At 42.7% G+C, this 144,179-nt stretch overlaps 1 protein-coding gene across 1 annotated transcript; it reads left to right on the top strand.

Moving 5' to 3' along the window:
* Nucleotides 1-24,067: 24,067 nt before the first annotated feature.
* On the top strand, nucleotides 24,068-141,431 carry DSG4 (desmoglein 4). The gene is made up of 16 exons (XM_078687379.1): nucleotides 24,068-24,382; nucleotides 69,816-69,851; nucleotides 70,668-70,805; nucleotides 75,096-75,530; nucleotides 82,555-82,699; nucleotides 86,323-86,489; nucleotides 89,867-90,001; nucleotides 91,175-91,360; nucleotides 97,873-98,144; nucleotides 100,300-100,442; nucleotides 101,413-101,637; nucleotides 105,690-105,923; nucleotides 106,966-107,102; nucleotides 107,683-107,743; nucleotides 131,056-131,342; nucleotides 136,797-141,431. The coding sequence occupies exons 1-16, from the start codon at nucleotides 24,335-24,337 to the stop codon at nucleotides 138,174-138,176; spliced, it is 4,029 nt and encodes a 1,342-aa protein (XP_078543505.1). The 5' UTR covers nucleotides 24,068-24,334; the 3' UTR covers nucleotides 138,177-141,431.
* Nucleotides 141,432-144,179: the final 2,748 nt, after the last annotated feature.

Genomic DNA, 144,179 nt, shown 5'->3' with positions numbered 1-144,179 from the left:
TGAATTACATTTGAGGCTGTTCAGCTGGAACCATTTGAAAACAGCCCCAAGGCACTCACGAATACTCTCTCCGTCAAAATCCTCTCCTTTCCCACACGTAAAGAGGAGCTGGATATCGTCGGCATAGGATATGATCTGGGCCCCCAGAGACTCCGCCAGTGCCGCCAATGGAGTCATAAAGATGTTAAAGAGAGTCGGGCTCAGCACAGAGCCCTGCGGGACTCCGACTCCCAAAGGCGGCATCACGGCAGAGCTTGGCGAGGCCCAGACCGTTTGTCGACGGCCCGCTAAGAAAGATCTAAACCAGCTGAGCACCGTCCCCCTCAGACCGATCTCATGAAGTCTGACGAGGAGACGAGTGATGGGTCGGAAGTTGTTCTGGTAGGTGCTCATTGGGCTTCTTAGGAATGGAGTCACTTGCCCAACTTTTAGGCAGTCCGGGATCTTCCCCTATTTGAGGGATTCATGAATGATTTTGGACCAAAGAGGGAGAACGGCTGAGAATAAATCTTTATATAGCTTGGCGGGTAGTGGATCTCCAAAGTGGTTGGAGGGTTTGATGTATGTCATGTTGCAAAGTATCTCAGTGTAGTCTGGTAGAAGAAAACTGCTCCAAGTAGCTTTGTTTTTGAGAGAGCTGCCCAAAGGCTGGTGGTAAATTGTCAAGAATTCAGCCCCCTCCCCTGATTCTGCGGGTGGCATTTTGGATACAAAAAGTTGGGGCGGTCCATGTTATTGAACCAGGTTTGGGCTAGTTATCACTTGTTGTTGTGTGCAAATAACAGCAATACTGTCTTGGGTAGCATTGAACATACAGGTCTGTCTTCACTCAACTATAATACTAATTTATATTTTGAACCAATGGCAAACAGAAATCTTTATAAAATGTCAACATAGCTAATTGTTTAATGTTTCTTTAATCAATGCACTGTTGGAATATTTATCATAATTTGAATTCTGTAGTAAATATCGATTTTTAGTAAATATACTCAATTAAAAAGTTGTCCATTCCTGCCTGAGCCCTGGAGACTGATTAAACCAGGTCTACCAAGCTCTCCTTCTTTTAGAGACAGTGCTTAACTCCTAAGCTCTTCTGAGTAGGTGTGACATGGCTTCCCTAGAAGAACAACTTCCCTAGAAGAACAAATGTTCTTACTAGCTCTTCTGAGGCAGGAAGGCAGGTGGAGGTTAAGTATTGGAGAGGTATCTTGAATTGTGAGATGAAGGGAGTGACATTGGAAAGCAGTTGGACCTACAAGGTGCTGGCAAGAAACGTCCAGAGAAATCTAGTTTCAGATTTGCCTTTCGACCTCAAATTTATCTAGCCAAGCTCTCTCCAGCGTGTTAATAGGTTGAGAATCAACCTATAAATACGCAGGTCAGTTCACAAAATCAGATTCCATTGGCAAAAATATTGGTGCTCAATTTGCAAACACTTTTTGCTAATGGAATCTTTGTACATCTGGCCCTAGACTACTAGTCTCAATGAAGCCTATCTCCAAATTTCTAATTTGGTTTTAGAGTTGGCACCACGGAGACGTGGTCTTAGGACACTTCCAGGACATTCCTGGACAAACTTCTCCCCCACTCATGGGGCACAAAATCATCCTATAGCACAGAGAGGGCAAGGGAGATAGGGGGAATATCCTTAGCCTATGCCTCTGACTGTTACTCTTATAAACAGCTGCTTATCTCTCCATTAATCCCACCTTCTCCCACAGTACATTATTACATGACTGCTCCCCCCTCCCCACCCTGGCACAATGGAGGTTTCCACCTTCACTTGCTTCAAGCCAAGGACAAAAAGTTGTGTTCATTGGTGTCATTATGTATGAGTAGATATGCTTGATGTCAAACCTGCTGCAGACTTCACTGGCCATATATAAGCCCTCAGCAACCAACATATTTATTGTGACCCATCACACACAGCTGGGCATATGCACTCATTGCACCTGATTCAAAAAATCCCTACTAAAGCATTTCAGTCAATGTACAGCAAAGTTAAAATCCTGGAAATTGACTCAACCAATCTTATATTCTTTCTAGACAACTTCTATTGTAACATATCCAATTACCTGGTCTTGATCCTGTTAAATCAAACCTAAACTAGCCACAAAAGCCCTCAAAAGGTTCAATAAAAATCTGGTTGAAATTAAACTTGCCAACCACAACCTAGAATGCAGTGCTGCATGTCAGAGACCAAAGAGGACGAACTTTGCTACAAAAGGCCAATTTTTCTAAGAGTATTAACAAGACACCCAAGAAAATCTGCAGTGATCTTTTTCCATGAATTGGCAAACCAAATACTATGAAATGAAACTGATGTGGATCTCAAGAATACTGCAAACATTTTCTACAGTTCTTCAAATCAAAAACCTCCAAAATCCAGGTCCGTATCTCAAAAAAAACAGGGCCATCTCCCTACTAACACACCTAATTCATTTAACTTACAACAGCTTACACTTCCTTCAAACCTTTATAAGCCAATGAGATGCTAATTGAATGTGTCCAGTTCACCAATGAACCCATGCTCAGCTTCATGCCTTAAACAACTCCCTCCCCCTCTTTGACTGGACAATACAAACCTTATAAATGTCTCCTTGTTCCCGCGTAACCTCCCTCCGAGCTGGTGCATGCGCGAGTCCTTGCTGCATTCAGAAGACATGGCGAAGTGTATTAGGGCTACTATCACAGATTATCTAACACACAATGACACCGCCACTACATCCCTGTCCTCGGTTTGGGAGGCCCTGAAACTAGTCACACAGGGAGATTTATTGCTATTTCAGCGGCGCACAATAGGCTTCGTAAGGAGTAGCGTAAGAAGCTGGGGAACGAGTTACTCGAACTTGAAGCGATCCATAAGCGCACTGGTGCCCCGAGAGTCTGGAAGCAATTGGAAAATAAGAGGCGCATGCTGAAACACCTACACCTAGATAGGGCTGAGTATGCTCTTATCCGCTTATGCCATAAATTCTTCTGAAGCAGTGACAAATGCGGCAAGATGCTAGCTCACCGACTCCGTGCTAAAACCCAAGCCTCGCGTATCTCGGTGATTCGTGACCACAAGGGGGTGGAACACGCGGCAGATGAAAATATAGTTGATACCTTTAGCCAGTTTTATGGTGCCCTATATACTGGCCAGGACACGTCCACGAGTGAGTCCCGAGCTTATCTAGCCACGTGCAATGTTACACCAATCACTAAATTTGCGGCAGAGGAGCTTGAGGCAGAGACCAGAATAGAAGAGGTGATCTCTGCTATTTCTAGACTGAAGGTGGCAAAATCGCCTGGCCCGATGGCTTCCCTGCTTCCTTCTACAAGGCCTTCTGCATGGAGCTGGCTCCCCTTTAAATAGACTATTTAACTTGTTCTTAGAGACTGGGAAGGTGACCCCTCTATGTCTGAGGCGGCCATTACTGTTATTCCGAAACCGGGCAAGGAGGTGAAGGAGTGTGGTTCATACAGACCCATCTCCCTCCTTAATATTGACGCGAATATTTCCGCAGGAGTACTAGCGGCTGGCCTTAAACCACTCATGGCGGGAATAATAGATCCTGATCAGGCGGGCTTCATCCCCACTTGACAGGGGGGAGATAACACCAAGCGGCTCTTTCACCTGTTAGATAGTGCGCAGAGATCGGATCGGAAGGCCCTTTTGCTAGCTATTGATGCCAAGAAGGCCTTTGATCGGGTAGATTGATACTATCTATTTGAGGTCTTGCGCCACTTCGGCTTTAGGGAAAACTTCCTTAAGTGGATTCAGTGTATCTACTGTGCCCCATCAGCCTTTGTGTGCGCGAATGGCTGTAGATCCTCGCTCTTCCCGATCTCCAGAGGGACCCGGCAGGGATGTCCTCTGTCGCCACTACTGTTTGAGCTTTACATGGAGCCTTTTGCCCAGCGTATTCGGACGGACGAGCGCATTGTAGGTATGAAGTTTGGAGCGGATATCCACAAAATAAGTTTACATGCCGACAATGTGATTTTATCCCTCATGCATCCGCAGACCTCCCTGCCGGCGCTGATGGGTGAGATGGCGGCATTTGGGGAGGTGTCGGGGTTTAAAGTTAACCTGCACAAATCCGTTATCTTGAATGTGGGCATACCCCCTGAGGAAGTGATTGCTTTGGAACAACAATTCCCATTCCGTTGGACGCAAGGTGATATACAATATCTGGGTTTGCAGCTGGCTCCGACTCTTTCCGTACGGTGAAGCTTAACTATTCAACACTACTGGAGCAGATGGCCAAGGCCCTAGACACCCGGTCAAAACTACACCTCGCATGGTTTGGGCGCATAGAGGCAGTGAAAATGTTGATTCTCCTGCGCATTCTCTATTTTTTTCAAATGATACCTATGGCGCCACCACCCCGAGCACTCGCAAAATTGCAAGCCCTCACTAACAAGTTTGTCTGGGGGAGAGACCGCGCCTTTCACTTGCACAGATGATACGCCTGACAATGCAAGGTGGGTTGGGCCTGCCCCTCATTGGTGGCTACTACCAAGCCGCATGTCTCAGATATATAGTTGAATGGAATAGGCCGTTATCAGAGAAGCACTGGAACTTTATGGACCAGTCTGTGGTGGGCAAAAACATCTGGAGAGAACTGTGGCTACCCCGTCCGCACCGGGCCTGGGGCTTGTACTCTTTGCCGGTTACGGCACCCACACTCAGGGTCTGGGATAGAGTGGCAGTACAGAGGGGCTGAACCTCTTTTCCCTCGCCGATGACTCCCATTGTGGATAACCCAGATTTCCCCCCCGGGTCAGGACTCAACGATATTTCAGCGCTGCCGAGAGCAGGGCTGTAAGTGTTGTGGAGTCCTGCGAGACTCTTCTGACGTTTCCTCTCGAGCTGCAAACTCCCAACTCCCTCAAGGATCAATCAACACAATCAGGACTTGGACACTGACTGAATTGACTTCTCCCCCAGGGAAAGGGGAAGTGGACAGAGAGACGCACAACAAATTATACAAGATTAAATCTTCGGTTGCGTCTCTCTTGGGAAGTGCTCCAGGCCAAGGATCTTCTATTAAGAATGTTCTGCGCTGTCTTTGCGTTAAACTGTAGTGCAATATTAACAACAATTACTAACTGTCCACTTCTCAATCAACCTTAAAATTAAAACTAAACTTTGCTTACTGACCATTTGACCGTCTGACCCTTGTTCGCACTTCTACTGAGATCTTAACTTTGGTTCTGGGTCTTGACACCTTTAAGTAAACATGACATGTCAAAAAATGAATTTGCACTTTTCTAAGAAAACAGGTTAAAGGGTTAATTGGGTTAGTTCTAAATTAAACGCAGAACTTCATGCAGGGCCATACCTGAGTCTTTACATATATCTTCTGTTAGAAGGTCCTGCAGTAGGGAGACAGGAAACAGCAGAGCAGCCTCTCTAAATTCACTCTACTTATCTAAGATAACCTCTTCTGATCAACCTTGTACATATGTTACTTTCCTTTCTTCATACTGTAATTAAATCTACATAACACTGAAATGCACTCATAGATTTGAATTGACTATTTGACAATGTTGTCTCTACCAAGGCTTGTTTGATTCCACTGTCCGCTGTTGAGCACTTTTGTTAGTTCAAGATTGACTCACTTTTATGCAGACATAAGTCTCCTTCAAGCCCTTGCCTTTTGAGTCTTTCAGCGCAGCAAGCGCTAAGCTATCTAATCAATTCACAGTTCACTATACAAAAGCCTTGCTTTTGACAAAGCTTGTTTTCTCAGTAACCCGCTCTACTCTGTGCGCTTAGACTCTCAGACATCCAAGCTTTTCGCAGTTAACTGTCCTTGCCTTTTGAGTCTCTTAACACAGCAAGCGCTAAGCTTTCTTATCAATTCACAGTTCGCTTTTTCAAAAGCCTTGCCTTTGACAAGGCTTGTACTCTCAGTAATCAGCTCTACTCTGTGCGCTTAGACTCTCAAGCGTTTCTAGCGTTACACAGTTAATTGTCCTTGCCACTTCAAATCACCAATAAAATGTTCGTGGCAATTTTTAATGAAATTAAAACTCCTTACTGTCCCCTTTTCAATTCAGGCGGCAGCGCGATGACAGGAGACTCGAACTGGCAGCCTGCAGAGGAGAGCGGATAAACAAACCCTCCGGCTGCTTCGGGGAAATGCCGGAGTTCATCCGCACCGTCTTCAAGGCAAAAATCTGTCACACTGACAGCCAGGATACACATGAAATAGGTTTTTGAAGGAAAGGGAAATACGGGGCTAAGAATAATCTAACAGGATATTTCAGATCAGGAGGTTGAGGAATTCACACGCGAGGGCAGGAGCTCTCGACAGGGACAACGAGAGACGAAGCATTTGGCAGTTGGCTGAAGCTAGTATTTATAGCTTCAGCCACGAGACCTGCGCGAGGCTCTTACTCTATGACACCTAGCGCGAGGGAGCCCCGAACCTGTCTCTCAGAGCGCACAATCTAAGTAACTGCACAGAACACAAACAAGCATTGCTAAAGGCAATTGCTACCAGTTATGTTTCTAAACAGATTTCTAATTTAACTTAACATTTAAATAATACCCAAAATGAAATCAATAAACTAAATCAACCTTTTATACTCATTATATATACACTGAAACCATTCTAGCTCCGAACCTAATTAAGACGACCTGTAACACCCCTAACAGTTCCTCCCCCCAAAGGTCGTCTTACAGGTCTAGGTTTATCAGGATGCAAAGCATGAAAAGATCTAACAAGTCTAGGAGCATGAGCATTTTTCTCAGGTTCCCAAGATCTCTCAGAAGGATCATAGCCCTTCCAGTCAACCAAATAAAACAAGGCACCCCGAATCCTTTTGGAATCTAAAATGGATTTAACCTCGTACTCAACATGGTCACCGACAATTACTGGCGGTGGTGGATTATCAGCACGAGTAGAAGGTTCAAAAGGTTTCAACAGAGAAACATGAAAAACAGGGTGAATAGCATATTCCTCAGGTAATACTAATTTCACAGATACAGGATTCAAAACCTTCTTAACTTCAAAAGGCCCAATATATCTAGGCTTCAACTTCCTGGGACCCTCCAACTGAATGTTTCTAGTGGATAACCATACCAACTGACCTTCCTTATACAAAGGAGCAGCTTTACGATGAGAATCAGCAGTCTTTTTCATAGACAACTTACTTTTGACCCATTGTTTTCTAGCCTTATCTTGGATATCCAACAGATGAGTCAACCTATCAGTAACTGCTGGCATAGACAATTGTTCATCAGGTAAAAGTATAGGAATAGATCTTGGGTGTTGACCAGTGAGAAAATAAAAAGGAGAACAACCCAAAGCTGAATGGGTGGTGTTATTATAGGAAAATTCAGCCCACGGTAACATTTCATCCCAAGGGTGAGAGGAGGTAGTTAACAAACATCTCAAACCCTGTTCAACATGCTGATTCAATCTCTCTGTCTGACCATCCGTCTGTGGGTGAAAAGAAGAAGACAGAGCCAACTCAATTCCCAAATGTTTGCTAAGTTGTGACCAGAATTTAGAAATGAACTGAGGACCCCTATCCGAAATAATCTTTGAGGGCAGACCATGAAGTTTCACAATATTAGATAAAAATACAGCACTGAATTCCGTTGCCGAGGGAATCTTAAGCAACGGAATAAAATGTCCCATTTTGGATAACAGATCCACAACCACAAGAACAGTAGTAAACCCATTAGACTTAGGGAGATCAGTAATAAAATCTAAACTGATTGTATGCCAAGGGTGAGGAGGAATAGTCATAGGACGAAGCAAACCCATTGGAACCTCATGTAAAGCCTTTTGACGAGAACAAACTGGACAGGTTTTCACAAATTGTTGAATAATAGAAATCATTCTTTCCCACCAAAAATGACGTTGACACAAATCCAGGGTTTTGTTAATACCTGGATGTGCAGCAATCGCCAAATCATGATTCCATTGCATGACCTTATCCTGTAAATCTCTTGTGGGAATAAACAATTTGTCATTGTGATAGAAAAACCCATCTCTAATGGAAATACCTTTTTTTAATAACCATTCATGAACATCAAAAATTTTTAATTCCATCTTGACAGAATCCAAAAAACTTTCTGAATGGATTTCAGCAGCAATTTTTTCTAAAGGCAAAATACTGGGGGGATCCTTAACAGAATTTAAATCTTTTTCACATACTAATCGTGAAAGTGTGTCAGATAACAACTGCTTTTTTCCAGGTCGATACATAATTAAAAAATCAAATTCGCTAAAGAACTGTAACCACCTCATCTGTCTAGGAGTAAAAGCCTTAACAGTGGAATAAAATTGTAAATTTTTATGGTCAGAATAAACAGTAATAGTGTGCTTAGCTCCCAAGAGGTGATGTCTCCATTCTTGAAACACATCTTTAATGGCTAACAATTCACGTTCAGCAATCGTATAATTTTGCTCAGCTAAAAGCAATTTCCTAGAGAAAAAAGCAATAGGATGGAAGTGACCAGTATTTGCATCCTTTTGAAGCAACACCCCACCAATAGCAGTCTGTGAAGCATCTGCTTCCACAAAGAAAGGCCTATCAGGATCAGGATGAACCAAAATGGGAGCAGAGGTAAAAGCCTTCTTCAACAATGAAAACGCTTGATCAGCTTCTTCAGTCCAAGAGAAGACCTTCCCTTTTTTCAATAACTGAGTAATGGGAGTAACAATATCTGAGAACTTAGAAATGAATCGCCTATAAAAATTAGCAAATCCAAGAATTCTCTGTGTGTCTTTAATTGAAGTAGGAATTGGCCAGGTTAGAATTGCTTCGACTTTCTTTGGATCCATATGAATCCCCTCAGGTGATAAACAATAGCCGAGAAATTCCACCTGAGAAGCATTGAAAACACATTTTTCCAATTTAGCATATAGAGAGTGATCTCTCAATTTCTGTAACACTAACTGAACATGTTGTACGTGTTCTTCCATGTTTCTAGAATAAATTAAAATGCCATCAATATAAACGATGCAACAGACATCCAACAGATCATGCAAGACCTCATTAATAAAATATTGAAAGGCCGCTGGAGCGTTGCAAAGACCAAATGGCATAACCGTATACTCAAAAAGACCAAATTTCGTACGAAAAGCGGTCTTCCACTCATCACCTTCTTTGACTCTAATCAAATGATATGCTCCTCTAAGATCCAGTTTGGTGTAAACACTAGAACCCTTAATTTGATTAAGAAGCACTGGAATCAAAGGCAATGGATACCTATTCTTAATGGTTGCTTTATTAACCTTTCTGTAATCAATACAAGCCCTCAGATCCCCAGACTTCTTTGAAACGAAGAAAAGAGGAGACGAAACAGGAGAAGTAGAATGTCGAATGAAACCTAAGTCCAAAAGCTCATCCAAATAGTTCCTTAAATAAACATTTTCAGGTTCGGTTAAGGCATAAATTCTACTACATGGTAGAATAGCACCAGGAACTAAATCAATTCTGCAATCAAAAATTCTGTGCGGTGGTAATTTGGTTGCTTCAACAGGATCAAAAACCTTAGAAAAATTTCTATACTCAACTGGAAGCCTATTATCTTCCGCAGTTAGAGCAGCACAAAAAAGGGGCATCACCGGATCTTTGGTTTCTTGATAACAGTGTAACTTACAAAAAGAAGACTCTAAAGTAACAGTCCTTTTAATCCAATCAATATTGGGATTATGTAATTCCAACCAAGGAATGCCTAGGATGACACCAAAACTTGGAGCATCAATAAGATCAAAAACCACTTTCTCCGTATGCCCATTATCTGCTACCAAAGTTAATGGTTCGGTGTTAAACTGAATCATACCAGAAGATAAAACCGAACCATCAACTGCTCTCACAGACTCAGGTTCCTCCTTAGTAACAAATTTCAGATTCAATTTATGGGCAAACCCAATATCGAAAAAATTCCCAGTAGCCCCAGAATCCAAAAGTACAGGAATGCTATGTCTTTGAAGAGTAGTTAAGATAAAGACCATACGAATAGTAAAATGTTTGGGAATATGTGTAGTTACATTGGTGACAAATTTGGAGATCTTAGAAGAAGATTTGCTTGAGGGAACGATCTCTGCTTTCCTCGAGTATTTTAGTTTTCCGACGGCTTAATAGGAAGAGTTTCAACAACTAAAACTTTCTTTTTTGCGGGTTTCACAGAACAATCCTTGGCAAAATGCCCAGGTTTGCCACAGTATAAACATAAATTGCCTTTACGCCTCCGTTCTTTTTCTTCAGGAGTCAAAGGCCCTTTGAACCCACCCGGTAAAACAGATTCAACAAAAATATTCTTAACTTCAGACTCTTTTTTCTCAACTTTAACTAGAGGACTTCTAAAGTCACTCCTAGTTTTTTCATTTCTACGTTCGCCCAGTCTGTGATCAAGTCTAACCACTAGATCCTGAAATTCCTTAAACCCATCAAGTACATTCACTATGTGCGCAAGGGAGTCTTTTAAATCATCTTTTAGACCTCTATAAAATAAAGAAATTCTCTTCTCCTCAGGCCAATGAGTTTCAGACAGAAGTCTATTAAAGGTAGTTATATAGGATACAAGGTCCTTGGTCCCTTGACGAAGACTCAATAACTCATTATCAGAAGATTGAATTAAGGTATGTTTGGCGAATAGACTGGACATGGCCAATTTAAAATTCTGCAAATTGTGAAGCAAAGGATCATTATTATCTACTAAAGGCATGGCCCAATTAGCAGCCACCCCTCCCAGATAAGAAATTATAAAAGCCACCTTAGCAGAATCAGAAGAAAAAATTTGAGGTTTACACATGAAGTGCAATTGACATTGACTAAAAAATGTTGCAAATCTGCTATTATCTCCAGAAAACCTTTCAGGATTAGCCAAAGGGACAGGTGTTGGAGTAACAACAGTTACTTGAACTGGTTGTTTTTCAGACTGATCTTGTGAGGTATGAGGCTGAACCACATCAACTCCAAATCTTGCTGGCGCTAAAACCGGTTTCTTCTCCTTAGAAGAATCCCTCCAAGACGAGAATCCAACCCTAGTCTCATCTAACTCCTGACGAAGCGATTGATTCTCTAAACGTAAATTTTCCATCTCCACAGTCATCTTCTGGACTAACTGTGACAACTGTGAAGCATCCATGAGGGTGAGTTTGCAGACTTGAAAGGAAACGATTTTAGAATAGGGAAGTTAGGCTTCGTCTACTGTTGTGGAGTCCTGCGAGACTCTTCTGACGTTTCCTCTCGAGCTGCAAACTCCCAACTCCCTCAAGGATCAATCAACACAATCAGGACTTGGACACTGACTGAATTGACTTCTCCCCCAGGGAAAGGGGAAGTGGACAGAGAGACGCACAACAAATTATACAAGATTAAATCTTCGGTTGCGTCTCTCTTGGGAAGTGCTCCAGGCCAAGGATCTTCTATTAAGAATGTTCTGCGCTGTCTTTGCGTTAAACTGTAGTGCAATATTAACAACAATTACTAACTGTCCACTTCTCAATCAACCTTAAAATTAAAACTAAACTTTGCTTACTGACCATTTGACCGTCTGACCCTTGTTCGCACTTCTACTGAGATCTTAACTTTGGTTCTGGGTCTTGACACCTTTAAGTAAACATGACATGTCAAAAAATGAATTTGCACTTTTCTAAGAAAACAGGTTAAAGGGTTAATTGGGTTAGTTCTAAATTAAACGCAGAACTTCATGCAGGGCCATACCTGAGTCTTTACATATATCTTCTGTTAGAAGGTCCTGCAGTAGGGAGACAGGAAACAGCAGAGCAGCCTCTCTAAATTCACTCTACTTATCTAAGATAACCTCTTCTGATCAACCTTGTACATATGTTACTTTCCTTTCTTCATACTGTAATTAAATCTACATAACACTGAAATGCACTCATAGATTTGAATTGACTATTTTACAATGTTGTCTCTACCAAGGCTTGTTTGATTCCACTGTCCGCTGTTGAGCACTTTTGTTAGTTCAAGATTGACTCACTTTTATGCAGACATAAGTGTCCTTCAAGCCCTTGCCTTTTGAGTCTTTCAGCGCAGCAAGCGCTAAGCTATCTAATCAATTCACAGTTCACTATACAAAAGCCTTGCTTTTGACAAAGCTTGTTTTCTCAGTAACCCGCTCTACTCTGTGCGCTTAGACTCTCAGACATCCAAGCTTTTCGCAGTTAACTGTCCTTGCCTTTTGAGTCTCTTAACACAGCAAGCGCTAAGCTTTCTTATCAATTCACAGTTCGCTTTTTCAAAAGCCTTGCCTTTGACAAGGCTTGTACTCTCAGTAATCAGCTCTACTCTGTGCGCTTAGACTCTCAAGCGTTTCTAGCGTTACACAGTTAATTGTCCTTGCCACTTCAAATCACCAATAAAATGTTCGTGGCAATTTTTAATGAAATTAAAACTCCTTACTGTCCCCTTTTCAATTCAGGCGGCAGCGCGATGACAGGAGACTCGAACTGGCAGCCTGCAGAGGAGAGCGGATAAACAAACCCTCCGGCTGCTTCGGGGAAATGCCGGAGTTCATCCGCACCGTCTTCAAGGCAAAAATCTGTCACACTGACAGCCAGGATACACATGAAATAGGTTTTTGAAGGAAAGGGAAATACGGGGCTAAGAATAATCTAACAGGATATTTCAGATCAGGAGGTTGAGGAATTCACACGCGAGGGCAGGAGCTCTCGACAGGGACAACGAGAGACGAAGCATTTGGCAGTTGGCTGAAGCTAGTATTTATAGCTTCAGCCACGAGACCTGCGCGAGGCTCTTACTCTATGAGACCTAGCGCGAGGGAGCCCCGAACCTGTCTCTCAGAGCGCACAATCTAAGTAACTGCACAGAACACAAACAAGCATTGCTAAAGGCAATTGCTACCAGTTATGTTTCTAAACAGAATTCTAATTTAACTTAACATTTAAATAATACCCAAAATGAAATCAATAAACTAAATCAACCTTTTATACTCATTATATATACACTGAAACCATTCTAGCTCCGAACCTAATTAAGACGACCTGTAACACCCCTAACAGTAAGCTCGTAGGGTCCCTTTTCGATCTAGAGGGGTTGATGCCATTCCCCCAGCTTAGGCAATGTTATGATTTACCCAGTGCTAATGTATATTCCTACCACCAACTAATGCATTGGGTCACAAGGCCTGCTAACTATGCCCGAATGACGAGATTCCTTATGTCATTTGAGAAGTGGCTGGTGCGTAAGCATGACGATCGTCGCCTCATATCTGAGTTATATACTATGCTTTTGCGGGGGCCGAATGGGCATCGCACAATGGCGCAAGATTGGTGGGAAACAGAATTAGGCAGACCACTCTCTTCCAAAGAATGGGATTGTATCCTATACTGAGCACATCACACCGCACATAGCGTGGCGGAGGCTGAATCCACCTTTAAGATTCTCTCTTATTGATACTACACACCTGCGCGAATACATAGATGGGATAAAAGCAAGACAGACCACTGCTGGCAGGGGTGCGGAATGACTGGTACTCTTGTGCACTTACTTTGACATTGCCCCAAACTACAAAGATATTGTGGTGAAGTCTTAGATAACATAGATGCAGCGTTTGGCATCTCACTGCCACACGCTCCGGAGTATACTCTCCTTGGCCTCTCACATCCTAAGACTTTCCCACTGACATCTCTCAGAGGTAGACAAATAGCACTAGCACTTTTGGCAGCCAGGCAGGTCTTCCTACCACAATGGGCCACAGTGGCAGTCCCAGAGCTCCTAGCCTGGTTACATCGTTTAGGGAACCTCTTATCCATGGAGCGTCTATCACTGGGGGTAGAAGGGAAGGGGGGAGACTTCGCAACTTTGTGGGAGCCTTTTGTGAGTTTATTGTCACGAGATATGAGAGAAGTTACGTGCCCGAAGTTTCTGCAAGTCCTGCGCCTTCTACCAATGGAGCAATCATCAGCGGACGCTCACCCAGTGGTGTGAAGAGGGGTACATACCAAGCTTAATGTTGATGCTTAATATCGTCTAGGAAGTTTAACCGGTGCGGGGGGGAGGGGTATTGGGGGGAAGGGTCTGTTTTCTTCTTGGTTCCTGATTGATATATCCTCTTGTAAATGTTCCTGTTTTACTTGTCAGAAAATGGAAGACGCTTCTAGTAGCTTGTTTTTGTTTGTTTTTAAGGCTTTATTTCGATAAAACATATCTTTAAAAGCATAGCATAGTACGTCACTTTATATCCACAAGTAGTACAATACTCAAAATGCACATCGATTAAAAAATAATGTACATATGGAGTTAAAAATTACTTAAAAGGATACAAATAAGAACAATAATTATACAATTTCATTAAGCCTTTTAGATCTGATGGACCATGCCCATCTTAAAAATGTTGACAGTCCGCATACATACAAAGGCCGAGTGTCTGACATCAAAATTCGCAGTGCAACAATGTGATGTCTAAAGCCTAGTTCTCTACATAATGGCTTTAACCAGCTATTTCTCGGAGATTTGTATGCCGGACATTCAAACAAAATGTGAGCAACAGACTCTAACCTAGTCGTGCAAATAGGACAAAAAGGTGAAGTTTGGAACAGGACTTTCCAGTGTGCAGTCAGTTCAACCACTGGAAGGGTTCCTAGCCTGAATTTAAAATACAATGCCCGATCAATTGGCTTCAAAATGATATCAAGGTAGGATTCCCGAACTGCCACATCCTTAATCCTCAGAAACTCAACAGTTACTCTGCCCTGTTTCGGGTCAGAGCTACTTTTGCTGGATACCCAGCTCCAATAAAGGTTCTTAAGGACGGCTTTGGGGGAGCAGATCTAGAAACCCAAGCATCCCTAGGCCCCAGCTCACCAAGCAGGAATTTAACATCTTTAAGCCATCTGATTTTGGACCAACCCGACATCGATAACACTTCCAACAACCCTTCCGCTTAATTTGCTAATTCTGGGACTTGCCATAGACGGGCCCATAATAGAAGCGGACGGATTTGTGCCTGGTCCTTAATTGAACGGCACCCCATATCAAGGAGCAGAGGTAGCGTGGGGGTACTCTGTGGGAGGACCATGAGGTCCTTCAAAAATGTGTTCTCTGATCTGGATAGCTGATCTAAGTTACATGTTCCCCACAGTTCTGCCCCGTAAAGGGCCGCGCTAACTCCTCTCGCCTTATAAATATCTATAACCGGGGTGATAGGTTTGGTTGAGGAGGAGCGCTGTTCCTTAAGAAGAGCCCCCACTACCCTTTTGTGGCCTAGTAGCATCTTCTGAAGGTGCGAATTCCACTGCATTGTGTCTGATATGTGGATACCTAGATAGTCAAATCCCACAACCCTTTCCAAGGGCACAAGGTTCAAGACCGGGGGTTGTCCGGGTTTTTTGGGAGGGTTCAACACCAGGTACTTGGTCTTATCAGTATTAATTATAAGCCCTCTGCAAGTACAGAAGTACTGAAAGCTGTCCAAAAGACTCTGTAGGCCCACCGGGGACTTGGAAATGAGGAGGGTATCGTCAGCGAATAGGAGGGTTGGTGTTCGCTTGCCCGCCAGGGAAGGTGCATCAGATGGATTTTTCAGTAGGTGCTCCACCACACCGTACACATAAAGTGAGAACAGAGTGGGGGCGAGGACACAACCCTGACGGACACCCCTATTCACTGGGACTCTATTAGACTTCTGGGCCTGCGTACCCTACCTCACCTGGGCAAAATTTCCAGTATGGAGCCTCATCAATAGTGACAAAATATACGCGGGCATCCCCATTTCGGACAGTACCCCCCACAGGCGATCCCGGGGCACAAGGTCAAAGGCAGTCTTTAAATCGATAAAAGCAAGATAAAGACTGCCTTTGCCTAATACGACCACCTTCCAGTATATGAGCAGTAATCTAAATGCCTGCTCGATGGTCCCTGTGCCAGACCTAAAACCTGCTTGATAGTCTGAAAGGATTTTGTTGTCATCAACCCACTGTAACACTCTTCCAAGAACCACCTTTCCAGCGACCTTCTGTGTAGAATCGATTAAACTTATTGGGCGGTAGTTGGCGGGGTCGTCCCGACACCCCTTCTTAAATATTGGGATGACCTCTGCCCCCTTCCATGAGTCAGGGATTGCCGCACCAATATTGATGGCATTAAGTAAAGATGAGATAAGCCTCCCCATTCAGTATAGTTAAGACGGAGCAAATCCCCCGGTATCCCATCTGGGCTTGCTGCTTTGTGTGGCACTAAAGATTTAATCACATTGTCCACTTCCTTGACTGTAAAGGAGTGGGCTTCACACTCCCCTGTAGGGTCCATTAAAGTTGGTATAGTCGGTCCCTGCCTAACATCCGAGTCGGAGGTACATAGAGTCGAAAAGTGATCAAACCACATTTGGCCAGTGATGTTACACGTAATAAGAGTGTTATCGGGCCTATTCCTAGCCATTACTAGTTTCCAAAACCCACTCGAATCCCTCCCCTCACTGGCTACCTTTAGGTCATGCCAGTACTGGTCCTCCCAGTCTTTCCTCGCTTCGCTAATGGACAGCTTATACTCTTTCCTAGCCAGCCGGATCAACTCAGGAGAGTTGCATTTAACTGCTTTAATTAGTGCAGATTTCATCTGCCGGCATTTTTGGAATACCAACCCGGGTTACCCTTAGGTCTCTGGCGCTCCCTTTGAGAGGGATCCCTACTTTGCACTAAAAATAAGTAACCCAATTCGTCAATGGTATCACAAAAGAGTGCAGAAACTTCTAGGGGATCCAGAGTAATAGTGTCCATCTTCATCTGGGCGGCTGCCAAAAGTGCCCCTATCTTCTGGTCTTTCCCTTCGTCCATAGCAACTTTGCACCATTTGAGGCGCCTCCCGCAGTTTGATGGACAAACTTCTGAGGTTATCAATGTTTTAGTTGGAGTGGCTAGACCTTTTGCACTCGCCCACAAGGGGTGCAAGGTCAAGGAGAGCGGATTGTGGTCACTGTCCACGGTAGGCAAGACTTCCATATCATGCATGAAATTCCAAAGCTTGAAATCCAAAAGGATATAGTCTATCCTTGAGGAGTGGTCTACCCTGTTGAACGTATGAGCTCCTAAAGGGTCCGAGATGGATCTGCCATTTACTGCTCTTAATCCAAATTCCATGGTAAGGTGTCCAGCTGGATGGCCCGTTGGGACCACCTCTTTATGGGTTGGATTGTTAATGGGGGTATACCCCTCCTCGAGTCTTCATCGGAAATGTCCAGGGTGTCCTCAGCCGCAAGGGGCTCGAATGTACAATTGAAGTCCCCTGCGACCAGGACATGCATGCTATCGGGACACTGCCTAAGTTCGTCTTCCAAGATAGTGGCAATGGGAGATGGAGACCCACCTTTGGTACCCCTAGCATAGATATTAAATATTTCCAGAGTACGCCCTCTTCAGGGCCCCCTAGCTGAGATTCTTAATATGTCTGGGGAGTTGGTTTCTTTTTGCACAATTTGGCAACCCAAAGAAATACTAACCCATATAAGGAGTCCTCCTGAAGGGCGACCTCTCCCTGTAAGGGGGGAAGCTGCAGGTACAAAGTAGGTGGAGTAACCAACCTTGTGACAAGGCTCCATACTCCAGGTCTCTTGAAAGACACATATCGCAAAAGACTCAATCAGGGTGTTCCATTCAGGAAGATCTAGCTTTCTGGAGATACCCGCTATATTCCAGCTGAGAATCCTGATATCAGTGTCGTCTACAGCTGGCTCCAGAAAGGACTGTATAGCAAACAGGCTAGGCCTAGGTTGGGTCTCCAATAGCGTGCCCTCTGGCTCAACACACCTGCGACTATTCTGGGTCAGAAAGATATTAGGAACTGGCATATTCGTAGGGATAGAAACGTTGGAAGGCGAACAACTGTCAGAGGTGTGGATGGGCCCAGGTGGTACGCTTGACACCATTAGTTCTCTAGACCTCGGTTTATCCACTATAGATGATGGCCTTTTGGCAGGGAGATGGACACCAAGTCAACAGCCACGGGCCATCCCATGGGCGTCAAGGTCTGCGTTTGAGACAGAGGCCATATCGGAGTAATAGATGTTAGGGTTGGGACCGCTTTGCCTCCCACCCCAGAACTGATGGCAAGCATTCAAGTGGCGTGCTGATTGGTGATGGAAGTAACTTAGGTCGTGTGTGCCAATTCCCTTACTACCTTGGCCATAATATTGGTAACAGATATACCTTGCGACCCTGGCGTCCCTGAAATTAACCAAAATGCATTCACCCGAGGTGTCTTTGGTCCTATTACCAACCCAGCTGACCCTTCTAACGTGGAGAACCTGTCCGTCAAGCTGGCTTGGAAGAGGTCTGTTCTCGTTTAACCAATACGTGGTTTTGTTTTTTAGCTCATCGTACGATTCTGGTTTACCAACCTTGAGCTGTGGGACCCCAGTAAGCACGACTACATAAGGCAGGCATTCTGGTGGTATATTAATTCGGGGTAGGTTTGTATCTCCATTCGTAACCGGAATAGGTTTTTGTGCTATTACAGCTAGATTACAATTAAGTCCCGCTCTTTTGCTCAAGGTGGTATTGGATTCCTGACTCTGCATGGGTGCACATTGACTGGGTCCTTTATGCCTTTTGGCCACACTCAGATTAGACGTTGACCTAGTTTGTTGGGCACAGTGGATAGGAACAACTGGTACTACAGCATTCACTCACGACGTAGGCCCAACGGCTACCTTTGGCGCTATTGGTACCAACGCCTCTGCGGATGTAAGATCCACCAGTGGATTTTCCTTTAATACACACACATCCTGCCTGTTCTTAGACTGTAATTTAATTAGTGACTTGAGGGAGAAGAAATTATCGAGGGTGGCTTGCTCAAATCTATCCAGCCTCTCCGTCAATACCTTCACCCTCTCAAGTACAGGGAGTATCAGGGATTTTACAATTTTCTCTATCTGGGCAATGGGGGGGATCTGGGGCAAAGTGCCTATAATAGAAGTTGGCTTTGGGCTAACATTCTCCGGCTCACTTGAGATTCGCATAGACTGACCATTAGACAAGAGATTTCCACCTCCTCTGATTGGTATGAGTTCCTCTTCCCTCCCTGACCCCAGCGCCTTCACACTACCCTTAGAAATGTTTGCCTTAAACTTCTTAGAAGTTTTAGGGTATCCACCCCTTAAATCACTTATAGCTCTTTTCCTTTTAGTGGGGGCTTGTCTGGCACCTAGAGCAGTCACTAGCTCTGGTTGCGCGGGAGAGCTCTCGGGGATTATGGAGTTGCTAATAATAGAGGCGTGTTCCTCAATGGGTGTAGCAGGCCCTAATGCTTGCGGGGTGGCCGAGTGTCTGGGAGATTCTAAAGCGTTAAGCCTCTCCAGGCTAGCCCTTATGGTTGAAGGATTTGGGTTGGCATTAGCAGGGGAGACCACCAGTGCTAATGGCCCTAGAGAAGAACGCTTGCGGTTAAAGCGTTCAAGTGAGAGCCGACGGTCAGTGATGGCGATTTCCTTTTCAAGAACCAAGTAAGCTCGGGTGATAAACTGGTCAAGTGTGCCACTAACACAGCCTCCCCCCACCGGCTTACCCTTTCCAGATCGAGTTGACATTGGCATGAGCAATACACTTTCCCTTATATAGCGCCGAAAACCCAAAAAACAAATATATAGTACAATACAGAGTACAGGACAAATCGTCCAAATACCTAGTGGATGTCCGTGGGTTAGAGCGGAGGTTAGAGGGTAGGCCCAGCCCAGCCTTGGCCAGCCCCGGACGGCCACAGACGGCCCGCCCTTTGCCCGGGCTTTGCCTGGCTCGTCCCGCACGCGTCCCGCGAGGTGGGACTGCCAGGCCGATTAAGTACACCTGAGCAGTGCGTGGCGGGAGGGTGTCCCTCTGCCGTGCTGGATTGTGGGTGGCGTAGTCCTCCACCTGATCGTGGCCTCCACTGCTGCTGAAGACAATCTGCACTGTGAGCGTTTCCCACGAAGCGGGAAACGCGAGAAGTAGGTTTAAAGGTCCAGATGTGAGGAGCGTGGTTCTCCTCCTTCGTAGCCCACACTGCTGCTACTAGACACCAGACCCGGTTGAAAAAGCGTTACAAATGATGCGAGGAACGCAAATGATTTAAATCAGAGCACCTGAGATGGGCGTGGTGGGAGGGCGTCCCTCTGCCGTGCTGGATTGTGGGTGGCGTAGTCCTCCACCTGATCGTGGCCCCCACTGCTGCTGAAGACAATCAGCACTGCGAGCGTTTCCCGCAAAGCGGGAAACGCGAGAAGTAGGTTTAAAGGTCCAGGATTGAGGAGCGTGGTTCTCCTCCTTCGTAGCCCACACTGCTGCTGCTAGACACCAGACCCGGTTGAAAAAGCGTTAGCTATAGATGTATGCGGCCGGCCTCCGCGTTATGGCTTGAACGCTGTGCAAGTCCACATAATGCTCGCTTTGCCGTCCTCTGGTTGTAGACAAAAAGCTGTGTTTCGCAAATTTCTCTTCCTTTCAATAAAAAGATTGATTCTTAAATGTCTCCTTGTGATTTGATGTCATGCCTGAACAACTAAAACAGGCTATCATCACTTCACTCCAGAAACAAAAAAATATATAGATCTTGCATCCTATCTAACAAGAGGCCCACTTCTATCCTTGCATTCTTCAGCAGGATCCTGGATCCTGATACTTTAGCTCCAAAAGTACATGGAGCTGTACCACCTCGTCTGTGAAAATCAGTCTGGATTTAGACCCCCTAGAGGCACCAACACCACCTTAGTGAATGTCTCTGCAGACAAAAACAAGAAAAAAGCAATTGTACTACTTGAACTATCAGCCGCCTATCACACTCAAGTTCTAGACAAACTATTAGATAACATTAAGTTGATCATACATGGAACATGATAAATGCATTAAGTGATTTTACACATGTACCCATGAGTCAGATGGCTGGAATTTCAAACTTCATCAAGAGTCATGTCTCTAAAAGTGATCCTGTGACAGACCTCAGCTTTTTGTATGATTCCCGGGACAACACCTAGCTCTGCAAATTCCTTTTCAATGTTTGAGTAGTAATCCATACACCTAATCTATTCCTCTATGGAGTTGGGGGGTGCTTGCAGCACTCCAAATACATGTGATATCTCTCTGGGACTAAAGTAAGATGACACTAGCCAGGGAATGAGCCCCAGTTGAGTACCTTATTTCCTTCAAGAGTCTCAAGAAGCCTGTTTCACCTTAACATTGAGGGACCAGCACATGACAGCTGTCAGGGTGTAGTGCATGTGTAATCAGTATACCTTGTCATAAGGCAGGCCAATATTAAATGTAGGAAGGATCAGGTTTAATAATCCAGTTGTCCCATGACATCTCAGACAGTGCAATGACGGGCTTCTCCCCATTCACTACAACTTTTCGGGAGTGAAGTAAATTCTTTGTAGGTGGTTAAACACAATAGTTGTAAGTATGTGGAGATCACTAATTACCTTCTCCCTCCGACCTACCTCTTCCTGGGGACCCAGATCTTGCCCCTTGCTATCTCTGAGTACTCCAAAGTGATATGGGCTATTCAATATCACCGTGTGGTATGAACAAGAGACTATTTTCTAGTTAAGTGTTCTATGTTACTTTGACCTCTAAGGGATTTAAGTACTTTTGACCACGCAGACTGCTAGACAGGCTTAGAAAATGGTGTTAAAAGGAGGCCTGCTCTATTTTGTGTCCAATTTTTCTACTTTGACTGCACCAAAAAGTCAGGATTGGAACCGCTGAATCATTCACTTGTCCAATGTCTTGTAATGTCTTCCCAAAAATCAACTCTATCCTTCGTATTGCAAAATATCCATACGCACCCCAAAGCAAAGTTTCTCGAGTTAGTATAAACTAAAATTCCAAATGTGCACAGATGGCATACATACATCAATTACCTGCTTTAAACATCCCATACAACTTGGCCATCGTTATATCATTCTTCGACTAAATCCTCCTCTGGATGAAGGAGAGCTTCCTCTTTATGAATACAGCCAATACAGAGGGCATCATACTGCTTGAAAGTGTCTGTTACCTTTCAAAAAGCCCATAGGTCTTGGTCTTCCTTTGACAATCCCAAAAGCTAGAACCATGGAGATGCTCTTTAAGCCTGAACTGTCTTTTTTTTAAGTACATTTAGTGGCCAAGTAGAATAATTTCCATCTCTCACTATTCCATAAAATCCTGCATTTTTCCAAACTGATCACTGGGTGGAATTAATAAGAGACCTTTTTATGGCCCACCTGGACAACTGAAATATTATCAACAAGGTTCTCTTTAAATCATTCATCCCGCAACCATAAAGGCTACAAAACAGGCACTCAAAACGGCAATAGCAACTCCTCCCAGAAAGCTAGAGTCAAACCTGTGATCAAATTCCAGTTTCCCAATACTGTCCACAAAGTCTACTACTAGGAAAAAGATCCAGAATAGCTGAAGACACTAGCTCAATGCTCTACCCACCAAGATCCCCCTGCTCATTATTTGAAACATTTGTTCAAGTAGATCAAACACTGAGGCAGATCCTGAGAGTACAAGGTCCAAGAAGGCCCTCAGCCTTGAAAGGTGTATAGTTTTCATCTAGTTTATTGGGCTAAACTACAACACCCCACTAAATGCTGAACATACAGATTTTATTTCTTCCACTGAAATATTCTGCGATGTCACTGACTTGTTCTTCTTTACTGTGTCTTGTGACGTATTATCAATTCAGTTACCTTCATCAATAGTCTTTTCTTGGCTGTCTCTCCGATTACTCTCATGTGATGTGCTGCGTTATCTTATCTCGTTCATAGAGAATTCTTGATATGGATATGATCTATCCTTATTTATTAGCGACCTTTGTAAAGCCCCAAATTATCCTGTTGCTCTGTGTGAGCATAGTAATCTCTGAAAAGCGCTCTGATGCTTCTTTGCTTCGCATGCTCTGTATAAAAACTCTTGATCAATAAATAAACAAGCATCATCTCCAGTGGTTGAAGTGAGGAAAGAAAAGTATAGGAACTGTGATCCTGAGTACAATGGGGGGTTGGCCGGAGATTGTTGGGGTGAGGTCAGAGACGCAGTGGTGTAGCAATGTGGGGTGCGGGGCAGTCAGCCCTGGGCACCACGAGATTTGGGGGCAGCGGCCTCCCTCCGCTCTTACTTGTGGCCACCTAGGAAATCGCCAGCACCACCACCACCAACTTCCCAGGGGCCGCCATGGGCGGACATAGGTCTAGCTACGCCACTGCAGGAACGCAGCTATAAGAACAAAATATTCTGTAAATGAGGTAACTGCATATAAATATAATGCACACATCTCAAATGAAAAATAAATGTAACTTAAATTCATCTGTGGGAAATTAATTTTGCTGGTCGGACAGATCGGTTAATTTATGTGATCACTTCAGATATCTGTGGGTGCACTCGGGCAGTCACTGATTTGAATCCAGTTCGAGGCCCTGTGGAAGTGTGTCGATGTAGCTAGTGTAAACCTCTTTATTTGCAAATTGCCTACTTGCAGACATTCACATTTCTTTCAGGTAGCAACTCCCCTAGAGATAATTCTTGTTTCTTATTTAGCTTCCTCTGCTTTCTCTCACTTCACAGTTAAGGAGACCCTCATGCCTCCATTCTAGCTGTGGCAACTCAACCATTCAGTAATGGTCGTTTTTTAAAATAAAAAGTATGGGAACTGTTTTGATCAAATTGGTGAAGCTTGGGAACTCCGGTCCCCCGTTCCCTTGCCCACTTTGACCCCTGCATCAGGCCAAACTGCCTTGCAAATAGTACGGTTTGCCAGCGCGAGAAGGGCACGCACTCCTTTCGTAAATAGGTTGCCAGCCACCTCAGGTCCACTCATCAACCTGCCCTGTGGCTCCACCCAGACTTTCATCCGCGTGAACATACACTTCCGTTCTACATTTCTCCTTCGTGGTCTTCTCTGGCACGCTTTCCTTCTTCAGGTAAACAGACGCTATGCAGGAGGAATGTAGTTCCCTTTACGGCACACAGGTGCCAGCATCAAAATGAATTCCCATGCATGAGTAACTCATAATTACCCTTGGTACCATCCCAAATAGGCTTGCCACCAGCGCGCACGGCGTCTCGGGACAGCAGTTTCATTGCAATAAGAATTCAAGGCGTGTCCCCAAGCCTTAGCTCGGAGCTGTGATGATGGTGCCAGGCGTTTCGTGAGAGGCCAGCCCAAGAGGCCTGGGTGGAGACGCTGAGTCCTCCGCGCAGCATCTTCTCTGATGCATCACTCCCGGGTTCGGGCAACGCCCGTGAAACCCAGGTGTCAGTCAGAGCGCCCGCTGCGCCTCGCTTTTTCACCTCAGATGCCAAGCTGAGGGCCAAGGGAACAGTTAGAGGAGCTGCCAAACACCACAGACAAGCAACGGCGCCCACAGACGGCAGGCACCATGGACTTGTTCCCTTTCAGGATAGCTGCTGCTTGCTTCATTGTGTTGGTAAGTAGCATGAACGCACCTTTCTATTGCTTGTGCTTTGCTATTACGTTCTACTCGGATTCTTTTACGTTTGTAGTTTAAACTTTATTTGACGGAGCAGGCTTCCTAAGAGAAATGCTTCGCATAGTGGCTCAGGGAACATAGCAACTACAAGGACGTTTTGGGAGGTAACAGGCAGATGTAGGCGGGTGACATGGTGTGTTTAGTGTCGGAAGTTAGTAAAAGAAGTTGATCAGAGGGTAGAGGGGAAAAGGGGGTCAAGGTGCATGGGAGGGAGCAGATGATGGAGGTGGGACGTCACGAGGACGTTCACTTACAGTCAGGTGTGATTTTGGAGCGGTCTTGAACGACGGCGTAGGGTGGCAGCCCACACGCTGATCGAACATTGACTGATGACTGGTTGCAAAGTTATATTTGTGTTTTTAATATGAATATATACGTTTAAATTAAAAGTGTTTGCCTTGCCTAACTTAGTTGTTGAAAGAAAAGTAGTGATCCTACCTTCCAAACAGAGAGACAAGAATACCTGCATCATCTCGTTTGTGGGCAACACTATTTCAAAATGTACTCTAGAGAGTTGCCAGTTGTTTCAAAGCATATTTTCGTTTAGAAATGCATTTTGGGCTAGAACTGTTCATCTCTTCACTAATGTGATTTTGTAATTAATTATTTAATGACTCCACGTCATAAACACATTCTGTCTCTGGCCGACAGCATATCAATTCTTTCGAATATGGCACTGTTCCTTAACATAAGAACACGAACAGATAATTTATACGTAGGGCCACCAAATGCTCTCCTTTAGCCATGTAAATAATATCTGACCCCAAGAAACGCGTTGAAAAGATATTATGTTTCAGCCAGTGGATTGGAAAGTTGTGGCTGGAGGTCACCAAAGGTCAGATCGGCTTTTTGGTGCCCTTTGGTCTGGAAGAGGTGCGACGCGACACCCACTGAACTGTAAAACCGTCTGCAGTATGTGGTGGCTGTAAATATAGTTTATTGCTTTATTCATTTGTAAGATATCGCATCTGCATGCACAGCAATAAACAAACATTTAGCTCACCCTTTGGACTAAAGAGAGCTTGTATTTTTTATTTAAGTTACCTGAGTAACGAGCCACGACCTAATGCACGTTTAAAATAAGAGAGTTTGGAAAGAAACTGAAAAAGGGGTTACCTTTCTTTCACAGTTATACTATTTCTATACACCAATAGACTTTTAAGTCAAGTCGTTTTGTGTTATAAAACTCGTCTGTAGGCTACAGGTTATGAATGCTTATGTGTAGGAACCATGTCCGCATACTGTACATTGAGTGTCAAAGTTGTCTGATGAGTTAGAAATGGTTATTTCGTATGAGATTATACAGAAAGTACCCCATCGGGTTCACCGACTCCTGCAGAAATGTATGTGTAACCCGCCAATTATAGATTTGCATAGCTACATGCTCTTATCAGCTTTCCACTCATTCCAGGAGAAGAACATGAACATAATTGAGTTCAGAAATATTAACGCTTAATATTTAAATATTACATGACAATTCACTTCATGGTGTTTGGTTTATAAAGGAAAACGAATCCTATATATCAATAACCCATAATATATCATTTGAACAATAATATATGTCCTATTTGCAACAACCGCAATGAAACTTACAATACAAATGCTCTCACTGCACATTGTGGTATGTTTTGAAATTCAATTGGTATTGTGGTTATGTGAGATTTGATTTGGTTGAGCCACGTGCGAATTTATGATATACACCTGCAATTGTGGAATGGCAGTTTGTGATTGATTGTCCCTTACAATATATTACCAGAATACTGAATTTTAAATATTGTGCTAAAAATATTGTGAAGTTAAGTATATGTAAGTAAGTATAGGTTTACTTTCTTAATTCCACATCTATGTGCATTGCCAATACACACACACACATATATATATATATATATATATATATATATATATATATATATATATATATATATATATATATACATATATATATATTCCGCTCCACTGTCAAACAAATGACCGGACCAGCACTCTCGTTGGATTAAACCTCAATTAGGTTTATTGCGCAAAAGTATACAAACAAGACGCGTTTCAGCCTTAGCCTTCGTCAGTGTCTATATATATATATGTGAAAGAATTCTGTTTAAATGCACACAATGTAAACTTGACAAAGGCTTACTACCGAAACGCCTAGTTCTGTTTTGCACATAAATTTCAGTGCAAAACCACTTGGTGTGCTGTCTCATCATTTCATATGCTGAATGATAATTGACTTTTTGTACCTATGGTTGCGGCTTCCATCGACTGCACAGGCACTATGAGGCCAGCAGTGGCGTCTAAGCATTGCTGTTCGGAAGAATATATATATATATATATATATATATACACATAGATTGTTTATATATATATCTTCAAGATACGGAGATGTGGAGTTAAGAATAGTAAATCCATACTTTGCTGCATATACTTATGTTCATGATATTTTAGTAGTTGATATTCTGGCTATTTTTTGTGCTGGATATTTTGACCTACAACCCTTTAACAACTTAGAATGATGCACAGCACTTATTTTCAAAAGAAGAGCACTTTGCTATCTGAATCACATAGGAGAGTGTAGCTCCTTGCGACCCTAGAGAGGAGCCTCCAATTCTAACCTTTATTTTATAATTTTAAGGCCTTCTTAAAAGAGGCCCATGGTTCATATGGATGAGATCAACTGTAACACATTAGGGGCATTACTATGTTTCATGTTTACTGAAAGGCGCATCCTCCAGGTTTGAAAAACGGAAGTGGCATGGACATACCTCTCAACTCACCCGGCTTTGGCGGGTAACACATGGCAGGGTGGTTCTCACTCCTGCTCTCCTATCAAATGCCTTTCTGATGGGTGCAATGGAACAATTACTCTGAACTGTCTACATAAAACGTTAACAACTTGTTCATAAATAGCAGATGTTGCATTACTCAATTTATCAACCTTTGGCTGGGAAGAAAGAAGGCTGAGTCGGTAGTGGGGTGTGAACTCGTGATCTGCTCATGAGCATTCAATTCATTGAACAATCCTTCCGGCATTGTGATAGATAGTATTAAGGCTAGGGAATGAGTGTAGCACAACAGAGTCCATGCATATATAAAAATGGCATTACTAATTTGTCCATCACACTCTCATAGTGCCAAGATGAGACTCTGGATGAACGTTTAAATTCCTAAATTCTCACTCATTCTCTCACTTAACTCTATATATATCTAGGGATATAGATGTAAGTCGAAAGGTAAACTAATGTCATACTTGGATAAAAATTATTGATAATCCCTCCTCAAATTTGAGAGTCTCACCCACCAAACTGTTGTAAAAAGTGGCGAGGTAGGCGTGGAGTTATCTGGTGATCCTACTGGTAGAGACATGCTGCTCACATATTGATCCATGGGATTACAGATGAAACATGGATAATTATTGACATCATGTGGTTCCGGTGAAGCAGCTTGTTGTTCTAAGGTGCTTCAATTCCTGTCTGCACAGCCATGGAATCCACACCGTTTCAATTAAAAGTCACAATGACATATATAACAGATCTATTTCAAAATAGGGATCAACATCAACCAAAATAGAAAAACTAGCTCAAAACGTGGACCCTTTATAGCCATTAGTATCTGACTTTAGGGTGCCTTGTGTCAAAAGGAAGATCTTCAACCTTAATTTTTTGCCCCCAGGCAAGCACCAGGCGGACAAAAAAATACAGAACACATCCTCACGCACACTTTGTGTTTCTTCTCGAGATGAAACTCCTCAGCACATGGACGAGCAAGATATCTGTTTTCATTGATTGGCACATGGTGTTGGTGTTGGCTTTTGTGTAGTTATTGTTGGAATGTGCATTTAAAATGCTACCTGTGTCCCACACAGACGTTGATGTGGCTAATGAGATAAAGCAGTATCTGCATTTACTTTGGCAGCAGGTGAGCTGAAAAACAGTTCACTTTTAAGTTTACTCGGGTAAAATAAAAATATTTTGCAAAAAATTAATACATTCAGGGACTTTGCTGAAACTAGTGATGGGTTGATTCAGATCGGTTCTGGCATGTTTGGTGCATGAAACTATCTTCCTAGTATGAAATTATGTGTGTCGCAATCAATGAGGCATCTCTTTGTGCTGAGCTACTTTTGGCTACGCCCTTGTTTACTAATTCACTGAAGGACTGTCCCTGGCACCAGAGCAGAGAACTGACATGACCGACCTGATCTGATGTCCTTCCTCATGGACACCACATGCAGAAATCTACTTCAGATCCAATCTTTGTACCAATTGACTGAAAATGACTATTTCGCATGTGGATTCACATTGATAGCAACAGGGCAAATGGTTACCAATAAAGAATCCATGGAGAAGTTAAGGCCATTATGATCCAGTTATACCAGCCCTTTTGCAATTTAGATCAAGTCATCTGCTTAACAAATCAAAATAGTTTCTACCACCTATACTAAGAAACATGCCAAATCTCCCAATGAATGTGCCTATTATTACCAAGTCTATCACTGTGCTTGGCGGCCTGCTCCACATAACCGCATTCTTGTGAAACAATTTTTAATTAAAGGGGCTTGTTTGAACACTGTGCAGCATATGAATACAACTCAACTTACGTTGTCACAGACTACATGAAAACATACGTGCCATTCCATTATTGGACTGTGGTGAAGTATTGAAAGATCCAAAGTTAGGAATTTGAAAAAAATGTAACATTTCATTAGATAGTTCTTTTTTTTTTTATTGAACTGCACCACCAGAACATAATGCATGTCTCAATACCTGACTATGATACATCAAACATCTGACTTTTATATGATTTTGTGAAATAACAACGGGGATGCTGGATTACGTTGAGCAGAGAAATATATATTACACCTATCTTTGCTTCAAGGAACAAATATATTTGCCACTACAGTTATAAAAGGATCCTAAACAAATGTGTCATGTTCTCTGTGTCTCTCTCCACTAATAATTTCAAGTTGCCTGATGGCAGGTGTTGTTCCTTTCAATTTCTTACCTTTATAGTGCACATAGTCACACAATATGTAAAACTACGGTTAGAAGAATGCAAAACAAAATTAACCAATGAATGAACCACTTTCCAGTGGCATTGTATACTTTGAGATCACTGGTGATTCCTCATTCCACTGTATTATATTGTAGATGCATTTTTAAAGTGCTGCTTATCATAGTTGAAGTGCTATGGCAAATTTTCGGACAGGTAGCACTCTACTCAGTGGGGGCTCTTAGATTGAATGGTGTGTGGCTGTCACGTGAGCTATGTCAGTAGTGTTCCAATGTCGCGCTGTGACAACCAGAGTTGTATTCTGATCTTGTATGTGTCACTATACCTTGCTATATGATGAAGGGCATTGAGTGAGTGACAGGGCACATAGAATTATAGATGCTCGTAAACCGATGTGTCTGTATGATCCCGAGTGCCATATCTTTCAATCTACTGTTAGCGTAAGTAGCGCCTAACGCTCTTTGTGGGCACTCCTTGAGAAAAACCAAGTCCTCATTTCCTTTTGGACTTCCAGGTGATCTTTGATGTAACTTGTCTTTGATGAAAAAGATTTCCAAAAGAATAAAAGAAGGAACATAAGTTTAAATACTTGTCTGAAAGACAGCAAAGAAGGACTAATGCTTTTCCTTGCCTGAAATAGGGTAAGGTCATAACTTGGGCCTGCATTTAGAAACTCGGACTGGGTAAAATCTGGTCAGCGTCCATACAGCCCTACCTTGATTCAAACCAATGTTTCTTTAAAGAAAAGGATAAATAGGTGTGCTGAGGTAAAACAGAACCCACCCATTTTGAATGGGCCTTGAGTAATTAGCAGCAGCCCTGCCCAAAATTACATACATTAGTGATTGCCTAATTTTAATGAGACAGTGCTTTCTCATGATGTGCAGCTAATGCATGGGGGATATATTTTCTATATGTATGCACCTCACATTGAAAGCACAGATCATGTTGGTCTAGATCAGAATAAAGTTGGTTCATAGCGCTGAGCGGGTTATGCAATTATATCACGTCCGACCAGAACAGTTCATCCAGTCCTAACTTTTCTTTTCATTTGATACGAGTTAAACAAGAAGGACTACAAGTACCAGAGAGCAGAGAAAAGTATCACTTATTAAACTATTTAGAAGAGTTTGTCACATCAGCCACCCCTGATGTCTGCTGCCAGTATGACACACTGACATTATTAAGTTTGCCTTCATTTGAAAATATTATAAAATTAGAGCATTTCACGGGCTCCAAATTTACATAACATGTTTACACATATACTTAGATGAGCACAAATATTTTTATAAACATGATAACATTTATGTGGATATAGCTTGTACTTAATATTTTATATGCTTAAGTCTTAAACTTAAAAACAGCGAGTAATTTAATTATGCATGGAGAAGGTACACAAGCAGGCCTCTTGTACATCATCCCTCAAAATGCTGAGAGCAAAGGAAGCTCAACCCATCAGCAAACGTGGCCAGAACCGTGAGTATCAGCCAGTGGGGAGTGTGATGTGTTTAAACAGGAAGACAGCCCCTAACTCCTGCCCTTATTGCATCTGTCTACTCATGTGAGGCGGAATGGTCACAGACATGAAGTTAGCTGACATAAAACTGAATAGGTTCCTGGTTTATTATGTTTTACTAGGGCTGTAACCCAGAAGTAGTGGGCTACATTTGTAAATTACAACATTTCCCATAACACTCGTAATTAGCACGAAATGGTGATGAACAGGGTCACTATCCAAAGCAACAGGATAGCAGCATCTTAGGTCAAAGGGAAGCAGGGTACCACTGGGCTGAGGATGTGCAGAGTAAGGCTGATGGCGTGCATGGTATGGATGAGTGACAAGGGAGTCAATGTGGCTGAGGATGAATTTCTCTTTTCAGAACAGTGGATGGATGCCACTTTTCTATGTTTTAGAATATACTTCATTGATATAATTTCTCATAAGAGAGAATGTCTAATTCAGCTGTTACGGATAAAACAATAAGATGACCCTAGCAAAATGTGAACCTATGGCTTTTAATTTGACTACATATGCCCGCAGGAGTAATACTATCAAACCTCTGAGCCTCTTTACCTGCTGTACCTGGAGACTAGGTGTATCAGATGGTAAGATAGCACAGTGGTCTATAATCCCCTCTAGCGGGACTTGCATGTCTTCAGTAGATCTTAGCTTCTAAGACTGGTGAAACAGCGCAGGCGGTCAATACGCCGACAGTGAAGTAATGTCGTTACCCAGAGGTCAAATGTGGCAGTCTTAGTAAATGAGCCTAGTGGAAAAATGTAGCTATTGCAAAAATCCAGATGTAACCTGCTGTTTATAAGTTCTCGTCCTGATAAAAAAGCACAGTTGATAGACGCTACTCAAAACGCATGCATGCAACAAGAAGTACATCATTGTGACTCTCTGCAGGTCTAAATCAAAGTCCCATTCCCTTGAGGGCCACTGGGTTGAGTGGTAATTAACCCCATTTTTGAGTGCTACGAAACAATTACGTTGGTTATTACCTTGTATAAAGAGTTGCCTAAGCCTATAAAACATTATATATCTTTTGCATTTAAGAGACTTGGAAATGTATTACACATGGTGCCCCAGGGGCACAATGGGCAGGTGCGCCCACTTTTTCTGGCCCCGGGGAACTATGGTAATTCACCAGAGGCCAAAGACACTTGTGCGGCTCCTAATGCAATAATGATAGCACTTGAGTACATGTGCATGAGAACATGCTCATGTACTCATTTGCATGAGAACATGGCCCTATGCAAATGAGGGATCACATTGCCTCTGCGCCCATGCGATATTACAGAGGGTAGTCATAGAACAACGGGGTACCCAAAATTAACTCGAAGGACCTGGGGAACTTAGGATACAGACAAAAATGGTCAGATCAGAAAAAGCAACAAGAGGCATATATCAAAAGATCTGCAACCACTTTATGGAAAAGAAGAACAATCTCGTAGATTCAATCATCCACAGTTATGGGGTTAGGGCAGCAGACAAGATTTCAAAAACAGAAGATTAAGACACATACACATAATTGCATTTCTGAAGATTTAGTTTCATCAGTTATAAGTCAGTCTCAAACAACTTTCTTATTTACACATTGTATCGAAAACTCTTAGCTCCACAAATGAATAAAGTGATAAAGATGAGTGCTCAGAGAAGGTGCTTGTGTGGATTAGGAGTAGAAAAAGGAAAGGAAAAAGGGGCCAGGGGTCCTTTAGACCTTTTCTAAAATCATATTATTGTACGTGCACAGATACAAACATGCCCTTAGGAGACCCACTGACAGTGGTCACAGAAAGATGGAGCAGTGTGAGTGCACCTGATGAGAACAGCCCTCTGGAGGAGGGAAAGGGCGTTCCTTGGAATCACAGTCACTCACGGAACCCGCCTGCAGGGGGATCTCTAACCCCGTTAAAGTGCAGTTGGGTAGCCACCTGCACTGTGAAACATGAACCAAATTTGAATCAGCTGCTCTGTATTTCACTGAATGGTCTGCCCAAAGGGCAGCGCAAGTTCTCGGCTGCCTTTGGGGAGCACATCCATTGTATTAGGCCGCACTGTCTCTGTTTGCGCTTGGTGCACCTGCATAAAGGTGTACCATGGCACAAACCAGGATAGTGCGCCCTGACCATTCTCTGTGTTTCATCCATCCTGCTCACTTTAATACAATGAGCCTTCTGTCAGTGTTCAGGGAGCGTCCTATGGCCGAGTCAGTCTACAGATATAGTACAGAAGGTTCCCGGAAGATTCAGTAGCCTCTAAAAATCAATATACTTACTGATTGAATACATTAAAGATACTGTTAGGGGAATATCAACCCACTGGCTAGTCTTTGGTTGAGGTCAGTGTGCTGCTGGCATTCTGATGCCTCAGTCTGGTGTTAGCAACTCTTTTCTTCCAGCAAAGGAGATATTTGGCAGAGTTAAAGTCACAAGGTCACTCCAGTGCCAAATCAGTCTTAAGGTATAGGTACTACTAAAATTGCATTGAAACTGGGAGGTAAGACTGAGCGATCTCCATTACCTCAATATCAAAGAATTCTCACAATTTCTGCCTCAGGCACTTGAGGAAGCCAGCACTTAGCCGCTTTTACCCATGAACCTCTCGGCATCCAGTACCACATGCGCTTCTCCTTGCCCATCCCCTTGTGGCGTCTTTCACTTTGGAACTACCACCACTGCCATTCATCGTCTCCTTTTTGGCGCTCTGCTTTGCCCACTCTGCCTCGCCCAAGAAAGTGTTATGCTGTCTCCTCTCAAACTGGATCTAATATTTAAACTACGCATTGCAGCTAAAATAATTCAAGTTACTTTCACATGATCCTAGCAGAATCCTACTCAAGTCGCTTTAGTTCTTTATTGGTGACTTATCTCTCCTCCCGGGTCAAATAATTGAAATGCCACCGAAGCTGATGTCACCTGTAACCTAAAAGCTATTTTAAAAGGAAAACTAATTTGACGTTTTAACATAAAATATTCCCTCACGTAAAAAAGACTTGCAATATGCGGCATTTCATCACATTTTGAGAAGTGTTTATGAAATTTCACGAAATTACAAGAAACAAACATTTGCACATCCGGTGGATATGTTGCATTATTTTAAGAAAGTGTAGATGCACACTAGTACTTTAACCAGATTACAAGATGGAAGTGGTACAAATGGAGCATGGATGCACTGTACGGAACGACTGGACTTAAGCACTTCATTTTCTCTCCTGCACTGAAACCCTCCACTTGAACTGCTGTATGGACTCTAGAGATGTCCATCACCTGCACACATCTGTGAGGATTGGAGGTGGGCCGGAATATTTCCCATCTTTCCTTGCGTGTATCTTAACCATCTGTCTCGCTCCATTCTAGGCATTTAAACCCAGTGCTGTTCCTTGAGATGAGTCCAGAGTGTGTTTGTGCAATGGATGATAACAATTGCCCTCCGGGCAACTGAGGATACCAAGGAAGGGTTATAATGGAATGACTCTACCAACGTTCTATTTGGTTCAACAACCTTATTCAAATTAACAATCAGCCGGTGTATTGGAAATCCTGGAATGGTGAAGGAATGAGCTGGGTATATCACCAATTAAATATTAATAAGGTTTAATCTTGTATAGAATTCCAAAACACATTTTCTGTACCAAAGTAATTTGGTAAAAATATCTTCTATTATGTAATTTTCTCTCTAATGCATTGTTACAACTAAGTCAAACTGGAATAAAAGGCTACTTCAACTTGTGTCCTCCAATTCAAGTGCCTCTTTATTTTATTTGATTCTGATAGAGCAAAGTACAAGACGAAGTTGGCTTGGGAGATGGATTTGATTGTATGCTGGTCTATTGATCTATGGAACAAAATCTGGTTTAAAATTCACCAATCATCTCGAGCAGCCAACACTTTACACTTTATTTGTTTGCCACCGCTTATTATTTACTTCTCTTTTCTTGGGCAAATGATTCAAAAGTAATGGAATGACCTTCTACATTTTAGAGGCTTATCTGCTAAAATTCTGTGACACATTAAATGTAAATTATAACTAATAATTATATTATTTGACAGGCCAAAGTCTTCTTCAGATCTTGACCCACAAGAGTTTTGCTCTTGAAGGGTTTGTAGTATGTATCGTAAGCCATAATAACTATCAAGTACTTCTGAGTTTCATCCCCTCACACATTAAAAATAAATCCTGTCTATCCCACCACCACAAATATTGCAATGTGGGCTGGCTGAGACAGATATTAAATCTTTCCTCCCACACATCAAAAATGCCACCTTTAAGGTTGCCACTTGTCACTCCATTTTAATCCCAACCCGACTAATGTCATGAAAATAATATACGGCTGAAGCGAGTTCCAGGACCGGGTTGTAGAAGGTCAGTTTGCAAACCAAATAGTATGTGGTTTTGAAGCAGGCAGAATAACGACCGACTCAGCAGGCCAACCACGCCTTCTTTGCCAGAAAACACCACTGCATTACAGGAATTCATTATGATCTAGAGAAATGTGTAAACTGGAGGATAATCTTACAGGCCAAGAAGAGCAGGGGGACTTGGCTTGTAGGATTGGCGTCTGGCAGCACATCAGCCAAAGTCTATTTGAATTTTTAGGTCGATCATTCAGAGATCTCCCCAATACGGGTTTCACAATCCAGCAGAGATATAGGTGAGTGTTGTTGAAAGTGGGTCATCTAAAAACAAAAAAGGGAGTTGCCTTCAAAATTACGCCTCTTTACACCTCCTAGCTGGTTCATTCGTCTGACTGAGGGCCTTGTCAGAGCAGGTGCACAAGCCTTCCTCAGGGCTTCGGAACCACACCCTAAACGCACGTGTGTTCTGAGAGTATCGACAAGATTGCTCACTCAGACTTGGTTTAAAAAAATCAGTGACTTGATCTTTTCAAATGTATGTGTCTGTTTGTTAATACTGATGAAATCTGCTGACTTGACAGACTTGGGCAGTGAAGGCCTCATCCTCACAGATCAGGGGAATGAGCAATATAAATATGGCGTTGACTTTGTATTTTTTAAAAACTGAATCCATTATGATAAAACAAACTAGATGGAAGATGTATAACCGTGATCCAAACAACTGAAGTACCCAACACAGAACCTCATTGTCACCCGATACAAGTTATTCAAACATCATTGGAATGAAAAGGAGATGCAAGATGGACATGCTTTTTCAAGCGAAATTGTGAATTAATATTCCCAAGGATCATCTAAACCTCATGGACCACAAGAACCCTTAGTCGAGGGCCCTTCCATCTGAATTAGAGCACAAGCAGGAGCACTTGGTTGTTTCTATGATTCTAAGTAAAACACACAAATATATATTCATACTCAAAAGCAGCACCAGAGTTTGCTTTCTTTGAACTATTGGGTATAAAGACCTGTCCTAAGTGAAAATGTGCTTATTAGTGGGCATTGAAGGAGCTAGACAATGGGAAAGCTGTGAAAATCTTGAGATCCTGCAGTACGTGGTATAGGAGGACCAGCAGTGAATAGAAAGGAAAGTCTGGTACTATGATATGAGTCCATTGAAAGCCGATCCTAATAGAGAAACTGTTGGAGCTTTTGATGGTTAGCATCACTTTTTATTTCTTGTTTGTCACATCCATGATTCCCTCCATCTAATCCCCACAGCTAAAACTGGGACTCTTTCAAATTCCAGAGACTGCTCTGCCATCTGGTTTGCTTTCAGTATTGCAAAAAATACGGCAAGAGAATTGCAAATGACACCTCACCTAACTACTGACTTATGGTTTTGATCATGGAAGTCTTTTGCTCCTGTGACTTTCTTTCCCAAGAACTTTACTGGTGCTCTGCCCATTGTATTAGAGGCAAGAGTAATTTAAAGAGAAAGGCAGATGATACAAAAAATTGTTTACACATGTTGTGCAAGCCACACCATAAAGCCAATAGGGGCAGCATTTGTGACATTGAGTGTAAGACACACAGGGAATCCGATATATGTGGGCCTTACACTCCTTGTTGTGTGATTATTCAAACTGATAAGGGGGGCCCTTACCTGACATCACACTAACCGAAACCCAAGAATTGGTTTTCAGGAGAAATGTTAATGATCTCATCTGGGGTTTACAAAAAGAGGGTACTGTTGATTATAGGCATGCTGGTGGGGAGACTGTAAGGGAAACACAGCTGTCCACAGTGCTTAGAGGAGTTTTGATGGCTGGGGGTGTACAGCAGAAGGAGGCTGATGGGCCAGAGTATGTGGCTAAAGAAGTATCGGAAGAGCAAGTCTGACAGAAGTCCCTCCTCTTTGTCTACAACAAACATGGGCATGAAACGAAAGTATCTGAAACAAGCACTCAGTATTAGGATATTTTACACTAAAACTTGAACATATACACAACACGCTTTCCAAGTGTGGTACAGGACCAAGATACAGCAGTGCAGAAACTCAACTCCTACCAATACAAGAGTATATAATACTGAGGTCTCAATCTTGTCACTAGTACTTCAATCACCCTCAGTAGAAGCGATTATGTGACATCATATCCTCTAAGTAGGAGGTCAAGAACCATTCAAAGAATCACAATTTTTGCGGGACAACTGCCCAAGGCAAAACAATCTTGTTCCTTCCCTATGTCCCTAGTTGGCTGGTCTTCTCAATCCAGCAGTGACATGTACACATACGACTGTATGTATTTCTGTATTTTACAGAGCACAGTCCATGCTACATAGCAACAGAGATCAGAGGAGTAATTCATAAAAGCGCTGTGCATCAAGACAAGAACAATTTGCGGAAACCCGGCCAAATGAATTGTGGAAATTCTACTTTAGTTGAAACCCACTACAGAACCAGATCTGCTTAGGCATGGGAGGTAATGTTATTAAATGTCAAACTTGTTAGTCAAACACATTGTTGCACGATAGACCTGAACATGCCTTGTGTCACTCAATTGTTTGACATGTTCCTTCTATAATACATAGGAATGGGACCTAGCAAGTACATAGCTTCTGACTGGGGACAGGTAGGCATCCCACGCACGCTTCAGTTGCTGACCTAGAAACACACCCAATTGCAAAACAGAGGAAACCTGATCCTTGAAGTAGGAAGGGGAAAGAGGGAGAGGTGGGTGGGGCGCAGAACAATTATTCACCCAGAGTCACATTAATTGCTATGTTCAAGTCCTGCTGTGCACCAACTAATTGCATGAGTCACGGGGAAGGTCATTTTAGAGCAAATAATGTGGCATCTACCAAGGAGCTGGCAGTCAGTGGCCTGCAGATTCAGTCTCAGCAAATCATGCAAATCAGCAACCAGGGTGTCTGGATACTCAAATGTAGTCTATTGAGCATACAGAATGGTGACACATGAAGGGATACCTAACATGACACATGACTCCATCAATGAAAAATATATCTTTTTTCAAAATTCACCCTAACTGTGTTTCAAAATCATAATCACTAAAGTGGAAGAAATCTTGGTTGTTGCCTTGTCCCCACAAATACCCATGGTGTCTGTCACCAAGAAAATCTACTGGACATCCAGCCTTCTCAACTGACGAGAAAGCAACTCACAACCATTTGAGAAAAAAGCTAAATTAATTTAAAAATTAAGGTTCATCCATTTTTTTTCTTTTTGTGGGACAGAGACCATGGTCTACTATCTTAAATAACAACTTGCATTTATACAGAGTTTTCAGATAAAATTTACCGCAAAGTGCTGTAGATAACAGGAATTCCTATTACCCAAGTCAAAGGTGTGCATTTTGTTAATCTCATTAGGATAAAAGGCTGAGTCAGCAGGACGAAATGCTGAGTCTGCTCTATCAGATTATAAACTGGCCAACGCAGATCAGCTATTTTGTCAGTGTATATTAGGTAGAGGTTTTTAGTACATTAACATTTAACACCAGGAAAAATTGCTCTTCTTTTGCTTATTTTCCTGATAAGCACATACTCTTAGACCCAGAAAATGTACTTCATGTTACTGCCTATATGTGCCTTATTGTGGTCTCTGTCGGTCAAAAAATAGAAGTGGCAAATCACTGAACTGAGTGGAACACTGACGGTGATTGGCTAAATTAAGGTGAAGATTAATGTTTAAGGTTGGCAGTCATTCAATTAATTGGATAGAAAAATGGCGAGTCCCTCCACCCCTCATGCAACTCCTCCACCTTCTCCACGAAACCTTTTTGGTATTTCTAGGTCACTGACCTAGGGTGCGCCTGTCTGTCTCATCATCCCTGAAGGAAAGCTTTACAGAGATGAGCTGTTTAAATATCACCACAAACTGAGGGCAGAGAAAGAGGTGTGTTCAGCTTTTCTGCTGAAGTTGCAGAAAGGAGCTTGGAAGCAACACAGAATGAATGCATAGATAAAATGATAATAATACATCTAAATTCGTTAGGTTTGGTGAAAAATAATTATATACCTCTTTTTCAGCATTTTTATGACTGGTTGAATGGTCCAATTACATTATCACTAACTTTTACATATGTGTATGACATATTAAATCTGCAAGGAGCAATATTTAGTATGTTATAGAAGCACACGGTCTGTTCTCCGTTTGTGGGAGGCATAACAAACTCAAAAGTGTGGTATGTAAAGACATGACACATCGTAGCAAAGAGAAACTCTCTTTTTTTACTGTCCACAATTCTGACTGTACCAGTGCCCCTTTAACATGGTCATCCTGCACTCCTTTAGTGGGATGGGCGTTCCCAGCTCTAGGTTCCACTTCTGGAATTGGGGTCAACCAGTGTTTATATGTAGGACAAACCAGTACTGCACTATCAGTGATCACACCACACATATTTTAAGTGGAACCTGCTCCTCCTCCATTGTAGACTCTAAGATGACTTCCTGGCGTTCAGCACAGAGGAGAAAAGCTGACGGTCCCTGGTAGCCTACAAGTAAACGATATCTTGGAGACCCAATTCAAGACACATCTTGAGCCTTGGTCAAAGTCCCATCAAGCACCCACCAGACAGAACCATCTGGTTCAACACATTTCCTTACCTTATCCAATATATTGAAATTCAAGTTGAGTCATGCTTTAGAAGCACTCTGAACTACACAAATACTATGGATGCAGGAAAGAAGGTTGTGCTGAGTAAGTGAGTGGTTGATATACTTCCCACAATGAACAATCTCTTGGCACTTCGGGTAACTTTTCTGCATATTTTCCTGTATATATCGTATCTTTGGCAATATTTGGCACACAGTGAAATGCCGTTTAATATTTAATCGAAATATTTGAAATTATTCTTATTCATACAACAATATTTGTGTGAAGCATTAGAATTATGGATTCAGTTACCATGTCACTTTCACCTGCTCTATCTAGAACATCACACACATACTGTCCAGCAAAATAGAATGGACATGTCTGTGTTATGTTTGAGAAATGTGGTTCTAGAGATGATAGACAAAAGAGATGGGTACCTAACTGGCCTTATTAATTCACATCTGATGTCCATCTGAGCTGGTGGGCTGACAATGTTCTATGACTTGCAGTTTCAATCTGTTGATAATAATACGAGTTGAGCCATGTGCCGTCACAACCTCAGTTTACACTATGTGAGAAGATAGTTGAGAAAGGTGTGACCTAAGGCGCCACTCACATGCACGAGTTTATCTTGCAAATTCACGAGGAGTCTTACAATGCAACTCATTGATTAATGAGGCCAGCACAAAGCAAGCATCATGTGGCCCCTATGGCACCCATCTTTGTTAAGAGAGGACCAGAACTAACAAACATGCATCGTGTGAAATCCTTCCTCCAGAAAAGCCTGCAGGCCGGCCATAGGGTTAATTATCAAATGTTCTCTGACGCCTCAAAGGATGTATGATCATTAAGACCAATGGGAAACAAAACCCCTCTCACCATAAATTAGGTTAGTTGTGTTATGGAAAAACTGGCCTGAAGCTTTTCCGAAATGCATTAAGGTACTTTATTGATGACATGGTCACACTCGAGTGCAGCATTTTTCCTTACATGTTTTCAAGAGCTAGTGACCTCAACCATCTCCCTCATTGTGTAAACATTTGCTCACCTACAAGAATACCATCTTACACTTTTCTGATAGAGTTGTTTCTCTCTCTTGCAAGTGAATGGGAAAAAGTCCTGCAAAAGGTGGAGGAATGCAGCATAACCGGAAATACTGGGCAGTGTGGCTGCTGTGCACTATGGATTTTTGTGACAATAGCTAGGTTATTACCGTTTGAGTGATGACACTGAGGTCGTTGTTCTTTAAGAAAAAATGCAACAGTGGCCTTAACTTTTACCGCCGCTGGCACGTGGTGATGGAGGAAGTCATTGACTCCCACCTGATTACACAAGCGAATAATAGCGCATGCTTTCTGAGCCCAGAAGGCACAGCGTGTAGTGGGATGCTCGTACCTTGGGTGATATCATGTTTCTGTCTTTTCCGAGTGAAGAAGAGTGCCATGCACTCAGTTTTTGCACCCAGTCAACAATCTCCTCTCTCCTGTGGTTCAATACCTTTATCTGTTTATCCAAATAAGCTTTGGCTTTTAACCCTCAACCTTCTGCCCTAGAAAATACCCTTTCTCCTTATAAGTACCCACATTCCATTTATGCACCCACTCCCATTCACTCACTCACGCTCACTTGCCTACTCACTCATTCACTCAGAGTCTAAGGGCCCGATTCACAGAACTAACTTAAGACACGATTTGCAGGTATTTAATAAATCCCTGTTGCATGTTTGGGCTGTTTACTCATCGCTGCATAGACATGCAATACTCTTCATCCCATAGGTTGCGGCCAGTAGTTTTTCAGCATCATTGATGCAGCTGTAGAATATCATGTTCTATTTCCTACATCAAGGTCACCCATTTCACCTTTTAAACTAGGGGTGCTGTGGAATGATAAACTTCACTGTGGTGCGCATCACAGGGCAGAATAATTGTGGCACTTTATGACTTTAGTAGTGTGTATATCTTTGGAGCAGCACCTTGTGGTTTGGTGCCTCACCTCTGTAGCAAAGGTGATTATTACCTGGACTTGGCATTTTCTGTCACTGGGATTTTATATGGATTCCCTGTGCTCTACCTTGATTTGACGGTGTCACGTTAGCTAAGTATGTGCATGGTATAGACCAATGAGCATGTTTTGTGCTTCTGTTGGCTGTGCACAGCTGGAGGTTATGATCTGATCAATGTTGACATATTTATTTATTTATTTTATTTATAAAAGTTTTATATAGCGCGAACAAGATCCCGAAGGATATCAGAGCGCTTTACAATAGGCAGAAAGAAAGAACAAGGGGGTAGTATAAACATCAATCGGGAAACAGCAGAAAAAAAAAGTATATGTATATATATATATATATATTAAAAAAAAAAATAGCCAAAATGGGCTTTCGTAAATAATACATACACAAATATGTGGCTTATAATAAATGTGGGGAATTCGATAGTGGCTTAATTCAAGCCAAGTACAAACTACCACTCCCACAATGCCTCCTAACAGACACAGTGGGTAGGAGGGTATAAATAACAGAAAGCGAAAACGGACTTGTAACTACCGTGATCAGGAACATTTACTGTTCGAAACGCGTAGGTGAAGGAAGTTATTGCTGAGCTGGAATAAATCGCTTTAACCATCCGGGAAGAGTGCGGTGCCTCTTTTCATGTGCTTGAAGACTAATTACGAGTCTTGTCCTTGACTCGTCGCCTGCACCAGCTGAAAGGTCGCTCCTCCTAATCCAGGGACGTTTGCTTCGAAAAAAAAATAAATATATATATATATATATATATATATATATATATATATATATATATATATATATATATATGTATATATATATATATTCACTTAAAAAACCATAGGTTTCAGGCCTTATATAGTTAGGAATTAGCATCTTAAAATGCTTGCAAATTCACTTAAAAAACCATAGGTTTTTAGGCCTTATATAGTTAGGAATTAGCATTTAAAAAACCATTGAAATTGCTCCTATATAGTTAGTTGTACTAACTATATTTCGCGCACCCGCAATCCACTGCTGATGATGTCACATATTACATCATTCATGACATGGTCAGTGACGGTAAACAACCTTTACAACGCAACTTTTACCACGCAGTGCCTTTACAACGCAACTTTTACAACACAAACCATTACAACGCATTGCGCTGGGGGGCGCTCTAGGATAGGGAATATGTTTAATGTACTATCCAACACCTTCCCTACTATCCACGGGGACTGGAGTTGGAATAGTAAATTAAACAATTCACTATCCAGCGCCTAAAAGCACTATGCGTTGTAATGGTATGCGTTGTAAAAAACGCGTTGTAAAAGCATGCGATGTAAAAGCATGCATTGTAATGTCATACATCCGTCAGTGACATCACTGATGACATCACTGATGACATCTCAAATGACATCACTGATGACATCACTGATGACATCTCATTTGACATCACTGATGACATCATCCAGTGACTGTGTGTTTCTGTAAAGTTTAAATATGTTTTACATATTGAAGAATGAGTGGATGTATAAGTGTCTGGATGAAGGATTAGTAGGTGCGTGACTGACTGTATGAGTGAGTGATTAAATGTGTCTTACTAAATTCATGGGTTAGTGACTAAACTGTCTGAATGTGTGCATCAGTATGTCTGTTGTTGTGTAAGCTGCTGCATGTGTTGATCAGTAGCTATATGAGTGGCTATATGGGTTATTGATTGGTTGCTCAAGTATTTGAATGGGAGACTGAGTGTGTGTGTGGGTGGCTGGGAGGTGTGTGACTCTGTGCATGGATGTGTGAGCAGTTGATTCACTAGGTGTATGAGTTCAAGAGTGCATGTGGAATCAGCTATATGGGCGGTTGACTGTGTGCATGGGTGTGTTGGTGAGTGAATGTATATCTCAGTGCTACATGTCCAAGTAAGTACATATGTAAAACACAGTGCATGTGAGAGTTGGCATATATAAATGACTATACATGAGAGCCAGTGAATGTGCGAGTGGCTGTAGGGATCATTGTGTACTTGTATCAGTGATTGTATAAGAGAGTAAGTATGTGTTAGTATATGTTTGAATAAGTAAGGTGTTGTGTGTATAACTGTATAGTTGAGGAAATGGAAGTGTGATTGATTCTTTGCATGACTGACTAGGTGTGTGAGTAACTCCATGGATGAGTGGCAGTGTGTGAGTGTCTGTATAGGTGTATGAGTGCATATGATAGTGTTGTATTGATGAGTGACTGTATGTATGAGTGATTCTATGGGTGAATGAGTGAATGTGTGTGTAGACCTAGGAATCAGTGAGTGCGTATGTAGTAACTGGTATTGGTGTGTCAATGGTTTCAAGAATGGTAGTCTGTATTTCACACTGGGTGTATCAAAGGTTATATTAGAGTGTGAGGAGGTGCATCATATTATCACATGAATGATATCATCAGTGATGTGATCAGTGATGTCAAATGAGATGTCATCGGTGATGTCATTTGAGATGTCATCAGTGATGTCACTGACCATGTCATGAATGATGTAATATGTGACATCATCAGCAGTGGATTGCGGGTGCGCGAAATATAGTTAGTACAACTAACTATATAGGAGCAATTTCAATGGTTTTTTAAATGCTAATTCCTAACTATATAAGGCCTGAAACCTATGGTTTTTAAGTGAATTTGCAAGGTTTTTAAAATGCTAATTCCTAACTATATAAGGCCTGAAACCTATGGTTTTTTAAGTGAATTTGCAAGGTTTTTTAAATGCTAATTCCTAACTATATAAGGCTTGAAACCTATCGTTTTTTCAGTGAATTTGCAAGGTTTTTTAAATGCTAATTCCTAACTATATCAGGCGTGAAACCTATATTTTTTTCCAATAAATTTCAAAGGTTTTGTAAATGCTAATTCTATTAGCGGATAACGTTTATATATGTTATTATCCTTCTGGGACCACCTGAGCAGCCATCTTGTTTCTCAGGAGAAGTGAGGCACAAGAGAGCACAAAACAATAGTGGAAAACTCGAAAAGGGGGCATGTTGGACCCGGCCTCGTGGCGTGGTCCCACTCCTCCCGCATGGCGAGCCCTGGACGGCATCGACCCCTGTCCTCCCCCCCCCGAAACTACCCTCTCCAACCTTCAACGAGAGCCGCCACTCCTGGCGACCCCCGGCTCTCCCCCTCAGGAACACGGCGACCCCTACTCGCCCCTCTCTGCTGATCCGGCCCCTACCCCAGGCCGCCATCTCAGGCCCCGACTCCATCGTGGGCCCTCCACGTCCGGACCACGTGGCATCGGCCCAACCTCGGCCGCGGCCCCAGCGAAGCCCCGACATCGAGGCACCAAGGTCCGACCAGGTGGTAAGCGGCCACTTGAGGGATCAAGGAGGAGGGGAGTTTCAATGGCCCTCCAACCGCCCCCCGGACGCCTGTTTTCGATCGCCCTCCGGCCTCCCTGGGCGCTGGCTCCACCCCCCTGCTGGGTGTCTGGACACTCTCATCCTGGCCCCTCTGACCCCCAGGCGCGAGGGTCCGGACATAAAAGGACTCCAGACCCATATCTGGGGCAGCTCTGGAATGGGCCGGCAGTTGTATCCTGGAGTCGAGAGCCCTGCTGATTGAATCGCGGCTGACCCTGAGAAGAACTCGCTACTTTGAACCCTGGAACCTCGGAGCACTGCTGACCTGGTCGCGGCCCGACCACGCTGAACCATCCTCGGAGCCCTGCTGACGCTGTCGCGGCCCGACCACGCTGAACCATCCTCGGAGCCCTGCTGACGCTGTCGCGGCCCGACCTCGCTGAACCATCCTCGGAGCCCTGCTGACGCTGTCGCAGCCCGACCACGCTGAACCATCTTCGGGGCCCTGCTGACGACGTCGCGGCTCGACCTTGCGGAACCCCCCCAGCTCGAGGATTGAGAGCTGTGCGTAGGGAATCCCCGTGCCAGGCTGGTACTAAGACTGTCCCACTACCCCCTTCCCACAGTTACCGAGACATTAAGGATCCCGCGATCCGCTTGTACATATTGCTGAGAGAACCTACCTTTATTGCTGATAAAGACTCTAAGAATCTACCCTCTTGTGTGGTGCCCCTTTGTAGTGGTGTGATTGCTCGGCTGTCACGATTCTAGGAGAGGAGCCTCACCAAGGAGGCCTCTCGACGGCGCTCGGCCAACTCCAGAAGGAGAGGTGGGTCTCGGGGTGGTCAGTCAGACAGCCTCTGCCTCCCCTGGGATCGCCTTTCTAACAGGGCAGGGTTGAGACCCCCTGACCCCCTAGCCATTCTCAGGGGGTCCCAGAAGGACCACCAAGTTAAAAAAAATAAGAATTTTTTTTAAATCGCGGGGTACGCGCACGGTACGCGTACCGCACGCGTACGGTGCGCGTACCCCGCGATTTTTTTTTATTTTTGATTTTTTTTTTGCCCTTGGGGGTCCTTTTGGGACCCCCTGAGAAGGGCTAGAGGGTTGGGGGGTCTCTACCCTGCCCTCTTTTCATGTTTTCCACTCTCGTTTTGGGCTCTCTTGTGCCTCAGTTCTCCTGAAAAACAAGATGGTGGCCAACACTTCCTGGTTTGGACAGTTTGGAATGTTGACAGTCAACTGCCAGTCAATCAGAAACTCGCTTGCGCACGTAAGGGTACGCGCACGTACGCGTACGGTACGCGTACGGTACGCGTACGGTGCACGTACGGTGAGCGCATATAGATATATAATCTGCTCAAATATAATTTTCTCAACAACTACTGGAGGGATTTTCACCAAATATAGAAAAGGCACTACTGCATGCCTGTCCCTACCATTTTGCCAAGTTTGGTGTAATTCCGTTCAGCCGTTCGGGCTGTAGCCGTGTCTAAAGGTCCCATAGAAAATGCCATTTGAAAAATTTCAAATTCAATTTTCTCAAGAATTACTGGAGGGATTTTCACCAAACATTGCAAAGGCACATCTGCATACCAAGCCCTACCATTTTGCCAAGTTTGGTGTAATTCCATTCAGCCGTTCGGGCTGTAGCCGTGTCTAAAGGTCCCTATGGAAATTAACATGGGAAAACACGTTTTGGGACCCCCCTTTCGGCCCCCGCTTGACGAATCCCCCCGAAACTTTCAGGGAAGGAGCGGAGCGGAGCTGGCCAAAATTCTGGAAAATTACACACAGATTACTCAATCGGCGCCAAGCTGCATCACTTCTCTTGTGATTTTTTGCAACTTTGGCCCCCTAAGATTTCCTAATAAGGTTCACGAACCAGAAATGACTTGGCTGACGGAAAAAAAGCATCTCAACATATAAGATTCGATTTTAAATCAAATTTCAATGTGTAAGCTAGTTCACAAATCTATCTAACGAAATATCACTGTATTTTCTGAACTTGGAAACTAAGGGCCTGATTATGATGTTGGGCAGACTTATGTCCGCCCGACACCAACACAGAAGCAGGACTGCCCGACTAGGAGTCAGAGGTATCGCTGGCCGCATTATGATGCAACCGCCTTCACGGCAGTCGCAATGTGTATATTTTGAACCACCCGTATTGTAGGGATTACAGTCCATCCAATGGTCCGACAGGCTCCTTGAGCCCATCGGATGCGTGGTGGATGGTCTCTCCACCAGAACACTATCCGCCGGACATCGTAATGCAGCAGGCGGACATGCAGTGGCAGATGGTGGTGGGACCACCACCGATGACCTGACGGTGGTGGTCCCACCGCCATTGTAACCAGGCCCTAAGTTAAAGCAAACAATGTTTTTCCTGGCCAAATTCGGAGTAAATCCAACAGGTTATGCTGTGCACTTGATTAGAAATTCCTGCTCTAGGATTAATTCGTAATAGACTCTCCCTAAAATCCAATAAGTGCTCTTTCAGTATAAAGTGGAACTTAACCGGAACTCTACGGTTTCATTATGTCGTTCTAATACGTATATGTATGTATATTTAACACAGTTAATCAACAGGGAGGGATGAGGATTGCGAAGTGTCCGTTTCTATCCCAAAAATAATCAATTGTAAATCAACAAAAAGGACACTAGTTACACTGCTCGACTTTTGGTTCAGTGCAAATTAGGAGACCCTCAGAGAAGTCAATGTCTGCTTGGAAGTTGCGGTATATTGGTTTCATCCGCCCCACATTGACATTCATGCAGTTATCATAGGGTTATTCCTGTTAGTGGGTACTGCTAGCCTCATCCAGAGGCACCTCCAGTCTCGAGTGCAGTGTCCAGAGACAAAAAAGGACTTCCCAAAAAAAGGTTAAAAAATGAAAAAATGATGCCCTGAAAATTTTATTATAGGGCAAACTTTCATTTGGATAAAATAGTTGAATACTTGATTGTTGGCCGAGTTACTAGGCCATGTAGTATTATTTAATTGAGGTTGTCGACATGTTTCAGCTCTATTGGGCCAGGCGGTCTGTAGAGCTTTCGTCAGGACTTACAAAAAAGATTAAGACAAACGATATTTACATATACACAATGATGCTACTCACACGAGTTGTGCGGTAATTCCAGAACTCATGGCATTTGCATGGGTATTGTACTCTTTACGATCTATGAAAGAATGTACAGATAACAGTTTCCTTAGTTAGGAACAGTAATTTTAGAAATTGGGTAAGTGCAGTAAATTAACTAGTGGTCTGGAGTCACCCTAGTAATACTCATAAGAAGATTTTCTCGAGGAGCGTAAATCATGCAGGTAATAACTTTATTGACTTTGAGATTGCTCTTAACGGGAAGGAATAGGGGGGGGGTGGCGGGAGCTATGATCACATGTTCATTGTTTCAAAAAGGCGCTACTTAATTTTCACTCAATAAATGTTGTTGCCATGTACTGAGCTGGCCAAAGGGACTCTTTCCACCTGGAGTCGAATAACCTTGTTGGTCATATGTCTGCAACCCGGGGAGGTATGAGTGCCCGTCTCTTTTTACACGTTAAAGATTGGTTCTACGTTGTCTATCGATATGTAATAGTTATTATCACGGTGGTTCGCTTTAAAACAAATTGGGGTTGGCAAGTGCTCCAAACTAGACAATACAGTGGACAAAATTCTGTCCGGGGCTGTAATGCGACCTTCCGTGCAAAATGCACGAACATGAAGCCCGTTTTAGTTATGCAGTGAGTCTCTTACCTGCCGTAAATGGAAACTCTGCTTCCTCGGGGGATGCCTTCATTCGCTGCAGAGCTAGGGTAGAGTAAGGACTTCGATCAGGAAAGGGGAAATTATCCGGCTTACCTAAGACGAGGACTTAGGGAAGCCTGCCGCCATTACCCGCATGTAGACCGCACTCCGGCCTTGTGCTGACTCTGCCCCCGGAGTGCGGAAGTCAGGATGTAGTCTCTTTTTAAAGGTAGTTGGGCGCCTTGGTATTCTAGGCAGATCATCTACGTCATTTTTTTCTTATGTGATTTTACTTGGTTTTAGGCGGTCACCAATAGTAATGGACCACTATACATGTTGGAAGTCCCAATTGTAGTTAAGGATTGCGCTGTTGAGGGCACTAGTGTGAGATAATTAGTATATTAAGTCGTGCCATTTTTAGATACAATTGCGGCATTTTGAATTGGGGGCCCCGGTTATAGTTACCACATTTGGATAGTACAGGGAAATTAAAAATATGATATTTCGATATTGTAATCTGCTGAATAGTGCTTATTATAGACATTTGGGGAAATATAGCGGGGCAAAACTCATTACTTATCTAATCAAAATGTAGGTGATTTACTTGGCAAAATGGTGCCATGCTATATTATCATTGAGCCCAGATTCAAAGGTACGAAGGCGGTCCACCCATCTTTGCTCCTTCTCGTACAGTATTTTTTCGGCATTTCCTGTTTTGTTTGTCAGCATTTCTATGACTGTCCATTGCAATTCTTCATGGGTATGGTTCTTTTCAATGTAGTGTGAGCACAGCTTGGTGGTGTTCTTTTTGAGCCTAATGTTGCTCTTGTGCTCTCCTATTCGAAGTTTGACTTTACGGCAAGTCATCCCGATGTATTTTTTCTGACACGGGCATTGAATCATGTAAATTACATGCGATGAATTGCAGTTCGTGAACTGTTTCTGGGTCCATATCAGGTCGTTCTTCAATTGTAGAGTTTTTGTGGCTGTATATTTAACACTCAAACATATTTACTGTCATGTATATATTCACACTATCAATTTAATGAATCGATCATCCTCCCCAATTTGCCCCACGTCATACTACATACTACTGTTTGTCTGATTTTTTAAATGATTAGCATTGAAACCACTCCCCTGCCCACATAATAATAGAACATAACACACAACGGATGTTCAGTGGTTCAGGAACAATTAAGGAATCGACACATTTTAATCCTGGACAATTGCACTTACAGACGAATACATAAAACCATTGACTTTTTGGCCTGAAAATTGTATTTTAACCAAATGATTTCTTTATTTGTGCCTTCACACTCTCTTCATTGGTTTGGTCACGATCTGAACTATTATTGGAAATAAGTTGTTCCAAGGAGCAGCGATAAATGTTGAAATGAAATGACAATTTTTTTAATATCCCACCGTTCCAGCAAACCACTTATTTCCAAACGAAACCACTAAGATAAGCTTATGCAGTAAAGTTCTCTTTCGCGGCAAAGTTCATCCCTTGTTTCCACGATTTTTAACATGTCTCTAGTAAATGATGCAGCAAGCAAAGATCACTTTCAGCGTGTCAATGAACTAGTCAGTAGGGAGAGCTGTTCATCGAGGGCAGAGTGAAAACCAGCAACCCAGTGATTTAGTGTAGTTTTGGAAAGTCATTATTTAGAAATGTGGGAGCTGCTCATTCATGTTTTAAACCAGTGTTTCCTAAACTATATTTATCCTCTCTCATTTGCTGCGCTTCAGAGACAGAGGTCAAATGTCTGGCTATGTCTTCTGGCAAATTGCTACTTATTTTTTAACATGGGAACTGGAATCTACAAACTCCTCTCACTTTGCATTCAGAGGGACATAAGTAAAGTGAATTATGTGGCAATCTTGCTGAGGTAAAGTGAGTATGAAAGGAAAAGCTGTTTGATGTCATTTAAAACACACAATAAAATGTAAATATCTTTAAAAGAACTGTACGAATTCAGCAGTTTGGAAAGCAAAAATGAAGCACATTTTTAGGTTTTGCCTGCACAGTGAACTCTCTTGTATTTAATATATCTTAGAAGGGGGCTCTTATCAGTTCCCATAACCGAATTTCTGTGTCCATTCACATTTGTGTGGAACTTTTTTTTTTACTTTCCCTGGCTGCACACATTTATGAAACTTCTACTAGAGCTGTTCACACTGTTTAAGTTCCATTCACAGTCAAAAGTCCTCTAAACACCAAATATGGCTATATTTTACTACTTAACAAGCAGTCACAAATACAGTCATCTTGCAGGCACAAGGGTCATGATTTGAATGGTGAAGCAGGTGCACTGGTACCAGGCCCAAAAGTTGTAAGAACTCCTCTAAACACATACTGTTGCTCTTACATCAATTAATTCTATTATTTAATCTCTTTCATTTCATTTTTCAAGCTTTTGCTATTACCTACCCGCACTATAACACTAGTAAAACAGCACAATATATTGCTTTTTTGTACATTAACAAGTCGTAACACTTTAACAGACTTTCTGCAACTTATATTGTACAACTACTCAGCAAGCTACAACTTACAACAAAATACAGCTTATTATTAATCACATAAGCAAAACCTAATACGTCTGACAATGCTTTTTTTATTTGGCACCTGGATGGACAGACACGTTGATGTTAATGACAGGCAGCATGATGGTTGTTCTATAAATCACTTTTTCATTAAATATAGATAGATTGGTATGTTGATTACTCTGGAATTTGATGTCCAGTGTTTTGAGTGATGTAAATTGTGCAGAGTACTTGAAAAGAATCTGATTATTTTACAGTGGGGGAGAGAGGTCATAACACAAAGTGAGCACTGCAAGTGCTAATTTAACAAACATCTCTGCCACAGTTTTGGGCTGACTCTTCTCTTAACTAGTTGAAGAGCTGAAAAGGCACTACTTTACCTTGTGGTGGTAAATGCCTGTTTCTCACAGGAAATTTAGAGGCATATACTGCTTTTAGCTGGAAACGCAGTAGCTTTTGTTGGCATGTCCAAAGTAAACAACAGACCATAGAATATTAATTTACACAAAGTAACATAACATAATTAAAATGTAACAGGACACAACAAAATCGTCAAAACAGAATGCAATATAATACAATGCACAAAAACAACAGAACCAAGGTCATGAAAACATGCAAACATGTTCTGTAATCTGAGCCTTGAGGTCACATTCTTGACTCCAGCTGTAAACAAGCTCCCACTCCACCTGAACAGATAGAAAAAAGCAAGTGGGTTTCAGTAAGAGAAACCTTAGCTCACTTTTGGCAGCATGGTCTGAGCAGCAGGACAATCCTTCGATGGTGTGACATTAACACTGTCAAAAGTATAGTCAAAATTATAGAACTTTAATGTTCACATCAAGAGGAGGAGCTACGCGAGCGTCCAAGATGGCCGCATAGGCCAGTAGCTCCGTGGGACCCGCGCCTCGTCCAACAATCCTGACTACTATCCTGTGGCGCTGTGAAGTGCATCGGCTGGTTGAAGGGAAGCGGTGCGCTTAGACGCCGTTCCGTGCCCCTTGAGAGGTCGGGGGCCGAAGCGGCTCGTCCTGGAAGGTTGGGCCTTCTTAAAAACTGGAGCCGGGGTCTCGAGTGGTGGAGGTGGCCGGCCGCAAATGCAACAACACCCGGGGAGGTGACCGGAAAACGCCGGTCACACCGGGACCGAAGGAAAACAGATTGTGACTGCGGTGAGACTTTGGGGGCGCGACAGGGGCGATGCGGAGGAGCTCCCCCCCCTTACACCTCAACTTCGGCTTGTGGGTGTCGGTGGAGCCCGGGAGATGCCCGACCCGAGTTGGAGTGAGGAGTACTGTTGGGCGGTCCGGGCGGACATCGGAGGAGCTGTATATTAGTACACCCACATGGATGTCAGTGGACTTCACCTACCGCCGACGACACTGATCTCTGTAGGGGCCAAACTTCATGCAATAGTGTACAGGTAATATTATTAAAGCTGGACATGCCTAATTTATACCATCTCATAAGCACAGTACCCTGGGGTGACGCTTCAGGAACCCGCAGCCGCTGGTGAGTGCAGTGTGCTACATAGGACCACTCGAGTCTAATGATGAAATTTGGAGCCCGGACCCACAGCGTGGGTTCATAGCTCAACGTTGCTGGCCCCTCATCCACGGTGAAGGCATCACGTATGTGACTGGTGAGAGATACTCGTCGGCCCCCTGCCCCCACTCACACTCCCCCCCCCAAGGAAAGAAGAAGACTTGAGTTGTGCACTAATTGAGCGCAGAGTATATACGCCAGGTGGGCACCTGCCTAGGAAGGTGGTCGCTTGAAGTACGGGCTGTGAGGTGAGGGGGGAGAGGAGGGGACACACAATAGCGTGGCGAGACGGAGGCAATTGGCGGCAAGTACAATAAGAAGAGCAGAAGGGAAGCGGGTCCAAACAAGTGGTCCACATAAAAGCTCATGAATCACGCAGTGGGTGCACAGTGAGGGGGCCAAAGGTGACACGGAGGAACGGTCTTCGACGAGTAGCGGATTGAACTGGGGAGCGAGAAGAGGAGCGACACGCGGCGCAAGTACAGGCTTTGGACACAGTGGGCTGAGAAATCTGGGTCTGCAGTGGTGAAGGGGCCCCCCGGTGGTGGGGCTGATTGTGTATGCCTGAGACGGGTGCGGACGGCCTGGAGTATATACGGGGATTAGACTAGGCAGACTGGATCGGCGGAGGCTTGGACATATTTGCTGTCTTGTGGACTATTGGCGTGGCCGAAGTGGTAGTAGGCTCAGAGTTGACCGAGTGAAGAATTAAGTTGGCCACTAAACCCGAGGGTGAGGAACAGCAGTCCAGGTCCACAAAGGGGTCTCGCTACGTCCAAACTAATAAGTTGGATCGGTATACGCAGCCCAGCGGCTCGCCTCCTGGGTCGGGGAGATTACAGGACGGGAGTGGAGAGTCCGCAGACCCTGTATCGGAACCCACATTGCTAGATCTGATGGCCGCCAGAGATGGGTTTAAGACTTCTCTTGGGCAGAAGATGGAGTCACTGGTCCACAAGTTAGACACTGTGACCATTGAGCTCAACCTAATCCGAGCCGATCTCACCAAAGCAAGTGAGAAAGTGAAGTTGTTAGATATCAAAACTGCGAGCCTGACAGACGACGTATCGCAGCTGCAGCAGGAGGTACGGAATCTTACAGCCTCTAGTGACCTAGCAAGCCGCAAGCTGGATGAATACGAAGGAAGGGACCGGAGGAATAATGTACGTATGTTCCGGAGAAAGCCCAGGGTTTGACCCCTGACCTCTTTGTGGAGGACATTATCCTCAATCATCTGAAACAGAAAGGGTTGGGGAATCTCTTCACGATAGAAAGGGGGCACAGAGTTCCGGGAGGAAGACCGAGGCCAGGGGCCCCACCTCGTCCAATGATTGCGAGGGTGCTTAACTTTAGGGACAGAGACTCTATCCTGCAGGCCTCCAGATCGGGAGGCCCCCTGAAATACGAAAATTCCACCCTCACATTTTTTCCAGACTTCACTCAGACGGTCCAGACGCAGCAGCAAAGTTTCCTCGGCGTTAAGAGAAGACTCACGGACAGGGGCTTGAAATATGCCATGATGTTTCCGGACAAGTTATGGGTTGAGGTTGAAGGAAAGGTTTGGTTCTTTGACAATCCTGAATTTGCTTCAGACTGGTTGGAGAGACTTCCCCCCCTCCCCCCCCCCCCCCGAGGGGAGCCCCGGGGACAGAGCGGTGAGGATGGAGATGAGATGGCTCACAGGAACAGAAATGATGTGTATTGTCGTAGCTGATGTATATGCTTGTGGGGAGGGGGGCCACATACGAGACATTTCTATGGGTATGCTCCTTGAGAATGTGAGTTATAGTAGGCACAAGGTATAACATCCTGTGGGCGGGGACGGGGATACGGGGTTCTGACATCCTCCTCAGAACTACTTTTAGATAGTTGATTAGTTAGAACACAGGGGCGACAGCCACACTGCAAGTTGGGGGTTGGCGGGAGCCGCGGGCAGGGGTGCAGGGTGGGGGGAGGGGGGACGGGAAATTTGTTGTACAGTTGTTGTTTTCTTTTTCTTTTTTTCTTTTTGTTAGGAGATAGAGAAGTGGTTTTATGGTGTACTTTTCTTTTTCTTTTTCTTTTTGCATCAGGTGGGAATGTGGTAACTAGAGGTTTGTTGTGTGGGTCAGATGTCGCAAGCTAGTCAGGGATCGGGGATGAAGGTGCTAAGCTGGAACATGAATGGTCTGGGTGACAGGATCAAGAGAGGGATGGTTAATCAGTTTATTAGAAGACACGCCCCAGATGTGGCACTATTGCAGGAGACAAACCTGTGGGTAACTGCTGCATGGCCCTCCATAAAGGGTTCAGAAAAGGGGGTGGTGATGAACAGAGTGCCTGAATTAAGCAGACCACTCTTACCCAGTCCAAAGATCAGGGCTTGATCCATCACCGTTTTTTAGCTCACTGCACCATCCCAGCTCAGAACTTGGCTATATGCAAATTAGTCTGTTCCTGTCCCAGTGCATGATGGGAACAGGGCAAACCAAACTACCAAGCCAATTCTTATATTGGGAAGGAAACAAGCTTCCGGGGACCGGTTTCTGCCATTTCAGGCGTCGTCGGCCCGGCTTGCTTGAATCCTGATGGTGCAATGAGCAAGGGACTCACATCTGAGTATACCCTTCCACGCTTATGGTGGACAAAATGATTCAGAAAAGGGGGTGGTGATGAACAGAGTGCCTGAATTAAGCAGACCACTCTTACCCAGTCCAAAGATCAGGGCTTGATCCATCACCGTTTTTTAGCTCACTGCACCATCCCAGCTCAGAACTTGGCAATATGCAAATTAGTCTGTTCCTGTCCCAGTGCATGATGGGAACAGGGCAAACCAAACTACCAAGCCAATTCTTATTCTGGGAAGGAAACAAGCTTCCGGGGACCGGTTTCTGCCATTTCAGGCGTCGTCGGCCCGGCTTGCTTGAATCCTGATGGTGCAATGAGCAAGGGACTCACATCTGAGTATACCCTTCCACGCTTATGGTGGACAAAATGATTCAGAAAAGGGGGTGGTGATGAACAGAGTGCCTGAATTAAGCGGACCACTCTTACCCAGTCCAAAGATCAGGGCTTGATCCATCACCGTTTTTTAGCTCACTGCACCATCCCAGCTCAGAACTTGGCTATATGCAAATTAGTCTGTTCCTGTCCCACTGCATGATGGGAACAGGGCAAACCAAACTACCAAGCCAATTCTTATACTGGGAAGGAAACAAGCTTCCGGGTGGCGGTTTCTGCCATTTCAGGCGTCGTCGGCCCGGCTTGCTTGAATCCTGATGGTGCAATGAGCAAGGGACTCACATCTGAGTATACCCTTCCACGCTTATGGTGGACAAAATGATTCAGAAAAGGGGGTGGTGATGAACAGAGTGCCTGAATTAAGCAGACCACTCTTACCCAGTCCAAAGATCAGGGCTTGATCCATCACCGTTTTTTAGCTCACTGCACCATCCCAGCTCAGAACTTGGCTATATGCAAATTAGTCTGTTCCTGTCCCAGTGCATGATGGGAACAGGGCAAACCAAACTACCAAGCCAATTCTTATACTGGGAAGGAAACAAGCTTCCGGGGACCGGTTTCTGCCATTTCAGGCGTCGTCGGCCCGGCTTGCTTGAATCCTGATGGTGCAATGAGCAAGGGACTCACATCTGAGTATACCCTTCCACGCTTATGGTGGACAAAATGATTCAGAAAAGGGGGTGGTGATGAACAGAGTGCCTGAATTAAGCGGACCACTCTTACCGAGTCCAAAGATCAGGGCTTGATCCATCACCGTTTTTTAGCTCACTGCACCATCCCAGCTCAGAACTTGGCTATATGCAAATTAGTCTGTTCCTGTCCCAGTGCATGATGGGAACAGGGCAAACCAAACTACCAAGCCAATTCTTATACTGGGAAGGAAACAAGCTTCCGGGGACCGGTTTCTGCCATTTCAGGCGTCGTCGGCCCGGCTTGCTTGAATCCTGATGGTGCAATGAGCAAGGGACTCACATCTGAGTATACCCTTCCACGCTTATGGTGGACAAAATGATTCAGAAAAGGGGGTGGTGATGAACAGAGTGCCTGAATTAAGCAGACCACTCTTACCCAGTCCAAAGATCAGGGCTTGATCCATCACCGTTTTTGAGCTCACTGCACCATCCCAGCTCAGAACTTGGCTATATGCAAATTAGTCTGTTCCTGTCCCAGTGCATGATGGGAACAGGGCAAACCAAACTACCAAGCCAATTCTTATACTGGGAAGGAAACAAGCTTCCGGGGACCGGTTTCTGCCATTTCAGGCGTCGTCGGCCCGGCTTGCTTGAATCCTGATGGTGCAATGAGCAAGGGACTCACATCTGAGTATACCCTTCCACGCTTATGGTGGACAAACTGATTCAGAAAAGGGGGTGGTGATGAACAGAGTGCCTGAATTAAGCAGACCACTCTTACCCAGTCCAAAGATCAGGGCTTGATCCATCACCGTTTTTTAGCTCACTGCACCATCCCAGCTCAGAACTTGGCTATATGCAAATTAGTCTGTTCCTGTCCCAGTGCATGATGGGAACATGGCAAACCAAACTACCAAGCCAATTCTTATACTGGGAAGGAAACAAGCTTCCGGGGACCGGTTTCTGCCATTTCAGGCGTCGTCGGCCCGGCTTGCTTGAATCCTGATGGTGCAATGAGCAAGGGACTCACATCTGAGTATACCCTTCCACGCTTATGGTGGACAAAATGATTCAGAAAAGGGGGTGGTGATGAACAGAGTGCCTGAATTAAGCAGACCACTCTTACCCAGTCCAAAGATCAGGGCTTGATCCATCACCTTTTTTTAGCTCACTGCACCATCCCAGCTCAGAACTTGGCTATATGCAAATTAGTTTGTTCCTGTCCCAGTGCATGAAGGGAACAGGGCAAACCAAACTACCAAGCCAATTCTTATACTGGGAAGGAAACAAGCTTCCGGGGACCGGTTTCTGCCATTTCAGGCGTCGTCGGCCCGGCTTGCTTGAATCCTGATGGTGCAATGAGCAAGGGACTCACATCTGAGTATACCCTTCCACGCTTATGGTGGACAAAATTATTCAGAAAAGGGGGTGGTGATGAACAGAGTGCCTGAATTAAGCAGACCACTCTTACCCAGTCCAAAGATCAGGGCTTGATCCATCACCGTTTTTTAGCTCACTGCACCATCCCAGCTCAGAACTTGGCTATATGCAAATTAGTCTGTTCCTGTCCCAGTGCATGATGGGAACAGGGCAAACCAAACTACCAAGCCAATTCTTATACTGGGAAGGAAACAAGCTTCCGGGGACCGGTTTCTGCCATTTCAGGCGTCGTCGGCCCGGCTTGCTTGAATCCTGATGGTGCAATGAGCAAGGGACTCACATCTTTGTATACCCTTCCATGCTTATGGTGGACAAAATGATTCAGAAAAGGGGGTGGTGATGAACAGAGTGCCTGAATTAAGCAGACCACTCTTACCCAGTCCAAAGATCAGGGCTTGATCCATCACCGTTTTTTAGCTCACTGCACCATCCCAGCTCAGAACTTGGCTATATGCAAATTAGTCTGTTCCTGTCCCAGTGCATGATGGGAACAGGGCAAACCAAACTACCTAGCCAATTCTTATACTGGGAAGGAAACACGCTTCCGGGGACCGGTTTCTGCCATTTCAGGCGTCGTCGGCCCGGCTTGCTTGAATCCTGATGGTGCAATGAGCAAGGGACTCACATCTGAGTATACCCTTCCACGCTTAAGGTGGACAAAATGATTCAGAAAAGGGGGTGGTGATGAACAGAGTGCCTGAATTAAGCAGACCACTCTTACCCAGTCCAAAGATCAGGGCTTGATCCATCACCGTTTTTTAGCTCACTGCACCATCCCAGCTCAGAACTTGGCTATATGCAAATTAGTCTGTTCCTGTCCCAGTGCATGATGGGAACAGGGCAAACATAACTACCAAGCCAATTCTTATACTGGGAAGAAAACAAGCTTCCGGGGACCGGTTTCTGCCATTTCAGGCGTCGTCGGCCCGGCTTGCTTGAATCCTGATGGTGCAATGAGCAAGGGACTCACATCTGAGTATACCCTTCCACGCGTATGGTGGACAAAATGATTCAGAAAAGGGGGTGGTGATGAACAGAGTGCCTGAATTAAGCAGACCACTCTTACCCAGTCCAAAGATCAGGGCTTGATCCATCACCGTTTTTTAGCTCACTGCACCATCCCAGCTCAGAACTTGGCTATATGCAAATTAGGCTGTTCCTGTCCCAGTGCATGATGGGAACAGGGCAAACCAAACTCACCACCCCCTTTTCTGAATCGTTTTTGGCCACTATAGGTGTGGCAGGGTATACTCAGACATGAGTCCCTTGCTCACTGCTCCATCAGGATTCAAGCAAGCCGGGCCGACGAGGCTGAAATGCCAGAAACCGGTCCCCGGTAGCTTGTCTCCTTTCTGGTGAAGAATTGGCTTGGTAGTTTGGTCTGCCCTGTTCCCATGATGCACTGGGCCAGGGACAGACTAATTTGCATATAGCCAGGTTCTGAGCTGGGATGGGGCAGTGAGCTAAATAACGGTGATGGATCAAGCCCTGATCTTTGGACTGGGTAAGAGTGGTCTGCTTAATTCAGGCACTCTGTTCATCACCACCCCCTTTTCTGAATCCTCCATAAAGGGTGCCATAAGTTAGTGGCGCATGCTGGATTTACAACTGGGTCCAGAGGGGTGGGAGTTTTGGTGAAGAATTCCTTTCCTATGGCAATACAGGCGACATGGTTGGATCAGAGGAGTAGGTATGTTGGTGTGTCGGGGCAATTATGGGGAAGGACGGTCACCTTCTTGTCAATATAAGTGCCGCCTGGTCTACAGTCCGATACCTTTCGAGACCTGAGTACTGTGTTTCTTACCTAGCCCCTGGGCCTTTTCGTTTTGGGGGGGGGGGGGTGATTTGAATGCGGTGCTAGATGGAGAGGCTGGTAGAAATCCGACGCGAGTATTTCAACCATCGCAAAGATGGCTCTCAAACTTCCTTGAGACATTGGGACTGGTAGATACTTGGCGAGTACGTAATCGACGCGGACACATTTTACCCACATATCCGTGGCACACAAGAGTTTGTCCAGGCTATATTATATATTGCTGCCAGCGGCTATGGCAGCCACTGTTCAGGAGGTACGATATCTTGGTAGATCATTCTCCACTGTGGTTACAGCTCGCTTTTGGACGGCCGGCGATGGGCAGTGTGGCTCCTATTAGTGCATGGCAACTAAAAGATCCGGCCACTAAGAAGGAGGTTATTCAGATGTCAGATCGCTATTTTCGGGAAAATGTGGGTACTGTTGAATCAGCGCAGACCCTCTGGGAAGCATACAAAGTAATAGCAAGAGGAGAGGTCCTATCTTTAGTAGTGGGGAAGAAGAGAAAATGTCAGGCTGAGGTGACTAAGATGAAGGCAGAAGTGGAGAGATTAGAGGAGAGGGTGGCTAGAACATCAGCACCAGAGGACATCCACCATTTGAAGCTACGTCAGGATGAATATAAAGGCTTAGCTAGAGATACAGCGATAGCTCAAAATGATGCCATACAGAGCCGAATATATGAACATGGAGACAAAGCCGGTAAATTGATTGCGTGGCTTGAGCACGAGGAATGGGCATAAAGGCTGGTACCTGAGATAGAAGGGACTGATTCAGATATAGTTACGGACCCACAGACGGTGGCTGACACATTTTTAGAGTATTACAAAGGTGTATATACCGCCGGTAGAGGGTTCACACAGGCTGAGAACAGTGAAATGATCAAAGATATTGTCATGCCGGGGTTATCTGAAGAGGATAAGAGCTATTTAGACTCCCCCTTCATGGATGATGAAGTAGCACAGGCAATTAGGGGGATAAAATCCGGTAAGGTGTCTGGTCCTAATGGGATACAGATAGAGTTATATAAGTTGAATGCTCAGAAGCTTGCCCCGTATATCCGAGCAATGTTCCTGGAGAGTAAAGAGAAGGCCCAGCTCCCATACGACCAGCGTGTGGTGAATATAGTGGTTATCCATAAAACAGGTAAGCCCAGGACACAATGCACCTCTTATAGGCCCATTTCGCTTCTTAATGCAGAGACCCAAATCTTAGCAAAACTGCTGGCTACCAGATTGGTCAAGGTAGTCACATCCCTCATACACCCCGATCAGTCCGGCTTTATGCCACCCAGTAATACTGCTCTGAACCTTTGGAGGCTGCATGGGATTCGAAAAGGTTCCTCGAGGATACAGGAGCCGGCGGTCCTAGTGTCTTTGGACGCCAGTATGGCATTTGACCGGGTTGAATGGAACTATCTGTTTGCGGTTCTGGCGAAGCTGGGTTTTGGAGGAGAGTTTATTGGGTGGGTGCGGCTACTATACGCTAATCCCCTGGCCAGAGTGTAGATCCAACGATTTTTCACAGGAGAGGGGCATGAGACAGGGTTGCCCGCTGTCCCCGCTACTTTTCGCGCTTGCGCTGGAGCCGCTGTCGGCATGGGTCAGGTGGGATCGGTCGAAAAGGGGCTTGCGGTGGACATCGGACTGGGAGGATAAAAATGTTGTTGTATGCCGATGATATTCTGCTCTATCTTACCAACTCCAGGGCCTCTTTGATTTGTTTACTGGATATGCTTGCCATTTTTGGTAGGTACTCCGGATTTGCTATCAATTGGTCGAAGTCGGTGCTTTTTGTTCTTGCGGGCGAACCTGCGGTAATTCCCAGTCGTGCCCCATTCGGATTGAACCGGTAGGATTTAAGTATCTTGGTATCTATATTTTATTTATTTATTTATTTATTATAGTGTTTTATATAGCGCGAACAAGACCCATGGGTATCAGAGCGCTTAACATCGAGATCGGTTACAAATTGGCAGTACAATAATAGTTATAGAACAAAACAGATATGAGGTAGAAGAACTTATGGCTATGAGGGAATGCATAGATATATATATTCCAAACGCATGTGCAATTAACAATAAAAGGTGGATAAGGCTTAGCTTATATCCCTATCTATATCGATAAATAAGAAGAGGTAGAGGTTATATAGTTTTCTGCTATAAAACAGTTATCGGTTCATCTAGTAAGGAGATGGCAGTGAGGACAAAGTTCAGTTCAGGTTAGTGGGTGGAGTCATTCACTTATCGATGATATTGTTCATGAAGATGGCCGCCCTTCATCTGAATAAGAATATTCGTCCTAGAGTTCCGTTAGCTTCCCTAATCAAGGTATTTCCTCAACATATGGCTTTTCAATTCCCGTTTGAATTGAACAATATTTTGAATCTTCCTGATGCTTGGAGGGAGAGAGTTCCAGACTCTAGGGGCAGCTCCAGAGAATGATCGGTCGTAAGACTTTTTCTTTCGGAAGATGGCTGGCCGCAACAATAACTCCTTGGCACTTCTGGTTGGTCTGTTTCCACCCGATAGCTTGATTTTCTTGGCTAGATATCTTGGTGTGTTATAGTGCACCGCTTTGTGGGTAATGCATGCTATCCTCATTTGAATTCTAGCCTCATAAGGTAGCCAATTTAGTACTTTCAAGTGAGGAGATATATGATCAAATTTCCTAGACCCCGTGATGAGTCTTGCCGCTGCGTTGAGACAGGCTTTTAGTGGTGCTGTGGATGTTTTTGGTAGGCCGGCTAATGTGGAGCAACCATATTCGATCCTTGATATAACTAAAGATTGAATAGCCAGTTTTAAATCTGCTTCCGAGATGAATGGTTTTAATTTTCCTAAGTAACTCAGGTGGAAGCGGGCACTTTTCGCCATTGAATTAATATGGGCTTTCATGTCAAGATTTTCATCTAAAGTAATTCCTAGTGATTTAGCTGAGTTGACTAGCGTTGGGGTGCAGTTTAGTGCCGTCAGCAGTTTGGTCCATTCCTTTATTTCAGAGTTGCTCCTTGGTGGTGAAATTAGCAAGAATTCTGTTTTATGGGCATTTAGTTTCAGATGATTGGAGGTTAACCATTCCAGAGCCACCTTTAGTGTCTCATTCATTAGGTCAATGTCCTCAAGATTGGCAATCTTCAAGTATATTTGCGTGTCGTCTGCATACATGTGGTAGGAAATCTGTGATTTCCGTAGAATGTCTGTAAGAGGTTCGACATATAGGTTGAATAGATCTGGGGATAGCGTTGAGCCTTGCGGGACCCCAATTGTATTAGGACATGAGGGTGAGATTGCTTGGTTAACCAGGAATCGTTGGGTTCTGTTGCGTAGGAAAGAATTGAACCATTTCAGCACATTTCCGGACAATCCCATCCTGTCCTGTAGTCTGGACAATAATGCTTCATGATTTACTGATATCTCGATATAACGCTGGACCCGATGTTGAGGTATACCAATAACTTGGGCTCCCACTTGAGCAGGTTTAAGAAAGATGTGGAGCGCTGGAGAGCTCTTCCACTATCATTGCTTGGAAGGGCGGCGCTGTTTAAGATGATGGCCCTGCCTCGATTTCTGTATGCACTACAGAACTCAACGGACCCGGTGAAAGTCTCCTATTTTAAAGAAATGGCGCTTCAGAGACAGCTTCTTTGGGAAGGCAGACCCCGAATAGCGTTCATCAAACTAACCCTCCCGTGGTATGATGGGGGTATTGGACTCCCAGATTTATGAAAGTATTATTGGGCATCGCAATTAGCAGCTGTGAACCATGTCATCTATGGTCCCCGTGGGGACCCGGGATACGCCATGGATCGCAGGCTAGCGCCGGGTGGAGATATTATTAGAGCTTTGTACGCTAAGCCAGGGCGATTCGTGTTAACGGGCCCAACCGCGCATGCAGTGCTGGTGTTGCACGCTGCTAATAGATATTTAGGGTGGGAGGGAAGATTGACATTGGCAACCCCCCTGTTTACCGCGGAGAGACTCAGGAGTTTGTGGAAAACCAAGGGGTTCGATAAGTGGGATCTTATAGGGATTACCCAGATAAAGGTTGTCTGGGGAGGAGACAAGATACATACATTTGACGTTCTTAAGCAACAGTATAGTATGCACGACAATGAACACTATCGATATCGACAGGTGAGGCACCCTTTCCTTACCAATGTACCCAGGGGCGCCGCGCTCCCGGAAGCCTCCCCTCTTGAAGATCGAGTACTTGATGGGTACCTTCCTGAGAAGACTATCTCCTTAATATATAAGAAGTTAGTTAACAATATGGAGGACCCATTGGGACGTATTAGAAATGCAGTGGAATACAGACTGTTCGGAATTAGATGACGAGGATTGGGTGGAGGCAGTTTCCTCCCCGAAGGTAGTGGCGATTCAGATGAGACTTCGACTGGTGCAGCTAAAGATCTTGCATAGATCATATATCACCGGACCCCGGTTGGTGCGAATGGGGCGAATGGAGAGTGGAGAGTGCAGAAGGGAGTGTGGAGAGCCTGGCACTTTTATGCATATTCTTTGGCACTGTGGGGTAATTCAGGCGTTCTGGACGAAAGTTCATGACGAGATGAAAGAGGTATTGGGGGAGGATATACGTCCGGAGGCTCGGAGGTGTCTACTGAATGTGTGGGAACCCACAGATCTGAGTGTGTACCAGAGGTAATGGGTAACGTTTGTGTACATGGTGGCTAAACAAAATATTGCTCAGCTCTGGGGTGCGAGTCAGCCCCCTCAAATTTCCAGATGGGCCGAAGACTTAGACTGGTGTATGTTTAGGGAAAGTCTGTGTATGTAGCCAGGGGCTGCCCGGGAAATGGGGGAAGGTTTGGGGGGCGTGGAACAGCCACTGTGGAGAGATTTGTGAACCACCGGAGCCACGAGCGGAATCGGAGGCGCAAGAATCCCTATGATCCCATTACATGCAAATAGTTGTAAGTGATTCTGTACATGTAACATGCAGACCTATACGATAAGAAAATTGTGATTCACCTGATGCTCTTTTGTTTTGTATTTTTGTTATTTTGTCAATAAAAAGAGTTATTAAAAAAAAAAATTCACATCAAGTTAAGTGAAGAGATGTAATCCGGGCCACTGGAATTATGTGATTCTGTAACTGTGGCATTTTTTTGCATAATTATGGATTTGGCGCATTTACTCCATAACCCATCAACTGCTCCATAATTGGAGATTTGAACAATATAAAAAATGTTCTTTAGCTCAAATGGATAAAAAGTTACTAAAAACATGGCGTTGTGTTTCTGTGCACTGAAATGCCCTGCGTGAAGGTCGACTGGTCATCTATCAGTTGCTTGTAACTGAATTTTGGGTGTTAAATCGGTACTAATAAGGTGAGATATTTTCCCAGCGAGTGAAACCATGGGTAAAAATGACCAAATAATGAAGTAATATTATCACAAAATGTACTGCATTACCCTACATAATTTACCTTTTCTTGTCACATAAATTAGGCAAACCTGCTGCATAACCTGGTTTTCCTCTGCTGCATAATTTCAGGGGCCCTGGATATAATGTAAGAAGAAAATAAATAGAACTCCATAAACGAATAAGGGGTTCTAATTACAGAGAATTCACCAGTGGAATTAACTTAACTTGCGATCCCTATGATCGAAAGGAACTATGGGTACACAAAAGATGGATATTCCAGTAAGATGTGATAGCAGGTGCTGATGTTGATGTGGTTAGCTCCAAACCTGTTACTGTGACAAAGGAAGGTAGCAGAGATGTGGTTCTAGATATTGAGGCATCAACAGTAGGCGAGGCCTGTTGTTGATTGATCACCATGAAGCCAATAAGGTGATTCTTAATGAGGAGAATCAAAGATATTCTACATATCCTAACTCAAGTGGATTAATTTCTCCTGCTTATGTAGTCTATATCCAAAGGATTTATTTGAAGATCTGCACCCTTTATGATACTTCTCACAGAAACTAGTTCATGACACAGCGCATGATGATTTAAACGCATAGACGTGAATTCATCCATACCCTGATATGAAGGGACACGCGAGGTGATCTTGCAGGTAACTCATACCTCGTTACTTTTCTGCTCCTGGTGCCATTCGCCTTGGTTAGCTCAGAGCCAACTGCTGCCACTCCCTTTGCTGTCTGCTTTCCAGCATTCCCTTCCTTGCACCGCCTGCCATTATCCCACAATCATGTACGTGGCGATTCACATGCCATTGCCATTTCATATTGCGCAAGTCGTAAGTATGGGCCAGCGATGCCAAAAAACATTAGCCATTATTGTACCCTACTGCTCAACAGACAGGCTTTTTGGAGCCATGCCTATTCTAGAGAATTTCACAGACTCCAAATGTAAGAAGGTTTAGCTTTGCAAAGGAGACCAGCATTTTTTATGAATTTCAGATTAGTCCAGGAAATTGTAAAGCACAGTTACAGGACCTAACTCTCTCTAAGCACCATTTAACTGAAGTGGCTGTGAATAGAGAAATTGTGGTGAAAACCGATAGCTGCAGCAAACCTATAGAAAATCAAAAAGCACACCAAACCTTATGTGCAGTATTGTACCACAGAGTACTTAAAAGCATATACATTTGAATAAAAAAAATGACAGCATTTTCTTCCAATCGTACCGGGAAGGATTTATTCAGGAAAGTCACTGAACAGAAATATATTGGGGCTTACCCAAAGTAAAGTGGTACTTCTGCTGCTCTTTAAGGCTCTCTTACATCTTTACGGCTCTCTCGTATATATCTTTGTGAATTGGCCAAAAGGCATCCACAGTGGGAATAAAATGGGAGAATTGCGGGACAATTCTTATACTTTTAGTAAAACTAAAAATAATAGGGCCCTCTTTGCCCTTTTACGGACAGGGAGATACTCAGTTAGGAGTCGGGGCACAAATGTATGTAAGAGTACATAAGGCGCTCGCCTGTAGTGCTACTTCCGTGCTCATAAACTCTTTGGTGACTGAATCCGCCCCATTGTGATTTCTGCCTTTAATGTTGTACTTTCTGTGATGGCTTCTTTTAAACGTATGTTTGTACACATCATCTTCTTTTCTTTCTAGTCCCGTTTCCAGAAAGAGGTGTTTTATCCCTGTAAGATTTGTTTCTTCGAGATTTATATTTTGACCAGCATCATCTGAGTACTATTGAGAATCTCGTATCTGCTGAACAATTGGAGATTCCAGACCCACTATATTTATACAAAAAAAAAGAATATAGGAAGAGTAGAGGCCATTCAAGAGTGAATAATAGAAATTCGGCCCAGGGCTGGCCTTTACCGAGGAACAAAATGTGATGCGACCCTTCCTGCTGCTGAGTATAATGAGGCAACAGGGGGGCCTTTTGTGGCGTGAAGACAAAGGGGCTCCGACAGTCCCTGTCGGAGTAATAAGAGCAGTGAGTGACCCCTGAACCCGAACATCCCGCCCCTCCCCCACCTTACTAGAGTCACCCACAGGTTAGCACTTGGGCGCTGAGGCCGAGTTGTTACTGGGTGGGCGGAGGGACCCCGGGCTGAGAGGGAGATGCGGCCGCAATAGAAAGGAAGGCGCTGAGGGGGTGTCACGCTGCTCACGCATGGAAATAAAAACATTTTAAGCTGAATAGCTGGACCCAAGTCAGACGGAGACTGCTGCATGATTGACAGGTTATGCATATCTGAATACTGGCTCCCTGGTCATGGGCCCATGTCAAAGGACATCCCTGATTCAGACACCTTTAGTCAGAATCTGTGTGCTTTTTGTCTTTTTCTTTTTTTACTTGATGTTGCTTCATACGCCTTATTCTGACAATCAAAGCATAGAGTAGATCCAAGAGTGTCTAAAGTTTCTTTTTAAAAACTCATTAAAGCTCATCAATGTGTGTGTGTCCTGCTGGTCCACGCAAAGATGCTTGTGTCCTAGTGATTTGAGATTTGTCCTCCATGAGCTGCCCTTCTCGAGGAAGACTTGTTTAGTGCTCATCATGTAGTGACAGAGATTGATTGCTCATTTGCTCTAGTACAACATAATGTAAATGCTACCACATAACACAGAAGTAAGACACCTCTTGTCAGACACCAGGTGCTGATTACATGCTTCCTCTGAGAAAGAGTGTAAGGAGTTTTAAGAAGAATCCCAGTAACACAGTAACACAATATTTGAAGGCTATAAATACAAAGCAGAATAGCATATCTCCCAAGTTCCTGCACACGGTGTAAACCAAGGCTTTTATTGCATGCAGAATTCCACTGGTGAGCAGGCAATTTTGTAGTGGTATTTGCACTCAGCGAAGAGTACATAATACCAGAGTAACTACTGAATCAGTGCAAAATGTCACATTTGCGCTCGTTAGTCAGGGCATATTAAAGTATCACAGTATTCACTCCATACGAATGTTTTGCACCAGGGTACAACGTTGAGCGAACTGGTGGCACACTGTTTGTGCCGTATATGCATAATTAATGAAGAAAATGCATTTCCAATACTTTTCGAAAGACTGCTATCTGCAACGTCCCGCCCCGATGTTTTTCCAAACAGGATTTCTTTAAAGAAGCATTAGTTCCTGTAAGGTATAAGGGTTGGTTAAAAAAAAAAAGTTTGCCATTTCTGAATACAAACGCAAGGTTGTGGTCTGCTGTTCTGTGCAGGCCACCATCCTTCTGTTTTAAGTCAATCTTAGAGGGTTGTAAATACAGACCTGCCTAATTAACCCCTTCGACGCTCATGACGAGCTCAGCTCGTTATGAGGTACACCTCTCGTACGCTCATGAAGAGCTGCTCCGTCATGAACCGCGGGTTTTTTAAAACTTCAGCGCACAGCGGGAAAATGAGCCGCACGCATGGAGTTAATATCCATTCGGCACGTCTTTCTCAAACTGGACTTTTTGTGATTCGACCTAGCAGCACTTATGTCGCATCACAGAATGCAACTCTTGTTGCAGAAATTCGTTTCACCAGTGTGTATTTTGATCAGTTTTCTGATGTCTCCTGCCCTGAGTCTTGTCAGGTGTAGATTAAGCCTGAGTGGTGAACTCCGCTCCGCTCGCGGAGTTTGCGGAGTTTCCCGCACTCTGAGCTCACGGAGTTCCGAAAAAGTCCAATTTGCGCAGCCGAGCAGAGGTTTTTGCCTCGCTCGCGTTTACCAATGTCAAGTTGGCAAGCGCGAGCAAGGAAAATCAACCTCCCAGCGAGATTTGTACTCATTCGCGATCGTCAAAATCAAGTTGGTGAGCGCGAGCGTGGAAAATAAACAACCCCGCGAGATTTCTTAATGCGGGGTGGTCAGGTTTCTCATTGCGAGTAGTCGCGTATGCTCGCGACCACTCGCAATGAGAAACGGCTTGTTCGCGTTGAGAAAGCTGCCGCTCGAATAAAAATCTACTCGAGCGACAGAAAAGAGAAAGAAGGGACCGCTTGCGCTGTGTAAGGTGCCGTTCGCAATGATTGCACAGTGCGGACAAGCATCAGCACTGTGCAATCACGGCAAACAGCATTTTTCTATGGAACTCCGCCGCTTGCGGAGGTCCGCATAGTGCGACAGATTTTTTTTGCACTTCGCATAACTCTGCATAGTGCAACACCTCGAACTCCGCCCAGAGTTAGTGTAGACCCAAAAAAAGATAGACAAGGCAAGTACGAGCTACAAACATTGACTGTAGTAATACCTTCAACATCATTTATCAAATTGACATATTTTTTGTTGAGAGCAGATAGTGCATTTATTAATAAGTGATGGAGTATGATGATATATTTCAGAAAATTATTTAGTCATTGAGCATCTCTGAAGAAATTATGTAACCCATCACAAAACATTGCATTACAAGTATATATACAGTATGATGACTTTTTTTTATCTCTCTTGATTGGCAGGTGTCACTGGAATCCGTTTGTGGGTGGCGCTTAGAGGTAATGTGTTTTAAAAACCTATTTTGTAGAGTGGAAATGTTCTTTCTGTGCAATTAAATTAAACTGGCCTTGCCAGTGGGGTGTCTGCATGTACAGCTGGCCATGGGGTGGCACATGGCCCAGTTATTCACAGGGAGGTGGGTGCCAGAGTCTGACTTGGAACCAAAAGCAACCCTGGAAAAAATGTTAAAATCAGCCCGCTCCTTTCCTCCCCTCTTTCAATCACTCTCTTTTTCTCCATCCATCCATTCTGTTTTTCTCCTTCTTTCTCTCACATCTTGCCCTCTGAACTCTCTCTCTCTCTCTCTCTCTCTTTGATTCTGAAGCCACCCTTGTGCCTGCTATCTCCTAAGAGAGCAGGTGAAAGTGACATACGGACTAGTCTCTAGTCCCTAAGTCACTTTCACCTGCTCTAGAGCATCCCCAGCTCTTTAAAAACCGGCCTACAATGTCCCGGACCATCCAGGAAAAAACTCCTGATGGAAATAAGGGCCAGTCCGACCCCGTTGGGTGTACCTGTGCGGTCAGCAGGATTCAGCACTGCGCCGCCACTGCCAAATAAGCTCCCTACAGAAAGCAGGCTCTGGCCAGCCAGGGCAAAGACTGTAACTGAAAATACTGTGAATGTTGCATTAGCAACCATTTTGAAAAGAACGACAGGCTTTCAGTAATTATCTTATTTGGATTTGAAAAGTGTTCAACATCTAAAAAGCACATATTTAGTGCATGCGAAAGAATGTGTGGCCTGCTGACAAACATAATAGATAATTGTATTACTATTAAAATGATGGCTGAAGACAAAGAGTTCTTTTTAAGGTGAACAAGCAAACCTACCGATATGAAGGATCCCCGTTACATTCGCCTGGTTTGAGGAGACAGAAACGTGAATGGATTGTCCCCGCAGTGATGGTGAGAGAAGGAGAGGACTATTCACGGAAAAATCCAATCTGCAAGGTAAGTGCCCGCCAACTGAGAGGAACATGGTACGGCCTCATTGTTCATATCTAAGCATAGTCATTTATCAATGTATTATTTCACACTTTTTCTACCCATGGAGATTAAACTGTGAAGCCACATCCTAATAATCCCTTAGGATACCGTGTTTGCTCTACACCACCAAGGCCTATGTGCTAGAAAAATACATAGAGCTAATTCGGTTTGCAGAGTGATGCCATTCAAGTATTTATGTAATGTAATGTAATGTGTATACTTGTATAGCGCACTGTTGCCAGCCGGCGTCCTGGCGCTGTATACCACTGGGGAACCCGTCCTGGCTTTCCCTGTGGGATGATTCCTGCTGGGAATCCCCAAGGTGCAGCCAGGCATCCCCAGCGTTGATGGGGCTGTTGTGGAGATTAGGCAAGCTAATGTCCAGAGTTGCCGAGTGGGACCCCTGGTTAGAGTAGGCACCGAGGCGAGAATTATCGAGTCCGCTGACCCTGGTCCACAACCCTGCCGCATCGGGAATCGAACCCTGGTCCCGGGCCGACTTCTGCTTCTGGGTCTGCCCCCTCTAACCAGTGAGCCACACCACTCCACTCTTTAATTCAATAATGAATGCATTCATTCATTCATGCACTCATTTATTCATTCGCTCACTCATTCATTCATTCCATCTTAATTGACACAAAATATTGGAGCCAAATCCAAATTTTCCCAGATGTAATTATATACTGTGTATGGCTCACTCTCTGGCCCAAGCTTAAATTGCTGCCAACTCTGATTTGAGCTTGGAAAAATGTAAATTCTCATTACTAATTTGCATTTTCACAACCGATTGAAACCTTGCTCTCAAAGGATTCTCACAATTGAAGGAATTCGTATAATATGCTGGAATGGTCACATGCACAAGTTGAGGGTACATTCTGAGGGTAAATGTCATTTCTGAATCACCAACGCATGTCAGTGTCACCAACATGTAAGCTTATCAGTTGCCCCATGCCTCTTGCAGATATAGGCCTATCCCAGGGACGCATGCACACCTGCCCTGTCAAAAACAGGAGAAAACGTGTTTTCTGGTGTGAAAGGAGATGGGACACGTCCATATTTAATGGGAGTGAAGGGAGCGAACATTGATCACGAAGAAACCTATTTTCCACTCTGAACAAAACGTTTCATGTGGCAATGCGAATTTGTTTCATTTCTACACATGCAGACTTTTCTACCATTGGGAAAATCATCATTCACTAATGTATGCATTGGAGTGAATTATTATGTATTTAATTAACAGTTTTATACAGCGCACCTGCACCACAGAATGTCATAGGGCGCTTTAAATATAATTTCTAGGTATATCATTGAGCAGACAAAGTTACTGTAGCAGACAAGGAATCTATCTTAGAACAGGGATACTCATAGGATTCGTTCAGAGTCTTTCCAGAGCCATACATTTGGTCCAAACATAAGAATAATCCGGTTGAAACAAACTTCGGACAGTTCCACCCCTGCTGTGCAGATTGGACCAATTTTCTTCCACTATTCTTAACATGTGCAGACATGGATTGTGGTATTACACTACAGCGTCTTCAGTCTTCTTTTCCAAAATTGCTTTGTAACGTTCATAGTTTGTGAAGGCATGTTGGCATATCTGTGCGGCAGTGTCAGCAGGTTAACAGCTCTCATAACCTAGACTTTTCGAGATTTTCAGTTAGAAAAACAACTTTCACTTGGTTTGAGAGAATTTAACTGGGATGTTAAAGAAATCTAAAATATAGAGCAAATATGTTGAGACATTTGTCTAATAAGGGTTGCCTACTTTCACAACTCATAAATTCTGCAGAATTTATCACCATGTTAATTTATATATTAATCATCATGGGCCAGATGTAGGAGCCCAAATACCTGTCGGTAACGGCCGAATTCGGCCGTTACCGACCGGTATTTAGGATTTGGCATGTAGGGGGCATGTCATTTACAGAATCGGTAAATTTACAGATTCGGTAAATATACAGAATCGGTAAAATATCGATTCGGTAAATATACAGAATCGGTAAAATATCGATTCGGTAAATATACAGAATCGGTAAAATACCGATTTGGTAAATTTACCGATTCTGTAAATGAGATGTAGGTGGCACTGCAAAGAGTGCCACAGGCCCTTAAGAATCGGTATTTTACCATCCAATCCTATTGGGTGGTAAAATACCGAATACAGGTGTGCATGCACATCTGTGCATGCACACCTGTGCCATGTGACACACAGACATGCCCTTAGGGCATGTATGTGTGCCACATGTTAAACGTGCCTGTATTCGGGGTGCTAGAGGGTGTCAAAGTGACACCCCCTGCACCCTGTGGAGGAGTGTGGCTCACTGATTAGAGCGGCAGACCCTGATGCAGAGGTCTGGCCTGGGACCAGGGTTCAATTCCCGACGCGGCAGGGTCCTGAGCCCAAAATGTCCACGGACTCGATAATTCTCGCCTCGGTGCCTATTCTAATCATGGGGTCCCACGCTGCAACTCTGGGCAATAGTTGCTTAATCTCCCCTACGGCAGCCCACCCGCTGCGGGATGCCTGGCTTTCACCCTGGGGATACCCAGTAGGGGTTATCTCACAGGGAAAAGCCAGGACGGGTTCCCAAGGCAAGCGCCTTGATGCCTTCGGGTGATACGTGCGCTATATAAGTCGCAATACATTTACATTTACACCCTTGCAGGATTCGGTATTAACCAATTCGGTAAATACCGAATCGGTATTGCCCATTGATTCCTATGGGCTAAGCCCATAGGAATCAATGGGCAATACCGATTCGGTATTTACCGAATCGGTAAATACCGAATGTTACCGATTCGGCAAATAAAAATAAAAATGTACCTACATCGCCCACCTTCTTATTTACCGATTCATGAATACCGAATCGGTAAAATTCGGTATTTATGAATCGGTAAATTAGAATTACCTACATCTGGCCCCATATCTATCGTCCTAAGTATAAGTCTCTCGTTGGGCAGCAAAAGTGCCATGTGGGCGAGTGGTAACTATAGAGCCACAGCAATTGTCTCTATATATTTTAATGAAGTAATATTTTGTTGATTTGATTAATAGGTACCTTGGCCTGATATATATTTAAGTTCTCCTTTACTGAATTTGTGTATGAACAAAACCAAAAAGTGATGCCTTGAAAGTTTGAATTAACAGCCGCTGGCAATTATTCGAGCCACATCCCGGTCCGTTATGTTATTTTGCCCACCATGTCTTTTCAAAGACGAACCAGTCATAAGCAAACCAGCCATGGTCCTGCTCCAATAGAAACAATCCAGTCCAAACTGCCAGGCTAGGTTCCCTGTGCACGGGGACACCTGCAGCCCCAAACCAGAGGTGGCTCCTCATTGGAGTGGAGGAGCGGCGCCCCACTTAAATTACCCCCAAAGATGAAAAATAAAATGGTAATTCATTATGATTTTATTTTTCATCCACCTGTCCTGAACCCAGTGGCCGGATGGTGGGGGGGTTGGGTGCTGCTGAATGACAGCAGCAGGGAGGAGGGTGGGCTGTCTGTGCACTTTTCAAAGTGTGCATGTCCCTTTGGCCGGCCAGCGCGCTACGGCCAGCCAGTCATGCACAATTTGAAACCTCTAACCAACTGTCTTAAGACATCTGGGGTAGAGTAAGTGCAGGCCTCTAGGCTGCTGAGGAGCACTGAGTGATGCCGCTTGCTCCAATTATGATGCTGCTCTCACAGCATGAGGGCAGTGCCAGTATTGGTGCCTGCACTGCAGAATCCACTTCCTCAGAAGAGGTCTTGAGTGGAGGTCGTCGGTTCATGTATGTTTTATTATTTATATTAATTTTTGGGCACGCCTGCCCTTCCCCACACCCCCATAGATGTCAGCTGCCATTGCCCCAAACTGTTTTTGGCTATGTCAGTAAGATATAGCTTCAGTCCTGTGGCACAGTGAGTATAAGACCCGCAACAGGACAGAAGCTATGCCGCAAAGCGGAATCCTAAATAGACCAAAACTGGTATGGGGTGCTTGTATTCAAATCTGGAGGGGACCTGGCCTGGCAGTTCAGGCAGGACTGCTCATACTGACGCAGGATGAAGCCTAATTTGTGTATGGTAGGTCTCTGTCTTGCATGGCATAGTGAGCACTAGTGGCTGAGATTCATTCAAACATTCGTTCCATTATCTTGTTTTTTACATAAAATGTTGGCATTATAACACAGGGCCTATATTTCACTCTCTGTGTTTCAGATTTGCATTGTGAAGGATACATTTTATATGCTCCTGTTTATTTTACTAGGTTCATTCGGACAAAGACGAACCAAGATTGATATCTGGTGGAACTGGAACTGGAACTGGAACTGGAACTGGAACTGGAACTGGAATTAAAGATGGCATCAAACAAGGAGGCGGTGGTGGTGGCGGTGGTTTTGGTGGCGGTGGCGGTGGTTTTGGTGGCGGTGGCGGTGGTGGTGCCGGCGGTGGTTTCGGTGGCGGTGGAGGTGGCGGAGGTTTTGCTGGCGGTGGTGGTGGTGGTGGAGGTGGTGGTGGTGGCGGTGGTGGTGGTGGTGGAGGTGGAATCATTCATGCATCAAAGCACCGGAAGGACATTAGGTACACAATCTCGGGGCCTGGAGCTGATCAATCCCCATTTGGAGTATTCGTCATGGACCCTGTCACTGGATTCATGAATATCACAACAATCGTTGACCGGGAGGAAACCCCACTATTTATTGTAAGTATTAAAGTCAAGTATTTAAATAAAGATACATTTCTCAGGAAGCTGTCATTAAAAAGCAATTTAAAAACCTCACTAAGAACTGCTCCACCAATCTAATAGTCCTCCTGATAACGTCCCCTTCTGGAACTCTGGAACCAATACATGTGCCTCATTCAGCTTATATGATACTGCCACTTACAAGGAAAATATCCTTTGCTTCTTAGCTTTTAGGTCTCTCCACATACTTATCATCATCTATGCCTCTTTCTCATTGGGAACATTGCACGCAATACTGAAATATTGGCAAATCCTCCATCTACTAAGACCCATCCAGCTACTGCCTCAAGAATCGCCCATCCTTCCTTGGCAAAAAATTCAAGAAAGAAGAGATACTATAACTTCAAACACACATAGACCCATAGATATTCTACTCTTCTGCTAACCAAGGTTCTGTCCTAAAGGCGGACCTAAAAACTCCTTCATGCTGGTAGTCTATGATACCATACAAGTCACCAATAGAAGAGATCACTGGCTACACGCCAGTGGCATTTGACACAGAAGACTACAAGCATTCCATGAATTAAAATTGATTGCATTCGTTATGGGATGCATTAGTTTCTCATTAAGGGATTCATTATTTTCTGGTCATTATTATTTCAGAGAATTTGTAACTGTAATGCTTTCAATTTTTCTGTTTAATAATATCATCCGTGCATTAAAGTCCAATTAGGGATTTACTGGCCTTTTCTACTGCTTTGTTTTCATGTGTCCCTCTTTTATGTCTACCTGCCTGTTTTTCATGCATTGCTGTTTTTGTATGTAGTTCCCACCATTGTCTTGTTTCTTATGTTGCACACTAGTCAAAAGATTGACCGAATCCTGACCCACTGGCTTCCTCCTCGCTACACTCCATTGCTACATACCCATGCTTATTGCTCACCACTTCATTTGTAAACTTTATGACTTGCCAGCAACACTCAAGCCTTGTTCAGTTGTAGAATTCATTCATGGTCCTTGGAGGATAAAGCAAGACACTATGAGAGAATTCTGCTTCTGACCCAACACTAGATCCTTAATTTACCTGGCAGCAACCTCCAGCTTATATTCAAAATAACAGTATGCGATTTTGCTTCCTGGAGCTCGATTAAAGATCACCCATGGAATGTGGAAGAGGAGTTGGCCTAACAGCTAGGGCGGCCGACCTCAAATCTGGGGAACCGTGTACGAATCTCAGCAAGGACGCTCAACATCCTGTGATTCTGGGCAAATCACTTAATCTCCCTGTGCCTACCAAAAATTCATTTGTCCTCATGTAACGCTACTGGTGCTCGTGTAAAGCACTCTGATACCCGATACATTCGGGTCAAGTTTGCGTTATATAAAACTCCGTAAAAAATAAAAGATTGTTGCGCCCTATTGTACACTACTGAAATAGTTAAGTATTACAGATGTCACTGCAAATATTGGTCAGGTTCCTTCTGCAATACTAATTATGCTGGCCCATAGTTAGAGCCCTTGCAATGTAAACCGAGTGTTTCGTCATTTGCGTGGAGTGCAGCCCTATGCAAATCAGGGCATTTTTTTGCCTGTGTGCATGTGCAGCGTTTCTCATGCAGGTTCATGGGAAAAAGGGTCATGAAGGAAATTGTGGTTTTATGAGAGTCTTCGAGTTGCTAGCCCTGCAAGACTGCAGTGCAGTAGCTAGGCCTTTTGCCGCCTGTGGTGGTTCCAGCGTTTGCTGAGCATTGTTCATGAAGAAACATATTTTCACCTATGTACAAAACGTTCCATGTGCCAATGTGAATTGGTTTCATTTCTATGCATGCAGACTTTTCCACCATGGGGAAATCCACATTTATTAAAGTGTGCATTGGAGTACTACAAGAAATCTATAGCCCATAGATTTTCTAGCGTGCGCCTGGAATTTAAATGTATTTATTTAACAGTTTAAATGGTGGCACACGGTTGATGCACCCCCATTGTGCCCTTTGGAAGGCACATGGAGTTTTCCAGGGATCCTCTAGAGACCTCTTCATCACAATTCAAGAAGAGACTGTACATGTTTCCCTTTGTCCTTGACCCTTCTATGAAAGGCAGGCCAAACATGCTTCTGCACCCTGCTTTCAGAACCAGGTCCTGCATGCCCTGATGTGTAGAAGTTACATATATGTTTGCAATGGAGCACACAGAATCACTGTGTGTGGCTGTATGCCCCTATTGAGATCGAACACTGGAGCAAATTGGGTCTATGTGCCCATACGTCCACAAAGCCAAGGAATCATAGTTGGCTGATATGAGCCGCAATGGTTGTTACTCAGTTTTTGATACAAAAAATAAATATCTCTGACCACTGGGCCCTCCTGACCCCCTGTTCTCTTATACGAGCATTGGGCACACTGCTCTCAAATGGGTTACCTCATTTCTTTATTGAAGGCAACGGCTTCTCAAAATGGAATCTTTCAGTTTCTCTCACATTTAGAAACCAGCATGATCTTTTGTGGTACCACTGACATTCACATAAGTGTAACCCTGGGTGTACTACTAACAAGGCAGAACACTCTCCACAACTGCAAGGACAGCTCTCAGCTCTACCTCAGTTTTGTTGTAAGTGAATAATATTCACCACCTGGGATACAGCCTCAGCTTCATCCACTCTTGAATTTTGGTTCTGTATTTAAATTTGAATCCAATCAAAACTGGATATGTTTTTCTGTAAGCTGGAGTCACTAAGGTGCAGCTACAAGCCATTGCAGGTTTTGTTGTTTCACTCACCAAAAACTCAGTTTCTATACTGACTATGTGGAACCATGGGAACCATAATCATAAGCAAAGACAACTGGTTTTGCTTAAGGCTTTCCCTATCTTCAGGTACACCTATGGAACCAGCAGCAAATAAGCTGCAGAAGTGTAGCTGTTTCTCATAGACAGACAAGGTACAGCAGATACAATGCAAGTGTCCCACACTGAAACGAGCAGGGGCGGATCCTCCTTATTGGCGGACGAGCGTCGCCCCCCTGATAAAAGAGGAAAAAAAATGACAATAAAAGGATTCTATTATCATTTTCTTTTTGCCTAACAGCTAACAAGCGAGTTTAAGTGGGGCCAGGCAATCTTGTTGGAGAGGCATGGCAGGGGGAGGAGTAGTGAGCACTTTTTAGTGGGCAGGGTCCTAGGCCGGCCAAACGCATGTGGTACATGTGCATTTAGGTTTCTCCTACCCAGCTGTATTGCACAGCCAGGTTGGATAAACAGACAAAGCTCCAATGCACTGTCTGAGCAGCAAACGAAGCTGCTCAGACCAATCCCAGTGCTTCTCTCATGCTCATACTATTCCCAGCAGTAAAGAAACGCTGGGATTTTGCATCTAGGAGCCTGCGCAGTCGGAGTCCAGGATCAGTGGCGACAAGGACGGCAGGGGCCATCAAAGAGGCACGTAAATGTGATTTTAATTATTTTTTTGTGCATCTAGTTTTTGGTTGTAGTTCCCCCGCCTCACCTCTAAACAGTAATAGCAGCCGCCACTGGAAAGGAGACCCAGTGCTGCAAGCAGTAGTGCAACATGATACATCAAAGAGACAGAGCAGAGGCAGCAGTAGTGCAAGCTTTCCTTAAACACACAAACTGGATGCAGCACAGTTGGCAGCAGAGGAAACTTTATCTACTCAAATAAAACAGAAATAACTACTTTGCAAACCACCACTGCGTAAGAAAAGAGCTCAGAGTTCATATAAAATCTTCACAACAAGAAGATGTGCAATCTTGGGCAATAAATGCAAGTGCTAGATTGGGGTTTACAGGCAGTATGTGCTTCCCACCACCTGCTAGAAGCTGCCTGAAGATCAAGAAGAGTAGGTATTTTGCAATACCAGTGACCAAACTCAATCAGCGGTTCAAGCCAAGTACAATTAAATTTAAGAGTCTTGTCGGGGCTCATCAAGTCTTTTGAAGTCCTACCTACTTATGCAGCTCATATGTTGGGTGATGCCCGGTCAGAATCCTCAGATTAATATAACTGTGGAAACAGGTTTCCACATGCTCATATGTATATTTGAAAAACCTTGGTTCTGTAGGTAGTCCTTACCACACAGTGATAGAAACCTTGAGCTGCTTACACAAGAACATTCAGGAGAAAAAACACCTTCCTATGTTAAGGAAAATCTGAGCTTTTCCAGAACATTTTACTCTAAGTGACAAGTCGGGCTGCTACTCACACTCCACTATTTCTACTGTTATGCAACAAGTGGCAGAATAGCCTGAGGCACACCCAAGGATGTATATGAGGCATGTATACAGAGCATTTTAACATATTAAAATATACAAGCATGTAGTCAACTTTGGGATTCCTTGTATGGGGATTAAGGAGTTTTGTGTCCAGATGTCAGTGGAGACCTCATTGGCTCTATAAAAGCAAAGCTTACTCAGACAGGATTGAGTAGGGCCAGTCGGAGTAAAGCAATCCCATCTCCCACTTTAATTAGAGTGAATTGTGTCAGTTTTCTTTTCTGTTCATCACTGACACGAAAAGCCTACCAGTCAAGGGCAGGAAAAAAACAACCACACATAGGCTGAGAGAAAACTCCAAGGGTATGGAAGTAATGTTTTTTTTTCCAGAAAAAAATTCCCACTGTGGGTGGATGTTTCTGAAAAAACAAAAACAACTAAAAGTTTGGTGAGCATCCGTCAAAGTCGGAGGTAGATGTCCGTCAAACTATTTACAACTTTAAGGGAACCACAGCGACTTTGGTTGCTTTCAAGGCACAGAGATGACTGCTGGGCTGGTGGTCTTCTCTAAATTTGATGGTCGAAGCACTGTAGAGATGGCAGATGTATTGTCCTCTGCCATCTTGAATTATCTGCTCCATCTATCAAACTATAAACCGGACCCTAAAAGAGCATATTCTATTTTGACTGATATTACTAGCCTTAAATGATAACGTCTCTCAAACCCATATTTTAAATAGTGCTACAGACAAGCAAACAAAACAAGTGTTGACAAAAGATAGTAAGTTAGATTTTGAACAGTACGTACATGAAGACACACAACATACTCAAATTGACATAGATAAGACACATGTGCACATGTGCAGAAAGAGCTATTGACATAATTCTAGATATGGACAACACACACTACTTCTCAATCTGGCACATTCAGCAGATAGTCCACGACAGCAAACAAATGATATATAGTTGGGACTCACCATGCAGGTTGGAAAAAAGAAAGCAAGAGAGAAGAGGACGTGGAATCAATGGCAGAAGCAAGGCGTTTGAGCAATGGGGCATGTGAGGCAGTTAGGAGGAATGGTAGACTGTTAGATGACAGGCAAGTCAAGAACAATTAGAAATACATATATTTAGGACAATACACAAAGGCTGACACACAGAGTCCCAAACAACATATATGTATTCAGAAAGGATGGACTAATGGATGATTATTGCATTAGGCAGTCACTATCCCCAGTTAATCTTTAGCTCCTCTGCTGAAAATAATCAAGGCAGAGGACAGAGTGGGGTCAATGCTGATTCAATCCTTAACATCAACTTTTAGAAGAAAACTGCAGTCTCTGTGCACATCCAATTGATGTTTTTCTGAAAAGATACCCTCTATAAATCGTAAATCATAATCGTAAATCATACGTTCTTATATAGCGCCTTTCACCGTAAGGTCTCTAGGCGCTTGCTTTGGGAACCCGTCCTGGCTTTTCCCTGCGAGATAACCCCTACTGGGCATCTCCAAAGTGAAAGCCAGGCATCCCATCGCTGTGGGGCCGTAGTGGAGATTAAGCAAGCTATTGCCCAGAGTTGCAGAGTGTGAGCCCATGATTCGAGTAGGCACCGAGGCGAGAATTATCTAGTCCATGGACATTTTGAGCTCAAGACCCTGCCGCGTCGGGGATTGAACCCTGGTCCTGGGTCTGACCTCTGTGTCCGGGTCTGTCTCCTCTAACCGGTGAGCCACACTTCTCTATGACAAAGTAATCAATACAGTGCCTTCTGAGTGCACCTCAGTACCTTCATTTATTTACTAATAATGTATGAGATAAGGAGGCCTGTCAGATCACACCTGTACAGCAAACACTCCAAACTTGAGTGGCAGTACATAGTATGTGCGCATCATTCCACCACACGCCTAAAAAAATGGTTGTGTCCTCTTCAGTGACAAAGACGGTTCAAAGTGTGCCTTTTTATTTTATTTTCATGCTAACTGAAATACCAGCTGTTTATTTTCCCTGCTGTTTGTGTGTCCAGTAAGATTGCAATTTATTTTCTATCACTTTCTCTTGACGTTGTTGCTATAAAGTCTTTAAGTGGCACTGTAATGGTGTAGCTGCCTCAGATTTGAATATTTTGTTACATGGTGATTGGTTCTTGTCTCTTTCACAAATAATAATATTAGACCCTTCCAGTAGAATTAAATATGCATTAATGCTTTTTCTACTTTTCAAGTGTGCAGTATAGTGCAGCCCACATGCAAAGTTGAAGAAGTTGGGAGAGTTTTAAAGCTTGCTCTACAGTTACGCTTGTCTCAATGGGACGTACGTTTTTGCCGCAAACCCATCTTTACCAATAACAGTAGAAAGTGATTTGTGTCAAAACCCATGGTTGATTGTATAGGAATGTCCCTCTACCACCCCATGAATTGCCTTCTTGGCACAAAGTAAGTGACTTTGGCCAACTTTCCAATGCAAATCCTGACTTATTCTGGAAAGTAAATCAATACTTTGCACCGGGCTTGCGTTACAAAAGTGACACAGACCTTTCCCAAAGTGTTGATAAATCTGAGCCTCTGTTTCTACCACAGTCAGACGGCCATCATTGAAAAATCTGATATTGAAACAGATTCTAAGAATCCAAACTCTATTTCTGAGGCCTGATGTGTGCATACTGCTCTCCCTCCACCAATCTCAGAGATAGCAATTCCACAAAACAAAGTAGTCCCTTCTTGTATTTTATATGCAATAATTAGCAATCAAAGCCGAAGTGCTTTTAGTCAACCTCAAAACAATAATGGTGTTATGCATCTCTGTGCTTTTATTTTCAGCTGATAGCCCGGGCTGTGAATAGCCAAGGACAGGATGTAGAAAAGCCACTGGAAATTCGCATTAAAGTTATGGACATCAATGACAACTACCCAATCTTTCTGCAGAACGTCTTTCGAGCATCTGTTGAAGAGAGAAGTCCAGCAAGTAAGAAATGAACTCTTTCAAGTACAAATGGATGTTATGACATATCACAAGATTCATGTAGGGTAAAAAGCTGGGAAATATACATATTTTTTAAATATTTAATGTAGTTTCAGATATTTTTCATACCTTGATTTACAATTATCTTGAAACTCAGACCTATCAAACAAGTTGACATTTGATGATGTTAATTAGGGAAATTGAGGCGTTTATGTGTCTGGTAGAAAAATCAATACCACATAACGAATTGTAAAAGTCATTTACAACATCTACAGACAAAACGAAGTAAAAAATGTTTTTTTTAAAAAGGATTTGAAGACCAACATCGGTGATGTCAGTATGTGTCCTGCTAATGTACTTAAAATTTGAGGATGAAACAAAAGTTGTACAACTTTCCCTAACTGATGTCAACCGTTGTCCTGCCCCAGCACGAACAGTATACCTTTGTTTTGTAGCTGTAATTCTACGACACATCATCCCTCTGAAGCAACCTATAAACACAACTCAGAAATTCAGTGATGTAGCCTTAATACAAGCTGTGATTCCAGAGTACAGGGTATACATGAATCAATAAGGGGCAATGATCAAGGGAGATCATAGTGCATTCTGTTTCCAGCTGAATAGGAACAATTTTCTTTCCGCATAGATCCACGTCATGACATGAAGTTAAAGAATGTGTATTCATTTTGTATTTGTTTGTTTGGCTATTTTGTACACTGCTGCTTCTTGTCATCCAGCCACTTGGGAGTCATGGGATATAGTGTGAAATATGATAAAAATGTCTGTGACCAGATAGTGGAATGTGGTAACAGTCTTTGTAGCCTGTTAGTATTTTTTTGGGGGGGAGAAGGCATTGTAAATCATATTGCAATAGTCCTGGTATACCCTCGCCAAGTCTCTTATCAATTTCACCTGTATATCCGTATGTATGGATTGGAGGCTATTTCAGAGCACATTAAACGTTAATAATGTTCTCTTTACGAGATTGATTTTCAAGGTCTCTCAAACTCTCTAAGTAGCAACCTGATTGGGCTTTGAAAAATTATATTTTCTCTTCAAATACCGGAGTTGTTGAACCAGAAAAGGCCTTTCTCAAATTCCACCAAAGGAATATATTCAGATTTCTTTTTCACTGCAAATACCCAAATGATTTAAATAGATCTTTTTCAGTGAAAAAGTTGATGTCGGTTGTCATTAGCAGCTGAACCAGTCATCCACCCCTTACTAGAATTCTCCACCATGAATTAGTCCTTCAAATGCCAATGTGTGTGGGCCACTTTACATATGTACATCCCTCCAAGGTGTTCTAATACTAAAGTATTACCAATTGATCAATTTCTGTGATGTTTAAGTTCTAGGTATGTGGGCCTAGGTCTGTAGGATGGGAGAACAAACCTGCCTGAGCCTTGCAGGTCTCAGAATTAGCAGGACTCCCTTGTTCTAATTGCTTCCTTGTGAGCACCATCTTTAATACCAGTAAGGTGGCATGGTAGCTCAGCTTACTTTATCTAGCATCCCTCTGTCCCTTCTGTCAGGCAGACTAGGAGTAGAGAGTGTAAAGCAGTTCAATAGCATACGAGTGACCCCGTCTGCAATTTTCCAATGGTGCTCTTCATCGGATGTCATTTGTGCCACAATCCATTGCTTTTCTCCTCTGTCAGTGTTTCGCTATCATTCCCCATGTGACTGAGTGTATTTTTGATATGTCTTCTACTCACTGGATGGCTACTGGTTCTGGGAGCGACCTAATGATGCTGGCTTTGTGTCTCTTTATACTTCATGGAAGGCCATAAATCGCTCCCCTTCCATTTCTGTTGCATTTCCAATTTCCTCTTCTTTTGTAGTTTTCTCCACAACCAGCAAGTTTGTTATCTATGGTTTCATTGTCTTTTGTTTAATGATTCTTTTTAGGGGCAGTTGCCCATTTTCAACTAATGTCCTCTAATGGATTGTGCATTCAATTCTATTTGTTTTGGACAGTGCATTTTCTCTCTGTGGGTCCTTGCATGAGGTGTGCGTTTAAAAGGTGACATTTTTACTACACAGTGTAGCATTAAACAAAGACCAGCAGGTTGCTATATTTTGATGAAAGATGCAGGTGGTGAGAGAACAGATACTATACTGTTCGAGCAAAAACGTGTGAATGCTTGTTTTAAAGCCTAATTTAGGAAACATTTGAAGATGTGAAATAGTCGTTTCACAAAAGTCTTTAAATAAATGATTTCCCTGCCCTCAATTATGGCTTTCTTTTCTTCCGTCAGCCGAATGATACATACCTTCCTCTTGGATAACACCATGCACATAACCCGAACTGCCTATACTTTTAGGCTTATATATAAAGAAATATAATAAAAATGCATTAGATGCTGCAAAAGGAAAAGAGAAATTAAAACAATAAAATAAGTCAAATATAAACCAGAATAGCGAGGAAGTAGGATCCATGTGGAAATCTAGCTATAGTCATAACAGTTATTATGACTAGTGTGGTTAAATATTAATACAGAAAAAAGTAAGGAAGGGGAAAAACAATAAAGTCATTTTTGGGGGAATCGGAGCTTCATCATTTGAATGAGTATGTGCAAGAAAATAGTTAAAAGTGGCCAAAATATAGCTCTTTTGGTAATACAATGGAAAGAAGAAAGAGTAGACTCGGTCAGTTCTATGATTTACAGAAATTCATTCCCATGACAATTTATAAAAAACTTTCCCGCATGGGGTGAAGTGTTCAAATACAGAAAGGAAGATCACGTCTCTTATATTCACTGGTGTTTCTGCTCGTTTCAAAACATGATGAGCAACTAAAATATAAGAAAACCTGAAAAAGTTCAGAATCCCTATTCTAAAGCCACAGCATTGATGCAAAAATGGGCATGAAACGCCAATAAAAAGCTTAAAAGAGACCCATGAATAAGTTAATTACACACTCTTAAACACAGAGCTATATCAGAATTCATCTATGGAATGAGTGGGACATTTTCATTTGAACTTTAGAAAGCTAGACACCATGTTTCTGATCAAGTTAGAATTAGGAAAAACATTAATGTCCGTTTGTTCCTATCTTGCTTAATAATGGGGTTTGCCATTGGAACAATAAAGGTTTTTGAAAATAAAAAAAAGAAAAAGAAAAAAAAAGAAAATAATGGGGTTTGCCTGTGATCATGTGCCCCCAATTTTTGAAGACAAGAGATTCGTGGTTCAGATAACAAGATGTGCCCAGGGACAGACGATGTTTCCCACCTGGGCAATCGAAACAAGAACTCTGGTCTCAAAATTCCACACCTGCAAAGTTTCCAGTAGACAACATGTCCAATAAAATACAAAAAAGTGTCATAAGGAGTACTGGTGTGGAGAAACATTTCAGAAAACTGTTCTCTCGAGATACACTGAAGAGTCCCAGTCGTTAGGAAGGGAGGCAGAACAAAATAGATTAGATGTGGCAGCCCCACAGAAGGTGTGTTTATTGATGCAAACAATGTATAACATCTGATGAATAAGCCTACATTTCAATAGTATCATGGCCAGCGCGCACACTCTGGAATATTATGCTTAGCCCATGCCTAGGTGTGTATTGATTCTACACTCATGTACTGTTAGAAGAAAAACTCATTTTGTGTTCTCCTTTGCAGATACGCTGGTTATGAGGATGTTTGCTACGGATGCAGATGAAGAGAACAACTTGAATTCCCAAATTGCCTATAAAATTATTTCCCAGTCACCTGATAATCCAGCAATGTTTATAATGAACCAGTACACTGGAGAGGTCTTTACAATGATGGACAGTCTTGACAGAGAGGTAAAATATGCTTTTTATTTAGCAATAAAAAAAACTCATTTTGATACTGCATTTAAAAATTCTTAACATGAATCACACCAAAGTTTTGAAGTACTGAATGGACTGCACACATAGTGAGGAGGTGAAGAATCAGAACAGTAAAAGCATAGAATGTGATACAATGTAGTTTAATGAAAGGAGTTAGCACTCAGCCATTAGGAACAGGACGCTAGAATACTGGACTGCACTACAATGGGTCAGAGCATTTCTCACAAACCATAGCCAAAACTCAAGATCTTATCATTGAAATAATGCACACTTCTTGTGTTGTTTCGTAAGGGTCTGCCCTTTCATGTCTTCTTTTCAGCATCTTTATAAAGCCCTAGTCGCAGCTTCTTGTGCAGTACCCGGTGAACGTTCAATTGCACACTAATTACACTCAAATCCACTTTTGTATGGAAAATGTGCCATAGTGTTGTGCGATTCTCCTTCGCCGCTGTATTGCTTATGGACTTTGATTATGTGTAAAAACCCAGTGTCAAAGCTAAATCGGACTGTTCCTACAAGAAGCATTCTGGAGGACACCCATGTGATATACTCATGAACATAGATACCTGCCAATGCAAGCCCTATGCACATTCTAGCCTGCCTGTGGGACAGTATACAGGGATTTGGATATCTTTCTACAAATCAACAAACAAAAAACAGGATTCTGTTAGCACTTTGATAAAATGTTAGGTATAGGCTTTCCATTCAGTTTACTAACATTTGCCTCTCGCAATGCACTAAAGATTGCCATTTTCAGTTGTTAAACATTATGTGAGTTTTAAACTTGGTCCGCCCTGCAGGGTGATTCCCACACTTTTTGCCTAAACCCCTCTGTTGTCTGAACCTGTTTATGTTGAATTGTATGACTTCGTCGACTTTACCACTGCTAACCAGTGCTAACATGCTTGTTCTCTAGCCTTTAAATATTGTGAAATTGGCTTTCATACAATTGGCACATTTAATTTACGTATAAGTCCCTAGTCAAAAGGTACTACATGTAACCAGAGCCTGTATATTAAATGCTTTTAGTGGACCTGCAGCACTCCTTGTGCCACCCACTTGCTTGCATGCGTGGGTGGTGCCAACACCAAACACAGTGGGAGAAGTCCACACAAACATTTGGCGGCTTCCGTTTAGGCCCTGGCCTTTATTTGGTTTTGATAATTATTTATGTATTTTTTTTTAAAGTTGTATTAGTATTATTAAAAATTAAGCACTACGGTCTTCCACTAAGAAGAGAACTGGTCTAAGCTGTCTACTGAGGATTTCATCAAGTGTAGGTTGATGCCATCCACAAAGAGGTTCAAACTCCTTCCACAAAGTACTGCAGAAGGTTCTTTGTAACACTTCCAGTGCTTCATTTGTGATAGAATGAGTGTTGGTGACCAGTGCTTCATTTGAGCTGGTGGTTTCCGGTGCTCGGCACCGGCACTTAATTCTTAGCAGCGGCGCTTATGACAGTCTGCCACATGGTGGCGCTGTCTTCCAAATTTGGGTATGAGCACAACAACAGCTGCTTATAAATTTAATATACATTAACAGTTACTGATACGTGCCACCAGTAAATCTTATACCTTTGGGGGCCTGGAATATTCTGAATTGTCACACTTGTAGGAGTGTGATGGTTAATAGTTGTGTTGGTTCTGTAATTGGCAGCGCTGACAGGAGGAATGGATTGTGGGGGCCCTGGCACTTATTGTTTTACAAATTAACTACTGCTGGTGCCAAAAGCTCTGCTCAGATACCCGCAGCTGGTGCTTTAAATGTCAGTGTACCGAGTACCAAGGATGCATTTTCTTGAATCAACCAAACGGCTCTCCCGTCTATTTTCAGACTCTCCATGCTCCTTTATCTCACTCGTGCAGGTTCCTGCTTTCTCCCTTTGCAACATGTTATCCGTCTTTCTCTTCCTCCTTTTTTCCCCTTTGTGTGTTCTTCCCTCTCTGGCTTGCAGTGAATGTCTAAAGAGGAAAAATAGGAGCCGGTGCCCCATAATGAGGGCTAGTGACTTGGAGGGTGAGGCACTGAACTCGGGGGGATTGGAGGGGGGGGTTGCTGTTTGTAACAATAACTTATGATATAACTTACAATTTAAAAGCACCTGCTGCAGAGTTCCTGGTGTGTCCAGCTCTCAGGCAGCAATAAAAAAATCATGATAACTCTTGTGATTAATGTTCCTGGTAGAGAGAGAGAGATTGGAGTTTTGTCTTGTGGCAGTTTTGACTCACTCACCATAAAGTAGCGCAGAGGGTTATTATGCCTGCTGCAAAGGACAGATCTGTATTTGAGTGGATTCATACAGCCAGCCTTTACCAGTGCTTTAAAACAAAGGAAATTAATGTGAATGTCAGAGAATGGCTATAGAGGGATGAGGGACTCTTTTGCCAGGTTGTAGTGCGGGTATCAGAGAAGGAGGTCATTGGGTGGGGAGCGCCAAACAGGATTGTCACACTGGGCATCACCAGTGTTAAAGCCGGACAGCATTGGCATCCACCACTCAAATTAAGCACTGATCACATAAGTGGCTAGCGTAAAACAGGGCCTCTTCAAACCTTTGTTTACCTTTGTTTACTGGCAATCAGGACTTCCCCCTACTCTATCAAATGTGTCACTCAACCTTGGTTACCCCAGGCATAGCTATCAGTGGTGCATCCAGTGCACTAGCACCAGGCCCCAGAGGGGAGTGGGGCTCACACTGCCCTGATCCGGCTGCAGTTATTTAGCAGGTTGTGCTTTCAGTTTTTTTATGAGGGCTGCCTGCGGCTGGCTCTGCTTGTTTATTCTTCATAATGGGAGACGGCTATCACAGAGAGCAAAATGGGCCACAGTCCCTAGGTAGAGCGCTTAGACCAGCGGCTTGGCATTAAAAAGTTCAACAGGGAAAACATGTTCAGCTGCCAATATCTATACATGCAACTAACCACCAGTAATATTACAGAGGAAGGAAAAGGCGGATGAAGTTGAATGGGTAGGAAGTTGGCGATTTGTTTCACTAGCACCAAGCTAATTGTGCAGGTCTTCAGACGGTGTGCAAGCATCTTTATTTGTTGCTCCTAAACAGAGTAACTTAAGTCTTTGCAGCTTGATTTGCATAAAGCCCATTGCATTTCTATGGTCAGAGGTGTTACCTATTCTGCCTTTCACATCAGTGTTATTTCCCCATCTACCTAGGATACTGATGCATCTTGCATTGGATTATGGATCAAAGCTCCAATCCAGGACCTAATTGTTAAGCCATAGAAGTTACAAATAGCACAATGTCACGAGTCAATGATTTTTATGTCTGTATTTGAGGGTAAGTAGAATTAAAAAGAATAACAATGTCCACTCTTTTTTTTTTTTAAAAACAGCAATACAGCAGCTACAGTCTTTCGGTGGGAGGATCGGACCTGAACGGCGCAGCAGGGGGTCTGTCCAGCCAGTGCTCAGCAGACATCAGTATCCTTGACGTCAATGACAATTTTCCAACACTTGATCAACCATCGGTAAGCAAGATTTCATTATTTACAAATTGACAATGCAAGCAATGATATTCTCGCTTATAAATTACATATTGATTAAACTACTTTTTGGTGTGGCGGTATATATCAGAATAGATCCTGCAAACGCTCTAGATGCTTGCACGTGCCCTTTTTCAGATTGAGGTTAACCAAGAATAATCTCTTGGAACTAGGTAATTTGAGCAAACTAACAAGACCTGGAAACATATAAGCCATGACAAGTGCACAGCAACTCACTCTTTTAGATCTGGTAAATCCATAGTTAGCCCTTTTATGTTCAATGATCACAAAGTGGGCTTTGGGTCAGTCCCCACAAACCATTGGCCTGCTTACTTCAGCCTCCATCAGCAATTGGGTTGAGACATTGACTAACACTACTTGGGTCAGCCTATTGAAGTATGTTAGTCTCACCAAAATACTGTTGGTGTTTAGATAAGTCCTTCCTCCTCCAGTCCTTTCATTTGACTGCTTGAAGGACTTTTCTTACTTTTTACAACTACACTCAACGATCTCACTTTTTAAAAATGTCACACATTAGCAATCTATTTGTTTTTTAAGCGCAGCACCTATTTTTCAGTTGCTTTTGTCAACTATCAAGTGTGAGCCTGAACTTTATCCAGCTGCCACAGTAGCAGGCAACGTTTTACAGACAGAGAACTTGCAAAATCAGTAACAAAAGCCGCTATCTTGCAAGGCTTCGGATATGCATCCTGGAATCAGGCTGGTCTATTTCTACATACCCCAGAACTCCTTTGACTCCTGTTGACGGGCCGCTGTTTCTAGTCAATGTACCTCAGATAGGATGAAAATGACACTGGGCAGCTCTTCAGTATGCCCAGCAACTCCATTTTATGCTGCCATCAGCCCACTGCTGCTCTCCAGTAAACCTGGCAGCATCACGAAAAGGAGCCACCACTGCTGTTCAGCATGTTCACTGGCACCAGTCCACTGATAACAAGCATTGGCAAAGCCAATGGCATGGCTTGTAGTTTAAACCTTAAGTCAGACACATCATTTTTGTCACTGCTTGTTTTACGTCTTCTTTCTTTACCAATGTGTATATTATTTTGTTGTACAGTTTATGCTTCAGGATGTAGTGTTATTTGGAGTGAAGGAGCAGTAAGATAAATAACCTCACATTACCACTTTTCTTTCCAGTATTCTGTTAGTATTTCAGAAAATACAATGAGTGATGGATTGCTCTGGATGCAAGTTAATGATGCTGATCAAGAACAGACCGCAAACTGGTGGGGAAAATTCGAGATTGTTTCTGGCAACGATGGAGGATGGTTTGTTATCGATACCGACCGCACAACCAACATGGGAGTCTTAAGGGTCGTAAAGGTATGGTCTATTTAAGATGCTCGTGTTAACTGTCACAGAATAGTGAACTAAGAAGGAATTAAATTCATAACAAATTCATAATACACATGCCTACAATTTGCAAATCCCAAAAGAGCCCTTTAAATGTCACACAAGTTGTGCTGTACTTGATAAGATGTGTCAAAGATTCTTGACATTTCAACTAAACGTGGGTGTGTGTATTTTTGGCAGATAGTTAAATTGTGAACAAATACAGTATAGCTAATTCACAAGAGTAAATCAACATGTCAAATGCTGTTGCAAGCTACAATACATACTATGGGCTGGCACACATGTCACACTCTACTTTCATCTGTCTCTACTATTCAACTCACGTTCTTAAAACAAAAAATGTCATGGTAGGCAGCCATATTAGAGAACCCAGGGGACGCTCTCTCATATCTCTCGACTCACCCATAACATTATGGTCTCTCATGCTAATCCTAGGTCCATTCTCCCATATAATTGTCTGGTTACCTAAACGAGCCTTCTCCTCTTTCCTACAAAATTCTACTATCCCATAAGTAAACAGAGTCACAACAAAAGAAGACAACTAGCAGAGCAAATATTTCCCATAAAATAGGGGCTCCCTTGCTCTGCCTGGGATATCCGACTGTTCTTCAAGGGCCACACCCAGATGGTCACACACAGAACACTACTTTGCGTCAAATTGGTGTTCCATGGAGAAGCTTTATGGCCATGCTAACATTGCTTGAACCCTGCGTGTTGCATGGTACAAAGACATGAATGAGGAAGTAACAGCAAGAAAATAGGAGTCAGGAGCAAAACAAAATAAAATTGCTCTATGTGAGTGTAGTAGGAACCAGGCCATAAGAAGAGACAGAAGAAATTGGAAATTTCAAGAATATGCAGGGAAGGAATAAGGGGGCCTGTCCATCTATAGGTCATCAGTCATGCTAAACACCAGCTGAGCAAAGCTGTATAAAATTAATCTATATTAAAACTTATACGATATGTACAGATAATATTATTATAGAAAATCCCCTAGAGGGAACCCCATCCAAACACATTTCGTACAAATATTACATTGTCTACTCCTACACATAGCTACCACTATAAATTTCAAATTCTTTCATAAACCGTAAGCATACTCTAAGCCCTGCCCTCACTCTCAACCTAACCTTAAGTCTAACCCTAAAACATACCTTAACTGTCCCTGTAATAATTTACCTTAAATGTAAACCTCACCATAACAATGAAGCTACCTCTTACCCTCACACTAACTTTAAACGTATACCTATTCTAAAGCCTTGCCCTAAGCCCAACTCTAACCCAAGCCATGTGTACCCTAGCTAAAGTAGTGAATGAACCTCAATGCTAAAATGACTCAATTTTTGATAATGACTTAATTTTGCGGTATTCTCTATGTTTTTCTCTTTTCTGGATTCCATATTCTTTTCATTTTAATTCATTTGAAAAGCAGTTTTAGGTCCTGCCTTTATGTGACAGGACACCCACAGGCCGGAAACAAGAATGGCCAAGGTCTCAAGAGTAGACTTTTTTGGCAGTATTTTTAATTTTATTTTTCAAGACCAAAAGCATGCAGGTCAAAGAGAGAGAGAAGGCAACGTCTGTGGATTTGTGAGCAATAGAACTCAAAAAAGTTAGATAAGCAAAGGGGCGATGAACACCAATAGTTCAAATTGGAAGTCCTAAGCGGTCACTAACAGAAAATGCACCATGCAACAATATACTTTCTACAGTGCCTATAGCCAATATGGCCTCATTCCCTCAGTAATCATAGGGAACCCCCCAGTGACTGGTAAATCAGAAATGATTCAGTATTTGGGAAAAAACAGGGCAGGATTTCATAACAGGTGTAGACTAGAAAAGAGATCAGTGGAAATGAGAGCTTACAAGACAGACTCCAGATGTCCCACTTGGCAAACGGGCGAAGTCGGCAGTCAGAATTTAAGGAAGACACTAAGAGGAGTAGCGAGGTTGGAGGAGAACATAGCATGGGACAGGTTTAATGGGGGGAGCAAGCCTGCCACACAGAAAAGGTTCAATCACTTGGGTGTAACACATCGTCCCAGAATCCACAAAGTCGCATCACATCCTCAATAAGCCTCATCTGGTGTAGGGGTACATTCAAGGGCGGTAGTTCCTCTATTCTGTGTTGTATGGCGTGCAACAAAGGGGCACAGAGTCCAAATCAAAATGTGTTTGTGTACCTGCTAGAAGGGTCAGGGAGGGTGTGCAGCGGGCATGCCCACCAGAGAAGATCAGACAACCAAGGGTGATTTCCATCCCAACACGAGACATGAGACATACCCAGAGGACGCTTGTGGGTGGGAACAACAATAACCCAGATGAATTTGCGAGTGACTACCATCTCCTCCAGCATTGCTGTTGGGGAATGGGAGAGACAATGAGAGGGATGATTGTTTACAGTGTCCTTATCTGCATATTACCACCTATGGACCAGCAGCCAACCTCTTCATCAGAACTCTAATAGGTGAGGAAAGGGCCACATACAAAGAAGACCTAGAAAAGCCATTCCCTTGCACCAGTGGCACTAAATACAAATTTTGGCAAATGCCATGGATGTCTCTACTCACATGAGGCTATGTTAGTTGCTATTCAACCCTGGAATGTCTACCTTTACATGTGGGATGATTATGTCAATGGGAAGACTGGTACATTGCTGACATTTTTCATTTCAACCCAGATCACATCTCAATATTGTCTCAGCACGGGAGCGGCCCACAACACTTATAGTAAATCACATTTGCCCCTAAGTGCCCCACTAGCATTCAGACTACCCCTGCTGGTTCGCTCAATGCAATCACTGTGGTGTCCATAAACAATTAGTTTGGTGTCCTTTAGAATTTAAGCTTGGGCTCCTTGAGTATTCTGTCGTGATTTCAGAGCAAGTCAGGACAGTATTATTTCTTCATCCCAGTTTGGCAAAGTAAAATGGATGTTCATGGAAAGGATTTTGAAAATAGTTTATCAACAAGCGCTGGAAGCATTCCAATTACACAATGAGAGAGGCCACAGAGTGTAAGGCACTTTCTACTGGGCAATTTTACAGGAACAAGTAACAGGCAAATGTGGCTGCCTAGGCAGTTTGTCAACTGTCTTTTGGAGTCATTTAGACCATATTCCAACTTCAAGACTAAAGGATTTGGGTATCCCATCAAGGTATAGCTGATCCAGGGAGAATACCCCCATGTTGAACCATTCCTGTCTATATCGGGGAAACACAAATCAGTAGGCCTGCGTTGTGCCACACAGGGGTTCATCCATGCAACAGTGGGTAAAAGCTGGTGTATTCAAAATTGTGCACTGTCCTGCAACCCAGGAGCATTGTAGGGACAATCAACTTGGCCAGAAAAGGTAGAACCGTTTTGCGGATATAGAACAGTAGCATTGTTGCTAGGCAGAGGAGTATAGCTTTTTTAATAGTCATCCATGTTGGGCCTTCCCTCGCTTGTGGTAAAAAGCAGACGAATTCTGATAGAATGTGTGCCATGACAATAAGAGTCCATATGGGGGACTCACAGTGTCTCCGGAGCAGTGTACATCCACAGCTTAGAGATCTTATGTTTTCTCCCACTCCATACGAGTAAGCCTAATTCCTGTGAATTAATATTGATGACATACCAAATATGTTATCAAACTCAGAAGCTACCTTCATCCTGATCACCTGCACCCTCCCCAATAGTGACAGGAACAGGTCCGTTAATTTCAGGAAGTCAGCCTTGACCAGCAGTGGGGTACTTGAGGTTCTTATGGATCCATTTCATATCAAAGCTATGGAGGCTGCCTCTTATGTTGGTACTAGATATAGATAGGCCTTCACACTTACCCCAGTCAATTCTGTTCCCTAAAACTCAGAAAATGAATCACTCAAGGACATTACTCAGGCTTGGAAATAGTCAATAGAATGTCATTGCTGTGCAGAATTGCCTTGACCTGGCATTGACAGTCAATATTCCATGTACCCAAAGCATCTGCAGTTCACCGTAGCAAGGGGATCACCATAGAGCCAGCAGATATTGCCAATGAAATCAAATCTGTTCTGAGATGTAGCCTCTCTTGGTCCGGAAGGGGTTACCTCACTTCACCATGTTGAAGGCCTTTTCAGCATCAAACAAGAAGGCGAGGTCCTTTGCTGGATCGTCTTTGGTCATCTACAGAGGTTAGGAAAGAATCCAATGGTGATTCCTGATTGATAGTCTGGGTACAAACCCCACCTGCAAGTTATGACTCAGAGATGGTATAAACTTACGTAGCATAAATGCTAGTATTATCACCAGGATTTTAATTTTGATGTTCATCAGGGAGGTGAGCTCATAACTAGCAAAGTCCAATGGGCCTGTCACTTGTTTAGGGATAAGGGTTAATCAAGACTGCCCTGTTAGATACAGAGTCCAGTGAACTGATTGCTTCTGCATCAAAGAAGGTGGCACAAAGCAAGGGAAGCAAGAGTCTTTTACCTACTTTGTGAAATTTTCTAAGGAAGCCGTACTCGTCTGGCTTTTTTCATGTTGGTAGGCCAGAGAGAGCTTCCACTTTATCCTTCTGTTAGCTCTCCTTCAAGCAAGGCTCTCCCCACAGAGACAAAGAATGGTAACCTGAGTGTACTCATAAATGTATTCTCATTGGTCTATGTGTTGTCACATTGTGAGCTGTAGAGCCCGTCATACTATGAGATAAAAGATTCAATAATTTCGAGTGGGAGAATGAGAAGGTGAGACGCCTTGTCTTTTAATGTGGTAATATCAATCAGCGATTCTCTCTGATGAAGCTGGGCTGCCAGCAGGACTTAATTGCCATGCTGAAGAAAGATGTCAGGCCATGTTTAGTGGGCAGCAGTACCCACTTTATGCAGGTGAGAGGTCACTGTTGTAAGATCCTGTTAGGCCCCTGACAGTCGTCTACAGTGTTACCTGCTTGGCTCTAGAATGATATTTGGCAATTGCAGAGTCTCTAATTAAAAGACCCCTTTATGTGGCCTTCCCTGCCGCCCATAAGGTCTGTACCACAGAGTCTGAGCATTTATTCACTTGGACATACAGCCGAATATGGGACATAAGTTTTCATTTGTCTCAGGGCTGCCCGTGTGCCAGTTTTCTTATGTGTGATCTTTCCTGGAAAGTGTGTCATCCTAGTTCTAACTCAAGATGTACCAGTGAGTGGTCTGTGAAAATGCTTTGCAGCATGCAACTGTCCAAAATGTTTGCTAACAGACTTAGAAATATTCACGTTGTGAGTCTGTCTTGTGTTTGTTGTGTGCAACAGGCACCAGATGTCAAGCATGTTCCTGCCGCCCTTTAGTTTACGCACACCCTGTCTGCACTGTAGTGTTTGACTAGGTTATCTGATTTGTCTTATGAAGTATACATTTCTCTATCAGGATTGCTAGCCCGCATGTCTTCAAGCTGCTGTGAGAGTCCGAGTGTTCCCCAGTGAATTATCAGTGTGGCTACAACCATGAACTCTGCATGCCCAATCTCTGTTCAACTTTTGGGATTACACCGCTTGTAAATGGGTCTCTTTCAGCATGGTGATGTCTGCATGTTTGGGCATTAAATAGTGGTGTATTTAATTTTTCCTTTATATAATAGGACATGCTCTTAACATTGAAGGAGAAAGATGATTAAGTACATTGATTCAGTTGGGTGGGCATCTGTTCCCAGAGCTGTGGTATTTTGTGAATCAACTATGTCTAGGGTCAAGTGTCTCAAGAAGCAGACATTTCCAAATCAATGCAAAACAGTGCCTGCAGATGTGCCTACCATAAAAAGATACTGGCCAGGGAAGGAGACAGACATTTGCTGCGCCAACAGCAAGGAAGGGTCCAGTTGAGAGGGGGTCTTTTATCAGTAGTTGAAATTAATTACCCAGCTAGTGGGTGTGTGACTCCTAGGAGCGGACAGTGGTCCCGAAAGGGGGACGGGGCCAGAGAGAAACACCAGCAGGCGGGTTGGTGAGTCCCCTTGAGGTGGGCTATGGAAGGCAGGGGTGCAGATGTTGCCCTCTAAGCAGATTCGATCTAAGGGAGACTCTCGACCATGCAGCGCTAGAATGGAGCGGCCATCTTGGATTCATATTAGCTCCGCCTTAATCAAAAGTATAACACATAAAACCATTCAACAAACTCGACATTTGATATCTAAATGAGATTCTCGCACAATACCATTTAATTTGGTAAAAAGTAGGTAAATATGTAACAATCTTAAAATAATGTTGCAAACCTGTGTACTATCACAATTGAAGGAAGAATGAGAAATACTTATAGGTATACTCCTAATGTGAAGCAAATGGCAACCACTTTAACAGAGTAACTTTACTTATTGCAACTCCCACCTTTTGTGTTCAACATCCATCTCCACATTAGAAACATAATAGACAAGAGGAGAAAGCTGCAGATAGAGTTATCTGTTAACTTTTTTTCTTTCTACCCTAGTCTGCTGGAAACTGAAACACTGATGTTTTTACAATTTTTGTTTTTTTCACTTTAGCCACTTGACTACGAAATGATGCAAAGTGTCAATCTCGGATTTGTTCTCGTTAACGAAGCAGAATTCCACAGTTCTGTTGCATCTCAGTACCAAGCAATGGTGACCCCCGTAAGGGTAACAGTAAACAATGTGAAAGAGGGGTTTCAGTTCCAGCCATCCACAGGGTTCTTCGCCATTCCAGCGGGGCTATCTGGACAAGCTTTATATAACTATGTCATTGGAAAAATGCAGGTCATGGACCTGGACACTGGAAAAGCTGCAACAAATGTCATGTAAGATTACTGTTCATTTTGCCATGATCTTGTGATTATTTTAACTTCAGTTTTTTTTAATGTATTCTTCATGCATGTTGCATGTAAACCTATTAGAGGAGAAGACAGAAAAATGTAGCTTTTAGGCTTGGTATAACAGAAATAACAGAAAAGAAATTGCTGATATTATTGTTCTCATTAAGGTATAAACCTAGCACCACTCTTGCTACCCCAGTCTCAGGAATCATAAATGTAGTGTCAGGGACATAAAGTAAATGGGACACCAGGAGCCACATTTACTCTGACTACTTTCTACTCACTGTTGTATTCCATTGCCAGACAGCAGAAAATTGGAGGTTGTAAAAGGATAAGTGTGGGACAAGGGATAAACCATGTAATGTAATCAGGGCTCAAAAGGTTTGTGATTCACTTCTGCAGGCATTGTGGTGAAGCAACGTTAATGGCTATTGCGAGAAAGTACTGCCGACAATATAATTTGCAGCAATAATCAGGGCCACTGGAATTAAGCGGCAGAGGAAGATTAAATTATGTGGCAGGTTTGATTATAATATGCAGCAACAAAAGTCAATTTCTGAGGAGTAATGCACCACTTTTTGTGATAATATTATTTAATGGTTTTGTCATTATTTTTACATATGTTAACTGTGTCTGGGCAAAGATTTCTCCTCATTAGTACCAGTTTAATACCCAAACACAGCAATAAGTAACAGAAAGTTAACCAGTCAACCATTGCAAAGGGCCTTCAACTTTGTGCAATACGTGTCACTGTGTTTTTAGTAACTTTTGATCCGTTTGAGCTAGAAAGAAATATTTTTGTTAAAATCCACAGATTATGAAGCAGATGATGAATTATATGAAAAATGTGATATATCCATAATTATGTGGAAATCTCATAATTTATGTGGGAGAAGCTCCAGTCAGCACAGGAAAAGAGGTTCAGTGACCACCATCTCCTTAGGTTATTTTAATATCAGTCTCTGTCTAGATACAGATCAGTCATCTTTTAAAAAGGGCCACACTGCACCATAACGTGGAGTTACTCTCACAATGGTACACATAACGGGTCACGCTCGCATCTTTATTGGAGTTGGCCAAACAAGTAATGAGTTAGAAGGCAGGCGTTACAGTAACCCTCAACATTTTGCCACTCTCGGATTTCACAACTGAGCCTGCAGAAGTGCTTCAAGCGCAGGGTAAAAGCGGGATGATATAGGAAGTTGTCAGGATTATTGGTCGTCTTGGTGTCAGAATTAGTTGACTATCGTCCTTAAATTTTGCTTAGGTCCCCTGGTGTAATAAACAAAGTTTGTTCACACCCTCCCCACTCTCCCTGATTACTAAGCTGCTAATGGTCCTTGTACAATTGCTATGCAACATGTTGAATACACTTCTATCTGTCTGAGCCTCATCCCCATGCTTGTTGCAACCTGAATCGGGATAATAATGTTTTAAGAAATTTGATTGGGTGATTGCCTTTGCCTCTCTTTGAAAGTAGCCTGCTGAGGGACTCATGATTAGTCAGGGGAATGGCTGAAAGAGCACTGAGGGGGGTTAAAGAAGGTACTACCCAGCGCTTGAAATGGAAAAATAGAAGCTCAGGTGCTCGGTACTAGAGTACCTGCTTGTTACTGAGAAGTACCGGTACTCTCCAATTAAAAGTGTAACATTTCTCTCAAAACGTGCCGCTACTCTCCCTGTCAAATTAAAAAAGTGCTGGTTCTCCGTACCGGACGGTGCCAGCCCATTTAAAGCACTGGCTACCAATCTGAAGGTTTGAGAGGAAAGATAAGATGGCCAGAAAGAGCAGTCCTTTAGAGCAGTACTGCTTTAGAGAGTTCTTCTGGCAAGATCATAAATGGATCTTTGTTCTCTCAGTCTACAGGGCAGGCACACTGTGCTCAATGGTGATGGGGTGTCCTTTTTACATCTACAAAGGAGCAATCGCTGTGTGTGAGCAGCTTCATTATTCCAAACGCCATTTCAACTTCTAGTCAGCAGAATACATTTAGATGGCTGATCCTCTAAGAACACCCTTCAGCTTTTTATATATTTATGCAGGAACGGGCACAGTTTTTTGTTTCTCTTTATGCTGGTTCGTGTGTTTACTGATTAGTAATATCTTGTTTTCTGACACTGTTTTCTAACATTTAATCAGGTACGTTAAAGGAAAGGATGTGGAGAACTGGTTAAATATTGATTCCAAAACTGGAGAAATTAAAGTTGTCAAAGATTTGGGGCGAGACTCAAGCAATGTTATCAATGGAACTTACTATGCAGAAATTTTGGCCATCAGTGACGGTAAGAATAAAATCATTGTCCTACAGAAAGCCTATCCTGCGTCGTCAAATGTTCAGGATAACCAGTGACAAATGTAATTGATTTTCATTTATATGCATTATATGTGCATCTTTCTCATGTAGATATACAGAACATCTGGCATGCATCCTGCTTTCCTGCTCCAAAATAGGATACCCTGGTCCAAAGAATTTAATTATTTGCCCCGTCTGTTTTTGCAAAACAAAACTTCCCACGTGATTTTGTCATAGGTTGACTTGGTCTCAATTCAAAATGCTGTCCAGGGAAAAATAATTTTCTGGGGTTTAAATCAGACTATGGCCCGGCACAGCCCCCTCTCATTCAGGCATCTCAATCTACAGTCTTCGACCCGTCCCACCACTTGCAAACTTAGCACTAACTTACCACATCCAACCACATTTGCAGCCTCCAGATTTTGCCATTCTTCTCTCCTAGCATCCATGCACTGAAAATGCTCTTTTCTAGAAACGTAGCGTAGTCAGTGCCTTACCCACTATTAAAGTCACTCTCAAGCACTACTTCTTTCATGAGGAGGACTTTTAAAGCAGTGTCACCCTGTCCTGATCGACAGCATAGACAAGTCTTCTGGTATGAGATGCAATAAGAACCGTGCATTTAAGTCCCTTCACTGAATTTTCTGCCCTATCACATTTTAAACGCCTTGTAAGGTATGTCTCTGGACAATTGTTTAAAGTGCTGCTATAACTGTGTAAGACCTTAACTAGAATCCTTGGGAAATGTTTAATGTTGTAACTGTCTCTCTAAATATGTATTGGTGCTCAAAGTCTTAATGATGTAACAGGTTTGCTTGCCCCAATATCTAGGTTTATGTATCTCTGAAACAGTTTCAATTTGCGTATGTTTAGTTTTCCACTGTGGGAGAACCGCTGGATTTGATTGATTTCATTGGAGCCTCTTCTTCACAATTCATATTGTGCCATTTCTGTTACAGATGTTCCGCAACGGACGTCCACCGGTACCATTGCGATCACTGTTCCTGATTCAAATCAGAACTGCCCGACCATCAGCCCTGAAAAGCGTGTTACCTGTACCACAAACCCGTCTATTGTTATCACTGCCAACGACAAGGACCCAGACCCCTATGGTGCTCCTTTTACATTCAGTATTATAGCTCCGCCTACTGGAACAAGTGCCTGGACCCTCCAACAACTTAATGGTAAGAAGGGAAGCAGAAGCTGGTGCAGGGCCAGTCATGCAGGAGTATATTTTGGATTTCAAAAGTGGTGATACTCGTTCCTTACGACATACTGCTCTGTGTACTAACCAAACACATTCTACGGAAGGATTTTTTCAAACTAATATAAATTCTTGGACATTGCCACTGTAAAATGTGTTAATTTAAATTGGCCTAATAGCTTTCACATTGTTTTCTTTATTTAAGTATATTTTTCTTTTACAAGTTTAAGATGGAGCCCAGCTCTCCATGATCTCCAAGTACAACATTTGTATTTTTTTCTCAGTAAAATGTCCGCAATTGCTACAGTTGTGGTGTCTCTTTTTTCACTTATTTCATGTTAAGGAGAATTTGGAGAAAGCAACTAACTCCAGGTCTCTAGGTGCTAGTAGAGGCAAACGATAGGAACAGTTAGGGAGCCAGATTACTGTATATAAAGAAATGATTTCAGATTTGACCTGAAATACAAGTAGGATGGAGAAGTTTTAGTATAGAGGGGAAGGTTGTTCCAAAGTTTGGCAGCCCAGTCATCGAAAGATATCCGCTCCCCCCTCCCCCCACCTCACCCCCTGCCAACAAAGCCTTCTTGAAACAGGGAGGATCCGGAAGCAAAGCATTGGAAGAAGGGGTAATTTGTGGCAGATGCTGTAAGCAACACAAAAAACTAGGAAAAAGAGATGCAATTTCCTTCAAGAAATTTAAGACAATGCATCATACCTGCCACCTTAAATGTGTTCTTTTTTCCATGGGGAGCTAACAAAGCTTATTAAGAATTGCCTTAGTGTAAGAATAGCAAGAAGCAGAGACCGCCGCTCGGGATGCTTGGTTTTTGATAATTTGCATCCTATAAATAAGGTGTTTGGACATTCCATGATAAAAAACATTGCAGTAGTCAAGGGAAGACCCTATAAGAGCTGATATAGCAGCCTGGTCACCCTTTGCAAAAAGAAGTGGATGGAGAGGTCTATGTCTATGGAGCTGCAAGGGGCAGAATGATACTACTGCAGATACTTGAGTATTTTTTTCAATTTCTGATCCAATTTGACACTCAGAGATTCAACTGTTGTTTTGGAGCAGGAAAGAGACCTAGAGTAACAGGACACATTGAGGTGGACGAAAAGGAAGGACAGATCCAGCCACCAAAACCTCAGCTTTGTCCAGATTACCCTTTAGCCAGTTCTGGTTCATCCCTTTTATTGTTGTCAGACAGTCAGCTGGTTAAAGCCTCATAATTAGGACCAGCCGATTGAAATTAGAAAATAAGCTGAGAGTGTTCTGTATGAGTACAAAAAACCTAAAACCATTCTTCCTAATAAGGTTAACCAAAAATAGGGCATAAAAGTTAAATAAAATCAGGGAAATAATGAAGACGCGAGGAACTCCATTATCTACAGCAAGTGATGAGGAAGTTAGGGTTTTGCCCATTATCTTTTATGTTCTGTCACCTAAAAATACAGTAAACCCTTTGAGAGCTGTATCTTTGATAGAAGATTGCTGAAGTACTGAGATCAAGTTGTTATGATCCACAATGGCAAAGGTGGTGGACAAATCTAGCACAATTAAGACTCTAGAGATGTTGTTATCCTGAGAGATTTACAGGTTATCCATTACTACAGGTAGGGCAGATTCAGAGCTTCTGTTAGGCATTGAGGCTATCTGAATGTCATAAATGTGTAAAGGTGATGAGCTACAATGATTTCCAACATGTCAGCATAGCATCATGGAGATAAATTGAGTGAATATAAATTACATCACGATGACTAAGGTATATATCTCAGAAAGAGTTGGTAATCCCTGGTTGGAGTTCCAAAGGAACAATGCCTGATTTAAGGATGAGATATAATTTGATCAAATAATAAATTAAAATCAGATATATTGTTCTGTAAATTTTAATGGACATGGGGTTTATATTTCTAAGTAAAGTCTATCACTTGTTTAACTGAGTGCAACTTAAAGTTCTTTAAGATTTCTGTGGGATTATAGGAGGTCAACTCGCCAGTGGGCTACAAGTTTAAAGTGGTGCTGATGAAAGCTAAGGGTTCCTCAAAAAACATTGAAGGGGAATTGCTGCGAATCTTATTGATCTTCTTACAAAAAAGGGGATAATTTATCACAGAATGTTTGACAGGGCAGTGCGTAAGAAATGTACATTAATGTTTGTCTTAGTCCATTTCACCTTTGTCCGGCTTTTATCGCCATTGGAGACAGCCTGGGAAGTACAAGGTGATGTAGTCAACTGGCCATTGTCCCGGGCCGCCGGTCTTGCCAGATGAGGACAAGGCAGGCTTGCCTCTGGCGTACTTTCCATGTGCCATCCGTGTGCCTGTTACACGCAACTATTGTACAGACACATTTTTGTAGTGAAAGAGGAAAAAAGAACAGCGAACACAGCTGCACAATATCCAATATCTCTGTTTTTCTGTTTTGTCCCAATCTCCTGTGCCATAGCCTACTGTACAAGTCCACACTAGTGTTGTACAATTAGGTGTGGGTTTGACGAAGTGCAAAAAATGTCCTCGCTGCTGCTGGATCCAGATTTCCTGGATAGTGTATCATCTCTCGAAGCCAGAAATAGAGCATAATTTTTCGAATTTCATGGAGTCATAATTTCAAGTTGAATTGTATGTGTTCCACATCCTCATGGGTGAAAGTACTAAATCTGTATACAAGATTGACAAATGTTCTTTGAATACGATGGGAAGAGTAGTGAAGCCATGAGGATCCCATAAGGCCACGTGTAGGTCCTGCATAGCTCCATTTGAGCACAGGAATGAAATTACCGAAAAGAGAAGAAACCTCCAGCACCCTATCCTCCATCATTGCATGCTTGCATAAGATGTTGTAAGAGGACTGTGTCCAATTCGATCGACCATGACTGTTACATGATGCAAGCCTGGATCACCCCTTCTAATTATGATCGATCTTACAGAAAGCGTGCACCACTACCTAAAGTGTTGCTGTGTCAGTGCTGCTATAAAGGCATACATTTAAGATGAGTCAAAGGATTTTTGCTGTGTCAAGCCCAATGTTCTCCTGTTATCCTCTCTCAAATGGGGTCAAATTTGCTGGTCATCATGAAATCTGGCACCCTGGATGGCTATTATGCCTTTCCAACACGCCAGATACTGTCTCATGAACCTTTTGCTGTGTCTGCTTTTTCTTTTTTTTTTTTTTTACTCAGATGGCATATTTTTTGCTGTCTCACCTGTCAGCGATTTTGAAGGGATGGCAGTAAAACACAGTGGCAACTAATATAGACTGTGCCCATTCACGGTGAACAAAAGAATGCAAATAAAAATGCTGAGCATATAAAAAAAATCATACTCTCAAACTGCACCTTAATTTAATAATGAAGACATACTGTACAGAATACACCAGCAATATGTGGCCAGTGCTTTGCTATTAGCCATACCTAGAGTTACCAAATATGAACTGAGAACTGATACTCATTTCTGGTCCCCTTATAGCAGGGTTCTCCAATGTCGGTCCTGACGGGCTGGATCCGTGTCAGATGTTTAGCTTGTCCACATTTAGATAAATGTAGTTATGAAAATCTGGCATCCGGCCTTCCAGGACCGACTTTGGAGAACCCTTCCTTATGTGAAAGTATTGCATCTATTGTTTCATAAGATTGGAAGCCCATCTCTACAAACGCAGTCACTAGTTCCCTATCACATGTCCACTCCATGCTTAACCCCTTCCATGCTGGTGACGAACCCTAGCCGTCACGCTCCGCGGCGCTCGTGTGCGGATGACGGCTGGGGTTCGTCACGGCCCCGCCCTGTTCCTTTGTTTACCGCACAGCGGCGGAAACGGGCCAGGATGGAAGGGGTTAATGTTCTTCAAACAAGCGAGTGAAGACACCATGATGTATGTGGTAAACATGGTTGACAGAATATGTCATGGAGAATAGCTACTCATGGGACGTTTGCTGATTGTTCGTATAACTGAATGTCAAGGACTTTGGTGATAAACACAGATTGTTGGGCCAAGCATGCTTAACAGTTTCATTGTCTTTTCTTCTTTCTCAAAAGCAACATCTGCCACACTGCAAACTTCAGATACCAGAAATACTGCTGAAACCTCTGTGACTGTCCAAGTGAAAGACAACCACAATTACAGCTGTGCCACACCGTTCAACATCCCTGTGCAGCTCTGTCAGTGTACCGAATCGGGACTCTGCGATGCTTCGAGAATCACGGGCAGAGACGTCACGGTTGGACCATCTGCCATTGGTCTGATGATACTGGGCTTTTTAATGCTTTTGCGTAAGTATTTGTGGTTTTCCAGCATCAATGGATTATGTTTACTAAGAAAGCGTATGACAGGAACACATTCGCTCACTCACACTTTCAGTTATTTTGTGAAACACCAACTATATAAGAAATCTTTAGAGGCCTCAATCTATAGACTTGGAGGACACCTCAACCTTTATCCCTTCTCTGCAGCTGCCTCCTTCTACAGTGCTCCCTTGCTTAGTATTGAGGGACCTTCATACATATAGCTCTATTACCTTACAGCTAACACCTGAGTAACCTTGTGGGATCAATGCACAGCTAGAGTCATTTTATACCACTATTTTGAAGACACATTAAGCCATTGATGACCTTCCTGGATTCCCTTCTGCGCCATGCAGTGAGGACCTTCTCCTTATGCATTTCAGAGAACTGCTTATTGAATTATTCTGCCGAACTGTATTTGTTTGGTAAGCATAGATACATCAGGTGAAAAGCAAGTAACGACTTAAGACAGACAGATGGACCAATGGGTTGACAGATGGACTGATGGATAGACAGATAGACAAACAGATAGATAGAACGATATATAGACAGACAGACAGACAGACAGACAGACAGACAGACAGACAGATAGATAGATAGATAGATAGATAGATAGATAGATAGATAGATAGATAGATAGATAGATAGATAGATAGATAGATAGATAGATAGATGGATGGATGGATGGATGGATGGATGGATGGATGGATGGATGGATGGATGGATGGATGGATGGATGGATGGATGGATGGATGGATGGGTGGGTGGGTGGATGGATGGATGGATGGATAGATAGATAGATAGATAGATAGATAGATAGATAGATAGATAGATAGATAGATAGATAGATAGATAGATAGATAGATAGATAGATAGATAGATAGATAGATAGATAGATAACCAGTTATCAAACCCCCTCCCTGAATTTAGCTTATAAAAGAGATTAACTGTTTCTTGTGCATTTCCTACATTATAAAATTGAGTGTTTTGAACACAGAAGCGTGAAATCAATAATTGTCTCCCTGGGCAGTGGTGCCACTTTTGTTGCTGCTTTGTGGTTGCGGAGCTGGAGCAGGAGGAGGTGGAGCCGGATTTGTACCTGTCGCAAATGTCGCAGAAGGCGAGTTGCATCCATGGACGATTGAAGGAGCACAGCCGGAAGACAGGGTCAGTTCCTATCGCCAATCAATTTATTTGTGTAGTCCCCTGAGCTCTTGCCTTCTTCTGTTGCCATTTTTTATTTTTCTCTGGCTTTCATTGATGTTTGACATCTTGCCCTTTATATTTTTAATATATATCTTTCCTTGCTTGCCCGTCTGTGCTTTCCCTGCAAGAACCGATCAAGCCTTTATCCAGCTGTACATTTTATGGGTTCCACAGATTCATCAGTTCCTTTCCAGGGACCCATTTACAAGTAGCAGGGTCTAGAGGGGTTAGGTCCCAGGGACCAAATCACTAGTTCTGGCCTGTAATTCCTTCCCTGCAACATGCTATGGCGAGTTTTTCGAGCTGGAATGCGGAATAACACCAGGAATTGGATTGACATTCCTGCAAGTTTTTTTTAGAGTCCGACCATGTTTCTCTACACGTTTGTGCAAGCCATCTACATGTTTCTCAAGCTTGCTACAAGCAACAACATTCAGCCAGTAAGCATGCCATGCTTTAGCCCAATAAAGTGAAGCGTAAGTTGTTTTTTCTAATGAGACTGATGTGGTGTCATAAATTCTTGAAATGTTGCTTTTTCTAGGATGTTTCCCGCCTAGTAACGTCATCAGCTCATAATGGACATGATTACATGGACAATTCCGGTAAGGGACCACTATTTAGAAAGCGGATGCTTGTGGTGATTTCTTTTTCAAAATTGCCAGTGTTGTATGGCTCTGCTGATGTTTCCACCCAGTGCAGTATGCATTGACGTTTATTTGTTAGCCTCTAGTGGGATGACCACTGAAACTACAGTCTTGCAATAAAGCACAATCACATGAGAACTCAAAGTATTAGAAAAAATAGAGGAGAAAGTTACATCAGTAGCAGAACCCAGATTTTTTTTCGTATTCTGATAATAGCAACCAATTCAGTAGGTGGTTATTGCGCTAGAGCAGCAAATAAGCCATGCTCACTGAAAAGTTTATCATTTTGAAGCTAGGAACAATACATTTTTAATTGAGCCCATCTTGGTTTTTGAGAAAAAGAATAAGTGAATTGGTATAAGCTTTTATGTCGCATCAATGGGAAATACAATCAAATGGATGTATTTATCGTATGAATTTTTTACATTGTAAATAACTTTGCCGCAGTTTGAAAGAGCTGCACGAAATCTGGCAGACAATTAGCACGTTTCTCTTAGTTCTGGGCATTCACCAACAGAGGACAATTTCAAAAGGAGTGGGTCCAAGGTCCAGTAGAAGGGTTTTCCATGCTAAGGATTTTGGGCGCAGGGCCATAGATCCAAACCTCCAACTGTGCACAACGTCTTCTGCCCACGCGCTTCTCATTTGATAGCAATGAGGGCTGGGCACACAGTGTGGCTTAAAGCCAAGCCTTGCTCCCAGCCCTACTGTGTACAGCCAAAGACTCTATGTAGGTTCTGCAAATAAGAGTACCAGGCACCCAGAGGTAGTTATGCAAGGCAAATCACCGTGTGCATCGGTTCACTGCCCGGCCCTTTCTGGCAACGCCAAAGCGAACAGGCTGCGAGCATTGGGCTCAGTAAAGCTCTTAAGGTTAAATGGAAAAAAATTGTGGTAGCTAAAACTCTGTGGTAGCTGCCCAAAACAGAAACTGCTGATTTTACCAGAGAATAATCAGGCAATCATTCTAAATAGGTCAAATACTTTCAGTAAGTAAACGAAATTCTGATCTCCTGAAGGTGACAGGAACAGCAAATGAGTCGTTGTTGCTCGGGAAACATTATCACAAAGTCAATATTTATGTCCACGATAATGTTCTTAGAGAAATAATGACTCCTTATGACTTGCATTCGGTACCATGATGTATATTCTTTGTGAGGAGGATATCTGACTCTTCTATAGAGAGCCTGTTGCACTTATAGTCAGACTGTCTCAACATCTTGGGACCTTTACATGATTGGTCCTTCTTATAATTGCTCTTCCCCTTTTTCGCACGGTCTGCCTCGCTAACAGACAATATATCCATTTTGCAGCCCATCTAACTCTTATATTAAGGCCTGTCAATGGAAAAGGGGGCCACGTCCTCCTGTACATGGGATATCACTTTCATACAAGGTATGTCCTTCTCAAAGTTGGACCAATCAATTCAATTGGTTACCCATCTCTGCTAGACACAGTCTGTCTATTCCACATTCGGATCCATAAAACTGGTCTGGATAAACATTTTCAAAAGCATAAATTTGAAAAGACCATTGGAACGATTTTTGTTCATGTTAATTAGCTGAAAAGGTCTAAGGTGAGGCCTTTTCACTTACCATATTCATATGCAGTCACTATGAGAGAGCATGGCGAGGCAATTTCTTTGGGCTCTGGTTTCACCAGGGATGTATTTCCGGTTACAAACACCACCCGATGTCAAGGATGGACGAGGCTCAGGTCCTTGAAGCTCAGGATTCTACCTACCACGCTGCTAAACTAGTTACCTAGATAAATAATTTTTCAAAAAGACGTCCTCCAGCAGGAGAGAGAGATTTTGGGGATATCATGAAATAGATGCCATTGGTGCACGCCAACACATACTGGATCCCGCCAGAGGAGTGGATCACAGTAAACACTGCCTGGCTATAAGACTATGGCAGATCATAAGAGGTTCTGCCAGACAGCTTTTAATTTACTTTCATATTATTTGTACTACCCTCAATGTTATTTGCTATACCTCAGTGTGCCCTGTCATACTCTTTATTGATGATCTTTGTACTGCTTTACTTTACCAATGATATTTGTCCTAAGGTGTCCCACCCCAATTTACTTTATTTATCTCCTCCACATTAGTACTGACATACTTTGCTATGATAAGCTACTTTGCCCTGCCCACAATACTCTTTGTGTTGTTGTCTTTATTCTTTTCCCTCACCCACTGCTTTTTATCGTGTTCCCAATGTCCTGTTTCCTCCACTTTATTCTTTTTGTTATTCCTCTGAGGGGTAACCTCCCCATTCTTCCAAACCATGAAAACTGGTACCAACTTGTAGTTGTGGTAATTGGTAAAAGGAAAACATCATACATATATAAATTATATTATATACACTTAACAGCATGTGCCTGCTTCACATAGTAGACGCAAACACGCGGCTTCCCAGGTTGGGATTAACAATACTTTACGCAACACTCTTTCTCTCATTGCATTCATTCAGTTTTTATGCTGTTCATTGCTCAATCTCAACATGCTGACTCTTGAAGCATCCTCATTTTTTGGGTATAATGGCAACAAATGTACGCTTGTCAAAAGAAAAGTTACACAATATTTCAGAATGCTGTCGATTTATTGGCATCCCTGAAACACTATCGAGATGTTTCAGATAATATTTGTTTTCAACAGCTTCTACTGTACCTTTCTGGACATAACTCTGGACAAGTCATTTGCCCCATCCCTTGATGATACCATTGCAAATTCTTTCTCCGTTCATAGGGAGACTTAGGATATTTTGCCCCATTCATTTTGTTACTCTATGTGATCAGACATCCCTTGAGTCATGGGTCTGATAATGCATGTGTCTTTTAAGTCGGATTTTTCTACACTCGCTAGAGCAAAAAAGTCTCATGATGTGACGCAGGCTGCTCTACTCTTCTTGAGCAGGATATATGTCTCCTTTAAAAGATTTCCCTAGCACACTTCACTCTTGGAGTAGGCCAGCTAATACTTTGTTTACCAATAATAGATTTCCTGATGTTTCCTGTGGATTCTGTACTTTTTTTTGGTGAGTCCAGGTGCATCAACTGCTCAAGATTTCAGCTGCCTCCGTGTCAGGTTTAGCCTATTTCACACAGCTAATGGTGCATTTCTTAAGCAAATTGTCTTAGGTTATGACTTCAGAGATCATGAAATATTAGTAATGAAGACCTCATTCAGCAGGTTTACCACCCTTCAAGACTCAGTTTTCCTACCCCATAACTGTTTCATTTAGACCTTGCATATTTGGTGTGATTGCCCCTGTCTTTTTGCTTCTGGCCTCTTGTTTTTGAGTGTATGCTGCATTTAGTTTTTGCTGGTTTTAGGATTCTGGGTACTTTCTTACTGCTGACCACTTCTAAAGTACAAGTGCTCCCTGTGTAAAATGTATTGGTGATTGGGTTATTGGTGATTTGCATATTTGATTTACTAGTAAGTCCCTAGTAAAGTGCACCAGATTGTCGCAGGGTTTCTGTTCTCACACAGAACTGTGCACAGAGGAGTGGAACCTCGGCGAATTAGGGTGACCCAAAACTCACCTTAGTACCCAACTCACCCCTTACCGAGCTAGCTACTGTGTCTCATTGGACATATCAAACTCCCAATGTTTAGACAAACCAGAACATGAACTTACTGTACCTCAGGGTACGTGGAACTCATGAACACTCTTTCGTTATATTATCATTACAAACCAGAACATGGAGTAAAGAAGACACATGTGCATTTGAAATGTTTATTTACTAATGCCGTCTTCTCAGGCGCAGTATCTTAGATAATACAAGTATACTTATTATCAGTAGCAAAATTACCAGCATGGTTACTAAGACATAAAAAGCGAATGGTGATAGCATGTTAACATACTGTAATGAATAAGAGTTAACAACACTTATATCTCACCCTCCCTAACACATATATTATATTATTAGCTAAGAAGGTCTCTTTGGGTTGTTTTAGGGCGGGCCCATACCTTAGTGTCCTAGCATGAAGGAATCACATCAGCATACACCAGCTCTCTCTGCATGTGCACCGCATCAAGTGTGTTCTATGTGCCTCATGCAAAGCAATATCAATCCCGCCTGAAGCCAGAGTTGGCAAAGGCTGCACTTGTGTTATGACTATGAAGGCGTGGAGATCAGACCTCATAACAATTCCATATCGTGTTGTTCCTGAAACTTCAGCACTCTTCGTGCAGACATAGTTTATTAAGCAAAGCTGATATCAGAGCAATAACATATTATTCTCACATAAACCACGGCAAACTACTAGGTTGAAAGCTAAGTCAACAATTAAGTTTCGTGTGCAGAAGTTGCAAGAATGGAAAATGGCGTTTAAACCTCAAATGTACCTATGCTAACTTAACACGATATAAGGATATTCAGGAGCTACATGACACCCCCCCTTGATCCGAGAACGGACTAAATATGATAACAGAAGTGCCATCTCATGAGAGCAGAACTCAACATTAAACGAGCATGATCTGAAACTAAACATTAAAAATTAATGCTAAAAAACAGCCCAAAAATATAACGTGGCTCAAGCCAATAGGCAAGGAAATAATAAAAAATTTGACAAAGAAGTCAATAAAATCAATGAAATGCTATTGATCAGCATGTCAATCCGAGGCAGTGTCCATGACAAAACTGTATATGCAAAGTAAGTAGCAACAGCCTCCAATAGGAAATCACTGTCCTCATCCGAAAACAGTTCAGCCATCCAATTTAAAAGATGAAAAGAACATACGTGTTCTCCCAGCACCGGATCCTCTATAACCATCAGAGGACAGCTCGGTGGGTTTTCAAGAAAACTTAGTTCCAAGAAATTCTGTGCTGCCGACAATATATCCCAGGGACCAATTAGTCCATGCGCCACTGCTAAGGCCATAATCCTCTCGTCAGAACAAACCAACTCGTGAGCAATGATAGGACTCATCAGCTGATTAAAATCGACGTCAGGAGAAACCGGTCCGCAGAGACACAAATCAATGGCCCAATGGAAATCACAGGTCAGGCAGTGAAATACAGGCTGGACACAGGTGAAATAGGAGAATCGAAAAGATAATCCATATGCCGCGCTCAATGTCGCCAACGGCAGTGTGCCATAATATTCAAGCATGCGGTTGCGAAACTGCGTCAGTAGCTGTTGCGCGGGGTCTTGCACAGGAAGGACATCCATATTTAAAAAGACAGAAAACCACTAGAGCGCCAGCTGCTAATGCAAGTAAAAATGGGAATCCTCCAAACAAGGATGAAAAAATAGAATGGAAGAAAGCAGGGATGACTCCAAACATCTTTTCAAAGGAAGTCACGAGACCACTGCTAACAACTTTAAAAAAATGTGCTAGGCCTTTTGTGGAGGATGCGTTAAAGATAGTACGAACCATCGCTCCGAAATGCAAAGGCAAATCAGTATTCAAAAGAGCCTGAACCTCTGTACGGGTGTTTGCAATGTGAAGCACGAAAGTTTCACGGGCCGAGCTCAAGGCCACCTCTTTCTGGGACAAAAGAGCCCTTATTCTTGCCATGCCGCTGAATTCTGCTCCCAAGGTTGGTATCTGTGGCCAGATGGAAGACTCCCTATGTTCATGTGTGGGAGGATAAAGCACATTTCTGCAGCAAATAACCCGCTCACTTACTGTTACGATGAAAGCTATACCTTTAATTAACCCACAACAGTCTTCATTATTGAGCATTAAATAACTACCATTTTCTAATAATTTAAACGTGGGGATGATGGCAGGAACTGGCGTGCCTTGTAAAACGCAAGCCATATTCGGTCGGTCCTTGTTGCATGAACCGTGTAACTGTATGTGTCTACACATTAAAGAATGATCTGGCGTCTCAGTACACTCCTCCTCATTCAGATAAACTTCTTGGTCATCCTTGAAACATCTGTATGTGTATGGAAGCGACCAGACTTCATGAAGGAAACCGCTACCTAAAGGTTAATAACGACCTATGGGTACATATTTCATACAATTTGAAAACTTATATAAAGCAAAAGGCAGCGTTATTAAACCGTGGATAAGCCACGTTGCAGCAGTGGCCTCTGCCACGGAAAAAGGTAAAGATTCTAACCTTTCAATATGTAACATAGAAAAAGAAGCGTCGCGCATTGAAAGCAAGCGTTGTTTGTCAGTCAAATTAAACGGTGCAAATAAAGAAGAAACGTTCATGTACCCCCAGGGAACTTTACCATTCTTCAGAGTTTGAAGGGTCCATGCAAACTGCATGATTGAACGTAATTGATTCTGACTATGGTATAATACTGACACTTCATCATGCACAATATCGACAACTGACGACACAATATTATCCAATGTGTAAATTCTAGAGGAAAGCACGTTAATACTATTGTCAACAACTGCAAGCACTTTCTCAAGATTCGCCTGATCAATAGCCCTAAGGCGTGTAGCAGCCTCAATCTGTGATAGTTTCCAAATTTCATTGTAAACCCCATATAACCACCTTTTCGTCCTGCCACTAGCCGGGCCTTTAATGAAATCATTCAAATCCACGTCTGCATTCAGTTTAGATAGGTGACTCTTAACCGCAGGTAAAGTTGAGTGTTTCAGCCAATTTTGACACAATTTGCCTACAGAATAAGAGGTGACAGTATGAACCAAGTCAAACCGGGGATCAGATCTAACAGTTTTAAAACCGTCAGTTAAATTCAAAAATCTATTTTGGCAAGAATCAGCACTACGGTGCCAAAGCAGCCAACCCTTAGGATTCATACTGGAAATGTTAAAGGAGGAATTAAGGAGTAGAGCCTGTAATTCTCTAATGGACAACTGAGTAAAATTACTCCAACCATCATATTCCTCCAACTCCGGGAAAGAAGGAGTGTTTAACTTTTTAGAAGTAGCCAATCCAAAGCATGTAGTCTGGGAAATTGTTTTATTTAAAAACAACATATGATTCGGGATGAGACATGCACGGTGCAAAGCCTCAGTGCCTTGTACCTGCCAGGCCCTTGAACCCCAAACTGATTTAAGGTCTATTGTTTCCTTCCATAGCTCATAGCCTCCAGTAACTAATTGATCTAGGAAGGCCTTCGAATACAACAATTTAGTATCGGTAAGTCTAACCTTGGACATTGGCTTATTATGAAATTTAAAATAAAAGGACTCGGGATTGGACTGGTTAAAGTCAGTGAAATAAGTATACTTTTTCAGAAACGTTTCTGAACTCCCTTGTTTAGGTGCTGGGCAATGTTCCCACTGAGTAAAATTAACAGTATCCCTTCGGGATGATGTTTTGTGTAAGAAGTGATTGCCATAATGTTGGTAGCAGAATAATTCACCATAATTAGCAGATTCTAAATATAAATCCTCAGCATCAAAGGCAGCATAGTATTGTAAATCAGAAAACAAACTTTCTACAGCATTAACATCCCAGTCATCAGAACGAATGTTCTGTTTCACCACATCCCCCATATTCACTCTAAGTACATTAGGAACATTAACGACTTCCGTTGGGCCATGAATCTGAAACCGAACTGCATCCCACACGATTCCATCAAGGACAGGCCATGCTGTGATGTTAACCAAAGTCAAGTCTCTTTTAAATCTGTGTGTAGAATGTGAAGAGGAAAGTGGGGCCAAAGTTCCATTTAAATGAGTAATGCATGTTCTTTCCTCGACATAGTGTCCATTCATGATTCGAAAAAAATAAAACACAAAACCAATTGACATAAAAAGGTAAACTGAAAAAAGGACCAGCCAAATGTATGTCCAAGGGGGAATCAAAAAATGTTTTTTAAACAGGCTAGCATAAACTGCTAAACGAGAGGGTTTCTTTGAGGCAAGGGAAACAGAGTCAAATGAAAATCTGGATTCCGTAGCTAAACGTGCTTGCAGGTCAGGTATTGACAAATCAGTGGGGTAGGCATAGTCTATCTCATCAATGTTAGTTCCGGGTAAATTATTTAATAAAGGACAGGAAAGAGCAGGTAAGTCGATGGCCACCCCAGGTTCAACATTAGAAGTAGTGGGCATAACTGAATTTCTCACAATGGAAGGACAGGAAACCGCCGGTGTCATGCTAAGAAGAATCGGCCACTCTGTGTATCTTGACATTGTCAATTGAAATAAACCTGTTTTCCTTACGACCAGGAAGCGGAGGTAAAATGACTGTTCTTGTGCCCTTCACTCCAAGGACTGGAACCGGAGCTCGATAGGAAGGACCAAATTCTTTCTTGTTATCAATCTTCTCTCGAACCAGTTCGCCAACTTGGGGTAGCCAGCCAACTACCGGGATCTGCAACGCATCATCCGATGTGGAGGGCAAATGTTCCTTTGCAAGACTGTCTCTGGTCTTTTGTAGATTCTGTAAAACATTGCAATGTTCATCTGCGTCAAAGGAAGTGGCGCGAACCACACAGTCTAGACCGTCAAGGTCAGGGACGTACATCTTGATGCCAAAGAGCATTTCGTATGGGGTCCGCCCACCCAGAGACCTTCTAGGGAGATTATTAAGAGCACGCTGCACGCCATAGAGGTGAGCAAGCCAGTTTCTGCCAGTGCCTATAACTCGGGCTGTCAAAGATTGCTTTAAATCACGGTTAATTCGCTCAACTACACTGTTACCCTCAGGTCTGTAGGGAGACGAAAACTTGACTTGGACCCCCATCGAAGTCATGGCATCCTTATACGCCTTAGAGGCGAAAGCCGGACCCTGATCCGAATGGAAGGTACCACAGGCAAAAATCCCTATAAAGACACGCAAATCTCTAATGACAGTCCGTGAATCAGCGCAGCGATGTGGCCATACCCACACAAAGCGTGTGCATGAGTCAACTGCTACTAAGATGTACTTATACGCAGTATCAGATGAAAAAGGACCGCAGTGATCTAAATAAACACAACCTAGCGGTTTATTAGAAATATACAACTGAGTCTGTGGCGGACGCGTAGCAGTCGAAGGTTTAATCTGCTGGCATATGTCACAAAGAAGGACATAATCACGCGTCTGTTTGTACAGTCCCCGCCACCAGAAACGTTGTTGTAATTGACTTACAGTGGCCGAGACGCCCGCATGCGCAGACGCCACACCTTCATGAGCCGCTGTAATCAGGTCTGCTCTGCGATCCGAGTTGGGAATCAGCCGTTCCCCAACATCAGGAATTGTCACAAAAGGAACCTTTTCGGGACTTAAGTGGTATTTGTACTTCGAAGGGAATCCCGCAGGATGCTTACTTCCCTTCTCAGAGGCAGCAACCGCTGCCAAGATGTCGCTATCAATCTTCGTTTTTGACCTAGTAACCGCTGCAACTAAGTATGTAGATACTGCTGATTTCGCTGCCTCATCAGCAAGCGAGTTGCCAACAGCGTGAACTCCTACGCGCTGATGACCGAGAGTATGAATTACATAAACAAGCGGCAACAAAGCTTTAAGCTCTGCCACTCGAACCCAGATCATTTTATGTTTTATTGTGCTACCCTTGGAATCATGAAAATCATTTTGAATCCAAAAGAACAAGTTTTCGTTGTAAGACTGGACACAGTAGTAAGAATCACTTACAATCAGAGTAGAAACACTCGGATCCGCGTACTCCAACGCTAGTAAGAGAGCACGAAGCTCTGCTAATTGTGCGGTGCAATCGCCCAGGGGCAAAGTGTGCACTTCCCTGGAAATGAACTCATCATTCAACATAGCACCGACCACAATGGCGCATGCGGAAACGTAGGCATGTTTAGAGCCATGAGCAACCTGCGCCGACCCATCAGTGTAAATGATGCAATGGAAGTCCTCCAAAGGTCGCATAGCCAGAGGAGCAGGATGAATGAATTCATACTGCAAGTACTCTTGCGAACGTAAGGAGGCGTAAAAAATAAACGTGACATCCGTGGATGACAATGACGCAGCCCACTGAATCCACCGAGGGTGCAAAGCTTTAGAATTAGGTACACCCGCTTTCGTGACTGCCTCCAAATGAGGACAAGGTGTTACCACTAACATGCGTTTCCCCTGCGACAGTGCTCGTTCCTTAAGAATCGCCATCTGTACAGCAGTTAAAACCTTTTCAACAGTGGGAAACCGCAATTCAGCCGAAGTGTACAAGTGTGACTTGTATGCAATAGGGACCGTGTCTCCCTCATTAAAAGTGAGGTACGTGAAACCCACCGTCCCAGGAATTATTCTTATCACCAGGTTGGTGTGGTTATCACGAGTCAGTAAATAATTAGAAGCGAGCAGATCAGCCTGCAAGGATTGCAAGATGGCTGAATGCTCAGGCAGCCAGCATGATTTTGAGAAAGTTGGTTGTATCAAAACATACAAAGGCTTGATACGCTGGGCATATTCCGGAATGTAAGTCCTGCCGAAATTCAAGAAGCCCAGCAAAGACTGTAATTTTTTCAGTGTTGTTGGAGCGCGCAACTGTGCGCATTTCTCCAAGAAGTGAGGAGCCAAACCTCTACCTTCGTTGTTCAGCTCATAGCCGAGGAACAACACTGTGTGTTCTGCAATGTGCGACTTTGCAAAATTAAATTTATAACCCATATCTGCAAAGACGCAAATGATGGAATTCACTCGACACAGATGCATCCAAATTTCGTCGTCTGTGAGATAAATGTCATCCACATAAGAACATGCATCTGGATCGATACTCTCCAATAGAGTGACTATTCTGGAGGTGAAGACCCCAGGACTATTTTTATAGCCCATCGGGAGCCGCCGGAAGCGTTTTTGCACTCCAGCGGACGTAAAACTTGTCCATTGGGAGCTAAAGCTATCCAGTCTGTGGGCATAAAAACCGTTGGAAATGTCAAGCGTTGTCTTGAAACGCTTACGCACTAGACTATCCACTAGGGCAGAGCCGTGAGTATTCTGTACTGCACAGTTACGGCAATGCGAGTTCAAATGCCGGTAATCCAATACCAAACGATATGATCCTTCAGGCTTGGTCACAGTAAAAAGGGGATTATTCATCGGTGACACACACGTTTCAATAACTCCCTGATATTCTAATTGTTCAAGGATTTCTGCGACGGCAGCTTTAGCTACCCGCCGTATGGGATATTGAGGCTGAGGCTGCGGCTCAGACCGCAAAGGAATTTTGTGGCAAGGGGACAATTTGTCCCAACCACATTGGTTGCGGTACAGAGCCGGCGCAAGAGCCCGAGCCCACTCTTCTGCAAAATGCTGCGCATGCTCAGTTGAGACAGTGTGCGCGAAACTGGGAAGGATCACCTCCTCCCCTCGCGGCGCCGCGAGCACAAGAGGTGGGGGCCAGTCAGCCTCGGAAAGTAAAATGTCATACGTAGACGAAAGGTTCTCCCAAAACACCCCTCTGACAGTACGCTGTATGTCACCTTCAATTAACAGGACAATTTCAAAAAGTCTTTCAGGGGGAGCTAGTCTTGTATCGGCTGTTTCTATTACAACGAATACTTCAGTCGCTGTCACCCTTAGTAGTGGACGGAGCGCCTCTCTGACTATGGTAATCTCCGCCGCGCTGTCCAGCAAGGTCAGAGCCCACGTCAGATTCCGAAGCCGCGTTCTCACTATCTGTGGCATATCTATGCGCTGTCAAGACTGCGACTTTCTTTTTCGCAAACTGCGGTCGCTTAGGCGTAGAATCCTCCTGCTTCACTGCGCCGTCCGTCTGGCGGGACTGACCACGTCCTTGTTGGCCACCACGTCCACGTCCACCCCCTCCTCCACCGGTCTTCGGGGCCGATGTTTCCTGAAAGGAACGAGGAGAGCGTTGATCAGAACCCTGAAATCGATCAGGTGATTTAATCATCGCGCGATCGCGCAAATCATAAACTTTTTCTGCCGGCGCAGGAGCTTGTATTGCAGGAAAAGAATCCAGAGTCTGTTTATTCTGCTTCCCCTGTGTCTGTTTTTTAGGCCAATTTTGTTTTTTGGACTTGGGCTGGACATCTGTCACTGCAGATTGTCCCTGAGGTTGTTTTTTCTCCTTTACTGAAAAATATTTCAGACCTCTACTTGTGCGGCCAATTGTCTTATAAGCGGCCACAACTATCTTTGCTAACTGACGGGGTTTATCGGCATCGGGCTTGAAAGTTCACCGCATCTCCTTTAACATTGGAGAGTATGAGATCACTTACAATCTCAAAAGAACCACACAAGCGCATACCCAATTCAACCGCTGCCTCAGGACCGTGATCATTCTGAACACGCTTAATGATGTCAGGCAGGGCATTCATAGACGGGGTGCCGAAGCACCTCGTATAAACGGCCGCAAATGTTTTCCCCCAGCTTTCACAGTCAACAAGTTCAGGAGTTAAATCCTTCGGTAAAGTAATCGTCAACATTCTATGCTTATCAGCAGGAGTAGAATTCGGAAAAACCGCCTCCAGTTGATCAAACTTCTCTGCTAGCCAGAACGGGAAGTCATCGTTGTCAACTGGACGTGCACCAAAAACCGAATTTACCATCACGGGATTGAGACGCATACCGCCTCGATCCATGGGAACGGCTGCACCCCCCTGGGGACCACCAGGAAGATGTCTACCGATGTATTGCACTAAGGCTCGAATCACGGAAATAGATACAACATGTAGCCTGCGAATTTCCTGAAGGGTACAAGCGCCGTGATTCGGGTGCGGGGTAAAACCACCCAACGCAGGCCAGTTTGCACCTGGAATTGAGAGTGGACCTAACCTCGCAGCGGACAAAGAGTGGGGGAGGGCGCCATCAAACCAAACTCTATGCTGCCAATGATCAATAGGAATTTCCAGTGCCCTGTACGGTGTATATTCAGCTGGGACAGCTGAGGCGGTGTAGGAGTGGAACAAACCAGAAGTAGCGTCCACAGCCGGAAACATAACCCAAGAGTAAAATAACTCGAAAGGGAAAGCCGGATCTGCACCCACCACCAAAATTACAGCCATCCCATCCACCGGTACTTGGTACGTCTGAAGATGCGTGCGCACCGCTACGCGACTATGCTGCGCAATGGCCACCGCCGCCATGACAACACTGGAAACTAGATTAGACAAAGAATACTTTGTAGCACAACTGGGTAGTAAATCAAAGAAACCGTTTAAGAAAGAATCAAGCTTGAAAAAGACCTATTCCAAAAAATAGGTAGGTTTCACCGACACCTCGTTATCCGGAAACGGAGGTGAAGGGGTTAAGGTATGAACGATATACTACTCGAGTGTCATGATATAAGACCACCGAAACCGTTGGGCGCCATGTCGCAGGGTTTCTGTTCACACACAGAACTGTGCACAGAGGAGTGGAACCTCGGCGAATTAGGGTGACCCAAAACTCACCTTAGTACCCAACTCACCCCTTACCGAGCTAGCTACAGTGTCTCATTGGACATATCAAACTCCCAATGTTTAGACAAACCAGAACATGAACTTACTGTACCTCAGGGTACGTGGAACTCATGAACACTCTTTTGTTATATTATCATTACAAACCAGAACATGGAGTAAAGAAGACACATGTGCATTTGAAATGTTTATTTACTAATGCCGTCTTCTCAGGCGCAGTATCTTAGATAATACAAGTATACTTATTATCAGTAGCAAAATTACCAGCATAGTTACTAAGACATAAAAAGCGAATGGTGACAGCATGTTAACATACTGTAATGAATAAGAGTTAACAACACTTATATCTCACCCTCCCTAACACATATATTATATTATTAGCTAAGAAGGTCTCTTTGGGTTGTTTTAGGGCGGGCCCATACCTTAGTGTCCTAGCATGAAGGAATCACATCAGCATACACCAGCTCTCTCTGCATGTGCACCGCATCAAGTGTGTTCTATGTGCCTCATGCAAAGCAATATCAATCCCGCCTGAAGCCAGAGTTGGCAAAGGCTGCACTTGTGTTATGACTATGAAGGCGTGGAGATCAGACCTCATAACAATTCCATATCGTGTTGTTCCTGAAACTTCAGCACTCTTCGTGCAGACATAGTTTATTAAGCAAAGCTGATATCAGAGCAATAACATATTATTCTCACATAAACCACGGCAAACTACTAGGTTGAAAGCTAAGTCAACAATTAAGTGTTGTGTGCAGAAGTTGCAAGAATGGAAAATGGCGTTTAAACCTCAAATGTACCTATGCTAACTTAACACGATATAAGGATATTCAGGAGCTACATGACAAGATGTGCCCGGGCCTGTAAATCAAATGCTTCCAGTGGGCCAGCAGCATTGATTGTGCCACCCACATGAGTAGCCCTTCAGACATGTATCAGACCTGCCACTGCAGTGTCTGTAGTTTTAAACTGCCAACTGCATTTTTGACTAAGGTGGGCCCAAGGCAGCCCCATGGGCAAGGTGCTGTGTATTTAAAAGGTAGGACATGTACTGTTGTGTTTTACATGTCTTAATAGTGAAACTCTGCTCATTTCATTTTTCATTATTGCAAAGCCTAGCTCTCCCACAGGGCAACATAGGGCTCGCCTTGAAATATCTTTTAAGTGTAATTTCCTAATAGGAGCAGATAGAAATTTGAAGTTTGATGCCTCTAAAATCACAATTCAAAAATACATATTTTGGTGAAGTTGGTTTTTAAATTGTGTGTTTGAAAATGCCACTTTTAGAAAGTGAAAAGTATAACTCTGTTGTCAAGCCCCAAAAGGTGGCTAACAATTGAAAAATCAATATTTGAATTTGCTCATTAATATCACGGAGAATCTACAGTGAATAATTTAAACACAGGTGTACATTTCTCAAAATATAAACTTATTTAATGTGAACAAACAAAAAGGGTGCAAAACAATATAACAAAATACAATGACCAAGGTTAATGTAGTGTATCTGGGGCTTGGTCAGGGAAAGGCAGGGTCTTGTGCACTACAAAGACTTTCCTTTGAAGTTTGCCTACTTCAGAGGCAGGAAGTGGTGTAAGTATTGGACCTCTGACACCTCAAAATCAGAACACTTCTGGACTGAGGACATTCTGCGACGAAGAAGAGCTGGTTGCTGTTGGAGGGACTGCCACTCTGCCTGTTGATTTATGCTTCTGTCATGGGAGTGAAAGGGCTTTCTACATCCTGATTTCAAGGTTCTCCAAGGGCTTCTCCTAGGGCTTGTGCGTGCTTGCCTCCTGTTAAGAAGTCTCAGGAGCATCAAAAACTTCACCTCTTCTGCTGAGAGCCCTGACTTGCCAAGTGGTTCCAAATCCAGTTCCTTGGCCCTTTAAAGTGTAACCTGATGAACTTAAAGAGAAAATACACACATTGACATGCATTGGTGCAAAAGATTGACTCATCCCCACTGCCTGCACCAGAGCACGGTTCCCTCTTTCACCGCAGACCCCAGCTTGTTGTTGCAGTGCATCAGAAAAATCACCCAGCATGACTCCCAAGCACTGTGTCCCCGATGTCCGTTGCACCCACTCCAACACAGCACCTGCTCGTGGCTAAAGGTCTGACGCAGCGCCTGCATCGCAAGTGCAAAATCAACACAGCGCCTGCATTGCCGCCTCAACACAGCATGTCTGGTTTTTCAATGCATTGCCCCTCAACCCTGACTCTTTATCCTCACCGCACCACAGTAAGGAACCGGAGTCATGTGTCTGGAACCCGGCGCATCCCCTCCCCTGTCAGTAAGGAATAGGCGCATAACCTCCCCTGACTAGCTGTAAGGAACCGACGCATCACCTTCCCTGCCAGTAAGGAACCGATACATCACCTCCCCTCTGTAGTAAGGAACTGACACGTTGCTTTACTTGTCCTGCATCTCACCTTCCCTGCACCTTGCACCATCTTTAATTTTTGACTCATCTAAGGTAATTTGTGCTTAAACGAAAACACATCTATTGATTTCTATGGGCTAAACGTGCTTAATCTTTGAAAGAGATATTTTGACTTGTCTATGTTGGATTTTGTCATTTTGGTCTTGCTTTAGTCAGATAAATATTGGCTATTTTTCTAAACTGGTGTGAATTGCTTTTGTGGTTTTTGTCTCTGTGTTACTGTGTTTGAGTACAAATAATTTACACATTGCCTCTGAGATAAACCTGACTGCTCAGGCAAAGCTACCAAGGGGGTGAGCCGGGGTTATCTTAGCTGTGTGACTCTCTTACCCTTACTAGAGTGAGGGTCCCTACTTGGACAGGGTACATACCACTGCCAACCGGAGACCCAATTTCTAACACTAACTAACCCAACCCTTGTGCTGATGGTTTCTACTTCACCTCGTCCTGTTACTTTGTGGAGGATGACACTGGTGGATGTGCTGGAATCAGCTCACAAATCAGATTCTCTTGTTCAGACTGATGCATCAAAGGATGACCCTCATATGAGGATGTTTTTATGCCACATATCCTAATTGACATGATGGTATGGATGAGATGGAAGATGGGCTCCTCCTCTTTCCGGAAATGGAGTTTGCTGGTTCTGCCATTCCCTTGATTTCTTTTGAGAAACCTGTGATCAATGAAAAATATCATGTGATAAATATGATGTGACATGGTATGATTGAAGTGACAACATGCACTGAAAATTACCTAATGTCTCTCTTGTTTGACGCAGACAACTGAACTAAGTATAAAACCTCAAACTGAGTTTCATTGCAACATCTCTAAATCACCGTGTTTTGGTTAGCTTGAGAACAGTAGAGAGCTCATCCTCTTTTACTAGCATTGGTAATGGTGCAACATTGCTAGACTCAAACAATAAGTAATAGGATGTACAAAACTCCTTCACTTCACCTCAGCCAACCTAATTAAAGTATTTGGCTGGATGTGACCACAAAATGTAGATAGTGTTTTTCTAGATGCTGTCAAGTTCTTCTTGTTTCCATTAAATTGATCACAGGCAAAATAGCAGTCCTCTTCCTCCTTTGCTCTGATCTGCTTAGCTCTACATCAAAATATTAAAGATTGAGAACCCCACAGAGAAAAACTAGAATAGGGAAAACTGGTCCAACTGCAATTACAGGAAGACACACTAGAAAGTCCCCAGCTGTTAATACAAAACTAGATCTTCTTCAGGGCAAAATAATAAATACTGATAGCTCCTTTTTTGGTAGTCAGGGAGCCTGAAATCAACTACCAAAGAATCTCCCTACAGTAGGCATACATTTTAGCCTAATTCTCTCTCCTCTCCTACAGCCCCATTATAATTCTCATCAGGTTTCTATTGAGCTTCTCTTGGAGATCCAGAAGCTCCTGGAGCTTTTGGAAAAACGAAGATATGGGAAGCAGGCAGCCATGCCATCATGTCATGGTCCTCTTTTTAGATTCTCATTTTTTCTACGGGGAATATCCTAGTGTCATGCCTTTGAGCCAGGGCTTCCCTTGAGAGTAAAAAAGTGTAATCAAGGGCTACTCGTCAAGAGGAGTATCTTTTAAATACCATCACTCGGAATACAATTTAAGACAGCAGCAATTAAGCAGCTACTTTACACAATATGTGCATCCAATATTTCCCTTGCATCTGCACATTATTAATCATCCAGCAATTTTGTTATTGTGGTCCATTTTTATTTCCCTCATCCAATGTCCCCTTGTGCCTTTGCAACTTAAGTCAGAAGTGTAATTCTTTTTGTAAAGTATATCCTGATTTCCAGTACACATACATAAGGAAGCATAATCCAGATTGCATACATTTCCTCTGGATATATTAAACCTCACAGGTGATCTAAAGAAATCCCTTTATTCAGTGTAGCTACTTAAGTCATCAGTTTTTCAACTGAGTGTAAATATAAGGAAAAGTATAAGACATGCACAGTGAAAACAGAAAATAGTGGAACGGCTGTGGACTAAAATATTTGACGGTGCCAAGCGATCACGATATGTCCATTCACAGAAAGTGGTGTTCTTGTAATTATCGACAATGTTATGATTTAGCACATACTGTTTGGAAGCAACTTTTGGCCTTCAAATCCATGTGAACATGGTTACAACATTCTCACACTCTGCTCTCAATGTGCCTGAGGGTCTTCAACCAGACATTATTTAGTCTGTAGTATGCACATTACAAGTAACTATCATATCATTACGTCTGTCCCAGGTATTGGCTCCACAATGCAGTTCAGATTGGGGAACAATACAGATGCAGCTTCGGGAGCAGTATCAGTTTGTTTCAAACCACTCTCATACATTGCAGCGGTCAGCAGCTCAGCTTGACATTTGAGTCATTGTGATATGATGGATTCCATGGTACAAACAGCATGACCCTGTTGTTAGAAAGTGACTGAGCTCAGGGCAATAGACAGGTGAAGATGAGAGGTAAGAAGCAAAACAGCAGGCAGAGCTGGTAACAAGTGTTGGTCTACAATGTATGTGGTGATAGCACACAATGGCTGCCACCACTGAGCGCACCTGCCTGGGAACGGGCAAGAAAAGCCTATCAAGACATTAGAGTAGTTTAGTAAGAAGGGATGGAAAGAGTTATTGGACCTTGCAACAACCCCCAGAAGGTGTTGTGCAAACCTATTCATGAGAGTCCATGGAAGGACTGTGCAAGGAGGAGAAGTTGTGCAATATTTGCTACTGTAAGTGTAGAAGTGTGTTGGGCACTGGGTTGCTGATGCTCCAATGTGGCTGTCTTTAGTCATTAAACCCCTCTCACTAGCAGTCAGCCTGCTGCACGAGACTGCTTGCTAAACCTTTTAAACTGGTTGCTTTAGCCTTGAAATTCTCTAATTCACCTACACCTTCCTTAGCACCATAATTCCAAATACCTCGTACTGCATAAAACTTCAGACCCATTATCAAACCATATTACAGGTGCTACAAGCGGAGTGTACTTGTGGCATATACCACAAAGTGTATACAATTACACAAATGATGTTTGAATTCACGAGAACACCACACAGAGGTTAATTTTAAATTAAATGCTCGGTTCCTCAGACATCCAGCAGTGATCGCACAATACGCCACAAGGACCTGTTTGATCAGTACACATCCCATTAAGAGTTGAATACCCAGTGCATCATGAGTGGACTAATGCTGACCCTACAATGAAAGAAGAGAGCTGATGGAGAACATGTTGAAGCTCTAGCATCAGTCTGCTTCAGTTGGCATCATTAAAGCCTTAGGCTGATGCGCCTACATAGTCAACACTAATCCTAGGAGCAATTTAGTGAACTGCTGCCTTGTCACGGAAAAAAATGATCTTGGTCATCTTCTCAGGGCATCTTGCTCTTTTTAACACCTGAAGACAAAACGAAGAGAAAGCGTATGACCGAAATCGAAAGAGAATTCCAGGAAAATCACAAAAAGTGGCCCCCACACCAACAACCACAGACTCACAACAACCTGACTCCTCCCCCACCCTTGAAACTTATTAAAGAAGTACAAGTCTTGCCGGATGTATGACGTTACAATGCATACTTTTACCACGCATACCTTTACAATGCGGTTTTTACATCGCAAACCTTTACAATGCATAACGCTTAGAGGTGCTGGATAGTGGTAAGTATAATTTTCTATTCCAACTCCGTCGTGGACACTAGGGAAGGTGTTGGATAGAAAATTAAACTTATTCCCTATCCTAGAGCGCCCCCCAGCGCAATGCGTTGTAATGGTTTGCGTTGTAATGCCTGCGTTGTAATGGTAGTGCGTGGTAAAAGTTTCGTTGTAAACGTTGTTTACCGTCTTGCCCCGTGTTGCTGGTTTCCTAGTAGGTTGGTTACATCAAAGTATGAGCCCAAAATAAAAAACACAGCAGTACGTTGTAGAATCATTGTTTGGTAGTCACTATGAAAACTCACAACCCATTGCCTAATGCTTAATGCCTGACTTGTGCGGGCCAGACCAATAATACATTGCTCATATCCCACTTTTCCTTGGGAATTGCAGAGCCCAAGGAGGTACAGGTAGTGACAAAACAATCACTATTCTCCTATGAAGAATTGTAATAAGAACAAACCATTTGCTTTTGTATCATACGTTGAAGAATGCAATTTCAGCAAGAATTGGCAAAATAGAGATCCGAGGTTTGTATGATGTTGATCAGGCATGCACAGGACACATTTGTTCCACTAAAGCATAGAAAAAGAACTTGAAATAATAAGAACATTATGAGAATGAAATACAGCTCTGGGCTTATTCAAGATGTGATTGACAATGTGTAAAGCAAATAGCTAATGGCACAAGCAACATACACATCAACCCTAAAAAGTAACTGAGAAATACAAGGGAAATATCATGTGTTTAAAGCACAATTAGTAAAATGGGCAAAATGCAATGAGGGTTCGAAGAAAAATAAAAATATTTGTTCTCTGCTTAGGAGTGAGAGTCTGGCCCTCATATCCCCTTTGACTTCTGGGTAACCAACAACCTGGGTGGTGAAGCATCATGGGAGATGTCCCATGATTTTAAGGTTTTTTCAAGAAGCACAGCTGTTCTTGTTGATGTCTGCATCATGCAAGACCTTGCTGAATTTACTGGATATCTACACCCCAAATGCACATCAACCTATTTCTCGCTCCTGTTCCTTTCTTCCATCTCCTTTTCCCTCATTTCCATTATGAGAGTCCCTTGATTCCTTTCTTCTTTTGTCTTCTTACCTCACCTGTTCCATCAGTCACTTACACTTGTTTCCATTTTGCCTCTACTATATCCTCTCGTTCACCTCCTGTTGTCTCTCTCCATCTCTCCTATTCCATCTTCTCCTCTCTTTCTGCCTCCTGAATGTTTTTTTGGGTGGTGTTCCCTCCAACGTTTTGCCTTCCTCCTCCATTTTTCTGGCCTTATTTTTGCTGGGTTTTGGCACTCCGTGCCCTTTACCACTGCTAACCAGTACTAAGGTTCTTGTGCTTTCTCCCCTGAGTATGGTAATAGTGTCTCATCCCCAGTTGGCAAATTTTATTTACTAATACATCTCCAGTAAAGTGCACTACGTATGCAATGGGCCTGTAAATTAAATACTATTTCTAGGTCTGCAGTACTCAATGTGCCACCCACTTAAGTATCTCTTTAACCATGGCTCAGGTCTGTCATGCAGAGCCTGTCTGTACAGTTTACATTGCCATTTTGACCTGGCAAGACAAACCTATTGACAGGCCTAAAACTTCCCATTTTATACATATAAGTCAGCCCTAAAGTAGACCCTGGGCAACCCAGCAGGCAGGGTGCAATTTATTTAAAAAGCAGGACATGTACTTTTAAGTTTTATATGCCCTGGTAGTGAAAAACGTCTAAATTAGTTTTACACTACTGCAAGGCCAATCTCTCCCATCGGATAACATTGGGATTACCTTGTTAAATCTTGTAAGTGTAATTCGTAAATCTTGTAAGTGTAATTCCTAGTTGTGAAGAGAACGATTTTTTAAGTTCCTGTCTCTGGACTTCTTTATCTAAAAAATCAGAAGGGCTAATGAATTATGGGCATCGGCTCTTCATTTTGAACAAATTAACATTTACTAACAGTGGCATTTTTTAATGAATTGAGAAATAAGGTAACTAGATATTTTGTTAGTATACACAGCAGAATTGGTCTAATCTAGTTTGCGCAAAGACCCAAGTCTTCCTCTAGTAATAAACTTTTAGAAATTTGCCATTTTCTTACATTAGCCATTTTGTGTCTGCTGCCTGCTGCCTGTCTCTGAATACACGTCTGGGGAGGGTGACAGTCAGACTTTGCGCATTCCCTCTAGACAGCCACACACAGAGGGAGTTTAAGTGGGACTTGACGGGCCATCCACATCCTGATGGGCCATTCTGGGAAGGATGGGAGGGTGGAACTGGGCACAGCCTGATACTTACACCTGAATAGGCTGTGTACTGTCTCAACACAAAGGGCTTTATACCCCCTGTGGTGAGTCTGGAGCCACGGCTGGAAGGGAGGACATCTGTGCACTTCAAAGACCTTTCTTTGAAAGTCTCCCCCACTTAAAAAAGGCACAAATGGGTTTAAGTACAGTAACTCTGTCACCACCATGTCAGTATACTTCTGGACTTGTGAAGATCAGGAAGGAGGACTGCTGTGCTGCTGAAGGACTACCACTCTGCTGGACTGCTGATTTGCTGGACTCCTCCTTTGCAGTGCTGCCCTGCTGCCTGCCTTTCCCCTGCCTGGGTGAGAAGGACTGAAACTGCATCTCTTGAACCCAGAGTGATTCCAAGAGCTTGGCTCCTGATTTGAAGTCTCAGGGACATAAAAGACTTTCAACTTACCTGCATCTGAACCTCGACTATGCCATCTGTGAGTCTGCCAAGCAAAGTGGTGCCACTCCAGTCCTGGACCCTTGGAAGTGAGGTGTAAGGGGCTTCTTCAGCAAACTCATACATCCTCATTAGAACCAGCGCATCTTCGCCATTACAGAGATCAGAACTGACACATCTTCACCTTTGTGTAGATTGTAACAGACGCATCCTGATCATTGCGGGGAGCGGATCTGGAGCATCGCCTTCGGAACCAGCAAATCGCCCTAAAAATCTATGCATCCTCTGCTATAAGAGCAGAACAGACGCATCACAGTCGGGACCAGAGCATCATCATTGGAATTAACGCATCGCCAACTTTGCATTGAGAAAACTGACGCACCCCCTTCTGTTGCGTGATCGGAATTGACGCATTGCCTCGGCTGCACCCCGCATTTCCCTCAACATCCATGCAAACCAGGATCAAGGTACTTTTAATCAGCAGGCCTAAATGGGTCGCTGCATCTGGCATGTGCTCCATCGTGGTTAGCCTGAACTTTTGAATTTGCCATGGCCCAGCGCAACCAGATTTCCTAAATAAGCGCTTATTGCTTCTAAGCGCTATTTTACAGTTTATTCTTGCAAAAATTATGTCTCAAGTTCTACTCATTGGATTTTTGTCGTTTTGATCGTGTTTTATTGTTTAAATTACGTTCTATTTTTCTAACTTGGTGTGGATTCATTTTGTGTGGTGTTTTTACTGTTTTACTGTTTGAAGTGTTGCAAAAAAACTTTACACATTACCTCTAAGTTAAGCCTGACTGTTCTGTGCCAAGTTACCAGAGGATGGCCAAATGTTAATTTAGGGTTTGCCTTACACACACCCTGACTGGAATTGTGGTTGCTGCCTGACTTGGGATCATACCCAAATCAGCCAACAACCCAATTTCTAACACTTTGAAATTGAAACGTCATCCAAGCAGCACAAATTTTTTACAAGCAATGAACAAAATATATTTTAACATATATTAATGTAGTTTTATTGTCTGCAAAGTATGTTAAAATCCCTTATTGAGATGCTCTTATGTACATTAGTGCAGAGTAGACTCTGCTGTTAATTAGCAAAGGCTGACAAGGAGTGTCCCTATGCAAAATGGCAATTTTTGAAGAAGATAATTCCAGAAAAACCAACAAAGATAACATAAAAATTTAACTTTTTCAGATACTTATACCAACACATTCTTAGTCGGAGGAGCAGCTACTGGGGCTGGTTTAGCTCAACAAGCTCTAGGAGGAGCAGCCGGAGCATCTGGAACTCACTATGGAACGGTGACAACTAGAACCGCACATACTTCAGGAGAAGGCGGAGGCTATCTGTCGACAGCAATGAGAGGAAATGGATTTTCAGGAGCAAGTGGAAGAGGAGGTTCCATGGGAGGTGGAACTCTGAGGGAGTATAGAGAGAGTGAGGGACTGAATGCAGCATTCCTGGACAGCTATTTCACCGAGGTAAGATTCTTGTCAGCCTACACTATGCTACTTACTACATAATAATGAAATATGTATAATCACATAATATTCATCCTACCTGCTCTAGTACTTAGGTTGTGTCCTCACACAATCCAGTTAGCATAATATTCTGATAACCTCACTAAAGGAGATCCAAGTCACATGTGACAGCATTGAATAAAGTTTGGAAAAGCACTTTACATTCTACATGAATTTCTGAAAGCACTGTATGACTCTCTGTAACCAGATGAACAATCTGTACGAAAGAAGAGAATTCAAGCCCTCAATAATACATTTATTGCAACAGCTATCACCTGTGGGAGTTTGGAAGGCTACACACAAAAACAAATTCTCTATGCAAACAACTTATACATTTAAACTAAAGGGTTGTGTCAAGCAAATCAGCCAACCCACCTTCATTTGTTCTTAGTGATTAAAATAAATAGGGCCAATTAAATGTGTAGCTGGCCTGTCCAGTACTAGTACCTGTGACATGAATTTTCCACGCAATATCTGATGAGTAAAATTACTCAAGATCAGGATGTCTTTCATTTGCACACAGAAAGAAGTATGTATTGTGACTATTGCATTGCAAACACAGATAAGTTGCTTCGGTCAAATAGAAAAATGTCAGTGATTAGTCCAGTAAAATTAGGTCTCATCAGTGCATGAGTATAGCAAGGATGCCCTGGGCCCTGGTGCAAGCAAGGAAAATGGCTCCTTTGACTGCTGACCCTGCATCATTGGTTAGCAGTCCATTTGATCATCAACAACAAAAGAATCAGGTATACAACTTCCAAGATGATTTGATTATGCACTCTTTTTTCAAGCCATGACTTCTAATTGACATAATGTATAGTGGCCCACTGTTGTTAGGGGGAATAACACTGAAGGATTACCCATATCTCTTATATGTGCCCATTTGAGAGTATGTGATCCTACCTGTTGTGAATTTTTTAGAGTTGGTTGTCTACAGGTGTGACTCAGTAGGCACCAGAAGGTCAACCACACACCACAGATGTGCCTTGGTACTGTTGATGCTTTGTGACTGTGTTTCTTACGCATCGCACAACGTGGTTTTCCACTGACAGCAGTTCTACCATGTAGTCCCCTACTCTGGTTCTACCATTGCATTGACTATCATGATGCACACTGTCAAAATTCATCCTAGACATAAGTTTAAAGTCTCTGTCAAGACCTGTTTTTTAAGTTGTTTTTCCTTACACACTCCATTCAATTCCTTGGCTGACAGACCCTCCTTTGCTTGCCCATTTTGTGGGAAGTGTTGGCCCACTAGTGTTTGTGTTGAACAATTCATGTTTTATGTTAAACTAATATTGCTTTGTACTACTGTGTCATTTCTGTGAAGTTTCACCATATCTTTGTCAGATTTCTAGGTCTTTGGGTGGCTTGCATGCAATTAATACAGGTTACATGAAAATGCCTTTCAGTTTCTCATCTTCGCTCATCATTGGCTGCAGGTCCTTCAACAAAGTTGTTCTTTTTAGTCCCTTATATAGAATAGGTAACCATTAATTGGACTCATTTAGTAGTGTAGTAGTTATGCTCAGTTTTATTTGAAGCAGGTTTGCCTCCGTGAATTCTTGGTTTGCAGCTAAATTCCCCAGTCAAAGTTTCTGCTGAATAAGTAAATATGCAGTGGTACCTAATTGCCTGAATACATCCTACAGATCGTTTTGTGTGGCTGGGATAGGAGTTTATTCTGTGCACATATAAGTTTCTGTCTGTGGGTGGGTTGAATAAAGCTGTTTCGAAGTGATTATTTCTTCCCATGGGACATGTATGCGTGTCCAGCTGAATTTGATACAGATTTTTTGGGAGACTCTTTTCCTTTAGTCCAAATCATTAAGATGTCATATTAGCACATGTATATTACTGGTTTAATGGAATGTTGTGGGAATTCCTGCTCCAAATCTGCATTTTAAAAAATGTAAATACTGAGGAGCTATTTTCTGTCCATGGTTCCCACCTTATTTTGTAGCAAATGTCTTCCACTATAAGATAAATTATGGTGAGGCAGTTTTAATTTAGTGGTATTTGTGACAACTCCAAAAAACATGTCTATTGTATTGCTTTGTATTGTATTGTAATTGCATTTATATAGCGCTTACTACCCCTGACGTGGCATCAAAATGCTTTTTTGGTGAGTAGCATGCTACTTTGGAACCCATAAAGGATTGGTGGTGAATTAGTACAGTGAAAAACGAAAGCAATTTGAGTGGTGGCTATCCATTATAGGAGTCGGTGACATGTAGTTATTCCATCATCCTTGCGGAAAGGAGCAGTATAAAGAGGCAGCATTCAAAGTGCCTGAAGGGCAATAGGTTATACCATGCCTGTCTCTGCAGAGTTCCTGAAGTGTGTCATCTCCTGTACCATGGAGGCACGTTATTGGGGGTGTAGAGCGCTTCCTCTCCGAATCCCAATGCCCGACAAGGTCGTTCAGCTGCAAATTTGAATTTTTCAAGGAGTATCTGAGTTATTGGTTTCTTTGTAGGCTGTGCAACGGTGACCCCTTTTCAGTACCCGCCTTAATGCTTAGGGCAATAATGGATTACGTCCAATGGACTTCTATTCATTAATAGGTCCTAGTGAATGGCAATCACTTTTACCATAAAGAACACACAGACAACACAAAATCAATTAATCTTTATTTATATTAATTCAATGGTTATATTTGTTAATAGGTATTTAAAATTACTGGACCGTAGGTTGCTACAAGTGTAAATAAAGTGAAGGAACAGTGATCAGATGACTTGAATGTGCAGAAGGTGATCAAATATGGCACATTGGAAACAATATATAGCAGCTATCTGAAATTGGACATTCAACTGATAGAATCACATTAACTGAATGTCCACTGAATTCCCTCAATAAGGTGGTCTGCAGAGAGACCAAAACTACTGTTAATATATTATGTTTCTACCATAAAATAGTGAGTTGACAGGGTCATCTTCAGGACAATGTCAATTGAAAGGTAGCATTCTTGTGATAATTGTAAGCAGACTGGGCAAAACCTTTTGAAAAAGACATAGATCACGGGTACACCATAATAATACTGTGTTAGTACCTGGAGCAATTCTAATTTTAAGGCAATCTGAATGAGAAGGAAACAGCACAGAAAGGCCCTTGTTTCCGAGACAATACGTGTAAAAAAAAAACAAGATGAACTCGAGGCAGTACCAACCGTCACTGCCTGTGTGTTCTTTAAAGTTGAAAGTGTTTGCTATTTACTAGAATCTGTTGGTAAATAATTCAGTTATGCCCTAAGGATTAAGGGTGTACAGGAATGACCCCCAGAGAACCACTGTTTTCTTTTCTGCCGACACAATATCAAGGTTTCTAGGGACATTGGGTTGTCCCTGTAGTTTTGTTTTGGCATTTAGCCCTGGGCCAAAATTCCAGAGGCAAACACGGTGCCCCTTTCCCCTTACTGTGGACTTAGAAGCCAAGATGGCAGCAGTGCAATGCCAGTCACCTTTGCCCCACCACCCTTGAAGTATCCCCGATGGAGTCACATAGCGTTTCAACACATGCTTGTTATGCTCTGAGGGACATCAAGAACAAGAAATATATCTTCTCCCCACTTTTAGCTCTGGTGATAGGAGCTTTGGCAGATGTGGAAAGTTTGAGTGATCATCTGAAATGTTGTGATCAGTTCTGATAGACAACTCTTACCAACAGTATTGTCTCCTGTTCTGTATATTTCATTTGCCATATTGTTCTGGTTCTGTGTAGTGTGCATCTGGAGTACTGCGCCCAATTCTGGAGGATGCTTTTGCTCTGTGTCCAACTTTTTCTTGAAGGATGTGTCCAGTTCCAGAGGCCTGATTTGCTGAATTATGTGTAGTACGTGTTACCAATCTGGAAAATGAAGTCTGGTACTTTTAGATTAAATTCTGGGGTACTGTGTTCAGTAAAGCGGGCGTGAGCTGGAGAGTTGTTCTCAGTTTTGGAAGCCACATTTGGCATAGTGTATGACATTCTTGAGGTCCCATCAGGAGTACAGTGTTCACAGCTGAGATTTAATTTATATAACTTGGGTTCGTTCTAGGGTGCTTCAATGAAATGTTTCCAACTGTGATGGCTAGCTCTGGCATATTATGTTTCATTTTAAAGACCACCTCTAGCATATTATACCTGTTTCTGAACATCACGGCTGAAGAGTTCAGGACCAATGTTTATCGTTTATGTGTGAGTGTATGTGCTTAGGTAAGAAGGTGTATGAATGGGCAGGCTGTGAATGAAGGATGGCAGTGAGCTTGGAGGATAACTGGCAAGTGAGTGAGTTACTAAATGAAAGGCTGAGGGAATGGATGTGTGAATTGTGTTTTGGCTGGATAGACGTGGATAGAGTGGGTGGGTGTGCAAAGTGATGTGTCGCTGTCTGAAGTTTTGTGTGCAAGTTTTTTGGGCCAGTGAAGGGGCAGTTTGTGAGTGTGTATGTAAGTAAGTGGATGCAAGTAGCAACAAATATGACTGAGGGTTTCTGCAAGTCATTAACTTCGAATACTTTTCTACTTTGCTGAAAACTGTTCTTACATTTTGGTTTCAAAATGATTTCAATTCTCATTATTTCGTTCAGCGAGAAGCTATCCACTGCTACAGTATCGTCTATTGACAACTATACAACTTAGAAAGGAAGCGCATTTATGAACGTTCACTTTTCCAGGCATCTGGATTGGCTAGGGTCGAAAGATTATTGTATATATGAGACTGTTGTGTATTGTATCATATTCAATGAATGTATGTCATATAACCTACATTAAGCTTTTTATCCCAGCTTCCAATTTACTGCACACATATTAATTCAATCACTGGACAATCTAAATGTTTGGTGCTACATGACAACCCTTAACTATCATTGACTGGATAATTGCAAGGGGACTTTATGGAGCAAAAAGCAGACTAACTTGTATCAAAGTCCAGCATGTTATGTTGTGTTTGCTCTGTTATGCTATACCATTTGAGCCAGTTCAAGAGCGGACATGTTGACATTGGCATGGACTCTCAGTGATGTGGCTCTCCGGTGGCTTTGCACGGGGTTCTAGTGTTAGAATCATAGACCAAAGTCTCATCCAACTTTTGATGCTCTCTAACTTGGATCATGTTCTCTTCATATTATTAATTAGGTAGCTACTTATGATTTTCAGTTAAAGTCAGAGGGCTTTGTCAGATGTTCACACATCTAGTAGGCCAATACGCGCCCATTGCTCAGTGGCTAGAAGTGAGCATAAGTGGTCTTCTTTGGTGGTGAGTGCCTATAATTACTATTGTAACTGACTACATAACAGCCAGATCATGTTAGGTGTATCATAAGTATGGAAATCAGTATTTTGTTCTTAAAATTTATATGAGCACAGTGTCTTAACTGATTAATAGAAAGTCAGTACAAGTGAGCTGTAATGATTAATATTTCCTTGTTTTTTCCAGAAATCAGAATTTTATGCAAATGAAGATGAAGGGCGACCAGCAAATGACTGTCTGCTGATATACGATAATGAAGGCGTTGGAAGCCCAGTTGGATCCATCGGCTGTTGCAGCTTTATTGATGAGGATTTAGATGACAGTTACTTAGATGGCTTAGGGCCCAAGTTTAAGACCCTGGCAGAAATTTGCACTGGGAGAACAATTGAACCAGAGCCAACCCTTACTACGATAACTCCCAACATAAACACAGATACAAATTTCAGGATGTCTGAACCTAGGGTTCATGTTCGTGCCGCTGAACCTGCCCCTCCTCCTATCATCGATTCAACACTCATTACTGAAAGCTCATATTCATCTAGAGCCGAGATGCCCCAACCCAGACCAATTCCTGAGCCTGTAATGTCTGGCAATGTTCTAGTGACAGAGACTTACACAACATCTGGTGCTGGCATGCAGCCTCCCACTTTTAATCGTAATCCTCCTAGGCTGCAACCAAATGTTGTGATGGAGGAAACATACACAACCACTGGTGGGTCTGTGCAACCTCCTACACTAAATCGTAATCTTCGGCTTCAACCGAATGTAGTTGTGACAGAAACACTTGTTGGTCCAAACTCTGGCAGGCATGGAATGTTAGACATTCCAGAAGGTTCTAATGTAGTTGTGACAGAAACACTTGTTGGTCCAAACTCTGGCAGGCATGGAATGTTAGACATCCCAGAAGGTTCTAATGTTGTTGTGACAGAAAGGGTTATTCGTCCAGCTTCAGGTTTTCATAACATGCCTGATCTGAGCGATGGCTCCAATGTTGTAATGAGGGAAAGAGTGATTGGGCCGAACATTTCAATGCCCTCAAACTCTTTCAGCTTTCCTGACATAGGAGATGCTCAAAATGTTGTGGTGACAGAAAGGCTGATACAGCCAGCCTCTGGGTTTCAGGGAAATTTCTCAAACATACAGCCAGCCTCTGGGTTTCAGGGCAATTTCTCAAACATACAGCCAGCCTCTGGGTTTCAGGGCAATTTCTCAAACATACAGCCAGCCTCTGGGTTTCAGGGCAATTTCTCAAACATGCAGCCAACCTCTGGGTTCCAGGGCAATTTCTCCAACTACCCTGAACTCGCAAACGGACAGAATATGTATGTTACAGAGAAAACTACAGTCACTGGCTCTGGCAACACAGGGCAAATGTATATTTCTGATAACAGGCTAAGTCCTTCTGCTGGAGCCATTTCCCAGAGTACAATGCAAAGTGCAGGATCTGGGGTTACAGGCCAATTGCTAACTCCAGAAGCTATTCTAAATCAAGCCATTGGAGCTCCCTCTCCGAACACAGTACGAAGGGTAACAAAATATAGTAAAGTCCACTATTCAAATCAGTAGAACATTTGGTTATGTCTTCACAGCAACCTAAACCTATACTTAATTCACCACAGAAAACAGAAAGGACTTGTCAATTGGAGTTAGTCAATAATTTCTAATGTTCCTAACTTTTATTTGAGTAAATTATAAGGCTATTCCTTGGTCACATGACCGGAATAGTCATCAGGTTAGTTTATTTGTATTGATTATTTCATCCAGCAACTTTTGGAGGAAGTTAATATATTCAGCTCAGTATATGCCTCAGCATAATAAAAATAATAGTATATCACACGCAGAATGAGTTAAAAAAAATATCTTTTAACAATAAAAATTATATGCTCCACGATAAGTTCTGTTTTGGCCTACATTAGAAAGATATGCCCAGCTGACCACAACTAAATAATTGAAGACTCCACCCTGTACCCGCATGCCCACTGACAAAGGCCATTAAAAAAACATTGAGACATATTTTGCCACAATATATTATTTTTTTGTAGCTGCACCTTTTGCTAAAGTTTCATAAATACAATGCTGGGATTAAATGCTATTGGTCCAACAGATTTTTACTTCAAAAGAAGAAAACTATGATTACAATTACAGAGGGCAGAAAAAACAAACTAGATCCTTAGGATGGAATGGAGCCATATATTATGCCAAAAGAAATTGTTCATTTTGAGAATGATGTTTGTGGAAAAAGTGGCACATCGATATTTGACTCCACTGACACTGTTGTGATTTAATGTTGTAAAGTATGTAAAATAACGTAACTGTAGTAGATTAAAAATAAATAGGTGTAAATAAAGCAAAGACAGCCATAGATTATTATGTTTTAGATAAATTATAACGAGGTGGATTTCCTTCCATGGCACTATAATGCTAAAGGGAAAATTACTCTTTGTAGTAGTTAAGATAGGAAGAGACATATCGTCATCCCTGCACCGAATCTAAAGGAGCATAAACTATACAACAATAAGCCTGTAGCATCTAATCCTCCTTTGCACAGGGCAGTGGATGAGGCTGTGTAGGCATAGATAAGGCTAGTGCTTTTGTTGTTGGGAAACCACCATAGCAAAACACAAGTTCTTTTCCCTGCAGCACCAATAATCCTTGCACCATTCCATAGCTTAGTTATCATAGAATTTACAGGTTTAAAAACATAAGATATTTTGTAGTTTATTGTTCAATTTTGTCTGCCCCAAAAGATAAGTATATACAAATCTGAGCGAGCAGGCTTGCCCCACTATGACATGTAAAAGTGTATGTACGTTGATAAACCTAAAAATAAAACCTATCAATTATTTTGAAGATGCTTCTCATTTCTTAGTAAAACAAACCAAAATGCTATTTTAGGTGACTCATTTCACCTTTTGTAATTATTTATTTCTATAACTATTTTTGTACATGTACTGCTTAAAGCAGGTGCTATTTAGAGCACGAGTAGAAGAACTGAAGTATACAGTTTCAAATATGTCACCTTGTCAGCAATGTGCCTCAATTGTTGTCTCATGACCCACCTCTACAGGGCGAGAAGGTAGTTTATGCATATTCACATGAGATGGAGTTTAATGGCTGGTTTGGTGACTGTAGAGTGAGATGATGTATTGAAACTGTATATTGCTCAGTGGACCAAATTGTGTAAACCTGAACAAATGCGTTTATCGCACTGACCCTCAGGTCCCTAATATCCCCAATTTTGGAGAACTTTAACATGGTAACTCAACATGTGTCATATAAGCAAACTAGACATTCACATTCAATAAATGACGTCTCATCTACAATAATTGAGAAGGCCAAATCATGCTGAGGCTCTCCAACGCTGCACCAACTAATAACCAATGCAGTGACCCAAATCAGATATTTCTTTCTAACTGCACAGTATGACATTTTCAAGTGTTCCTTAATCACTGGTCCTGGTAGACATAGGAGGAGAATGGATCATCATTTGGCATTCTAAATGTATATTACATTCTGCCTCCATTGTCTGTTGAAGATGACTTGTAAAGTAGGACAAAGACAATCACCATGAGATTTTCACAAGGTTGTTGTTTTAAATTCACACTTTTAAGATCATATGTTCTTGCTTTAAATTTCCATGTGATTAAGTAAACTTAAGCACCAAAAGAACTTGTTAAAAGTTTTGAGCATGGGAGAAAAATTCTCCATGTTATGGTTATACAGTATTTGCACTAAAGTTTGTTATATTGCATTGCAGACAAGTAAATTGTAAATAGGAGAGCGGTGAACCAAACAGCAGCAAAACATGCTTTTTAGATAAAACCAATACTGCCTGTACTTGCTTCGCACAAGTGTTACAACTTCTTTAACAGTGGGGACTTTTATGTCAGACAAAGGTTTCTATTTTGGGGCTAAATGCAATGCTGCAGTATTTTGTTTCTTGCTTCTGTGCAACATGGCTTGCAACTTCAATAGGGTGTTACTGTGGCTAATAAAGCAAATGAGTGACAGTGATGGGTCTCATGAAGGAAGACATCTTGAAAAAGTAGCATGAAGATCAATGCCTACGGCAAATCACATAGAACACCATAGTAAGATGTAGAAGCTACTCTGGTATTGTAGAAAATCACAACCCTAGCACATAACTCGATTCATCTTCCTATTTTCAATGTATCTCCCATGCCTTTGTGAATCTTATCATGGGACAACAGATCTTATTTATTAAAATATTTTATACGTAATGTTTTGCTTTACTCTGACATAGACATTGGGAGACAATATCTAAATACTTGATGTGTACAGCTGCTATGGGACCTTCCAAAAAACAGTGTGCTTGTTCTTTTTGAGGAAGGTGTACTGGTGTGAGGAAAAACAGTATCTAAATCCTTAGACTATATCACTGAGGCACAGTTGGTAACCCCTCCCCCCTCCCCGCATTAAGGAGCCAAAAGGAATTAAAGTGCACAAATCAAAAAAGTATTTACTAGGCCTAAAGTGATGTGACATATGTATTTAGAAAATAGCCATCATGAATGACTGTGCACATGTTGAAATGGAAATATGCTAGTGCGCCCTGCGTTGACTACTGCAAGAAATTGGCCAAAAGTGCAGGATAAACAACTAGCACAGAGAATTAAATATGTAGCTCGGTGGTAGCATATTTATGTTAGATTTTCAACAATGCCTGTTTTTTGGAGGGAATCATATATTTGAAAGTGTACTTAAAAAATAAATTTTGTGCAATTTGTTTTTATACTTCGCCTTGACTGTCTGGTTATATTTTTGTAAATCCTGGAAACCACTAATAAAAAGTAACTTTAACATTTTTCATGTTTCTCCCTTATTTTGCTTAACAAAACTCATGAAAAATTCTGATAACCTTGAATAATTGCTATTTCCAGGAACATTGGTCCTATTTTTTACCAGAAACATGTTCTATCTAATTCTAACCTGAACGGTGGTAATGGTTAATCAGCAAGTGAGCATAAGGCTATGCAAATTTGACGCTTCCTAAGTAGAACATTCTCACTTGGAATCAGTGATATATTGGGTGTGGAGTAAACAGATAAAGACAATATTTAAATGTATCCTACATCACAGGTACCTGTTTCTTCGTTCTTGTATAAGGACAACAATTGACAATAATGCTGATTAAACAATAGACAAAGGAAGAGCTATGCAGAGTGGTCAAGAGTTGTTTTGGCATTAAAATATTAAAACTCCTATTTTATCCCTCCGTCCCTAACACAAACTGTGAAATGATTTTCAAGGGCCATATTTTCTGTGTGGGCGTACAAACAGCTCTTAATAACTGCAATTCTGTGTCACTGCACTGATGTAACCCATTTTCCTCAAAATATGGTTATATACCTTTACTTATAATTACTTCACAAGACAAAAAAAAACATGACATAAACCATACATACAGATGTGCAGAGTTTAATATCCTATTTAATACCACTGAGTAGTAAGGGGAGGGGCATACACAACCCATTTGAGGCTTACACACACACACACACACACACATACAGAGTTGGGAATAGTGATGATGTAGTTAATGTAGGGTCTGAGTTTCGTCTGAAATTGGGATTTTTGTTTTGCTTACAACTTTTGCGCAATTTGACGATTCAGCACAAAACTTTTCAAAGGGAAAAGTACATTGGATTTGTGGTCCACCTCAGATGCAATTTAGAGCGGTCTAAAAAAATACTGAATTTTTCCGTGCTAAACTCCCGTTGGAATCATTGCTTTCTGCACAGAAAAAAGCCAGCTTGTGGAATTCCTCCAAATGTGGCAAGAAACTTAAAATTTTCAGAGAGGTGTGCCTTTGCTTGGTTTGGCATACATCCGCTCTAGATTTTAAGATATTACCAGTTGAATAAGGTGTCAGCCGGTCTTCGAAGGCATCACAGGTGGATCTTGAGAGTTGAAAATTTATTTTTTTATTTGCCTATAGCTTTTGCTCTGTTTAATCAATTCAGAAGAAATTTCACAAACGTTTAGAATGTGTAGCCAAGTCATGTTTTTTTTTAATTTGTTAAGGGAAGCTGGTCAAAAATAGTTCATTTGCTAACAACTGTGGCATCGTTTGTCGAATGTGAACTATGGTAGCCACTTAGCATGTTAAGGCGTCTATGAGTACGTAGATATTACTGCAGATCTGTTCACCGAAAGCAAAGTTAAAAGGGGGGGTGAACAACATTTTCATGTGATAAATATTTTAGTGCTGTTTAAGGGATTTGCTTTAAATTTGGCAGAGCCAACAAGGAGGAAAATTAGTGCGGGATCTAAAAGTCATGTATTCGCTATTAACTTAACAGGCATGTGACAGACAATTGGCATGTTTGGCTTACTCTTGATACTTTGAGTTTCATGTGATCCATCAACTGGGGCATGGTTAAGTGAGGCCAAAAAAGTATTTTAATAATTTTGGCAGCCTTTGACAATTCAGCAAGCAATCTGTCCGGAATTTACATGTTTAGTATGTATTCTGCTGGTATGTCAAGTTAAGCCAGTGCAACAATTCCATGTCTCACACACATCTGACCTGGGTGTAAAGTTGTTGCACAAAACCAAAGACTACATGCAGCTTTGGTTTGGAGCGAGTTGGGTTTGCACAGGACCTGACCCCCTGTTCTTAGCTGAAGGCCTAGTAGGGTAGGGGTAAGCTCCATTCGACATCACACAGCCAGAATATATATCCACACAACTACTATTAAAAGACTTTCAGTTTTACAATTAAAACCCACAGTTAATATGAAGTTATAGTTAGCTTTGGTCACAACACTTCAAACAATTAGAAATTAACCTAAAACGCCAGAGTTAAAATGCAGTTATAGTTATGGCATCAAACTGTAAAACACCTGAAATACCCCAGTGATTATTAGTTCCACAAACCATAGATTGAAAGACCTGTAATACAAACTATAACCCACACTAAATCCAATGCTCCTGACCTCTCTATTAATGTAACAAATGACTTCATAAATGATCTCAATAGTGACATGAAATATTGCCCTCCCATTAACATTATGAATGCCACAACTATGGATATTGTGGGATGTCTTTGTTTTGTATATGTGCTGTAATTAAAAAAAATCAGATGTAAAGTTTTATTACCTATGGTTGTAAATATCGTGGTGTCATAAGCGCTTCATTTGCATGTGAGTATAGCCCAATATTTGGCTATCATACAAAGGTGAGGATTAGTGTGTATATATTGTTAGGTCAGGTTTGCATTGAAAAAACAGTTTTTTGTTTTCCTAATAGTTTGGCGCATTCAACAATTCTGCACAAAACTTTCCAAAAAAACATACGTACCTGAGATTTGGTTTTGTCATTGCAGATTATGTGCAGATCCGTCAAGGGGGGAGGAAAAAAGGATGGGATCAAAATTGACTTTTCCACATTTTAACTCCCAAAAGAAAATGTGCTAACTGCTAAAGAAATAAACAGGTAAACGGAATTACACAAAACTTGGCATGAAAGCAGAGTTTACTATTTTACTCAAGAAAATGCCTTTGCTTGGTTTACGGCATTCCGTTCAATGTTTTCTGAGAAATTATCATT

The sequence above is a fragment of the Lissotriton helveticus genome, chromosome 4_1 (assembly GCF_964261635.1).
Source record: "Lissotriton helveticus chromosome 4_1, aLisHel1.1, whole genome shotgun sequence".
Taxonomy (NCBI): domain Eukaryota; kingdom Metazoa; phylum Chordata; class Amphibia; order Caudata; family Salamandridae; genus Lissotriton; species Lissotriton helveticus.
This window is presented reverse-complemented; position numbering and strand designations above follow the sequence as displayed.

What these genes read in the sequence shown, in the direction of transcription:
- DSG4 (XM_078687379.1), top strand. Translation starts at nt 24,335, where the DNA reads ATGGACTTGTTCCCTTTCAGGATAGCTGCTGCTTGCTTCATTGTGTTG. An exon ending in CTGCTTGCTTCATTGTGTTG is followed by an intron (nt 24,383 to 69,815) that starts GTAAGTAGCATG and finishes CTTGATTGGCAG; the next exon opens with GTGTCACTGGAATCCGTTTG. An exon ending in TGAAGAGAGAAGTCCAGCAA is followed by an intron (nt 82,700 to 86,322) that starts GTAAGAAATGAA and finishes TCTCCTTTGCAG; the next exon opens with ATACGCTGGTTATGAGGATG.